This window comes from Chlorocebus sabaeus, chromosome 22, assembly GCF_047675955.1.
Source record: "Chlorocebus sabaeus isolate Y175 chromosome 22, mChlSab1.0.hap1, whole genome shotgun sequence".
NCBI lineage: Eukaryota > Metazoa > Chordata > Mammalia > Primates > Cercopithecidae > Chlorocebus > Chlorocebus sabaeus.
Genome location: NC_132925.1, coordinates 61,464,232 through 61,608,410, shown reverse-complemented (window position 1 = coordinate 61,608,410; position 144,179 = coordinate 61,464,232). Strand labels below are relative to the sequence as shown.

General features: G+C 40.6%; 2 protein-coding genes across 15 annotated transcripts in view; one reads left to right on the top strand and one right to left on the bottom strand.

The window, feature by feature from the left end:
* The window catches only part of CNTN4 (contactin 4), a 976,967-nt gene extending 907,560 nt beyond the window's left edge, over nucleotides 1–69,407 (top strand). For 13 of the 14 annotated variants that reach the window (XM_007985035.3, XM_073009921.1, XM_038002505.2 and 10 more), the window contains 11 exons: nucleotides 36,373–36,548; nucleotides 41,140–41,260; nucleotides 44,912–45,070; nucleotides 47,435–47,584; nucleotides 49,202–49,272; nucleotides 50,312–50,546; nucleotides 52,591–52,703; nucleotides 53,259–53,445; nucleotides 53,874–53,986; nucleotides 65,190–65,358; nucleotides 67,578–69,407. In XM_007985035.3, the coding sequence (XP_007983226.2) occupies nucleotides 36,373–36,548; nucleotides 41,140–41,260; nucleotides 44,912–45,070; nucleotides 47,435–47,584; nucleotides 49,202–49,272; nucleotides 50,312–50,546; nucleotides 52,591–52,703; nucleotides 53,259–53,445; nucleotides 53,874–53,986; nucleotides 65,190–65,358; nucleotides 67,578–67,678 (1,595 nt within the window). In that variant the 3' untranslated portion in view covers nucleotides 67,679–69,407. The remainder of the gene's footprint in view (nucleotides 1–36,372; nucleotides 36,549–41,139; nucleotides 41,261–44,911; nucleotides 45,071–47,434; nucleotides 47,585–49,201; nucleotides 49,273–50,311; nucleotides 50,547–52,590; nucleotides 52,704–53,258; nucleotides 53,446–53,873; nucleotides 53,987–65,189; nucleotides 65,359–67,577) is intronic. The other variant, XM_073009922.1, reaches the window with a different exon arrangement.
* Nucleotides 69,408–80,623: 11,216 nt separating this feature from the next.
* IL5RA (interleukin 5 receptor subunit alpha) lies at nucleotides 80,624–122,249 on the bottom strand. The gene is made up of 12 exons (XM_007985044.3): nucleotides 121,820–122,249; nucleotides 120,414–120,555; nucleotides 116,780–116,864; nucleotides 114,520–114,665; nucleotides 113,538–113,676; nucleotides 109,926–110,079; nucleotides 109,659–109,846; nucleotides 106,788–106,933; nucleotides 103,756–103,894; nucleotides 88,303–88,399; nucleotides 86,544–86,628; nucleotides 80,624–82,127 (listed from the first exon to the last, which is right to left on the bottom strand). The coding sequence occupies exons 3-12, from the start codon at nucleotides 116,859–116,861 to the stop codon at nucleotides 82,041–82,043; spliced, it is 1,263 nt and encodes a 420-aa protein (XP_007983235.3). The 5' UTR covers nucleotides 116,862–116,864; nucleotides 120,414–120,555; nucleotides 121,820–122,249; the 3' UTR covers nucleotides 80,624–82,040.
* Between the last annotated feature and the right edge of the window lie 21,930 nt (nucleotides 122,250–144,179).

The following is a 144,179-nucleotide window of genomic DNA, read 5'->3' as shown; positions in this document are numbered from 1 at the left end:
AGATCTTCAAAATTCTGTCCAAGGTATAGTCTGGCCAAGCTATACACAACTTTTCTTTTACCCCTGCTGATCTTGCATGCTGGAAATTTCCACATGTCCTTGAGTCAGATTATTAGCTGGAATTGATAGGGAGTTTTCTTTCCCAGGACCTTAGCGTCACCCCAGTATCCAAAGGGTTGACTTCAGAACTTGGATACAAGTTGAAAATCCAGAGGAGAGGTGATAAATCATTGATTGAGAGGGAGGAGGAAAATTACTTGACAGACACTGGAACAATTATTCAATTTGATTCTCCAGCATGTGGGGAGGATTCACACAGCTGGAACCAGAATAGTAAACTAAGAAGACCGTAACGTAAGAAGCACATCACCTGGTGCTTTTTTAAAAAGACTACTCACTTCGTAAACCTCCCGCCGTCACCAGCCTAAATCAGCTGAACTGTTCCACCTTTACCTCATAATTCTCAGACTGCATGTTCTTTCTCTAATAGCATTGTTTTAATTTTGAAATTGACTACATAAAGTTTTACCCTAATTTCGTCTGAATTTTAAAAGAGTTCTTTTGGCTTTTCTGTTTATTTAAATGTCTAAATTCAGTGCGTAGAATTACTTTTATATAAGAAAAAATAAATTTATACTTTAAATAGTTTTAATAGAAAAGAAGTCTTTAGTAGCAGTTAACTAAGATCACATATACACCTAACAAGAAATTATTTTGTATTTTCCTTCTTCAACCCTGCAAACCAAAGATGTTCCTGTGGTTTACTGAACATTTAATGGATTCCTTTATTGTCTGAAAGAGTGCTCATTGTTCATCCCATAGGAAGTTTATTTATGTTTAAATGAACAGATTTCTTCATATATATATATATATTCTTACCAGCACCAAAGAGTATCTACAGCATTACTATTGCACACTATATAAAATTCTTCTTCTGTTTTAACCGTAGGGCATTGAGAAATATCAACCTTTCCATGCACAGCATAACAGACACAATAAAGTAGAGTCTTTTCAGTTGGAACTTTTTTTGCAAATGAGTTTGAAGCAGCCCACATCTTCTATGTAAAATTGTTCAAGGCTTTATCCAGATTTGACAGGGGATCAATCAGAAATCAGTAACATACAATGACAGTTGGCTGCTAACACACAACAAAAGCTTTTATCATTGGTCCCTTATAACTGAATACACTTCAACCGAATTAGATGTCTTCCACTGGAACCAATTATTTCTAGGTGATAATTAAGGGTATTTCTAATAGGATTAACACAAATTCTGACCCCAGGCATCTAGAGTAGGAAGGAAAAGTTTGTCATTAGAAGTGCCAAATGGTAATCATGGTAGGTCCCTCAGTAGAACATCTGGCCAGAACATTTCAATACTAGATCCTGTTAGATCTGAGATCTGTCACACTGATGGTAGGAGAATCTGAAAAGAAGGGTAGGTAATTGTGCCTCTTGTTCTTCCTGTGTTCACAAAGCATGACATAACCTGGAAATCTGATGAAACAGGGCGTGATTATTTCCTCTGACATTCTTATGGACATGTGTGAGAGCCACATAGATTGAGCAAATAACATGCCTTTGGCAATATCAATCATGAATAGAATGATTCCCCTTTCGTCCAAATCTCTCTGTAAAAACCTTCTCTCTTTTTGTAATGCTGATTGCATACCACGCCAGTCTGCCCTGACTCCAGCCTGCCCATTACTTCTCCATCCTTGGTCTAGAGAGGGAAGATATAATTCCTTAACTGTTACATTTCTCTATGCCAACTCTGTCCTTTCATAGCAAAGCCTCTATGCTGAAGACAGGCCTCACATTTTTGCTTTTGGCATAAAAGACACTCTGTGGGAGCTTGTGCAGTAACATCACCTCATTAATAATCAGGGAAAGGCAATGTAAGCATCAGTGTGATGTGATTTTTTTACATATGAGATTGGCAAAAGAGAAACATCTAATGGTACCTTTTGTTGGTGACTATGTGAGGAAAATGGTACTCACACACTCTGAGTAGGGATAGAAATTGGAATAGATGCAGTGGAGAGCAAGTAAAATTGAGAAAGTGCAATCTCCATGGCCCAGCAATTCCATTTCTGGGCATTTAACCTAGTGGGATTCACACATGTTCCGAGGCAGACTTGCAAAGATGTTCCTTGTGGTGGTGTTTGTAATGAAAAAAAAAACAAGGAAATTAAAGAATAATACATATGGTATCATTTTGTTTAATATATTGTATGATTAAATATAAAATTAGTAATATAAAATAATATCTTATAATGTTTGCATACAGAATACACATGCGGCATAAGCACTAACTCAATATTTTGGAGGACGATGCCTGGAGTGAGGTTATGTGAAAGGACTTTAGCTGTGTTGGTAATATCTGTTTGGGTAAATTTTTAATATATATTCATGGCGGGAAAAAGGCTGGAGGTACATGAAAATGTGTTAAAGCCTACTAATTCTAGAAGAGGGAATATGAGCACATATTGGTAAATTTTCGTTGTAGTTTTATATGTAAAATATTTCAAATTAAAAAGAATACCTCAGGTCAGAATCCTACATGGTCAGATACTGCAGGCAAAGCCATCCAGACAGGAGGTCTGTTTTTTCAGTTCTCAGCTATTGTAGAAGAGATACCTTTTACCTGGTGATATTTAACCCATTCCATACAAATAATTTCTTTCTTTTAAGGAAAAAAAACTCTCCTATAAAATGAATTAATGAATTCTTTTGTAATGAATACTTACTAATCAGAATAAACAAAACAAACAAAAAAGGCAAACAGAATATGACTCTTTGGCTTCATTAAATGTGAAGCACATAATTAATTTCTTTTCCAACAATTCAAAGAGACTTACATTATACTGATTCAGTTTAATTGAACTTATTACCACAAGAAGATAATAAGAAGTATATTGAAGATATCCATCTGGCTTGCATTGAAAACCTCACATGTTTCATTCTTCATGGCTGTCATAGACCATACTAATTGCCTCATTTCAGCTGTTTTGCAATCACTGTGATTTAGCTATTAATGCGATAAGATTCTCACTCAAGAGGAAGTTGATATTAAAAAGCATAGATCTCTCATCTACCTCTGCTACCACTTCTGAACACATCCTCAGCATTATTAAAGTTATATATTTTTGAAATACATAAATAAAAATCTATCTTTTTCTCATGCATATCTTTTTAAAGTACATCTGTCATCTTCTGTCATCTTGCAATAGAGCTATTCCTTTACTAAAGGAAAGAAATGGTTTATGTTAAGCTTTTCAGTTCATTAAATGTTTAAAGCTCAATGTAGGTTGTTTTCAAACTATGGAGTCTTTAAAAATAATTTCCATAGCTTCATTGGAGTTTAAATGGCTAATTGTATAATAAATAAAGAGAAAAGAAAAATTAGGCACTTTTACCTTCCGTTTCTAAGTATCTGAACTTCCTATGGTTTGAGAATGATGCTTTGTCATGTAGACTGGTTTTATGTGCACATGATATCTCAGAAGAGGAGCTTGTGGTGTGTCTATGTGTATGTTTTAAATTATCTGTCTCCTTGGATGTCAGAGGTGGTCCCATGGGGGGAGACAACAGTTGGTCCCAAGTCTGAAAGGGAAAGCTTGGTCTCTTATAAACCTTGATTCAGAAACGAGATGTGTCAGAATAATTCATGAGTGAATCTCACCTTCCTTTTTTTGGCATTTGTTTTCTGTGCCAGAGGCAGGAGGAATATTACTCTCAAAGAGGCAGCCCCACCAAATCATGATTGAATTTCTTTGGCTGTCACAGGCAATTAAATTTAAGAAAACTGCCCAAAAGACTTTAGGCCTTTAGGTTAAATACAGAATCTGACCAAGATGAAAGCAAGTTAATTAACATTTTCATCATCTCTCTCTGATTTACTGTAGAAGATCCATTTCTAAAAGGTTAAAATGGTTGTCTCTTTTATGTATCCATTTGGAGAGTCAAAAGGAGGTTCCTGGTTATGGGAGAGGAAATGTAAGCAGAACATAGAGTAAGAGTGGCTTTTTGCATGGCCTTCTAGCAGGTCTATAATCAGTGTGCAAAAGTGCAAGACATAATTAAGTGAAGATTAGCAACATTGCTTTGAAGATTTCCCAAACTGGAAACCATACCAACTGTCATCTTACTATTTCCCCTTTTCTCTCTCTTCAAAAGTAGAACTGCTTGTAAATGTAAGTAAAGCTTGGATTCTGCCTAGAAGAGGAGGATCCAAAGGGTCAAATCAGAACTGCCTTCTCCTCCATGTATACTTTCATAAGCCTACATCTCTCCTGATAGAACATGTATCTGCCTCCATTGGCTTTGTCCACAGCATAGGTAGAACACCTGGTCACTGTGCAATTTGTACCAATATTTCTTCATGTGAAAGACAAAGGAAATTAAATTATAATGACAATATAGTTGATGAAGGGACACTCTGATGCAGTCCAAATATGAGGGAATAGTCAAAAGGTACAAAAGACAAAACTATCTCCTCCTTCTAGGCCATTGTGAGCCATCACAATGTATGGCTCAGAATCATGTAGGAGTTTTTAAATAAATGCATATTGCTGGACCCTACCTCTGACCTGCAGAACCAGAATCTCCAGGGATGAGACCCAGGAATTTTCATTTTCAACAAGTTCTTCAGGGAATGCCTACGCTCAACAAAGCCTGCAAACTTAGGAGCTCAACCTTTTGGAGTCAATACGGATAAACAAAGACACAGAGCTGTGTTCAAAGTACAGAAGGAACACAAAGGGAGGCGTAACTAAGAAGCAAAGGTGATAATCAAACAGCAAATTGAAATATGAATAAGAGTCTGCCAGACTTTTTAAAATGCCAAGGTAATCCCAGGAAAAGAAATTTATCTAATGGCCCCAATATATGAAGGGCCCTAGCATATTCAGGGAAAATACAGCGGAAAAGTGAGGGGAACACACCCATAGCTGAGGCACTATTGCTTATATTTCAGGACCTGTGGAGAATAGGCAAATATTTTGATTCCCTTTTTAATGGAAATAATACAGATTGCACAAACTGTAGCTAAGTGACATGACACCAACTTCAGTGGAAATTTTGCTTCTTCTAAGAGACTTTAAAATGAAAAGTAGTTATTACCAGCATACGATTTTTGTAAAAATTATGTTTTAATTATATTATTTGTAGAATTATTAGGGAAAAGATCATCTCGTCATTCAGAGAGATCCACATATTTTTTATGTTTTCTTCTAGAATTACATCAAGGCTGAATTCAATCTGTATCTACATCTGTATCTTAACTGTGTATGAATCTGTCCTCAGATCTATAAATAAATATCCTTATCACAAAAAGATCATACTGTATACACTGTTTGTAACTTCTTTTTTCATTAGTATCTTTCTACCAGCATAGATTATTTTGAACAATAAATAAGGACTAGCCTGATTTCTTTATGAATATGTTTCTATCTCCTGCTCATCAAAATAGCATCAGCAAAACAAAACAAAAACAACAACTCTTGTAATATCTATATGGGAAGATGTTAAACATCCCCACTATGGGGGATGTTTAGGAGGATTGTTTCACATGTTTTACCCTGAAAGTGTTGGTTGGGGGATTGTCTTAGTCCACTCGTGCTGCTATAATAAAATGCCATAAAATGGGTAACTTGTGAACAATAGCAGTTTCTTTCTCATGGCTCTCAGGGCTGGGAAGTCCAAGATCAAAGTGCTGGCAGGTTTAGGGTCTAGGGAGGGCCCAGTTTTCAGTTCCTAGATGACACCTTGAACACTGCATCCTCCAGAGGGAAGGAACACTGTGCCTGACATGGCAGAGACGATGGAACAGCAAAAGAAGACAAACTCCCCACACAAAGCTTTTTTATAATGGCACCTAACCCCTTTCATGACTCAGTCACCTCCTAAAAGCCATACTTCTTAATAGTGTTGCATTAAGAATTATATTTCAACATGAATTTTGGAAGGGACACAAACTTTTAAACCATAGAAGGGATTAATGTCAATGGGAGAATGAAATCCCTAGTCATTTCTCTGCCGTTTCCTCAAAGTTTTCCTATTGAAATTTCCTCAGTTGACACATCATGTTACTGATAACATGCTGAGTACACTTTCTGATCACATGAATCATTAGGGAATAAACTAAATACAGAATTAGTATTCAAAATTACTTTAAAAGATAATTATCTTTTATCTTTGTTATTTGAACCTAATGTAACAAGATGCATCTTAACAGTGATAAAATATGAAGATTTGCATTTTTCTTCAAAACTCAGGATGAGAGAGCCAAATTTTAGAGTCAAGTTGTGTTATAGGTCTTAGATGACCATAACATCATTGATGAGTCAACAATATATACTCTTTAAAAAAGCAAATTAAACCTAGAACATAATAGTGTCCAAAACAAGAGCAGGGGGGGAATATAGAGATCTACTGATAAAAATACAACTGGAAGAGGATTGTTTTTATTTTAAGATAGACATTAACATTTGAAATCACTTTAAAGAGTGACAACTGGGATGATATGAGGAACAGCTGTAGAAACTGAGGCTTGGTAATCCAAGGAAGAGAAGACTTATAGAGGGTGGGAGGGGAGGAGTGGTCAGTGTTTTCAAACTTTTTAAAGAGATATCAAACTCTATGTGACATCAGAGGACAGTACCGTAAGAGATGAGCAGGAACTATTGGAGCAGAGGATATTACTTATATTTGATAAAAGGAAAATTTTCAAACAACTAGGCCATTGGCCTATTAGTGATGACATTCATTTCCAGACTAGACATCTGCTCTGGGGAAATATGGCAGAAAGAATTCATGTATCAGATACAAGTGTGTGGTTTGAGTAGCCTATAGGGTCATTTTCTATTCGTCTTAGCATTCTCAGGGCCTACCCTAAGTAAATGTTGACTCATATATCCCACCCAACTCTGAAATGTTATCATTCTCTAATTTTATAGCTTTGAAAACTTCTGCCCTCATCTGCTTCTACTCCAGAGCAAAATCATGCCCCGAAGTTGAATTCTGTCAAGTTGACTTTGTGTTCTTATTGCAGAGTCTTTTTTTTTTTTTTTGCTTTCAGTGTGAATTTATCCATAATCAGCAATGCAGTATGGGTTGAAAAGGTTATTCTGCTAATTTTGAGTAACCTATTCTCTAAAATAGAGTCCAATAAAAGGAACCGTTTTCTATTTAATCATATGTTGGGATTTGAAGGGGTTCAATAAACAGTACCTTGTTCAGTGCCTGAGTTTTGAAACACTTGAGAGGTAAGTTGAGGTAGTTGGGCAGATGAAAATCAAATGTCAGCTTTGCTAGTGCTAAAGGGGAATGTGGCTCAGGGACATAGCAATAGTGGGCTTCTTAACACTCAACTCCAAATTAAGCAGACTTTTACCACTACACAACCTCAAGTCTCTCTCACTATAAAAAGAAAAATAAGGAGTGGAGGATCAACCCAATAAGTGTACATCCTTCCAGGAGAAAGAATGGCACTGAGCCAAGAATTCCTCATTATTTTTCCCAGACGCATCACTGGATAAGGAGTGAGTAAGGGGAAGAAAGAGGACAGGCATGTTAGGAAACATCAGGTGTGTGAAAATGTCAGCTATAGACCAGGGGTTACAAACTGGTAGCTCTCATGGCTAATTTGACTTGAACCCACAGACTTGTATTGTTTGGCTGTCAGAGTGTTTAAAACTTTAAAATTGGAATGCCTTTAGACAGGGGGCATGTATTCTCTAAACTGACCCCAGACCTTATTATTCTGTATTATCTTATAGCTCTAAATCACATGCTTAGGATACGGCCACATCCTCTGAAAGCATTTGATATGCAGTATTAAGTGGGTCTCCATGAAAAAAGCCAGCTCTTGATTATTTCCAATTTTTAAATTATTAAGTAGATGCAAATTGACCATGATGGGGATTTGAGAGGAAGAAGACTAGAGAAAAGAATGTTTCAAATCTTTCTGTTTATAATTCTGTACATGATTCTACACTGAATCTGCATTTCATTCCCATATCTATACCAGAAGGTTATCAGTGGAAGAGAAATTCAGTTATCTGAATGGACATGATCTTCTCAGGAGCAGTCAGTGGTTAATTGGGACAAAAAAACACAAGTCATTATCGTTGAGAAATCTGAAGCAAATTGAGGCAGGTTGTCACCTTTCACCAGGAAACAAATTAGTCCTGTCTTTAAAAAGACTTCTTTCTCTGTCTGCTGACTGGGGATTCCTGTCAACTGCCAATGAAACAGGGAGAGTGTAGATTAATGGTACTATAACAGTGGCCATGAAACACCCATAAAGCCATTTTCTAATTTTCATGAACATTTTTAATCGATTCAACCAGTGCATTTGAATGACAAAATTTTTGCTAAGCTTCAGCTCCAGAAAATCAGGGTGCCACCTTCCAGCTGAAATCATTAGTGCACCAGTCTGTTGGGGAAAGTTTGTGTATAAAAGAAAAGCCATAAATTATAGACAAAGTAGCTCTTCCTCTTGACTAATTTACCTTCATGAACTCCCTGCCAACCGGGGAGGAATATAATTCAGGTTCAGCTCAAAAAAGAGAGAAACAGAGATATATATAGAGAAATAATAAAATAGTAGGTAACATCCTGAGTTATAAGGGTTGTAAATAGGATAAAACTTGAGACGATATGACCTACTTTTTCTACGATTTGTGAATATGGGAATCATTGCAGTCTAATACAAAGAGCAGTGAACTGAGGTCCTGTATATCTGGGGGCTGGTTCCCAGATTCCATTTTTCTCACCTGTAAAATGAAGAGCCTTTAATTGAGAAAATGAAGGCCTCTTCTAGTTCTAAAGTTCTCTTATTTGATAAAGAAGTTGGAATAAAGCATTAAAACATCCTAATTTCAAATTTATTTGTTAACAGTAACAACAAATTTATCCAGAGGTATTCTAACTCAGGCACCGCCAAAAATGAGATGAAATTTTTCATGTCCAAGAGATTTCTATTTTATCAACATTTATTTTACATGCATCAGGTTATGGTCACTCAAGGAAAGAGATACATTACCATTTAAACAGTGTGGGCAGTTTTACCAACCAGCTCATCCATGAGTGGTCATGCAATGAGGACCTGAAAGGACAATGGACTCAGTTTGCCTCGATCCTCATATACCTGTCAAAATGTGATCATCTCACCAGGCTAAAGAGAATTGATGACATTGATTTTATACAGTATGGCCACCAAACACAAGCAAGCCACTTCAGCTGGCTCTTAGAGAAAGGGCTAGAGAGAAAACTGGTTCATTTGAACAGTATATTGATTCCAAGGTCGTGCCTTCCTGGGAGACTTTTAAGGGCAGTTTTCAGTATGTAAAATGTTTTGTTTAAGATACTGACGTCAAAACTGAGTCATGTGTAGATGTATCAGAAGACAAGGAAAACTTGCACAGAAATGTCCATAGAAGCATTATTCGTAATAGCCAAAGTGAAATCAACCCAAATGCCCATCAGCTGATGAATGGATAAACCAAATGTGGTGTATCCATAAAATGAACTATTATTCAGCCATTAAAAGAAATGAAGTACTGATACATGCAATTGATATGTGGATGAACCTTGAAAATATAATACTAAGTGAAAGAAGCCAGACACAAAAGGCCACATATTGTATGATTCCATTTCTATGAAATTCCCAGAATAGGAAAATGTATAGAAGCAGAAAGTAGATTCATAACTGCCAGTGGATTCAAGGAGACAAGAATTGGGACTGACTCCTAATAGGTACAGGGCTTCTTTTGGGGATAATGGAAATATTCTGGAATTAGTAGTCACGGTTGCACCAAAAGAAAAAAAACAAAAAACACCCACTGAATTGTATAATTCTTAAATGTTTGTTTATTTTTGAGACAGAGCCTTGTTCTGTCACCCAGGCTGGAGTGCAGTAGCATGATCATGGCTCATTGCAGCCTTGACCTCCCGGGCACAAGTGATCCTCCCACCTCAGCCCATTAGGTAGCTGGGACTACAGGTGCACACCAGCATGTCACCATGCGCTACTAATGTTTTTGTATTTTTTGTAGAGACAGGGTTTCACCATATTGCCCAGGCTAGTCTAGAACTCCTGGGCTCAAGTGATCCTCCTGTCTCAGCCTCCCAAAGTGGTAGGATTACAGTTGTGAGCCACCATGCCCGGCCTCAAGTGTATACTTTAAAAAGGTGAATTTTATGTTATACGTATTATATCTTCAATTATAAAAGGGAAAAATAAGTAATGATCTATTTTGCACACTGAAAAAAAAAAAGAAAGAATGAATGAAGACAAAAAGGAAGTAATGAAGCAAATTCATCAGCTATGATCTCTAGATGTCCTAGATGTCCTAGCGCTTGACATATTCTTAGGGGTCACCAACTTTTCTCCTCTCAGTTACTTTGATGTTTTTCCTGATCCTGCCTCTACTCTGATAACAGCCTTCCACTCTATTCCTAGAAAACACTGTTAGAGAGTAGTCTCCCCATCAGTCTTCCACCCACTGTAGCTCTACAGAATCTGGGCACCCTTCCTCTCTATTTCTGTGACATCGTGCCTGATGTTTAAGGCAGAGTAACTGGACAGAGAAGGTCTCTGGCAGATCCAATAAAGTCCATTTGTTCTCTTTCCTTCTAATGTATTATAGAGGGAAGAGTATAGACTTTGAAGATAGACAAATGAGGTTCAAATCTCAACATTACAACTTATAAGCTGTTGAAAGTGTGCTTGTAAAATTTATGTAATAGTACCTATTTAATAGGATAGTTGGGAAGACTACATTATGTTTTCACCTTAATCAGCACCCACCAGCACTCAAATAGTTATTCTCTTCTCTTGCTCTACTGTTCACAGCCCACCAATGAGAACCCCAGCGTCTAGCCAAATGGCCATATTCTGCTAACATCTTGTCTATGCCATTGTGTACTTGGCTTCACAAATAAAGCCTTTCAGACCCACTGGGGCAGTGGTCTTATACCTGTAGCTCTCCAGGGGTCAACTGGGTGGCTCTACACCCATGCCTTTGGATAGAGGCTGCCTGGTCGGTGGAAGCAAGGTGAAGCGCCTTTTAAAATTCAAGAGGCAGCCCTGATATCTCTGAATCGCCTTTAGGGTCATTCTTCCCTTGTCTTGGAAATAAGCACACATTCACTGCCAAATAGCTTTATGGTCTTCCATGAAATCCAAAAATTCTGATAGCCTTTCTTCAGTTCTTCCCATCTTCTTCCTCTTCAGTTTAAATTGGAACTTTTCCTGCTGGGGTGGCTGATTAAGTCAGTGATTCACACCAAGGCTAATCTCCTTATCCAGGAATCACTTGGCCACATCCTTTGTATTCTCTTCAGAAAGTGCTTTTTCATTTTTATTTTTTTCCTTGCAATATGGATAGGCTGAGATTTTTTCCAAATCTTTAATTTCTACTTCCTTTTTGCTTACTAATTCTGTCTTCTGATCATTTCTGTCTTCTCACGTTTTGCTATAAGCATCAGGAGGAACCAAGCTACTCCACACGTTGCTTAGAAATCTCTTCAGGTAAATATCCAGTGTCATCACTTGCAAATTTTACCTTCCAGAAAACACTAGAACACAAACACAATTCAGCCAAATTGTTTGCCCCTTTTTAACAAGGATCCCCGTTTCTGCAGCGTAAGCAGAAATTTGTTTCTCACAGTTCTGGAGGCTGTGGTCTAGAGAGTTCTAGACCAAGGCACTGGCAGATTCAGAGTCTGGCTAGGGCCTGCCTCCCAGTTTGGAAATACTCATTTACCACTGTATCCTTACGTGGCAGTAAGAGAACTAGCCAGCTTTCTTTCCTCGTCTTATAAGGGCACTAATTCTGTTCATGAGGGACCTACCCTCATGACCTAATTATTCCCCAGAGGCCCCACCTCCTAATACCATCACATTGGGATTAGAGTTTCAACATAGGAATTTGGGGATGGGGGAAACAAACATTAGTCAATTGCAGTCTATCTCAGCACACTGTTTAGATTTTTTTTTTTTTTTCTTTTTTGAGACGGATTCTCGCTCCATCGCCCAGGCCGGAGTACAGTGGCACAATCTCAGCTCATTGCAAGCTCCACCTCCCAGGTTCACACCATTCTCCTGCCTCAGCTTCCCAAGTAGCTGGGACTACAGGTGCCCGCCACCACACCCGGCTAATTTTTTTTGTATTTTTAGTGGAGATGGGGTTTCACTGTGTTAGCAAGGATGGTCTCTACCTCCTGACCTCATGATCCGCCCGCCTCAGCCTCCCAAAGTGCTGGGATTACAGGCAGGGGCCACTGCAATCAGCCCACACTGTGTAGATTTTTAATAATACTTTTGTTATCTAAACATACTTTTGGTTTTGGTTATTTGAACTTCATGTCACCCACATGGGAACATAAACTTCACGATCAGAACACTCACCTATACTCATAGTCTTTGACACATCTGGCACATATTAGGGGCTCTGTAACAACATCTTGAATGAATGGAAGAAAGAATGAATGAAAGGACCACATGACCAGGTCTCCTTTTGCAGTGCATTGGAATCATCCTATCTCAGAGTTGATTCATAAATTGCCCAAAGTAGAAGGTCCCTTTGAAATTTTTGAAAGAGATAGTGATCATCTCTTCCAGCTCATTCTTTTTGCAAAGGGTACTAGAAAGGGAAAATTTTGTATTCAAGCTAAGGCCCAATAGTTAGGCCTTTTACTATACCTTAGTGTCTCACAGAGGAACTCAGCAAATTCTTGTTATTAAAGTAACTACTGAGCAAATTAGTAAGTAGCAGACCAAGGAAAAACAGAGGTCGTCAATAGGGCATAGTGAAAGGGACATGGGCTTTGGTGTCTGACAGGCTTGATTTCATATACTAACTCCATACTTTCTTAGCAGCCCTATAGCCTGGAACAATTAATCTCTAGAAATTTCAGTTTTTCCTCCTTAAAATGGGAGGTGCAACCTGTTATAAGAATTAGAATTTTGTCTGACAAACATCTAAGAGCTCCTGGTGTTGAGTGTGTACCTTTAACTGATAATCAATATCATTGTGTTTGTGTTACTTTTACTACCTGCCCCCCGCATCGACTCCACTACCATTTATCCAAGAGCAATGTCTCCAAGTGCTTAACTATGTGTCTTACTGTGTAGTTCCCTGAAAATGTACCAAATCCCAGCAGTGTTTTTGAAGCAGCACTGAAGTCTGAGAGATTAGTCACTGTCCTCTCAGAAAAAGTAAATCATTACTGTATATCTACTTCTTATATTTATGTTGTTTACTATTGTGCATGTATTATAAAACCCACAAATCAATGCTCTCAGCAGGCAAAACTGTTCAAATCTGCAGCATGTCTTGTTGTGTACTAGGTCTTTGACAAAACAGTATCTATCTGTCCTGAATTCTGTTTTCTGAAGGATGGTGGTGTGAGCAACTGGAATCTGTGATTGATTTCTGAGTAACTCGTACTTTATCAAGAAATAGATATGATTTCTCATGTATCTGATTAACCCTCCCTGTAAGATTACCATCATTTCTGTAATGCCAGTGGATTATTCTGTGCTTGGAAAGATGTATATCAGATCATTTTAATCAATAACCGACAAAGGGTGTCACCTGGCTCTGCCTGTGGTTATCTATAATGTCTCACCCAAAGGGTGTTGTCATTTTTCAAATAACCTGTTTAACTTAAAGCACCTAGGAAATGAAGTTACTTTATTTTGAAACAGTATGCAGAACAATATGTTAGGTTAATAAGATGTATGCTTGCTTTCTACATGTTGCCCTATTAAAAAGAGAGAATACCAGTGCGGTAAAATAGCCACTTATCCATCTCCATCATGCAAGACTGGCTTGGTAACCCATATATTGGCATGGAAGCAAGATAAAAGTAGGGTATGCAATAGATTCTGTGCCAGCATAGCAAAATGGGAGCAATGATAAAGTGACACTGGGCGATCATATAATTTTTTATCCCAATTAGAATAAATGGGGTGCTGCAGATAGGCTGGAACAACAGAGATGAGCCCAAAACCATCCTGGGCAAGCAAGGACACATGTCAACCCTAAGTCATACCCTGTTTTGTAATTTAGGAAACTTTCTCATAATGTTGAGTAACTGGGACATTTGGGATTGATGATGTATCTGTGATGTACTCCTCTTTTGGATTCCCTGAGAAAAATCTTTTGTGATATAAACTAATCATTGCTTACTATTCAGCCATGTAGAGAGTGTGTGTTTCTATATTTGAGAGAATGAGTCCTACTAGGAGAGAAGAGGTATTAATTCTTGGGAGGGATAATTTTACATCAAGTTTAGACAGTTTTCAGTATTCACTAAGCTCCTTTTTTATGGCCAGTTTAGGAAAAATGCTAATACCTCATATCCAAACCTGTTTGGAGATACAGCAAGTCGAGCAGAAAAATGCCATTCTCCTAAATGAACGTTAGGCCACAGAACACGAAATCTGTCAGGCAGCATTTTACCTGGCATGGAACCTCCAAAGAAAACAAACAAATCAGAGTTGGATTTTTTAAGACTAAATAACAGCAAGCCAAAGAAAGAGCATTTACGTTGAAAAAACTGTGAAAGTTGACAATATCCTCAACTCATTAAATATGATGGGGCAGAGTAAAATATGTAGCACTTTTGCTCCTTAGTGTGGGCTTTGAAACCTCCCCTCCAATGGTGATTTCACCACTTCCTCTCTAAGCTTCAGATTCTGCCTTTGCAAAAGGAGAATACCCACCTCCCTAAGTTGTTACGTGCCTAAGAAAGGTAACATTATGCAGAGCATTAAACATATAACCTGACACAGAGACACTCTATAATAATAGGTCATTTCCCTTCTAAAGCAACCCAGATTTCTAGAGGCAACTAGCGATAGTTTGGTACAAAAGTGTTGCGGTTTTTGCCATTATTTTAATACAATTGAAAATGCAACTACTTTTGCAGCAACCTAATAAATTGTTGTAATTAAGAACACCTACAGTTCTGTATTAAAAATTCCCCTCTACTAGTTATGAATTGTGTAAAAGCTCAGTTTCCTCATCTTTGAAATAGGATAACAATGTCTACCTGACAATGTTTTGTTTTCTCAGTTTTAATTTTTTCCCATGGTTATATGTGAACAAAGAATGAAAAATCAAATGGGTTCTAAAAGGCTTAGCATGAGAAACATAAACCCTCCTGTCCCCTTTTCTTCCTTTTCTGAAGGCAACCAGTTTCACCTCTGTGGGATTTAGGTTTTTTTGTTTGTTTGTTTGATTTGGTATTGATTTTCATCTTTAAATAACATGTCTCTTGATTCTTCAGTTTCAGGGATTATCTTTTGACTTCTTACACTATGAAAAATGAGTCTTTAGCTCTCCTTAGCACACCCTTCTAATGTAAATAAATCATAATTTTGATTAGATCATTAACCCATGATTACGTAACTATGAGTATGCAGTGCCATTCTCAAGTGAGCAATGAAACACACCAAGAATACTCTTTCCCTCTTTTGTAAATCTTTTCACTTTTCCTAGTCTCTGTTTGTTTGCTTAGGTTTCTGTATACACATTACTAATCCAAACCCCAAACTTTTAGTGAATTTCCAAAAACTTCTTTAAATATAATTAGACACATACTATAAAATACCCTTCTAGGACATTCCTTCACCATCATCCTGGGAGTTTCCCTCCAGTCTCACCAATGCAGCACAATGTAGCAGTCTCTCGTAGCCTGAGGTATCACCCCAAGTTCTTTTTGTCTCATGACCAAGAACATTAAGGAGCGTGGACACCAAGGGTGAGGTTGGAGTGAAAGTTACACAAGCAAAAGAAGAAAGCTCTCTGCTGCAGAGAGGGGACCCGGAAGAGGGTTGCCATTTCACAGTTGAATACAGAGGCTTTTGTAAGAAACCAATGAGGGCTGAGAATCCCATTTGCATAAAGCACAAATTTCTGGTAGCTCCACCCCATTCTCCTAGTGTGCATGCAGGCCCTTAGCTTGAGTTACTCCATATTGCTTTGTTCCCCTTACTATGCATGTGTCAGAGATGGAATTTTCCGTTAAGGGCATGTCTGGGCAAGTTTCCTGTTTGGCCTTTCTTATCTGTGTGGCTGTGGGCATGTCTTACGCAAGCCCCCCTGTGCAAGTTCCCTTATCTGTACCTGGAGGTTGATTTTTCAGGCTCTTCCTTTGTTTGAAACAATTCAACCAAGGACCCACTGTAAATGCCTGCCTGATGGTTTTCTTCCTTCCTCCTCTCTGTTTCTTTGCTTGTGTCTTCCTCTTCTGATTTATTCTTTTATTTTCTGAAACATATCCTACAGAGGTTTACTAAAAAATCATGGTGATAGTTTGGCTGGGAACAGAATTCTAGGATAGAAATAATTTTTCTTTTCTTTTTTATTTACTTATTTAATTTTAATTTTTTTTTTTTTTTTTTTTTTTTTTTTTGAGACAGGGTCTTACTCTGTTGCAATTCAGCAGTGGCACGATCTCAGCTCACTGCAGCCTCCACCACCTGGGTTCAAGTGATTCTCCCACCTCAGCCTCCCAAGTAGCTGGGACTACAGGCATGCACCACTGCGCCCAGATAATTTTCATATTTTTAGTAGAGATGGGGTTTCACTGTGGTGGCCAGGCTGGTCTCGAACTCCTGGCCTCAAGTGATCCACCTGCCTTGGCCTCTCAAAGTAATGGGATTACAGGCATGAGTCACCATGCCTAGGATAGAAATAGTTTTTCTGATGAATTTTGGAATTATTGATCCATTGTCCTCCAAATTTTATTGTCCTCCAAATTTTATTGTCCTCCAAATTCTTTGAGAAGTCAGAAACAATTCTAGCTCCTGTTCTTTTGTTTGTGACCTGCTTCTCTATCTCTCCCTCTCTGTCTCTCTCTCTCTCTCTCTCTCATACACACACACACACACACACACACACAGCACTTATAGGCTGTTCTCTTTGTCTTCATTGTTCTGAACTTTAACAGTATTGTGATTTATTATGGAGTCTCATGTTATCTTTTCTGGTTGATACTTAATATGCCTATTTAATTGGGAATCTTTTTTCCTTCTGTTCTCGAAAATTGAGGATTTCTTTTTTATTGTTGAGACTGTATTTCTCTCCTACCTTTATCCCGTTCTCTTTATCTACAATGGTCCTATGATTTTCTCTCTTTTCTTTCCTATGTTTCCTCTCCTTATGTTTTTGCTCTATCCTTCAGAAACTTTCCTGAGATTTCTCTTCAGCTCTGTGTCCCCTCTGCCACTGCCAGGCAGGCAAAGGCAAATATTCAGGCTGCACACACATCAGTCCTGCTGCAGCAGCATTTCCAGGGAGAGTTGTGCAAACAAGAGCAGTAGCAGGCATTCAGGTTTCCCATTGCCCTCGGCATTCTAGGGCAAACCATCGAGATCTAGTAAGCTGTGAGATTCCAAAAGAAGGGCACCAAACCTTGGGCTGTACGGCTTCAAACTTTGTCATTATAGAATCACCAGCATCTTTCTTAGTATGATCTGCGGGCTAGAGGACAAGCCTTGTGTTACTAGCGCAGTGAACAAGTGGCAGGAGTACCACCTCAGGAGCCACAATTGGGGAAGTACCATGCCTTCCCCTGGTGTGACTGGAGAGTAGGGGCCAATGTTAGACTATAAGAGTTGACTAGGAATGATTGCCATAAACACTGGGCCATAGTTAGTTTCCTCAGAGCATTGCAGAGAGCCTCTTTTTCTGGGAGGCCAGCCTACAGGAGATCAGTCTTAGACCAGTTAACCTTTACCTTTCAATTATCATGGCTTAAATTTTTAGGAACTCTCTTCTATTATCTGAATGTTCCTTATTTGTAGCACCTTTTTCTTGTTTATGCAGATAAACAAGAAACACCCTTTTCTTGCTACTGTCAATTCAATATCTAATATTTCTCTGAAAAAATAATGATAGCATTTCTTTTTCCTTGCTTGAACTTGATCTTTTGTGTCAGTTGTCCTCACATGTCTATCAACTCATAGTTGTCTGCCCATATTTAAGAGTGTGGCACTAAAAAGCCAATGTGAAGCCATGAACATGTAGATGAAGTTCATTGACTAAGAACTGGGCCATTTCCTTGTGGAACTCCCCATACCCACATTAATATTTAGGTGTTTCCTTTTTGGCTGATCGCTACCTAGAGAAAGAGTATCTAGTATCTAGTCTCATTTGGAAGGACATAGGACTCAACACCAGTGTCCTGGGAGCCTCCTTGGGGAAGGAGACTGAGAATCTCAGCTTCACTATATAAACACTCACTAAATCCCTGCTATCCTCAATTTAACCTGGTGTCCTCTGGCCCAGAGACCTACCTCTGTATTACCTGCTTAGAAAGTAAAATCCCAGAATACTTCTGCAGTGGGGAAGGTTAGTCACCTGGATGCATGGAATAAGGGAGAGCAAATAGGGACCTAATTGATTCTAAACAGCATGCTCCAGTGCTCTGTTACCTGACTTCCAGTGATACCTGAATTCCCAAATCTTTGGGCATTCTTCTGTAGAGTAAGTCAGACTGCTTCTTGTCTTTCCCCACTGCCAGTTTAGGATTCAGGGTTTCTTATCTGCTAATCATTCAGTTGCTTTCCAGTATTTTAATAGTAATACCTCCCAGCCATTCTCTCTGTCTTTATAGGCTTATGCCTTTAAGAAACAAAATCCTTGTACTATTGTTTTAAAAAGTTTTAGAAGGTTCCTAGGACTCTAATAGGATCATTGTGACGAGGAAATGAATAATTTAAGGAAGCCAGCACAATGCCTGACACATAATTGTAGTGATTATTTTTGTTATTTTGTTAATATTCAATCCTTGTAAAATCACCCAAATTTATAAATTATGTGCTATATAGCCAAACAGCATGGACAAGGAGGGCCCTGTGAAATTAAGACCTATGTCATTCACCTTCCCAGTGGTGTCAGGTCATGTATACAACCATGAGCTTTTAGAATGGTTAGTTTCCATTCCATTTCATTTAGAATGACCTTGTAAAAGAAACAGAGATTGAGTGTGAGTGACATCTATCCACTAACATAATAAGCATTCTAAATCTATGTTCAGCATCCTGTAAGTACACTCTCATATTGAAATGCAGATCTCCACTACTGGTAAATTCCACAGACTCCTATTGAAGAAAGAATTGCTCCTCTGAAGTTTGCTACCTCATCTTCTCACGTTTATCACTTCTACAAAGTCACGCAGCTTGCCTCAGGTGACCCTGTGAGGTAAGCAATCTTGCACTGTGTGTGGGCATTTGCGCTGATGCTCCCAGAAGCAACCCTTAGTCCTTGCACGATTTCTGGCCTCAGGAGAATTATAAAATAGAAGACAAGTGGGGGAAAAGAAGGTTTAAAAAGATTCTGTGTTGTTTAAAGCCGGATACTTCTCAGCTAAGCTTTTCTCAGACCTTTCATGTCCCTCAATAAAGTATATTTTTGGCTATGCCCCATAAACTACTCCAATAATCCATTAAGAAAGCTGTAGAAATCAGCATAGCAAACTATCAGTGAGCTAGTTTAGTTATTCACCGGTTATTAATCTTCTCAGCTCAGGGTCATATTGTCCTGTCTTCAGCATTTTTCACAGTGTCTGATGATGTCCAGAGAGTTAATGGAGGTCCTGAAATGTGAATACAACAAGCATGATAATCCCTTGACTTGATGTCATTCTAGGGATCATCTTCAAACTTTGTGTGTTGCCCTGGCAAATGAGTGAGAAAGCACCTGTGTTACTTATCTGGGTGTTTGTATACTGTTCTGGCAAAGAAATGTCTATGTACAATGATAATTTCCTTATGATACTTTCACTAGCAACAAATTGTTTTGAGCATTTATCAGTTTTAGTAGCTGTCATTTTTGTTTCTTTTTTAGCTTCCTTGTAAAATTGAGGCACATTTTTTCATGACTTAGAGGTGCACAATATGAGCATTTTCCTCTAACTAAATTTTACTCTCCCCATCCCTAATCTCTGCATGTTTGGAGAAGTTATCTTTCTCTGAAACTTCCTACACTTAAAACGGACCCAGGCACAAGAGACTTCAATGATGATGATGGTGATGAGGACAGTGATGATAATGATGAGGAGGAGGATGATGATGACATCTTTATTCAAGCATTTAAGGCGTTCATCAAATTACATGAAACCACAGGAATATTACAAGTTAAGACACAAATTAACTGACTTACAAGTCAAGTAATTTTCCCACAATCAGTCAACTAGTAAGTGGCAGAGCTAAAATTTGCATCCAGATTTTTCTGACTGCGGAACTCAGTTTCTTAGCTACTTCCAGTCTGTCAGAGCAGCTTTCTGTCTAGAATCTGTACCCTCTCACCACAAGAATCTAGATAGCAGTTTTTCATTTGGATCCGCATGGTACAGGCGTCTTTACACCTGGAAGAGGTTCTTTTACTTAGGATGTCTATATTCAACAAAATATCAGTTGAGATCATGTGGGGCATTCTTGACCTTTGCAAGGATTTTGGCATTTACTCTGAGGTAAATGTGGAGGTATCTTTGTTTCTGTCATATTCTTAGTAATAGCTAGCATTTTTTGAGCACTTTTTGTGTAGCAAGCTCTACTCTTGCTTGTTTGTTTTGGTTTTTTGTTTTTGTTTTTGTTTTTTGAGACACAGTCTCGTACTGTCGCCCAGGCTGAGTGCAATGGCGCGATCTCAGCTCACTGCAACCTCTGCCTCCTGGGTTCACGCGATTCTCCTGCCTCAGCCTCCCAAGTAGCTGGGATTACAGGTGCACACCACCACACCCAGCTAATTTTTTGTATTTTTAGTAGAGATGGGGTTTCACTATGTTGGCCAGACTTCTATTCTTAAAACTTTGTATTGACTGGGCACCGTGGCTCACACCTGTAATCCCAGCACTTTAGGAGGTGGAGGCAGGTGGATCACCTGAGGTCAGAAGTTCGAGATCAGCCCGGCCAACATGGTAAAACCACATCTCTACTAAAAATACAAAATTAGCCCCACGTGGTGGCGCATGCCTGTAATCCCAGCTACTCAGGAAGCTGAGGAGAGAGAATTGCTAGAAACTGGGAGGCAGAAGTTGCAGTGAGCCGAGATTGCACCATTGCACTCCAACCTGGGCAACAAGAGCAAAACTCTATCTAAAAAAAAAAAAAAAAAAAAAAAACCTTTGTATTAATTCATTCATTTAATCCCCAAAGTATGAGGAATATATTATTATTCCCATTATTAATTCCCATTAAATCTGGGGAATCTGAGGTACTGAGAAAATAAGCAACTTGTCAACACAGTCAGGAAGTAGTAGAATTAAAATTGAAACTCAAGAAGTCTGGCTTCAGTGTTCACATTTTTAATCCCAAAGCTAAACTGTTCAAGGAGTCTAATTTTCCAATATGTAATGAATATGTAAAACACATCTTATAATAAAATATATAATGAATATAGAATGAATGTTTTCAAAACCTAGAAATGTTTTAAATCCACATATTTTTGCCTCCTCTTGAGCTGAGCCTTCATTTATGGAGCTGGGCTCCATACATAACCAAGACATTACTATGTTTGGGAGCATTTGATGGTTAAATCTAATGATTCCTTTTTGGCTTTCTCAGAGATGCTTCTTTCCATTCTTCTCTTGGATCCTTTTCTTACCTCATAACCCTGTGCTTAGTCAGATTCCCATTGTTTCCTTCCCCTTCTTATGTCTTGACTTCTGCAAGTACCTCTGGTTCTGACATATGTCACATTCTATGTGAATAAAAAGAGAATTAGGCAAAGCTCATTTATACCTAAACATCGGCAGCCACCCAAACACCTCTTTCACAGTGAATTAAAGTAAGCAGTGAGCTGTAGAGATATTGGAATGGAAATCAGTAAATTATAGGGCTTTTGAACCAACCATACCTGGGTCCAATACCTGTTTTCTCCTTCTAACTAGATCTATGGCCTCAGAGAATATACTTAACCTCCCTAAGGGAGCCTCAGGTAGTTTTGTCTATTCAATGATGATAATAATGATGCCTATATCATAGGGTTATGAAGTATGGCTGCTAGTGATCCACTCACTCTGCAGATATTTACTGAGCACCTATTATGTGTCAGTAACTGTGCTATGTAGAAAGTATCTATGCAGAATTAGAGAGGCATTTTCTCTGTTTTCACATGCTTATATTTTAGTGAGGTCATAAAGGCAACCATATAGTACAGACCCAGACACATGGTAAACACTTTCTGTACATAAATTGCAATGATGATGAAAGTTGATGGTGCTCAACACTGGTGATGGGGCCATCATGGTATCACCACCATTTGCCTAAGAACTTGAAATGGAAATTCCAGTCCACAGGAACTAGTCATCAATAGGAAATCTACTTGTTTTCTGTCAGTTATTTTTCTCCTCATAAAAATGACCTATTAGATAACCACAAAACAAAAGGGAGAGTGTTTGGTCGATACATCCCTAAACAACTTGATAAATATACTACAATATTAGCTTTTGGTGACAGTAATAAAGGTAGACATTTTAAGAATTTCTTTTAAACACATACATTAAATCTTCTGTTGAAAGGCAGTGGGCTGACAGATGTCCAAAAGTCATAAGTTAAAGTAAACTCTTCTAGCACCAAGGTGAATGATCATCTTTATCCTGAGCAAACAGAGAATCTTTTTTTAAGTCATGCAATCCTATAGATGCTGCGTTTTCTTTCTCCATGTTTTACCTCCTTTTCAAACCTGTGGTTTAATGATTCTGAATTTGCCACCTTTCTCATCAGTTTCACAATTAATCCTCTGGGTAATTTTTCAGTGACATCTTTTCCTTTTGGAATGTGCATTTATGCAGTCCTCTGACTTGAGAAGCCAGATTACCATTGGTGCATAAAGTGTCTTTGGTGTCTTTGGATTTAGCTGCTAGCTTGAAGCATCTGGCAATCAAACATAAACTCCTGTACTTGAGCACTCATGCTTGAACCAGAAATTACTTTGTCATCTCCACTGGCTTTTATTAAGCAGCCAACAGCTGCCTTGGAACTATGACTTACTACAGTGAGCTGGTTCCCTTAGAACATCACCCTCTTCTTACTCTCAAAATAAGTGTCTCTTTTTCCTTTCTTCCCCATGCAAATCTTTTTCGTCAATAGTAATGGTAATAATAGTATCTCATACTCTGTAGCTCTTTATGTTTTATGAAACATGTTAAAATCCATTAACTCATTTTGAATTTCATAGTCATCCTGGGATGCCAAATACCATCTCCTCCAGATTACAGATAAGAATACTACAGCTCAGAGACGTCGAATGACTTGCTGGTGGTTTCATGCCTAATCAGTGCTGTATGGCCAAACGTAGAAACTAGGCTTTTAGACACTAAATTGAGTGTTTTATATATTTCATCATGATGACATTTGCAGCAAAACCTAGGTTAGTATCAGAGAGTCACTAAGAGAAAGTCTTTTACTCCCTGAGAAATAACGTCCAGCAACTATTTCTGAGATGAACTCTATACCTGGGCTGATTTCCAGTGAACTGGGAGTCCTGCTTATTACTGGTGCTCCAGCATTGTTTGGGAGCTCCTGCCATGGGAAAATAGCAGGGTATCCTGTTGGTCACCACGTTGCCCAAGTGAAAATTGCATCCTACATGAAAAGTGCCCTCTGGGGTTGTTAAAAGTGTCAGGTCCTGCCTGGTATGGTAACCAAATGCAAGATAACCTTTTTGTGGAAAGCAAGCATGTGATGGATAAGAAATGATTTTGTAAACTTGGAATGATCTATAAATGCAAAGAACCATATGCCTTGCACATCTTGCCTGCTTGAGTAAATGAATGATTTTTCTCATGTATCTCTCTGTGAATATTGGTTTATTTGATGCTGCAGCAGTTTGCAAACTCTGTTCACTCTTTTGCACTGCAGCCCAGAGACACACCCTAGGGAGTTGGCATGTGTCATACAAATAATGTGTACCTATTTTTTACAACCTAGGCTTGGGTCTTGCCTCACTATCTTTCCTACCAATACTGAGCTATTAGATTCTAATGGATAATCTAGGAAGTGAATACATTCCTGTAAACTTTAGCAAATTTTATTGAGGAACAGACATTTAAATGTACACACTCTCACACACACACACACACACACCTACCTAGGGGTTTTGTTTGTTTTAATTCAAGTGAGTAACATGTTTGTGGAATGAGGAAGTCATTAATGTTTTTTGACTAACCAAGACCTAGCCAAAAATCTATTTCTCTTTCTGCCCTTAATCTCTTTCTGAAGTATCCTGCCAATTTTTAATGCTGACCGTTTCTCAATATTTTCAGTCTGTAGTAGTACTGGAGTGCTTCACTTATCACCATGGCAAAGCCTTTAAAGAACAGTAAATGTGGATTTGGAAAATATGGGACTTTGGGTCACATCAGAACTCTGACTTAAATTTCAGGCAACATTTAGTTGGAAGTGGCAAGATACAGCTTATCTGCAAATGACTGTAATTATAAAGATAGAGCTTGCCCAACAAAGGGTTTCTATTTTAATATCATAAAACCCAAAAGATGGAATGGTGCTCCACAAAACACTGCCTTTTCCCTTTCTAAAAATTCTTTTCTAGCTCTGTGTACTTCACATCGTGTGAATGTCATTTATTAGCATGTGATGTCTTTGTGGAGTAGAGGATTCCGCCGCTCTCTGCTTGTCTGTCTTGCTCTGTTTCTCTGCATTTTCATCTCCTTTTCCTTGTCTCTTGGTTTTAACATTCTTTCCACCTCCATTATCCTTCATATTAGATTAGATCTAACTTTTAAATTATTTGATGTATCTTTAAATTTTATGTTCTCTGTAATTTAAAAGACATGAAAAGTTGTAAACATCTCTCTGAAAATAAACTAAATTAAGTTGCTTTAAACTTCCCTGATCCTTGATTGATTTTTTTTTTCTCTTTGGGTCAGCAACTCTCAATAGAGAGAAAAGTTTCCCTATCTCTAGTGTGGAACATTGGACTAAATGTGCAGTGACCCTCAAACCTGCTCCAGAAAGTAGTTCTTCCTTACAAGAGTGAGTTTTCCAATGATTTGCCTCTTTCTCTTCAAAATGAAAAACAGTAACAAAGTCTTAATTCAGGCCTCTTCAGATTTTCATTCTCCCTCCTTTAAATTTCATTGAATGTGTTTATGGATCCCACTATGAAGCAAACAATGCAGCAGGAAGAAGAGTCTCTTTTAGTTAAACTCATAATGCCTTACCTAGCTGCACACAAAGGGGATATTTCAACAATTGCAGGGGACCTAAGAGCTATTAATAGTTGCCCATTCTGAAGGGTTTCAGGAAAAAGTTGACTTAGAATTACAGACAAGCCCTCAAACAAGCTAGTCAGTGGTGGACCAGACTATTGGGGGTGGGGGAGGGAGGATTGTTTAAGGTTTTGTTTTGCAGAAAGCATTATAAACCAACCCTACCTACATCAAATAAAGACAGGGTAGCTAATATTGTCTACCAAGATATTAATACCTTCTATTTTAAGCTTCATATGCTTCTCCGTGACCTCATCTCAAACCTATAAGCAAACAAAGAAGTACTGCTTTAGAATATGCGAATTATTGCTTCTTTCCCAAGATGCAGTCCTTAAGTAGAGGAATCTGAAAACATGTAGAAAATTGCTAACAGGAGCAGGTTAAACAGAAAAAGAGGGACACTCTCATTCTGCTGAGGTTTCAGCACCATCTACTGTCCAGAATATTAATTCTTCCCCACATTGCACTGTGTATGAATGGGCACTTGGTTGTTCCTTTGCATGTAATGGCAATGGAAGGCATTGTCTTTGGAATTCATTGTCCTTGCCTCAAGGTGTACATTTCCTTTCTTTTATAGTTTAAGTAAATATTCGCTTACTTTGTATCAGTAGATGCAGCCCAGTGCCCAACAGATGCAATAATATTCCTTTAATCAGCAAAGATCTTATTATGCCATTCTTATGCATTGACTATAATGAAATTTACTGTATTTCACTGACACTAATGGGATTTTGGGGGGACTATTTTGCTCCGTGAGTCATAAGAGAGAGTTACTTATGTGCAGTCGCTGAAATAAATAGAAAACATTCTAATTATTATTTGATGAAAATGTTTCTTTGTGGGTAAAAGATATCTGTGGTTCCCATTTATGATTCTTTTTTATCTTCCATCATAGTCAAAGGCACTCCATAGAGTGATTTTAATTATACCTTGATTCAAAGATACAGTGTATTTAATTTGTCATTGAGAGTAGTCTTTTCCTAGTCCTTTTAGATTGTCATTTCTTTCAAATCATAAAGAGAGCTTCAAAAAGAAAATGTGAGAGGGCAAATTTAACATATTTCCCCCTTTCCTCTTCTGTTATTACTTGCTATTTTGCTTGAGGAGATATTCTTATTCATAATGGAAGGTTAGGCACCTGCAGAAAATTGTTTGCATTTAGAAAGACATCCCAGATGAGAAACCCTGCTACTGAAATATGGCACAAATCCAAACCCAGGAGGTTTGCTTTCCCTGGTGATGGGTAAAAATTAAAACAAACAAGTTGACCGTGAATGACTTTAAGACAGATTATATCTTGCTTATTAAAAACAAACAAACAAAAATCTCCTTATTAATAGTTGTAACCAAGTTAGAGACTTGGGAGGCAACCAAGAGCATTGGAGCGTCATTCGAACACTCTTCATAATGAAATAGGTGCTTTATGCTACACATTTTGACCAGGCAAATCTAATAACTTTGATTACCACTTGGCTGCTTGTTTCCCAAGTACCTATACTTGGCCACCCTCAATTGCCTTGTGCATAGCAGTTTCCACTTGTGGCAGTCAAGCTTATTAAACAGCTCTGCTTTGTGATTTTCCCCCAGTCCTTGAAAATAGATCGGTAAGCATTCTGCTCAGGGGCGATTTGTAAATTGCTTTACAGAAGGCTCCAGTTTGTGCTCATGCCAACTGGGGTCAAAATTTGCCTTGTGTTTTCTTATGATGCCATTTGTCAAGTTGCACACGTTGTTCCAAGAACCAGGTCACAATACTACGTGGCAGTGCTTCTTGGTACGAATCGATTAAAAACCTTGACTTGTGAAAGTGCCCTATGCTAGTGCTGTGTTTTTTTCTGCCACCTAAAAGGGCGAATTTACTTGTCGTCAGCCAAAATACACTTATTGTTCTTTTTCCAATTGGTTCCTCTTCCTGTCTTCTTAAAACACATTTAATTATGTTAACAAAAGAGAGGTAAGATAAATAAGGGTGCTATTGAGAGAACTAGCCTATGTTTTAAAATTGTAAAAATTCCCAATTCACAGGCATAGTTCCTCAATGGAAAACAAATGTTAGTGAAAAGTAAATGTGTCTAAAACAGATCAAATGTGTAAAGAATTTTCCAAAGAGCAAAATTATAAGCAAATTAGATACTTAGGAACAAACCAAATATATATAGATGTCTGATATTATGTGAATGATGATAACCTGAACAGATTTTATTTCATCAGGCTATTTCAGCAGTTAAAGCTTATCCCTAAAATCAGGACTTGGAGCTGAGCTCCCTTCCAGGAACCTGGGGCAGACAAAAATTTCTACCCAGATTGGAGATCTTTAAAGGACATTTACCTGTGGCCAGAATGGGCAGCAAGGCCACCCCCAAAAAAGAGCCAGACCTGTACAATGTGAGGTGCAATGCCCTTTATTTTGCTATGCCGTGAAGCGCAAACCCCAAATTTTTCACATAACAGGCCTTTACAACCACACAACAGGGAGAAGTGGGTGCTCATGAGGAAGAAAAAACTTCACTTGTAAGATGAACTCCCAAACCAAAATTACAAAGACCTTGAGGAAGTCTGCCACCATAAGTGACAATCAGCAAATAGAACAAATGGCACCTTCAAAAGTAGCAATAATGGAACCACCTGAAAAGGACTTTTAGCTAAGTATATGTAGATTTCTCAAGGATAACCTCACCCACCCCATCCATCATTTCCTACTTCCCTCCCTTACCTTCCTAACAGAATGTATCTGTTTCTGCAAAGTAACTCAGGAGGAATAGAACAAACTGGAAACTGTGTTTTCATTTGTTTGTTTTGACAGCTGCTTCAAAATGTAGATCCTAATGACCCAGCAGAGAATAGTAATTATAAAATTAATCAATGTTTCTCCCATTTAAGGATGAATTATTCTCTAAAAACTAAGTATAATTTTAAGTAATGCCTTGCTCCTGGCAATAGGTATTTTATGAAAGTATTAATTCAGATTTTCTCCCTGGTGTGAAATGCAAAAACTCAGTGTTTAAATTTTAGGGAACTGATATATTTGCTTTACTCATTCTTCTTTTTATAAGTAGCATAAAACTTTAATTTTTAAATGGCATATGCTCTAGAATTAGCATTCGCCATGTTTTTTATTTTATTGTTCTGTGGAGTATTCATTTTAAATATTTACATTTTAAGTACTAAAGCAATCTGAGCAACCTTCCCTTTCCTGTCTGGCACAGAAGAGTAATCACAGTGAGTGAGGATGCAGAATGGTGAGATGGGTTGGAGAGCTGTATGGAGACATGGTTGTGGGTGAGTATAGAGGTGGTGGGCAGAGGAAACACCTGGCAGGGTTGACAGATTGGTTATACTGAACAAAATGTAAGTTGATTAAGGAAATTAGGAAATGTTTTCAGGATAAGATATAGAAATATTTATAGATGTGTAGGTATTATATATGTATATACACACAGATATTTCCCAGCTCTGTTGCTGAGAGGCCCTAGGATCAATGACCCTCAGTAACAATAAGCACACTGGGTCTCCACCTCTAGATTTCTCAAAGCCATCCTCCACTAAAATAGAACCAGAGCTCCCTGACAAAATGACTGACTCTAGGACTATTGCAGGAAAAAAGTATAACATGAACCTTACTGGACCAGAAAGTAAAGAAGCACTTAATGAATAATAATAAAATGTAAAACATACAAAGAGCCCAACTTAAAAGGACTCCCATTGGCCAAAATGGGGACAATTTGAGCGTCAGTGTAAATAATGTTAGTAATGTATTACCACCTGTCAAAATAAGCCATGAATTTATCCTCATGTAAGTAAGTATATAAATAAATGGGAGAGAGGGGAACTCTCTTCCTTGGAGTAGAATGTCAGCTGATATATGTAGAAGGAAAGATAGCAATGGAGAATCACAATTTGACAACCATCATAAAAGTCATTAATTCAGTCAGGAGTCTTCAATGGATTCCAAGGGTGGCGGGTACAAGTTTGATGACCATCAGGTACTGGTGTAATCTTGGAACACCTCCCCACAAAGTACTCATTTATTGTTTATTTTAGTTTATTACTACTTTTGAGACAACAGAGTCTCACTCTGTTGCCCAGGCTGGAGTGCAGTGGGGCGACACTGCAACCTCCACCTCCTGAGTTCAAGCAATTCTCTTGCCTCAGCCTCCTGAGTAGCTGTGACTACAGTGCACCACACCCAACTAATTTTTGTAATTTTTTTTTTTTTTTTTTTTTTTTTTTTTTTTGAGACGGAGTCTCGCTCTGCCGCCCAGGCTGGAGTGCAGTGGCCGGATCTCAGCTCACTGCAAGCTCCGCCCCCCGGGTTCCCGCCATTCTCCTGCCTCAGCCTCCCGAGTAGCTGGGACTACAGGCGCCGCCACCTCGCCCAGCTAGTTTTTTGTATTTTTTAGTAGAGACGGGGTTTCACCATGTTAACCAGGATGGTCTCGATCTCCTGACCTCGTGATCCGTCCGTCTCGGCCTCCCAAAGTGCTGGGATTACAGGCTTGAGCCACCGCGCCCGGCCAATTTTTGTAATTTTTTTTAGTAAAGGCAGGATTTGACCATGTTGGCCAGGCTGGTCTGGAACTCCTGGCCTCAAGTGATCTGCCTACCTCTGTCTCCCAAAGTGCTGGGATTACAGGCATGAGCCACTGCAGCCAGCCAAAATACTCATTATTTATAAGGGTGTAAATGGTAAGAATAAGATGGAGAAAGAAGGCAGGCAAACACCATATATATATGTGTGTATATATGTATATATGTGTGTGTGTGTGTATTTGTGTGTATATGGTGGGGAAAAGGGGTGTGTGTGTGTATACACACACACACATATATGTATATGGGGGAGAAGAAAATAAGCAAATACAGTAAAATACTACCTACTAAGGAGTCTATATGAAGGTGAAAGAGTTCTTTGTACTTTTCTGCAAACTTTCTGTATATTTGAAATTATTTCAAAATAAACTATTTTTTAAAACCAAGGAAAAAGAACAAAATGTGGCCTTATAAGCAAATTCAGTAATAAACCCAGATGAAGGGCCAGTGCTTGCCTGGTGAGTGCTGAGTTAACCTTCAGGTGGTTCCTTTTTAAAATTCCATATTCAACATAAGTCAGGGTAAATAATAAGAAATACTTAATATAGCCTCCTGATTTATAGTACTTCAACATTCAAGGCCTTATTTTCATCAGTCTCCAACAGGGCCACTCACAGATCTTCCATAACTTATCTTTAACCAACTCTCATGGGTAGGAACAGAACTAGGCACCAGGGACTTATAAAAGTGTAGTCCCTGACTCCCAGAAAGCTGATCAGTTACAGGGAGAGAAGCAGGACACGTGTAAAAAAGACAAATGATTTTGGACAACAGGGCACTAGCTTAATGTTGAAGAAAAAAGAACAGTTAATTCCGGTGAGCTTCATGAAAGGACAGGATCACCAGTGAACAGGGTGGCCAGGAAGGGCATGTGGGGAGGCGGCTCGGATTCATGGGCTCTTCAAGACAGTAGGCTTTTTCCAGCCTGGCTGGCCATTAGCAGAACCTGGCATCCCCTCTCTGAGGGCGCCCGCCTCCACCTGAATACCTCCAGAAATGGAGATTCATGTTCTTCTGTGGCAGCCTGTTTCCCTGTTGGAAAGGTCAAATTAGTAGAAAGTTCTTCATTCCACAGCGCCAAAATATGCCTGTTTGTAGTTACTCTTTGCTTTCTACTTTGGGGCAATGCAAAATAACCTTAGCTTATCTTCCGCCTATAAGCCCTTCACATATTTGAGAACTACTGTCATGTCTCTCCTAATTTACCTTTCTCATGCCAAATACTTTCAGTTATTTTAGCTGTTATGGAATTATTAGGTCTTTCACTAACCCAGGTATACTAATGTATCAATGAATCTAAAACATGTTCCTCATAAGCTGTGGTCTGACTAATGCAAAATACAACCAGATTATTACCTCCCTAAATTGGAACATCATGTGTTATTAATGCAACCTAAGATTGCATTCCCTTTCTTTGCCAGCTGCACGGACTCCAGGCACACTGAAATGCTCAGGTCTTATCCATGTTAGCTGCCAATCCCCCAGTATGTGCCTAGTAGCTGATTTTTTAAGTGTAGTTTTTTGCCTTTACGCCTATTAAAATTTGCCTAGGTGAAAAGGTTGGTCCCGCTTGAAATCACTGTGAATCTTGATTCTCATCATTCTTGATTCTCATTCTCATCTTGATTCTCATTCTCATGTTTAGGGTATGTCTTTTAGATGTGTGTTTTATGCAAATTGATACAGTTTATCTGGCATTGATTTTTATTGAAAAGAGGGTACCAACTATAGAATGTTGAAATTCATCCCTAGAGATGCTATCTCAGGATTACTGTCATCATTAATCAGCAGTCTTTGCTGTGGTATTTAAATATTATTAAAAATAATTATCTGACCAGTCCCCTTGTATCATTTGAGGTGAGCTTGCTGTCTGCTCTTTGACTAGCTCCAGGCCTTTGAAGAATCCCACTTTTAAATTCTCCCTATAAAAACTAATTTAAGGAAAAAAGATACAATCCTACTGAAAGGCATCATCAGAACCATTACAGTCAAAACATTTGTTAACAAAAGGGATGTGTCTCCTTCCACGAATGAAGATGACTAAAACACACATTAAATACTATCCTGATAGGCACAAGTGAATATCTTGGCACTGTAAATGAAAGATAAAGAAATTATAAACTAAAAGAGAAGAATTGGTAGGGTATCAGGAAAGCAACATTGAAATGGAATTCTTATCCTGTGGCCCCAAAAGCACTTATTTTTGGAGATAAGAAGAACTATCAGCCAGGTATGGTGGCTCACGCCTGTAATCCCAGCACTTTGGGAGGCCAAGGCCAGAGGATCTCTTGAGGCCGGGAATTTGAGACCGACCTGAGCAGCGTAGCAAGACCCTGTGTCTACAAAATAATAAAACATTAGCCAGGCACCAGTGGCTCATGCCTGTAATCCCAGCACTTTGGGAGGCTGAGGCAGGCAGATTGCCTGAACTCAGGAGCTTGAGACCAGCCGGGGCAACATGGCAAAAACCCTGTCTCTACCAAGAATACAAAAAAAAAAAAATGGAATTAGCTAGGCATGGTGGTGTGCACCTGTGGTCTCAGCTACTCAGGAGGCTGAGATGGGAGGATCGTTTGAACCTGAGATAGGGAGGTTGCAGTGAGCCAAGATTGCACCTCTGCACTGCAACCACAGGGGGAGATAATGAGACCTCATCTCAACAATAGAACAGAATAGAATAGAATAGAATAGAATAGAATAGAATAGCCGGACGTGGTGTTGCGTGCCTCTAGTCCTACCTTGATGGGAGGATTGCTTGAGCCCAAGAATTTGAAGTTATGGTGAGCTTTGATCATGCTGTTGCACTCCAGCTTGGGCAACAGAACAAGACCCTGTCAAAAAATAAAAAACATAAAACAGTGCAGTGTTTTAAAAATAGAATTCTTAACCAATGGACCTCAAAACACTTCTTTTTAGAGATAACAAAAGCTATAAATCAGAAAGTTTTTCCACCAACAGTGAAAGTGAAAATGTAATAAGGCTTGGATACGTGTTGTGATTTATACATCTAATTGTGGATCTGATTATTAACTGAGTAGTTAATATTATTAAAAATAATGGTTAATAATTAACTCTTCCTCATGGTTATAATCCTTAAAACAAAGCACTTAGTTTACCTTTTGTCATTCGTACATTATAGAAAACACCGTAGAAAGTAAAAGAATTTTTCATTTTTACTCTAGGAGAATTAAGCACTTGGTAAATATATGTATTTTTAAGCATCGGTCCTCTGGAGTTCAGAATTTATCATTCTACACAGTATGAACCAACCACAAGTAGGAAAGTTTAGGGATGTCGTTGGTCCTATTTATTGTTGCTATTTAATTACATCCAAATCCAGCCATCAGTTCATATCTTGAGTTCTAATTGCCTTTGAGATTTCTATGCACAGAACAATAGCTGAAGTGACTCTTCAGAACAGAAGTCATAAATATAGGTTCTTCCTGATCTTGATGAATTAAAACCAAAGAAGAGGAGACAGTTTGTTTTGCAGGAAGCCATCTGTTTGTTTGTATACAGGGTTTGTATTCAAATTTTAGGAAATTAATCAAGTAAAAAGCATCAAAATTCACAACACAGAAAACAAGAGAACAAACATACACTTTGAGAAAACCAAGTCGCTAATGAGATTTTTGAACCTCTTTAGTTCAATCTTTTCTTGTCCCTAGGAGACCTCTCTGGTATGTGTACAGTACATGACGTTGCATTGATTCTTGCTACTTCAGGGCTCAGCACATGAATCGGCGACAAGTGCTGAGTTAATGAATCAGCAGCTGTCAGCACAACAACTGTACCAACATAATCCTTGATTCAGGGAACTTCTCTGGTCCTTGGTTAAAAGAAAGCTAAGTTTACCAATAATAAAAATCTGTCCCAGATCCCTACATGTGCATAAAGAGGTGAGCGTTTCTTTATGAGAGAAATGTCATTCAGAAACGTGAGCCAGAATTTCACACGGCTCTAGGCTTTGGGGTATGTGCCATCTCCTTGCTTCTTGCCCAGAAGTTGTCAGGAGATAGGGAGACAGTTTTGGGGACTGGAGACTGGACATTTGACTCCGCACTCATAAGTTTGATGTGTAGGCTTAGAGCTAGAGCCAGCATTTTGGCATAAAATCATCACTGCTTGTTACCTAAGGCAGTAACTTCATTACTCATGCAGTGAAGCCCTCTGCAACCATCTGCACCCCATGGCAGAAATTCTTTAAATTCCTTCTGCATTTGAATATCTTCAGTTGACTACACATAATCAAGAGTGCAAATTGCTGTATTATGCCCTTAGACTTATTCTCTGCATGATTTGCATGTGCATATCATGTTGTCAGTGAAAAGAAAGGCAGAATCGCACAATAGACAATATCTTAACGACTCTCAGACATCAGTCTGTTCATCGGTTAAATAGGGATGATAATAGTAGCTATTTGTTAGGAATAAATGAAATAATTCATGTAAAGTGCCTAACAGTGCTAAGGGACTCAGTTATTATGAATGTTCTTATTCCCTCAGCCTCTGTTATGTCTGTTATCCGTGTAAACAGAATCCATGCTTGGTGGATAAATCAACAAATAAATGAATTAAAATGAAAATCTAAATTGCAGAATCAGTGGGCAGCTATTTAAAGTAGAATTAGGCAACATCTTTATCAAACAAAACCCATAGAAATATATCATTTTAGCCTGGGGTCTGTTTCAGTCTTCATTTTTTACTTGCGGAAAATGTAAATTAAAAAACGTCAAATGACATGTTAAGTCAAAATGGGGCTATTCCTTGATGTTTGCTTAGAATAATATTTGTACTTACCTCTTTTCCTCATTTAAAATAAAATAAAATAAAAAATTTAATCACTATCTATTCCTGATGGTAAGTGAATCAACATAGCAGATTTTTATTATGTAGCCCTCAAAAGCCTCGGGTTGTTAAATCAGGGGTTTTCTACCCCATTACCTCTTTGCTGGCAGTACCTGTTCACTTCTCATTTCATGGACATCACTCATTTAACAGTGACTGAAAGCACATTTATCTGTTTATCATGATCTTTTCCTATTTTTAGAAAACAGCAAAAGTATATCCCACTACTAGATTATAACCTATTTATGACAGAGATTTCCCTTTTCTAGCTATCTGAGAGATTTTCTTTCTGTAGTTGGATAAAAGGATAGAAAAAAATGTTTTAAATACTCTCTTTAAAGAGGAAATTTTAGCGTGGGTTATCAGTAAGACTCACAAAAATTCTCCTAGCAGATATAATTTCAAAATTCCCAGCTGATATTTTAATCCAAGAGGTCCCCTGAATAAATATTTATATACCTCACAGCCTGAAATGCGATCCCATGACTATGGGAGAGGACTAGTCGGTGTTCTTTCATTATTTGGTTTGGTTTTGGTTTGTCTTCTTTGTAATTGTTTGATTGGGTCGATTTGGTTTGATATATAGAAATTTCTGGAATATGGCCTGATTCAGAATTGTATTCTTTAGGCATGCATATGGCCTTTACATTGAATCCAAACTGCTTCTCACGTGTGTACTCTCTGACACCATTTATGAAATCATGTTGCACAAAAATAAGGGACTATGGGTGTGAATGTAGTTTTAGAGTTCATAAGCTGTCTCAGCTAATAAGCAAGCCCATTCTATTCCCAGTTTTAACTATAATGTAAAGGGTGAATTTTAAAGCTAATTGATGGTCCTGATTTTAAAAAAAGTAATATACCTATATCATTTTGTCAATGATGTTCATTGCAGCATTATTTATGATTTCTAATTATAAATATTAGAAAAATGTCCAATAAAATTTGCTAAAATGCCAACTAGTTTCAAAATTGTTAAAACTATAAGCTTAAGGCAGATTAAAAAAATATGTTGACAAAGGAATAAACATGCTGATATAATATTGAGGAGAAAAAGGAAAATTGTATGTGTCTCACGTTTTTAATGGTGTAAAACAAAACAACTGAAAAATTTTGAACCGAAAAGACTGGGGGAAATTATACCACCACAAAAATAGATGTTTTATCCAGATAGGATTTGTTTTTCTATTCCTTCTTTTAATTTTCTTTTAATTTAGGAAATTTCCTGTGCTAAAACATTTATTACTTTTATAATAGAAAAAAAGAGCCCAACAAACTTCAAGTCAACATGGATTTTTCCTGTTTGCACTCAGCTGAAATGTAGCTTTCTAGTGAAACTGGAGAGAGATGAAAACCTTTTCAAAGAAGCAATTCAGAGCAGGCTGCCAGAAAGTAAGCCCTTCCATGAACATCTTTAGAGATCTCACCTCCATGCTCCCTGGCTGAGTTCTGTTGCTCTGAGAAGGTTCACGTAATGAGTGTTTTCATCTTTTCATATTAAAAATGACCTCCTGGCCTGAGTCTGAGCTTCCCAGATGACTGAGGTTTGCTGGTCACAGCCTCAGAAAAAATAAAGCAAAATTACTTAGTATTTCATCCTGCTCTTGGAGTCTACATTTTATTTCCTCACGAGCTCACAGACTTTGTTGTTGTTATTGTTTGTTTTATTTTAACTCTCCAGATCCAACAAGGGTCATGGTACCCCCTTCCAGTATGGATGTCACTGTTGGAGAGAGCATTGTTTTGCCGTGCCAGGTAACGCATGATCACTCGCTGGACATCGTGTTTACTTGGTCATTTAATGGACACCTGATAGACTTTGACAGAGATGGGGACCACTTTGAAAGAGTTGGAGGGGTAAGTATTAATATCAAACTATCCACAGGAAACACAGTGTGCAAATGAACTTCTCGAAACTGACTCAGACTAACTTGTTTGGACCAACTTAACAATATATTTAAAGTTACTATTTTAGAATTTTGTTCAAGTAATCTTATGGCAAGAAACTCTTGGTTAAGTCCTGCTCCTTTTTGCACAATAAATGTGGCACCACTCATTGAACAACCTGTATGGCAGGACTGTTCTCTAACTGGCACCAATCCTACAGGTTAATTATTCATTCCTGTGTATGGATTAGAAACTAAGGGTCACAGACATTGGATGACTTGCCTTGGCCTCATAGCTACTGAATTGCGGAACTCTGCTTAAAACTTCAAATCTCAAACTCTGTGTCACATATCATATCATATACCCTAGATCTGATTAAGAAAATAGCTTAAGGATAGATTCCTTCTGCTTTTAGGCTGCTAATTAAACTCCCTTTGACCTTGTAGAAGGCTCATCATTGTGAATTTAGGGTTTTCTTTCTTGAATTTGAAAGTCTGATTGGGTTATTTACTATCTCCAGGTAATTTGAATTCAAAATGATTGGATTTTCAAAATGCCTTACTTTCCATAACTATGTATTATCATTGAACACATAACAAGAAGAGGTTAAATCTGGAAACAATTTGTGTCTATGACAATCATTGTCAAAAAAATTTTTTCTGCTCTAACACAGCTCTATGGTCCCACTAACAATAAAGATTGACTCTGACTGCCATTTTTATGAAGGAGTCCAACCAAAACATAGCAGAATATAAAAATGGGGCCCTGACTTGAAGAGCCCTCCCCACTTCCTAGGCTGCCATAAAAATCTGTCCACCCCCTTTATGTTGAGAATAAGTGGCCTAAAGTCATCCATATGATATAGTGAGAGCATATTTTCCACCCAAGTACAGTACTAGCCCTGTTCATTACATTCTTACTACCTTTATCAAACAGGGTTTTTGCAGTTGAGTCACAGAACACCAAAAACAATTTCAATGACTGTTGTCTCAATTCTATGCCAAGAGTGGTATCTGATTGGTACAACTTTAGATGGCACAGGAAAGAAGTTAATTAGTTACATCAGTGGATGCCTGGGTTCACTAGGGATTATCTCTTGGGACCCTGGTTGAGAAAGGCTATATGAAATTGCCAAAGTAAACCATTCTGGACCTCTTTCACATGGTTCAGCTTAATAACTTTGGCTAAGTGAGAGAAATATTAACTATTTCACAAAGACATTGGAGATATTGAATATCTTGAGGTCTAGAAAAGTACATAGCCCAATGTCTACCACAAAAGAAGTACTTGATAAACTTTAATGGTGGTATCAACTGAAGGAAGGGTAACATTGATTATAATAACAGGAAAGTATAAATCGAGAACATTCTTCATAAATTAAGCCGAATATTCTCACATTAAAACCAATTTCTTGGGCAGGAGAGAGATTAAAAATGCTAAATCTCAGAATGGTGCAAGCACCAGCCAATCCAAACAGATGCCTGAACAATCGAAGTGGATGTCCTACCATTCAGACACATGTAGCCTTTCTGCCAGAATGGTGCCAGGGCTAAGGCAGAAATAGGGACACCCTAATGAAGTCAAACACTGATGACCACCTTTTTGTAGAGACAGCCGTCCATAGCGCTGCTCACATTCATCTTTCATATGGGAAATGTCTGTTTCCTCTGTTAAACTAATGCTAACACTAATCAACTCCTGCTGAGAAATACATAGAAAATTAAGAACAGCACAACCGCATGTGAGATCTAAGTGTATTAGCCACTAGGATCATTAATGTCTGTGGAGTCAAGACTTGACAATAGAAGGGAAAAGCACGTGCAGTTCTGAAGTCAAGCCTATTTCAGTTTCAGCTTCCTGGGTCAGCATGGTGGAGATGATGTTTGGTATAGAGTTAACCTATGGAGGTTTTAGGAAAGTTATTATTTCATTGTCCTCTGATACCCCCATCCCCACTGAGTATTCTGTCAGGAACATAACAGACTGCAGTGGTGGAAAATAAGCAGATGCTGTTGTTTTCTTTGGTAGGAACATAAAAAATGTAGATCTTAGTTAATAGTTGGGTCTGGATGACTTCAAAGGGAAAGAGAAAGTTATTGTGGTCTTCTTTGATGAGACTCTTACCTCACTCCTATTTTTTTCTTTGTTTCAGTTCTACTTTAAAAACACAAATCCAGTCAAAATGTGTAAATAACTAGAGTACTTTCTAAATCGCAAAATCAAAATGTTCTATTAATAGGTTGCTGTGCTCTGAAATATCCAGGCTACAAGTTTCTTTGACATTTAAGCCCTTGATGAATAAAGTGAATTAGTGAGATGGTGTAGGCGTTTCCCTCAGGCCAATGTGCACCTTCCCTGCACACATCCCCAGGGACATATTTTTTATTTAAACCCGTATTCAAAGTCCCGATATGTGAAATTTCTTAGGTAAAGTAACAATAATCTTAATAATGATGATAATAGTGATAATTCCTTATATTTGCAAAGTGCCTCATCATTTATCAAGTACTTTCTTATATACACTTGACCCTTGAACAACACGGGTTTGAGCTGTATGGGTCCACTTACATGTGGATTTTTTTCTATCACACTCAAAAGGCAAATACAATATTCATGGGATTTAAAACCCACATATATGGAGGACTGACTTGTCATATACTCAGGTTCCAGAGGACTGACTGCATGACTTGAGTATGTGCGAATTTTAGTGTACTACAGGTCCTGAGTCCAATCCCCTGTGTCTACCAAAGGATGACTGTAATAGCTCCTTAATCCTCACAGAAATCTTGTCAAATAGGTTAACAATTATTTTCTCATTTTATTGAGCAATTATAAGACTTGATCCGTAAACAGTGGCATCTGGATGAGAAGCCAAGTGTTACAAAAAAAGACATTTTGGGTTAACATACCATAGCTTTTCCTGAATTAGATTTAACATCTTTGACATGTTTGTTTCACAAAGAAAATGGATCATGGCCATCAGTAATAACAGTTTAGAGTTAATCTATGCTTCACAGTTTTCAGAAGATTTTCACATACACAGATTATCTCATTTGATTTTCACAACCTAGCACATAGGTCAATAAAGGTCTTTCAAAAGTCAGTAAATTAAGGCCAAGAGAGATTAAGAGATTTAGATGAAATCACACAGCAGAAATCAGCCCAAGACAGCTAAGCATCAAAACTGTAGCTCTTCCTTCACTCCATGCTTTGGCATCTCTTCTAATCCTATTTCTAATTGGCAAATCTATCTCTTCCATTATCCTGTGAATGTGACACTCTGTGCTGAAATGATGGAGATAACCAAGTACATATTAGTTTTGAAATAGCGTGAGGATATGGTCTTTCTGGATGCTAGTCCAGTGTTATTGTTAAGAACAGGGACTACATGGGTTCAAATCCTGGCTCTGCCATTTTCTAGCTATGTGACTTTAGGCAAGTCTCCTAACCTCTTTGTGCTGGAATTTTGTTATCTGTAAAATAAGGATCACAAGAATACCTGCCTCAGAGGACATGTGAGTATTTAGTGAGTTTAATATAAGTAAAGCACTTAGAAGCTGCCTGTCATATAGTAAATACCATTAAGCATCATCCATTACTATTGTCATTGGAGAAATAGCAACAGAAGAGTCTGTGTCAATTTCCTATTGTATAATTTGGAATGGGAAAATGAAAGAGGGCCAATATATCCTAAATTGTCTTGTCATCCATTATGGGTTTAGAATGAAGTGTAGTTTTTCAAATCTGGCCTCTAGAGTGGTCTCTTCCTCAAGCAGCTATTCTCCAAACTTTAGATTAACAGAACTGTGAACCAAACTCTAAGGTGTAGCAGTGTTCTTCAGGTAAAATGCTGCCTTTGTGATAGCCTGTGGAATCATCTCCTCACATTTATTAAAAGTACTGTGCTGGGGAACACTGTAGAAATATTTCTGGGGCACATAGACATCCAAACCAGGATGTAATTAGTCCTATTCATCTGCTAATCAAATATGCATTTGGCATTTGGAAAACAAATTAGCACCGTTCCATACTAGGTGGTGCAAGATTTCCTTGGAGAATCTGGTCTTCCTAATCCTTTAATTCAAACCTGGAAGCAATAAAAATGCTGGCTGTAAGAAAGGGTTGTGAGGTAAAATGCAGATACCTCCAAATGTGGGCTTGCTTCCATTTTCCAAATACAGAGTTCTAAAGTATCAGAATGCCAACCAAGGCTCTAGGCTGAGGGCATTTCTGAAGAAATTCACAAAACTAGATCAAGAGCCATCGTAGTGCATAGTACTTATGTAATATGTAAGTTACATCCTTCCAACGTGGGTGGCAAACTGCTCCAGAGACTCAGAGAAGCCAGACACCTGAGGTCTTGTCGAAGATGTGTTCTGAAAATGTTGGTGTTCTTATCTCTCAGGCAGGCTCACATATTTTTAATAGGCCATGGCTTGCATCACTAATGTTTTCATCAGCCAGTGTAAAATAAATCCATTAGTCACAGTGTCCTTCATGTGATAATGATATTTAGAGCTCATTAAAAAGTAATTGTAGCCACTTTCCCCTACTTTATCAGCAGGATTCAGCTGGTGATTTGATGATCCGAAACATCCAACTGAAGCATGCTGGGAAATATGTCTGCATGGTCCAAACTAGTGTGGACAGGCTCTCTGCTGCTGCAGACCTGATTGTAAGAGGTATTGGATTTTGTTGTTGTTGTTGTTGTTGTTGTTCTTGAAATATTTTGATGATATCTACTGTAGCACAGAGTTCCAAAAACCTCAGTGGTTTAAAATTATGGGAAAAAGTCAGGCAGACGCTGAACATTGTAAACAGTGGCTAACAGTCCACAGAAGTTTCTGGTGCATGTACAGTTCCTCAGTGGGGTTGTCAGAAAATGCACCGAACACATCCAGTAACTTTACACTAAAAGGATAATCGAGTAAATCGAGTACCCGATTACCGCTGTTGGAGTTGATATGACCTTCTAGAACAAATTTAGGTGAACAAAAGCAGATAGTTTAAAGAGGGATTAAACTGCCCCTTTTTATGTTTCATCTGGGCTAAATTGAATTAGTATAACAGCAGCTTAAGTAAAATCATCATCAGGTTTATCCGAGTTTCCTTTTTTTCCCTAAACTTCACAGTGCTGTTCAGTTTCTAAAACAGGGTTTTGGGAGAGGACACTTCCTGACTGCCTGGGATGTAGTAAATGAGCTGAGAGTTGATGTAAATGCTAACATTTTTGAAATTCTCTTGAATATTATCAGCATGACCTAATTTGGACCTAAGAGCTATGACCCCCTCCCCCCGGCTGAGCAGCGCCAACTGAGTAGATTCCAAGCCTCAACAAACCAGTTGGCAAAGGAACTGTAAAAGGACTTTTAAGAAATATTTTTAAATGAAAATTAAAATCTTCACAAACCAGTGTACATACCAGAATCCAACCTATGCATGCTCAGGGGTTTTCTATAGCATTGAAAGAGAGGCCAATCCAGACATCAAAATAATCTCTTGGCTAGAATCTCCTTCATCAGAATCCCTAACTGTTGGTGTTCAGGCATCTTTGGCAGCTGGCAGAGTGCATGGCAAAACTTCGAATGCAAGAAAATAAAAATTTAGGGTATGAGAATTGGAGGCAGGGTTAATCTGCATGCACAGAGAACAAGGTATTATTGGAAGCCATAGAGTGTTGCTATATCCTCTAGGCATAATGTAAGGGGGGGAAATGTGTGGGAGTTAGCAACTTAAACTAATTGTGAAGAGAGGTTCAAGAAAAATAGCGATTCCAATGTGTCTGGTTTGTTCCCCTTTAAACTGCCTTTAAAAAACCTTTCAGTAACAGTGCAGACAAGGGCTAGAAATGAGAAAAAACTTTCAACCTAGGTAGATCTGCCCACAGAATAACTTATAGAAATGTGTTTATTTCCATTTTAAAATATACCAGGCTGGTCTGCCCTCCCCTTGGGGACAAAAGAATTCTGTTGTTGAAAATTTATCCTCTATTTAATTAGGATAATGTTCAGATTAGCAGTTAAAACACCAATAAATTAGACTAATGAATATTTAAATCAGTAATACTTGAAGTTCTTAAATGATATTGTATACTTCATTTCACAGAAAATAACATTAAATACCAGGAGGAATTTGCAAATGCAGTCTAAAAGAAAATCTAGTCTAATCAGTTAATAAGGCCAATAAATTAATATGCCGTTTAAAACCATAATCTTTCATGTTATCTCCTTCGGCTCTGCCCTTGCAGCTCTTCTTATACATTACAGAGGGGTGGGCAGGAATGTATTTCACCACCCTGAAAGAGATTTTCATATTTGAAACCTACAGCAGCTTTGAGTCTTGGCTCCAGATTCTTTGATTTGCTGAGGCCTGCTCTATTTAACCTATAGCACTCTAATGGCAGCCAGAAAGGCTATCCTTCCTGAGGGAGAAGCAGACCCCAGAATCAAACTAATCTTCCCTTTGCCGTTGCCTGAAACAAAATCTTCTACATGCCCCTGAGTTTGTTATCATTTTGTTCAGAGGGCAAACATTTGTACATTTTTCATTTTGAAAGAGGGAGTCAACTTCCCTAAAACAAAGTTGGTAAACATTCTGTAAGGTCATATCTATGCATGGGTAGGAGCGGGTGGCAGGAAGATAAAAAAAGAACAAACAAATCCAGGAAAGTCCCATCTTCTCTCCAGTGGCCAAATTCATACCAGCCCTTCATTTCCTTCCTGTAGAGAGGCCAACAATGGACTCAGATATTTCCTATCGATTTAATTCTTTGAAGAGTTTAGAGGGAAACACTTTTCGATTTGTGGTACTTAGATTTTAAAGGCCATCAACGCAGCATCCATAAAGAAAAAAGGTGGGGAATGCTAGGATGAGAAAACTGGTGAAAAAAACTATATTGTCTTCAAGACTTTATCTGGTTAAAAGGGGTCCCAAGACCAAAGGTTACATTAGCTCTATCTAGGTGACATTAGACTGACATGCTGAAATGTCACCATGGAAAATTAATCAGTTCCAGGATACAGATTTCCAGACATTTCATTCAGGAGTGGGAGGGAGAAGATAAATTTAGTCTCACCTGTAGGTCTATAAAAGTGATTTTTAAAAAAGGAAAGAGAATTTAGGGCATCACGAAAACGGTGAAGGAGTGAATCCTAGAACAAAGTCTAACTTCAGGAAATCGCTGTTAACTTTGCACTGCTCTGTGAGAGGTCTCTTTTCTCCCTGTCCCTGTGACATGGCCCGATAGTATTTGGGTAGTACATTTGATTGCTAGACTGGGGATTAGCAAACCCCTCCTAGGAACATCTCCATATGCCCGTCTAATGGGCATGAGGTTTGTCATTATGTCCCCTCACCATCACCTTCCCTCCTGAGGTGGTCAATTGTACCTTGTTAAAAATGCATTTGACTGCCTGGTAAGAGATTTTCATGTTGGAAAGTGGGATAGCTGTGGGTCTTTGCTCTGGCTCTGTTGATATTTTGTCTTTGCCTGCCAGCTGCTTTCCATCCCTCTAATTCTTTATTAGTTTCAAGCCTTCATTTAAATCTGATTTCCTCCCCTTTCCACGGTTTAAGTACATGGACAGAAACAATGAACATCAGGAAGAGAAGCAGAAAAATACAGGTATGACTTGCAGAAACTACAAATGAGGGTCTTTAGAATAAAGCCCAATTTTTAAATTGCTTTGAAGAAGAGAGCGCTTTGACTCTTGCGCACCGGCCATTTTCACAGCAGTTCCCTTGCACGCCAAGTGTGTGCTCATATGGGATGCAGGGTTGGGGGTGAAGAGAGTGCTAGTAATTACAGTGCAGCAGAATGTGCAGAGCAATACTGTAACCTTCAAAGTTTTAAAGCCATTTGTGCTTAAATCTATATTCTCAGTGGTAGAAATAACCGTTTCCAGCAGACTATACTCTTTATGAAATCAGGAGCAATATCTATCTTTTCTCACTACCGTATCCTCAAATAACAGTGTCTGACCCATAGTAGGAACCTATAGATAGATGATGAATTAATGAATGTGGGCTCTTATGGTACCCCAGTATTCCCTATTAACATTAAGTATTCAATTGTAATTATTTGTTTACCTATTAGTTTTTCATATTAAACTCTGGGACCCTAGAAGGAAGGGGCTGTGTCTCATTCATCTCTGTGGTTTCCAAGCCCAAGAAAGTTCCCAGCACATAGTAGGATTCAAAAAGAATTTGACAAGTGATGAATCTGTGAATGGGTAAATAAATGAATGGGTCAATGCCCCACTCAAGTATGTGGAACCTTTACTTGGGTGTTTGAATATACTGTTCCAGTTCTGGGGGGTCTTACTCTTTCCCAGGTCCTCCAGGTCCCCCAGAGGCTATGACAATAGACGAAATCACAGACACCACTGCTCAGCTCTCCTGGAGACCCGGGCCTGACAACCACAGCCCCATCACCATGTATGTCATTCAAGCCAGGACTCCATTCTCCGTGGGCTGGCAAGCAGTCAATACAGGTACCATATTGGATGCTTGGCTCAGAGACATTGGGAACTTAGCATACTGGACACAGCACTGTGGCAAGGAACATCTAAGTTCTCATTCAGACACTACTACAAATGATATATTGTGGCAGTGTTTCCTTAACCTCGGCCCACTGTACTATTATTAGTATTTTTCTTTATATCGAATCACAGTTAGGTTTTTTTAAAGTCATCCTAAGGAATAGTATCTGTGAAATGGTATGTCCGGGCCAGATTTGGTGGCTCACACCTGTAATCTCAGCACTGTGGGAGGTGGAGTTGGGTGGATCACTTGAGCCCAGGAGTTCCAGACCAGCCTGGGCAACGTGGCGAAACCCCCTGTCGACAAAATATACAAAAATTAGCCTGGCGTGGTGGTGCGTGCCTGTAGTCCTAGCGACTCAGAAGGCTGAGGTGGGAGGATCGCTTGAGCCCAGGAGGTAGAGGTTGCAGTGAGCCAAGAAGACACCACTGAACTCCAGCCTGGGCGACAGTGAGACTCGATCTCAAAAAAAAAAAAAAAAGTCTGTTGTGCTGGTTGTATATATATTTTCCCTAACACACATTAAAAATATATTAGTTATAAAAATAAAATGCATCAATCTGTATTACCTAAAATCATCTGTGTAGCATTGTGGTACACTTTGGAAAGCAGTAGATTCTGCTTGACTATAGTCACAGACTTTGTAAAGTTTACACAGTGCTTTCAAAAAACCAACAACTGAGGATTATAGGGAGCCTCCTCACTTGCTGCCTTTTTTTTTTTTTTTTTTTTTTTTTTTCTGAGACAGGGTCTCACTCTGTCACCCAGGCTGGAGTGCAGTGGTACAATCACAGCTCACTGCAGCCTCGACCTCCTGGGCTCAAGCAGTCTTCCCACCTCAGCCTGTTGAGTAGCTGAGACCACAGGCACAGGCCCCCACACCCAGCTAATTATCTAAAATTTTTTGTAGAGACAGGTCTTGCTGTGTTGCTTAGGCTGGTCTCAAACTACTGCACTCAATCTATTCTCCTGCATCAGCCTCCCAATTTGCTGGGATTTCAGGTGTGAGCCACTGTGCCCAGACCCACTTTTTTAGATGGATAAATTTGGGGATAAAAAGACTTGAGATTTCTTTTTAACCAATTTTACAAATTCTTTAAAACAAAAATTGTTAGCAGTAGCACTTCCATCCTGTTTCCCTTTATTACATTTATACAGCACTTCCTGTTTTTTAAAAGGTTTCACAGTTATTTCTCTTTGCATCTAAAATAATTCTTATACCATCCCCACTTCTGTCAGTACCTCCAAATTGACTCATTTTCTTATTTAGATTTCATTTAAGGATAAATTGGATGAACAAGTAGTTATTACAAACAAGATACACACTCCTCTAGACAGCAAAGGTAGGCTATATGGCCTTGATGTTTTGAAGGAGAATATGCCCAGTGTTGCGCAATTCATATGAATCTTGTTGATTTTAACCCCAGTTTGTTTTATCATTTTTGTTTACCAATCCTTAGAAACGGGTTTCTGTGTTTCCTGCTGTAATCACTGAGTCACAGGTGTGCTTTAAGAAGGAAAGATGAGAAAAATATGAAAGTTAGGAGATGAATTCTAGTCCTGATTGCTAATCAGCTGATCTCTATACATCTTCATTTTCCTCTTCTGTTAAATGGACACAATAAGAATTGTTTAAGAATAAATATAGGCCAGGCGCAGTGACTCACACCTGTAATCCCAGCACTTTGATAGGCCACGGCAAGTGGATCGCTTGAGCCTAGGACTTTGGGAGAAGTCTGGGCAACATGGTGAAATCCCATCTCTACTAAAAATACAAAGTGGCATGCACCTGTAGTCCCTGCTACTCGGGAGGCTGAGGCACAAGAATTGCATGAGCCTAGGAGGTGGAGGTTGCAGTGAGCCGAGATTGTGCCACTGCACTCTAGCCTGGGCGTCAGAGAGAGAGACCCTGTCTCAAAAAAAAAAAAAAAAAAAAGGAAGAAAAGAATAGAATACTTTTACCTTTCTCAGGGGACAGTTGAAATAATGTGTCTGGCACTACATAATAAATGCTGAAACACATGTGAAGGGGTGATAGTAATGATTGAGTGGGGTGGCTTGGGGCCTTGTGGACTGCGTGTCTTTTATGATGTCATCTGCTGGTATCTGATTAGAGTGTGTTAGTTTCACATACAGAGATAGTTCTGAGATTACTTCACTGAAACAACTGTTGATGCAGCTAATATCAGAACACCTACACTGCCCTGAATGCAATAACCATGAGGATGGGTGGATGTTCCTATCTTCCTAGCGTAATCTCTGCATTTGTTTTCTGAGAACCTATGAAACAGCCACTACCTTTTGTTGTCTTTCAGTCCCAGAACTCATTGATGGGAAGACATTCACAGCAACCGTGGTGGGTTTGAATCCTTGGGTCGAATATGAATTCCGCACAGTTGCAGCCAATGTGATTGGGATTGGGGAGCCCAGCCGCCCCTCTGAGAAACGGAGAACAGAAGAAGCTCGTGAGTAGCACCCGGGATTCAGATCATCTGTTCTGCCAGCTGCTGTTCCTTAGGAAAAGGCTTTGAATTCTTGCTGCTCTTCAGCGCTCATGCTGCTGTGTTAGCACACCCTTCACCTCAAATGATTATAATGGTAGAAATCAGGCCAGGAGAAGCCCAGCTGAGCACACAATGGGTTTCAATCCAGAGTTAAGCTTCCTTCATTAGGTCCACCTGTACAGCAACAGGCACACTGCACTTCGTCCTCTCAAAAGCCAGCCCTTTCTTCATTGGTTCATTTGTCACCAAGATTCTAACAGGATTTCAAAAAACAATGCCCCACATTTCAAATAAAATTATCTCACATAAGTAACTAATGGCAAAGAATAATTTCTGGCTGCTGTGGGCACAGCAACCGTGGGGTAGTCCTGCTTAGAACAGAAATAAGAAAGAAACCAATTTCTTCAGAAATGTTCACTGAGATTTTCTTAGGGTATAAACCATTCCCAGAAACTAAGTTTCAGAACACCGTGCTAATTCAAACAAGACTAGCCAGCAATTTAGTATGGCCCTCTACATATACAGCTTGAATGAGCACGGGGAGAGAAGAACAAGTTCATCAGGGTCAGCCGTACTTTTACTTAGCTAGTGTAAAGCAGGAGGCCTACATGTGCAGTCTTTATAGAGTTCCCGGCTGTAGACAGGCCAGTGTGTTGAAGGAATAATAAGGTCTCTACACAAATGGGAGTTCTGACCCTACTCTCAGAAAAGCAAAAACTCATCTAGATTTGATTGGCTTTAACCAAGGAGACGTACCCAGTCACCAGCCACATGCCCCAGTGAGACATTTTTAAATGCGGCCCAGAGCCTTTCAGTTACATGATGACAATATAGCTAGTCCCCTGCTTTCTTTTCCTCTTCCAAAACCATAATTGAATTAATTCCCCTCAGCAGTCTTCAGGTGGAAGCTCGCATAATTTCCTCCCTTTTACAGAGAAAACTGGGGGTGAAAGAGGTTAAGCACAGTGAGCCCCAGGGGTCAACTCTGTCTGCCACTTCCTTCAACACTCAGATCAAAACTCTCTTCCTCCAAGAAGCTGTTTGCCCACCTCAGCTCTGGGCAGGCCGCTACTCTCCGGAAGGCCCCCTGTGCTTCTCCATGCTGACTGTACCGTACTCTGGTTGTCCACCTTGCTCTAACTGTGGTGCAAGCGCTCTTTCCCTCCAACCAGAATGGAAACTCTGCCTGAGCAGAGCTTGTACTGTCTTTCCTTTGTGTATCATCACGTGGCTAATAAACGCAGAACCAAACATTAGGACCAGACCTCAGTCAGTCCTTTCCTCCCTTCCGGAACCCCTCAACCTCTAGGGATGGAGCTGAACAATTGGTCAGACATGTCAGATAACACGTGTACCTTGTTGAATGAGAAACAGGTAATTAATAGCAGTCTCCTTGGTACATTTCACTTCCTCAAGCTGACGCCGTGGGTCTCTTGATGATGCTGTTGCTGATCTCCAAAGACAAAGGGGTATGCCTCAAAGTACTCATTGAAAGTGAGTCACCTCTGCCAGGCAACCTTCCTGACCCTCATTCGCCTTTGCCGCCTGACATGACTTGTTTTTTGTCTCCATGTGCAGTCCCCGAAGTCACACCAGCGAATGTCAGTGGTGGCGGAGGCAGCAAATCTGAACTGGTTATAACCTGGGAGGTAAATGAATCACAGAGTAAAAGGAATGTACATGCATCAAAGCTATTTTTTTTTATTTTCCTCAATGTTAGACATAGCTGGGAAGTTTCCTCCTGTTTTTAACAGTGAAAATTCATTTGAGTGCAGACACTCCCTCTCACGTAGCTAATGGCTAGCAGGAAGGATGGCACTTGCCCATCCATCATTGAGGCAAGTTTTAATTCAATCCATTACAGTAAAAAAATCATGAAGGGAAAACAACACAAGTTACAAAAAAAATAAAGAAGGCTGTTTCACAGAAAACTGGTTTTTCTTTTCTTCCTGAATTGCGGCATGGCCAATTGATTTAAAGCGTCTGCCAGCACTAGAGTCAGTGCACCAGCACAATTTCCTGGCAATTGGCTTTGCTTCCAGAAGGGGCCCTCTTTTAGGAGGTATTTTTTAAAACAACCTGGAGGAAGGTTAGTCACCAATTTATTAGAAATTGGCTTTGAGAGAAGAGGTGGGAGCTTTAGAAAGGGTTCTTCATGTTTTTGAAAGATTCTAAACAGCCCCAGAAATTAAAATCTTTCATTTAGCCAGAGCACAGCAGAAATCACTCATCCCCCCAGCTGAACTCTTCCCTCTGAGAGGGAGGATCTTCAGCCAAGCTGGTTTTTCTTCCTTCAGTGAGATCTTTTGTCTATTTGGCAATGGAGGAAGCTTAGTATTAGAGAATACGTGTTGGAAATACTGTTTTTCAGGAGACCGATGTCCTGTTGGTTTTTTTTTTTTTTTTTTTTTTAACAATCATTTGTAACCATTTCAGAGCTGGGTCTGCCCTATCAAAGAGCAAGCTCTGGACTGCAGATCTTCATTACGTTTTCAACCCTGCCCAGTACCTTATAACTGTTTAAGACAGACTGACTGCAAGCCCTAAATTTAAAAGACTGTTAACAAAACCCCAAATAAGATGGGTGGAGAAGGATGTAGACAAGAATGTTACGAGGGAAACAAAAACGATTTTTGCACTGGAGTCAAACTACTATGATTTCTGAAGACCATCTCCCTTCTTTCCCAGACGGTCCCTGAAGAATTACAGAATGGTCGAGGCTTTGGTTATGTGGTGGCCTTCCGGCCCTATGGTAAAATGATCTGGATGCTGACAGTGCTGGCCTCAGCTGACGCCTCCAGATACGTGTTCAGGAATGAGAGCGTGCGCCCCTTCTCTCCCTTTGAGGTTAAAGTAGGTGTCTTCAACAACAAAGGAGAAGGCCCTTTCAGTCCCACCACAGTGGTGTATTCTGCAGAAGAAGGTATGGTTTATGCTGCCCAGATCATTGGCTGTTAATATTTCTTCAGTTCTAAAATGTGGATTTTAGGATGTACAATCAATTTAGCATGGTACATATATATTGAAGGCATACCTGATTGCAGAAGAGGATAATGTAAAAAGTTTGGTTCACTGTCCACCATGAATCTCTTAAAAAGATAGCAACTGCTCTGTATATGAAAACACATGGCTGTTCATTATTGATTCCATTGCTATGGACCAGAATTGCAAGTACCATATAAGATCTTCATATCTATCTATATGTTATCATTACTTTTGAAAGAATTTTATTTTTGCCTTTAAGTGAATATCAAAATATAATTTTCATTTTCTTACCACTTGTATTTTCATAAAGCATATTGTACTTGTGGCTCATGCCTATAATCCCAGCACTTTGGGAGGCCAAGGCGGGCGGATCACCTGAGGTTGGGAGTTTGGGACCAGCCTGACCAATATGTAGAAAACCCATCTCTACTAAAAATATAAAATTAGTCTGTTGTAGTGGCACATCCCTGTAATCCCAGCTACTCAGGAGGCTGAAACAGGAGAATCGCTTGACCCCAGGAGGCGGAGGTTGCGGTGAGCCAAGACCGCACCATTGCACTCCAGCCTGGGCAACAAGAGTGAAACTCCGTCTCAAAAAAAAAAAAAAAAATTCTCACTTATTAAAGAAAAGAGTAAGCCATGAAGCAGTGTGACTGCGCTCACTGTCATCCATACCATCATTATGTTTAACATTTCTCACACATTATTACCACTTCCATGCTATCCCTGCTGTCAGGATGCCTCTCACACAGTCTTCGTGACCATTGGAGTTTGTCTATGTTGTTTTAAAGATGATGCTCGGAATGGGACCATGTTAAAACATCTGAAAGGTGAATCATTGATTTAGAGTCAGTGAAGATGCAATAACTTATTCCCAGTTAGAGAGATCATTCCCTTAGATTCAGGAACCCTCCATGATCTAGCTGCTGCCTCTCTGTCTGACTCAGCTGCTGATGCCTTTCCCTGCATATTTCATGTTCCAACCATTGCCAAAGGATTTACATTTATTCAAACAAGCTTCAGCCCTTTGCATAGGCTTCAACTTCTCTTAGATAATAGTTCATGTCTCTGGATTATGAAAATGAGAGGAAAAAGGGAAAAGGACAGTCAGCTGACATGACTAATATTCAAGAGAGCTGGGTGACACTTCAGGTTCACACTGCAATCTGTATGATCTTGGATAAGTCACATATACTCTCTGGGCCTCAGCATCTTAGGTTGCAAAGGAGAGACTAGACTGACTGTTTCCCAAATTTCAGTTATTTTTGACAGATTTCTGCCATAGCTGTGTATACCATTTGTATATGTTAACATTTTTCTTTCAGTAGTCTTCCCTAAAACAAAATTTAGTGGCCAAGCACAGTGGCTCATGCCTATAATCCCAGCACTTTGGGAGGGGGATGTGGGAGGATAGCATGAGCCCAGGAGTTTGAGACCAGCCTGGGCAACATAGCAAGATCCCAGTCTTTACAAAAAAAAAAAAATAGCCAAGTGTGTTGGCACACATGCATGTGGTCCCAGCTACTTGGGAGGCTGAGGTGGGAGGATGGCTTGAGCTCAGGAGGTCAGGCTGCAGTGAGCCATGACTGTGCCACTACATTCCAACCTAGGTGACAGAGTGAGACCCTATTTCAAAAAAGAAAAAGAAAAGCAGTTTAGCCATGTCATAAGCAATAACATTTGTGAGATGCTAATTGAGAAGGATCTGTGTTAAGGGAATTGCTGGTTATGAAACCTTGGTGCTTAAACTTAAGTGGCTCTTCTCTTCTACCCACACCTAAATTCAAAACCCAAACACTGGACAAATATTCACTACCACCAACTCCAGCTATCAATCACTGCTCCTCTGCAAAATGAGGGTTTGGCTTACAATCATTAAGGATGATTCTATAACCGTGAATTATTTTACCTTATAATGCTACTATCTACAATCCTGTCCTAATATAGCTGATAGAGTAATAACTCTCCATATTCATCTATAGAACCCACCAAACCACCAGCCAGTATCTTTGCCAGAAGTCTTTCTGCCACAGATATTGAAGTTTTCTGGGCCTCGCCACTGGAGAAGAATAGAGGACGAATACAAGGTTATGAGGTAGGCAAGACATATGTGCCTTGGGTCTGAAAGAGAATTTGTACCCCTTGATGAGTCCTCCAAGTCACATTCTTATAGGAAATGACCCACATTCCCACTTAGAGGCATTGGTCTTAGGCCTGGTCTCCAGCTGAACATTGATGGAAGCATTGAATACTCAGCTGTGAGACTACCCTTTTTCTATGCTATATTCTAGAGGTATTTTTCGAAGTATATGCAAATCTAAGCATTTATGGGATGGTTGGCAAAATGAGCTTTGACTTCTGATAATGCCCAGGATAGCTTTGACTCAAAACAAACATGGAAAAAAAGAAAATAATGAACGAGGGTTGTATCAATGTACCATCTCACTAGGAAGCTGAGGACAAAAAAGGGACCCTTCTTACCGTGGATAATTTCTCAGGATATACGAAGTCCTTTGTCCTGATAGCTCTGCTCATAATGTGGTATAGAAAACTAACTCCATCATAAGAATCTGCATACAAAATCACCTGATGACATTGGAAATATCCCCACTGGGTATGGTTTCCAAGGTCTTTCTGTTTATTTTCTTAGGTTAAATATTGGAGACATGAAGACAAAGAAGAAAATGCTAGAAAAATACGAACAGTTGGAAATCAGACATCAACAAAAATCACGAACTTAAAAGGCAGTGCGCTGTATCACTTAGCTGTCAAGGCATATAATTCTGCTGGGACAGGCCCCTCTAGTGCAACAGTCAATGTGACAACCCGAAAGCCACGTAAGAGCAGACTTGCTCAGAAATATTTTGGGGACTCATCACACATATCCCAAGTTTATTCCTTATCCCCACCTCCCAATGGTCGTTTGCATACTAATTAGTAGCATGTGGATTCAAATTTCTCTCAGCATTTTAAGTGAACCTTTCCGTATACCATGCAAAATTCATTGCTCTGGAGGACAGAAAGAGAAATGTTTTTCTCCTCACTGGGAAGGGCTGCTTCTTTTAGCTATAAATGTTAGGCGACCAACTGAATCTTTTTCCATTTGCAATGCTGTATCTCATCAGATTTTAGTGACCTTGAAGACACATATTAGTGCAATAGCCCATTAAATTGCCTCCACTCTCGAATTCTAGTAAGGAGATATTCCTCAGAATCCATTGAGACTTAATAATCTGTGACTTCGTATATCTTAATTTTTTTATAGCACCAAGTCAACCCCCTGGAAACATCATATGGAATTCATCAGACTCCAAAATTATCCTGAATTGGGATCAAGTGAAGGCCCTGGATAATGAGTCGGAAGTAAAAGGATACAAAGTAGGTAATTTCTTTTTTGCAGAGGCACCTAATCCTGCTGTGAGTCCGGGCAGTCTCTTCCATGAATCACACAGTTGTCTGCATTGTCAGTTTCCCTGGTGATGCTCTGCTACCCTGTAGGAATCGCTGCCTCCAACATGGTTTGATCTGAGTTGTAGTCTATGGCAATTGGTCAGGATTTAGACAATCACCTTAACTTTAGGTTCAGGCAGCATCAATCAGAAATGGGCAAAGATCCTGTGTTTGGGTCTCCAGAAATACCCTGAAGAACCACTTTTTAAACATTTCTACTGTCAGCTTTATTTTGCTCCTGTCTCAGTTGTATTTTTTTTTAGCCAACTTAGTAGCCTCCTGATATTACCAATGATTAATCATTTTTGTTCATATGTTTCTATAGTCAAAAGAGTTATATAAAGAAAAAGAAAAAAGAGAAAAAGCAGCAAAATTGGAGAAAATGTTTGCCTGACCCCATAAATGTTGGCTTGTCTTTAATGAGAAAATGAAAAGAACATGTCTGTAGCCTTGTTGCAGCAATTAAAAGGGGTTATAAATATCTTGCAAGGTTTCCAGCTACCTGTTGCTACCTAACAAACCAAGGGAAGCTAGGGGCTAAAACAGCAACAGTGTATCGTTTTTTATGACTTTGCAATGTGGATAGGGCCAGAATGGAAAGATTTTAGGGCTGGAATAACTAAGATGCTTCTTCACACACTTTTGGCTTCTTAGGTGGGATAGGTGGGAAAGCTGAGGTTGGCCAGTGATCATGCTCTCCATGAGGTCTCTCCCCACAGATAACTTGGGCTTCCTCACAGTATAGTGACCTCAGAGTAGTCAGACTTCTTACATAGTTGTCAGCTTCAAGAGGAAGAAAGCAGAAGCTGCCAGCCCTTTTAAAAGCTAAGGATGAAACTGGCTACTGTGAGGCCAGCTCAGATTAAAAGGCAGGGAAAATGGATTCTACGTCTTGTTATGAGAAGCAGCATGCATGTGCAGAGAGGTAAGGAACTGATGTAAACCAGATGCGTGCAAACCGGAGCATGCATTGTGAAGACTGACTGCATTGAGAAGACTATGACTGCACTGAGAGAAGGCTGCATTGAGAAGACTGTAACTGCATTGAGAACATGCATTGAGAAGACTGACCAGGAGGCTGGCTCAAAACATCTGAACAGTGAATGAACTGAGGATATACCGCTGGGTAAAAAAGCCTCAGAAGCATGATAACCACTTCACATATCATGAAGGGCTGTTACTGGATGACAAGTAGAATTTTCCTTCAAGTTTCCAAGGAACAAAACTATGGCCAGTGGGTGAAGGCTACATGGAGATAAATTTTGGCTCTGTTTTGCCTTCTAGCAGTCAAACTTGTAAAAAATGAACCCTCAGAGGGTTCCCCATCACTGGAAATAATCAAGCATTACCTGCATCACCACCTAAAGAAAGGTCAGAAAGGGAAATCTAGTGTGAGCATTTAATTATATAGCATTTTGTTCCCATTCAGTCCTAGAATGTTATGAGTAAATGACTTTTAAAAAGCTTTTGAGAAACCATAATAATCGGGTGATGCTGACAATGTTATTGAACTCCAGTGGGTTTGTATTAATTCTTCAAAAGAAAAATGGGTGTTGCAATTTTGCAAGTCCCAGTTTTCATTACAAAAGAAAGAGTATAAACCTGGGACTGGTGGCACGTGCCTGTAGTATCAGCTACTTGGGAGGCCAAGGCAGGTAAATTGTTTGAGCCCAGAAGTTTGAGTCCAGCCTGGGCAATGTAGTGAGACCCTGTCTCTAAATAAAAATAAATAAATAAAATGGAAGATTATAAAACCAAACCTAAGATTTTGAAATGTTTTCAGGCAGAAGAGCTTGGAAGTCAACATTTTCCAGAATCTTGTGAAATGGTCTTTTATCTACCACAAAATAAATGAAAGGATGGCAAAGTCATGCCTGCTAGATCATATAAATGGCAGAAGCATGCGGAGTGGGAGCGGTAGCTAACTAGAGAGTGCTTCTGTCAAAGCGTACCAGCTGCTACTAACTTCCTGCCTCTGTTGCCTTGTGAAAAAGTGGGCACAATGCCCTAAACATGCCAATGTTTCAAAAGATGGCAGCAAAAAAGATTGTTATATAAAATCTTCCAATTGTAAAATGTTGGCAACACTTCTAATTTTGTTTAGTTTTGCTTTTAAACAACACTTGAGGATGCAGACCACGTAAAATTGCTATGCAGTCTGAACTAAGCCTGCAGGCTGCTGGCTTGCCACATTGTTGCACAGAGATGTTGAGAGTAGGACATAGGTAGTGCTGTCTGGCACTAGGTAAAGAACCTAGGATCATCAGAAAGTAGTAGGCAAAGTCAGAACTGGAATTGGGATTTGACATAGAAGGTGGCAAAGCCTTGGATAATGTGACGAGAGAAGGACTTGGAAGACCCTCCCTGTCATGGATTATTTTTCTTCATCCACATGGCACAGTGACTTATATTCTACTAGTAGAGAAACACTCCCTAAGAACTCGTCTACAGAACTGTCACTGGGTCCTTTTCTAAAACTAAACCCTTCTAGGAGGGTCATATAATATATAGCAGAAAGAGATAGGAGTCTGAGCATGGTAGTGCATGCCTGTGGTCTCAGCCACTCTGGAGGCAGAGAGGGGAGGATCAGTGGAGCCCAGGAGATCAAGGCTGCAGTGAGTTATGATCATGCCACTGCACTCCAACCTGAGAGACAGAGCTAGACCTGTCTAAACTTTAAAAATAAAAAAAGAGATAGGAAACCCTGTTTGGGGTCCTCTATTGGCTATGTGACTTCAGGTAAATCACTTAAACTCTTTGGGACTGCATTTACATTTTTATTAAAAGAGAAACTTCTAGTGTCTTCATTTTTCTCAGACCTTTTGCATATCCCCTGTATCCCTAATCAGCCACTCAGCTTTCAGTTTTAGCTTAGAAGCCTTCCCTGATGGGCAGAGATCCCTTCATTTGCAAGAATCTTTTTTTTTTTTTTTTTTTTTTTTATGAGACAGAGTCTCACTCTGTCACCCAGGCTGGAGTCCAATGGCACCATCTCGGTTCCCTGCAACCTCCACCTCCCATGTTCAAGCGATTCTCCTGGCTTAGCATCCCAAATTATTGGGAATACAGTTGTGCACCACCACGCCCATCTGATTTTTGCATTTTTAGTAGATAGGGGGTTTCAACATGTTGGCCAGACTGGTCTTGAACTCCTGGCCTCAAGTGATCTGTCCACCTTGGCCTCCCAAAGTGCTGGGATTATAGGCATGAACCACCGCACCTGGCCTACTTGCAAGATTTTTTACAATATAATATTTTCCGTCCTCTTGGGTAATTGTAATTAACTGACTTGCTGTGAATCCCCAGACTGGGGGCTTCCAGAGGACAGTGCCTGAATTGTCACTATTATTTTTCCAGCCAAAGATATATTCACTATAGTTGTATTAGAATGGAGATTTCATGTCCTGAACTAAATTATTAACCTCTTAGTGTGAAATAATATAAAAGAGTTTATTTGATCAGTTTTATCTATGACAAAAGAGATATGGGGTGGGATAGGTTGGAAGATGAATGAGGGAAGAGAAGACTAAAAAGAAGAAAAGAAAGAAGGCAAGAATGAAGATCAGGCACGGTGACTCATGCCTGTAATCCTAGCACCTTGGGAGGCTGAGGTGGGCAGATAACTGGAGGTCAGGCCTAGCCAAAATGGTGAAACCCCATCTCTACAAAAAAAAAAAAAAATACAAAAACTAGCCAGGTGTGGTGGGGCACCTATAGTCCCAGCCACTCGGGAGGCTGAGGCATGAGAATCGCTTGAATCTGGAGGCAGAGCTTGCAGTGAGCTGAGATCTCATGGCTACACTCCAGCCTGGGCAAGAGAGCAAGACTCTGTCTCAAGAAAAAAGACAGAGAGAGAGAGAGAGAGAAGACAGACCCTTACAACTTTTAATGTCTGACTCAGGCTAACACTGCCTATCATCTTGACATTGACCACCATGAAAAAAAGCAGATGTGATGTGGGCAGAATTGATTTCACCAAAACAAGGGAGACAGTGAAAAAAAAAAAGAAAAAAAAATTCCTTCCAGATACACCCATAGAACAGGGAGACAAAGCACAATAAAAATGTAGAAAGCTTAAGGAGTCCCTGGGAATTACACACATTCCATGGGTGAACTTGTAACTAGATTTGAAGTTCCTTTTCAGGTTACTGCTGAAAGAAAACGAATGGGCCAGGAGCTACCTAAGCTATTTCAGGCAACCAGGCAAATGTTAGCTGAGCAAGAAATCCTAGAGATTATCTAGGCAAACCTAGATAATCTTTTTTTTCCCACCACTTTACCGATAGGAAAACTGAAGTCTGTTGAGTGTAGTGACTTGGAGTGCCTTCAGCTTTCTCAAGGGCAGGGATCAATATGCAAGCTTCATGAACTGTGTCTAAAAGATTATAGGCATTTTTAGAAGAAAAATTGGGTAATGATTATTATTTAGTTGCCACTTATTTATACTCATGCTCCCTCTCAGAAACTCTCATATGGCCTTGCATTGGTAGCATCTTTCCAAGAAGGTCCTTCTGACACTTATTGTCTCAACACTTTTGCAGACATCTAGAAGATTCATTTGAACAGTATAGAATCAAGCAGGGTATGTGATGAGAATAAAGCAGGTCAAGACAAACACAAGGGCATCTCACTTTCCAGGAAAGATCTGCTGGGCTTAGTGTAGGACTTAGGGAAATGACTTTTATTTTTATAAGAATAAAATAGGTTGGGCACTGGGGCTCATGCCTGTAATCCCATCACTTTGGGAGACCAAGACGGGTGGATCACCTGAGGTCAGGAGTAGGAGACCATCCTGGCCAACATGACGAAACCCTGCCTGTACTAAAAATACAAAAATTAGTTGGGTGTGGTGATGGGTGCCTGTAGTCCCAGCTCCTTGGGAGGCTGGGGCAGGAGAATTGCTTGGATCCGGGAGGCAGAGGCTGCAGTGAGCTGAGATTGAGCCACTGCACTCCAGCCTGACAACAGAGTGAGACTCCATCTCAAAAAAAAAAAAAAGAATAAAGTAAAATATTGGAACAAATTAAAACTAGAGAGCTTGGAACCATTTCAGATCTGTGCAGCAGACCAGATGATGTAACCTATTTGAACCATGGATTGACACTTTTTTTCCAAATGCGATTTTTTATGTTGGTTCATTGTATTTTCTAGATCCAGACTATATCTAAATATTAGTGGGACCTCCATGTTGGGAATTTTTCTTCTAAGGGACAGAAGTGATGGATGTGTGTCAAGTGTGTGAAATGCTACAGAAACCACATGTGTTGGCAGTGGAGAAGAGAGTGGGTAACAGGGTTAGACCAGATGGTAGGAAAGGACACTTTCTGAGTTCTTCTTAATTTCCAGCTCAATCACTCCCCCTTCTTTTTAGAGATGGTACTGGAGGAGCCAGATACCCTACACCTCCTCAGCTACACCCCAAGGAATGTCACTGTAACTGGCTATACATTTTGATTGTTACATATACATGTGAATGTTTAGAGATAAATAATGTAAAGCATTAGCTCTCTGTATCCGCAGGTTCCATATTCTCAGATTCATTCAACTGTGGATCAAAAATATTCGGGGAAAAAAAAACACAAAAAACAATACAATGAAAATGATGCAGATTTCAAAAACAATACAGTATAACAACTATTTACATACCATTTACATTATGTTAGGTATTATGAGTAATCTAGAGTTGATTTAAAGTATATGGGAGAATGTGCTAAGGTTATACACAAATCCTATACCATTGTATATCCAGGACTTGAGTATCCACAGATTTTGGTATTTTAGGGAGGTCCTGAAGCCAGTTCCCTGAATTACCAAGGTACCAATTAACAACTCTCTCTCCTACTTTCTCTGTGTGTGTGTGTGTGTGTGTGTGTGTATGTACCTCCCGTGATATCTCACCTCCCATGACATCTCAGGAAACTCTCCCTAGTGTCACTTTTAGGGTGGTATTAGAGGCTGAATAAAAGGTGAATCTGATTGCAATGGAAGAGTTGACCTTTGCTAGAGAATTTGACCCATTAAATATGGCTATTGTTTACCTCAGACTGACCCTTTCCAAAATTAAGTTTTCCTCCCAAATACTGAAGGTGTTGGGGTGTGGGTTTATTTTCCCGTCTTCAGTAAGTTGTCTGGATTCTTTAGATCTCAGCTTGGGTAGATGGTCTCAACAAGAAGCTGACTTTAGAAAGTTTGAGGCCCCAAATATTTTGCCAACACAAATCCTTAAGCTACTTTATGACATTAGAGCTAAAAGTAGAGCATCTGATTTTAGTATACAAATTAAACTACCTACAGAGCCAGGCAGATAACATAAATGAGTTATGTTCAGTCGATTCAGAAACTACTACTAATACATATACTAAGCACTGTTGCAATTCATCTTAACTTTATATTTTATTTTATTTAAGACAGAGTCTCCCTCTGTTACCCAGGGTGGATGTAGTGGTGTGATCCCAGCTCACTGCAACCTTCACCTCCCAGGTTCAAGCAATTCTCCTGCCTCAGCCTCCCAAGTAGCTGGGACTACAGGTATCCACCACCACACCTGGCTAGTTTTTGTATTTTTAGTAGAGATGGGGTTTCACCATGTTGGTCAGGCTGGTCTCGAACTCCTGACCTCAGGTGATCCACCTGCCTCAGCCTCCCAAAGTGCTGGGATTACAGGTGTGAGACAACATGCCCAGCCTCATCTTAACCTTTTAATAACCCATGAAGGTAGGTACAGTTATTATCCCTAGTTTTACAGATGAAGAGCTATGACACAGAGTTTAGTAACTTGCCTTTTACATAGCTGGTATGTTGAAGACCTGGGATCTGAATACAGCAGTATGGATCCTGAGTTCTACGTTTAGCCAGTTGGTTCTTCTGCCTGCCAGCAATAAATAAATATAGTAAGTGATAACAAAGTACTACAGAGAAAAAGAAGCCAGAGTGAGGGGAATAGAGAAAGCCATGGAGTAGACAGGAGAAATTTATTATTTTATATAAAGGCTAAGGAGCCACTTTCAAGTGGTGTGATTTCATTTGGGCCTTGGCAGCTCTCTGGGAATGTCCCAAGTACTGCAAAAAAAAAAAGCAGGTGCAAAGATCCTGAGGTAGGCATATGACAATGTAGCAACATTGGAAGTGTTGGGACTATGACCAACTGCAGTTTGTGATTGTTCAGAATGAGACTTCTCAACTCCAGCCAGTTGTTGCCAGACAGGAATATAGACCACTGGCTTAGTCTCTTTTATTCTGGATCACACTTTTGTAGAGTCTTACTCAGAAACAGAATACCTGAGACTGGGCAATTAATATGAACATAAGTTTATTGACACTCAGTGCTGGGAGGGAGAGTGAGGAAGAAGGGAGAAGGGAGGGGGATAGAGAGCTGACTCGCCCTTTCATAACAATACTAATTCCATCTGTGAGGGTGAGCCTAATCGCCTCATGGCCTAATTATCTCTTAAAGGTTCACCTGTTAATACTGTTAAAATGGCAAATTTCAACATGAGTTTTGGAGAGGACAAGCATCCAAACCACAGCAATCAGTGTGGCCATATCTTCCAGTTGTTCAGTAGAACCCACAAATTTTTAATGTATATTTTGAGTTAGATATATCACATCTAACTCAAAAAAAAATTAACACTATGACGGCCAAACAAATAATATATGCAGACTGATTATGACCCATGGGCCACTAGTTTTTTACTGTCTAATTCCCTTGGTTTGCATTCCCCAGGACAGATGCCAGAGAGGGAAAGCAATTTGTCCAGAGCTCTACAGGTGCTAGCCAAGCTAGTCTTAGTTAAAAATCCAGGCTCTGAGGCCGGGCACGGTGGCTCACGCCTGTAATCCCAGCACTTTGGGAGACTAAGGCGGGCAGCTCACCTGAGGTCAGGAGTTCAAGACCAGCCTGGCCAACATGGTGAAACCCCATCTCTACTAAAAATACAAAATTAGCAGGGAATGGTGGCACATGCCTGTAACGGTAGCTGCTTGGGAGGCTGAGGCAGGAGAATCACTTGAACCCGAGAGGCGGAGGTTGTAGTGAGCTGAGGTCATACCTTTGCACTCCAGCCTGGGCAACAAGAGTAAAACTCTGTCTCAAAAAAAAAAAAAAAAAAAAAAAAATCCAGACTCTGGAGCACAGACTGCCTAGGTTTGAATGCAGGATCCACCAGTCATGGGACCTGGGGCAACTGCTTAACCTCTCCAGGTCTCAGGTTCTCATCTCTGAAATCAGAATAATAACATTGCCTTCCTTAAGAGGTTATCCATGTAAGCGTTTAGAACAAGCTTGTCCAGCCCACTGCCCACAGGGTGCATGTGACCCAGGATGGCTTTGAATGTGGCCTCACACCAATTCATAAACTTTCTGAAAACATAAGATTTTTTTGCAATTTTTGTAAAGCTCATCTGCTATCATTAGTGTTAGTGTATTTTATGTGTGGCCCAAGACAATTTTTCTTCTTCCAGTGTGGCCCAGGGAAGCCAAAAGATTGGACACCCCTGATTTAGAACATACAGTGTTCAGACATTCGATAATGGAAGTAGTCTATAATATTTGCTGCTATTATCATTGTTCCCACAAATCCATTCTTTCCCCTTGTCTTCCACCCTAGATTATATCAAATGCAAGCGCAGCCTTCAAGTCAATCAGCTCAGCAAAGTGTTTGGTGTAAATAAAGGTTTTGCAGGACTTTATTTGGGTTCTGCTGCAGTCCCTGATATTGCAAGACTGATAAGCAGTGCTGATAAAAGGGCTGCTTTTTCCTGGAAGTGTTTCTTTTGGATTTATATTTGAAACAAGTTGAATCCTCTGAGCTCTTGCAAGGACCAGAGGTAAATCAAAGCAGCAATTTATTCCTCAAAGCCAGATGTGACCTTGCATCCCATCAGCCAGCCCATTCTCCTGGAGGGCTGTGATGAGAAGCTTTGACACTCCTGAATGTGCCTGAGGATTTATTTGTGCCTAATCATTAGCAAGGGGATGCTGGGTCTGATACAACTGATGCTGCGGAGAAGAAGGGGACGCTTATGAATCTTTCTACCTTAAGGAAATTGTGTTTTCCACCTTGTATTAGAGAGACATAAATTAAGGTGATGAAATGCCAGGGAACAGATGGGTTCTAAACCATTCTAAGGGAATTTTATGAATTTCACTTGTGTCTGGTTTTGTCTTGAGACACGAGAGTGACCTTACGTCTCTAGCCTCAGCAGATCAGAATTTACAAGGGAGCTTAGGGAAGGATGAGCTAATCTCGTGCTTCTCAACACATGATCCTTGGACCAGCAGCACTGGCATTAGCTGGGAACTTGTCAGAAATGCAGATTTTGAGGTCCCATCCCAGAAGTAATCACAAACTCCAGGAATGGGGCCCAGCAATCTGTGTTCTAACACGTTCTCCAGGTGATTCTGGTCACGCTTGAATTTGAGAACTACTCATCGAATTCATCTAATCCATGATGCCTATCCCACAGTAACATCACCTGCTGATCTTAAAAAAAAAAAAACCTACAGCCTGGATGGCACCTCTGTGCAGTCTTAGGCAGACTAGAGTGGAACTGGAGGGGTTTCTGACCTCCTCACAGTCAACACTTTGAGCTAGAGAGTTCTTTGTTGTGAGGCTGCCCTGGGCATTGTAGACTGTTCAGCAGCATCCCTGGTCTCTCTGTCCACTACAACAACAGGGCCTGTTTAGACAAACATGTCTACAGACATGGCCAGATACCTCCCTGTAAGGCAAAATTGCTCCCCTGCCCCTCCCACCCTGTTGAAAACCACTGAGCTATAGCATAAGTATTTTACAAGCACCCCAATGGTTCTAACATGCAGCCAGGACCAAAAGCCACTGACCTCATCCAACCCTGTCTTTTTAATTGTCAGGGGAAACTGCAGAGGATGAGCTTTAGTGGTTCTATAGGTAAAGGCACACTTTCCCAGACCTGTATATTTTGTTCCTGATTGGAGTCCATGCCAGTCACAGCAGGCAATCCCAGGTAGGTGAATGTGTTTTTAGGAAGCTAGTTGGCCACCTCATCAAGTGAATCCCACTCCAGACTCAGAACCCAAGATGAAAACAGGACTGTTACAAGCTTCGGATATGTCCAAGGTGACAATGGTTGCCTCTTTGTTACCTAGCCCCACAAAATGGGGCTCCAGAGGGAAGGAATGGGAGGTTACTACTGTTGCCTTTCAGATATCTTCTCCCTGTGCTGAAATGTCCTGTCTCTAAGAGTCATGATCATAACTTACTGTGCCTGGCTTGTGCTCTAACCTTTGCCATGTATGTTCTCTGATTATCTTTAAGCCTTCAGAGATACTATTTTTTACATGCTTCCTCTAAGCTAACCCCTCACCAGACTCAAACCTTGTGCAATCTTTTTTTTTTCTTTTTGAGTCTTGCTCTGTCGCCCAGGGTAGAATGCAATGGCATGATCTCAGCTCACTGCAACCTCCGCCTCCCGGTGCAAGCAATTCTCCTGCCTTAGCCTCCAGAGTAGCTGAGATTATAGGTGTGTGCCACCACGTCTGGCTAATTTTTGTATTTTTTGTAGAGACAGGGTTTCGCCATGTTGGCCAGGCTGGTCTCGAACTCCTGGCCTCAAGTGAGCCACCCACCTTGGCCTCCCAAAGTGCTGAGATTATAGGCGTGGGCCACTGCACCCAGCCTCCTTGTGCAATCTTGAAAGCACACTCCAGAAGAGTGGGTATTATTGTCCCCACTTTACAGATGACTGAAGTAAGGCTCAAAAAGGTGAAGTGGCCTGTGATCCCCCAGTGGCCAAGTTTATTCTGATGCCAAAACCCCTGATGTGTAACAGAGCACTGTACATCCTTAAGGAGCTACTCATTTTTTCCATTTTCCCAGGTGTGTCAGCTGAGCCTCCGAGAGGCTAGGCAGTAGGTAGAATCATGTTGCTGACACCCCTGTTGTAATATCCTTTCAGCTCTTTTCTCAGAATACAATGGTAACTGCAGTCATGGCCCTCGCCGCAAATGAGCCTTCCAAATGCAAGTGGGCAGCCAGACAACCTCTACATTCCCTGCATTTTGCTGGTGCCCAGAGGTGAAAACAAACGAATGCTCCATCTTTGGAGCCTTTGTGAAGACGGCAGGTGACACCTGTTCTTTCTGTATTGGCAGGTCTTGTACAGATGGAACAGACAAAGCAGCACATCTGTCATTGAAACAAATAAAACATCGGTGGAGCTTTCTTTGCCTTTCGATGAAGATTATATAATAGAAATTAAGCCATTCAGCGACGGAGGAGATGGCAGCAGCAGTGAACAAATTCGAATTCCAAAGATATCAAGTAAGAATGCCTTTTTTTCTCCCTTTTCTCCTGCCTGTCTTATCTTATCAGCCTTCCAGCTGAGTCAGGGCTTGAAAGACATTCAGCCTGCAAAAGAAGACTTAAAGTAAAATGGAGGACACCACCCCCTTCTCCAGATGTTTGCTGGCCTTGGGCAGTTTCATGCAAAAATCAGTTTGCCCATGTTGACTGATCTACTCAGTTGCTAATCAAAAATCAGATTAAAGCAGACACGAATCAGTCACTAAGGTTTTTCCATGTCAACCCGTTTATTTTTCTATGCATCTATGTAACCCCAGAATTACAGTTTAGAAAGTTAAAAGCATGACTCAGTCAGCAGGAAGAAGGAAAAGCATTGTTAAGTATGCTGTAGCAGTTTTTCTCCAGTGAAACAGTATACCTAGTTCAATGTCTTGGAAATATTTTGAATTTATTATTTATTTTGAATGGGTATATGTAACATGTGCATCAATGTTTATGTCTCTCTATAGTCAAGATTATCTTCACTTTCAAATATTGTTGAATAGCATGTGAGAATAGCATATTCTTTTTGAGCAAATACATTCAATTCTATTTTTACAAATACCATGTTTGTAAATATCTTAGCAGCGTATTATTTTTTGTTGTTGTGTGTGATCTCATTTATTTAAAGAAAAAAAAAAATAGCCAAATCCATGGAGACAGAGTGAGGCTAGTGACTGGCAGTGGCTGGTCAGTGGGGAGTGGGGGCTTAGGTGCTGGGTCTTCGTTTGGGGTGACAAAAAGGTTGAGGAGCTTGAGAGTGGTGCTGGTTGCACAACATTGGAGTATACTTAGTACCACTGAATTGTACATTTTTAATGAGTTAAAATGCTAATTTCGTTATGTGCATTTTACAGCAATAAGAAAAGAAAGACTGCGGTTAGATGTCTAAGTGTAGATTTTCACAGGCTTTCAGATTTAGCATTCTGGAGATTAGGGGAGCATTGAAGGCTGGAGATATAAATTTTCAAGACATCGGTAAAGAGATGATATTTTAAATTATGGACAAAATCCTCACCACCATCCTGACTTTGGTCATGTAACATCCCTCTGCTAAGGGGTGATAGGCCAGTGTTTCTGGATGGAGTTTATATTTACTGCATTTTTTTTTTTTTTTTTTTTTTGCATACAAACAGAAAAGGCATTTTTGTCTTAAAAGCAGGGACAATTGGATTCTACACTTCATCAAACAAAGCCTCTAACTTCTGTTGAAAGGGAGCCAGATTTTTGGTGAGATGTGGAAGTAATCTCCAGGCCATGAAAATACAAGACTGGGGTTTATTTATCTCACTTCATTAAAAATCTGACTTTGTACTTCATGCTTTCTTATCATTGCAGGGATTGGTATTTTTAGGTGGACTGATGATTCCTGGTTTTATTCATTACAAAAACATATATTAAGCAATTATATTGGTGTAATTATTAGGTAACAAGGAAGTGACTGTGAGCCAAACATGATCTGTTTCAAGGAATTTTTCATTAGGTTGGTCAAAGGGATCTTATAAGATTGAAGAACCCCTGAATGATAGTTGATAACTTCTTACTATGAAAAATGTAAGACCCATAAGAAAATGTAAAAAGGATTGAGGCTATTTTGTTTCAAGAAAAGGGGTAGATTTAAACAGACATGGGTTTGAACCCCAATTCGGCCATTTACTAGCTGGGTGATGTGGGCACAAATTACCACATCTGTTAAGTGACGTAATAATAATACCTCGCCTTCATCCAGTTTTTGCAAGATTTAAGTGTCATATTCATCTGTGCCCAGCATAAAGAGTTCAAAAGGGAGTAGCAATTTTCATAGAGTTCAAAAGGGAGTAACAATTTTCATAGAGTTCAAAAGGGAGTAGCAATTTTCATAGAGTTCAAAAGGGAGTAGCAATTTTCATTTTGTTGCATCATTGACATGGCATGGTATCTATCAGTACTGTTACTAGTAATATTGAAGTTTCTTCTCACATTAAATGGGAACATCCTTATTTTACAAATGCTTTGACAGAGGTACAGGGCTGTCCTCTACCCTACTTGCAGGTTCGTAGCTAGATAGTCACAGAATTGATATTTAAAAGCCATTAAGATCTTGATCATCATTTCTAGTAGAATCCACGCAGTTCTGCTGTTTCAGAAAGCCCCGTGGCCGCTCTTCCCTTTGAAGCCAGGATGGGGCTGTTTTGAGTGAATTTGTTCTCTCTTTTCAGATGCCTACGCAAGAGGATCCGGGGCTTCCACTTCGAATGCATGTACGCTGTCAGCCATCAGTACAATAATGATTTCCCTCACAGCTAGGTCCAGTTTATGACAAAAGTTATCTCAAGGACTTGCTGTTTATAATATAAGCAACATTTAGCTAGCTGTTTTGAAGACACCCAGTACTAAGTAATATTGTTGTTCAAGTACATCTTATTACTGGAATAAAAATGTTTTTTGCTTCTTTAGGAATGGCATTATACAGTACTTCCTCAAAGCAAATCTAGCTTTGTCTGAAGTTTCTTTGGAAACTCTGCAATGCACTGAAGACATCTGTAATATGATGTTACCAAAGCAGTTTACATATGTCCTTATATGCATATTTTTTATTATATATTTAGTGTTTTATAGAATTTTTTAAAGTTAACATATAATGTAGATATTACTTTTTTTCCTCAGCTGTAAAATGCTATGGACAACACAATCATGCAATTATAATTTGAAAATATTTCCTTTAAAGACAGAGTTTGAAACTCATCTTGGTAAATAAATTGCAAATTACTTGTACAGTTTTACAAGGATCTCGTGGCAGAACAGCTGAAGACTTGGTCTATAACTCAAGGCTGCTGTATGCAAATTACTCTTCTAGTGGTTAATGCATTGAATCAAGTCCTTTTGACATGTACAATATGTTTTCCCATGCTGTTGTGAATTTTGTTGTTCAATACAACTTGAGATGGTTTCAGGAATGGCTGCAATCTCGAAAGCTAAATTTACTGCCCAAGAGGCATCTTGTGCAATATTCCCATCCCTGAATTTAGCATTGTACAGTAAGATTTTCTTTTCACTCAACTAAGTTAGCATTGTCTTTGTAGTAGCACTATCTTAGACATTAAATTTGAAGTAACATATATCCTGTAGTAACATAGACCAAAAGTTACTATAGTCAACCAAGTCTTTCAAAGGATAAAAGATAATTTTATTATCTTTAACTGTATCTATTTTGAATGTAAATTTTAAAAAAATAATTCTCTGTCAATGGATTCGTAATTTCTTTACAAAATTTCTTATATATAATATGTGTATCTCTGTAATAATAGAGCCCTTCTTTTGAATCAAAATTACATATGGAGTTTGGAAGATTTCTCCTATTTCAACAAATAGTTGCTGCAAGAATTTTTAATATGACTCTATAAAAGATCTTTAGTACAATTGTATGGTTTCTTGATGATTCTGTTTTGCAGTAGGTAGCCTAGTTGCTTTATATACTTTACCTTCTAAGTCTTAAAATCACACATTGGAAAATGACAATATCAACAAAACTGTATTCTTATGAAAAGAACTATTTGTTACAATGGGAAAGGTTTTGTAAGCAAACGCTAGTGGAACAGTGACATAAAAGGCAATGAAATTTTCTATAAACATTTTCTCATGTAAACATGCTGCCACCTTTTCTTCTTTCTCAGAGAACTCAAATTTGCTGTAATTTGTCATTTTTGCTTACAAATAATATAACTTTTCAACCTTCTACTTATATTTATCCAATAAAGTCATAATCAGGATTCCATTTGTGTAAAAACTAGGGTGGTAACCGGAAAAAAAAACATATTGTCAGTATTTCAAGCTGTGTTCCTTTCTTAGTTTGATATGGTTACTTCTATGTTAAAATAAAATAAAATTTAAATTCACATGCAAAAAAATCAACAAAATAATAAAATGAATGAAAAAAAAATGATACCCAGGGAGTTCCCAACCACAGTGTAAATGATATTTACCAGTGATCTAGCATATGTAATCTTTTTTAAAGGTATTGTTAATAAATATTCTGTCATTTGTAAAGATACTTGTCTTTTGGGAGCATTTTTCCTGCCTGCCTGTCAGGGAATTTGTTAGCTTACTTTTGTGCTAATTATAATTTGGGATCATAGAGGGACTCAGAAGTCTCTACCCAAATCTAAATGACCCAGAACTATTCCTTTGGAATTGACAACCCTGAAGACACGATTTCAAATCCTCTTTGGAAGTAGAGAGGGTCCTAATCCACAAGTAAATGTCTTGAAGAGACTTGAATATTTTCTCTTGATTAGCTAAGTCTTTTGTATATTTACTGTAAGTATATGTGTTGTTTCTCTCACCCCCCCATTTCCAAAAGGATAAGTTCTAAACTTGAGCATTTAAGGCTCTTTTTTTTTTTTTTTTTTTTTTGAGACGGAGTCTGCTCTGTCACCCAGGCTGGAGTGCAATGTTGCGATCTCAGCTCACTGCAAGCTCCGCCTCCTGTCCTGGGTTCAAGTGATTCTCCTGCCTCGGCCTCCCGAGTAGCTGGGATTACAGGTGCCCACCACTCCACCGGGCTAATTTGTGTATTTTTAGTAGAGATGAGGTTTCACAATATTAGTCAGGCTGGTCTCAAACTCCTGACCTCAAGTGATCTGCCTGCCTTGGCCTCCCAAAGTGTTGGGATTACAGGCATGAGCCACCACACCTGGTCCTTAAGGCCCTTTTTAATCCAAAACAATTTAACTGTGCATCCAGCCACACTAAGCCCTCCCTGACCCTTGAACACTGCTTGCTTTTTGTCTCACCTCTGTGCCTTTGGTCTTATGGCTGCCCCTTCCTGAAATTCCCTCTCCACCCTTCTCTCCCATCCACGTCCCAGCTGTCCTACAGTAGCTCCAGCCCCAGTTTGTCTGCAAAGCCTTCCCATGTTTCAGTCCTTTATGACATTCTTCCTCAGAATTAGCTGCAACCCCTATCAATGCCACTCATTTAGTAATTAATCAGATACTACTTTTGGAAATCTCTTGTACTGTTATCTTGCATTTTAATTTAACTCCTGTATTGTTACTTACTTTTCTTGTATGTATGCCTTGTCTTCCCAACTAGATTGTAAGCTCCTTGAGGGCAGGGACTTTGGTCTTATCTTCCATGTACTCTCCATAGTGCCTAGCACAGTGCCTTGCAATAAATACTCACTGATTAATTGAATGAAGGGGTCTTTGAAGTAGCATTTTGCATCAGTTGCCTGCCTGTGTGCCATAGCAAACCAACCAGGGAAGACTGTGTCATTACTTTCATGATACGCTGAAAAGCGTTAAAAGACCTGGCTTCTAACATTGTGCCTGGAAGAAGTATTTGACCAATCGGCTTCATCATTGGGTAAATGAGGTCCTGGATTAGTTGAATCTAACTGAGCTGAAGATGTTTTAGAAAGTGCCCCATAAGCACCTCCACCCAAGCTTGTCTCATTTTTTGGCTTTCATGGTTGCCTCAGGTAGGGTCCACTGGTTGTAAGCAAAGAAACAACTCTGGGTAACTTGAGCAAACAAAAAGTAAGGAATTAGAATGACACAGGTTAGATCACATGAGCCAAGGAAACACTGAAGGACCAAGTCTTGAAGAGAATAAGAACCAGGCCACTCTGCGGGTACAGATAGTGGGGACTTTGGAAAGTCTTTCTGGGGTGCAATTGTGGGGATGAATGAGCTTTGTTTCCAATTTTGATGCCATTATGCTCAATATTCAGATTCCTGGGAAAGTGATCAGTTCCATTTGAGTTGCACAGCCAGAGTACCTTGATCAGACTAAGCCTGTACTCATAGGGGAGGGATAGTTAAAGGAAAATTAAGTTGCTGTTTTCCAAAGGTAAGAGAAGAAATGCTGGGTTGGTATAAGTAACAGATTTTCCATGCTTAGCCAGCCAAGGGGACTTTCTTCGGCCCTTAGCCCGAGTAATACACTCGAGTGGAATGAATATATTACTGCTTGAGATTTTTTTCTGAAGGAGGAGCACTAGGAAAATTTGCTTTGCTTGTTTAACCTTTCCAAGTGCCTACTCTTACCCTCTTTTGTGTGTGTGGAATCCACTTGTGATTTAACTGTATGAAAGGAAATTCTATTCTGCCAGATATTTGGATTCTCTCAGTGTACCTACTTTCTGTGGAGCCCACACATGCTACATACAAAGCAGCACCTTTCCATGGGCGCAGAAGACATGGATGATAAGCTTCATTTCTCAGGTAAACTCTGAATTCTTCCAGCCTGTGAGGTGGGAGGTACATAGGCTTTGATATTAAGATAAAATGATTGTGTTATTCCCAACATCAAGAATGTGATTGTTTATATCCAAGAGGCAATGTTAAATCCTGATTAACCTTTTCCCAGTCTCTTCCACCACCTTGCCTCACTACGAATATGCCAAAGAATGTTGTTATAAAATGTATACAAATAGCACATAATTAGCAACAAAAATGTCATGCAGTTTTTAAAGTAATCTAATGTAATCAACCAACAGGTGATTTTTGTTCGCTACATTGGATTATCGATGCTACTGTTCTCCTCCATTAACACTTATAATCAAGAAGTGACTGTTATTTTCCTGTTGTTATAATTAGCAAAATGTTCTGGCTAAAAACGTTATGTGGCCAACCGTAGTGATTTGAAAGACAAGCCTTTAAAATCAAGGACTTATTGTCTATCTGTGGACATACCCCAGATTTTTCCATTACAAAATGCCAGACACTGAGGCCTTACAAAGGCAACCTAATACAGAGACTAAGAATGTGGATCCTGGAGTTTGACTGCCTGGGGTGCATTGTAACGATTTGCTAATTATTAGGGAGGATAAAGTTTGTAAAACTCTAAATGCCTGGCTCTCCAAACAGTGATGATTTTATCATCCGTTATTGTTCCTTTTCTCAAGGGACTTTACCAGAACCCCAGATGTAGGATGTGATGCTTCTCGTCACCAAAATGAGTAGAACTCAGCTGGCATATTCATTATCACCTTTTATTTAAACATGATCATTTCTTAATATAAATTTTAATATTCGATCATTTTAATCATACAATCAACTAATTCAAACTTAGGCAGTAGGGTTCCCATTCAGATGCCAGGTTTTGCATAAAGCTTCCCTCAGCTTCCGCATCTGGAACTGACCTCACATTTCTCCGACCTCCAGGGGATGGGGTCAGTGCCCACTCATGTCAGTCATCCCTTTGAACCTTGTATTTAAATCATTTTTGTTGGTGTCTTCCCCCTTATAGTAGACACAGAGCACCTCAGCGTTGGCATCTGGTGTGATTCCTCATTGTGCTCCCGGGCACCAGGCCTGTGTTACCCCCATCTCAGACCTAGAGGGAGGAGAATATCTGGCCCCATTTCCTGTGACTTCCTCAGGCCCCCTGCCAGAGTGTGATTACTAAATGCAAGTCAGGCTGCCCATTCTGCAGAGGCCCCTTTTCCCCTTGTGCTAAATGGGCCATGCAGATTAAATGTTCCAACTCTGCAACTCAACTGTAAACTACAATACTCAACAGAGATTGCAGTTTAAATGAAATTGGCCTCTATCCTTTATCACCAGTAGTTATGGACTGTGGTAGATTAGCAGAGCTCTAATGATATAGATCACATAGAGAGAAAGCTTTTTTTAAAAAAGGTCAACCATATGATCGATCTGAAAGTCTGGAAATTGGAAGGCTGAGCTACTTAAATATAGATGCAATTACATGTGATATCCCCAATCTCTGTAAACTGGGTTTTTGCCACATATCCTTATTTATTGTTATGAATAACACAGACTATATCAAGAAATATATATGTCTTAGGACTTTAACAAATAGTCATATCTTTAATTTGTTTTTCTAGTTTTCAAAGTGCTTTTCACACTAATAAGGAGGAAGACACAGGTTTTTATTCTTTTTTTATTTACAAAATGGAAGCAAAGAGGTTATATAGAAGCCCAAAGTAACATAGACAATTAGAAAGTCAGGGCTGGGCATGGTGGCTCACACTTGTAATCCCAGCACTTTGGGAGGCCGAGGTGGGGGGATCACAAGGTCAAGAGTTCGAGGCCAGCCTGGCCAACATGGTGAAACCCAGTTTCTACTAAAAATACAAAAATTAGCTGGGTATGGTGGCACGTGCTTGTAGTCCCAGTTACTCAGGAGGCTGAGGCAGGAAGATCGCTTGAACCCGGGAGGCAGAGGTTGTAGTGAGCCGAGATTATCCCACTGCACTCTAGCCTGGGCAACAGAGTAAGACTCTGTCTCAAAAAAAAAAAAAAAGACTAGAATTTAGAACTTAAACTCGTAAGTTAATGCATTTCATATACCTAGAAATAAGTACTTAGAGAAAGAACAGGATGGAATAAGGAACTAGACTCTGAAGTTCAACTAGAGAACATTATAGGACAAATAGATAGGCCAGAGGAAATGGTGAGGTAGAAGGGTGAGATATCTGAGGTTCAGATGCTGGAGGTGGAGAAGTTCTGAGGTTCGAGTGCTGGCCAGGCCCGGGGCACAGCCATCTGGAGGAATGGGATAGGTCCCTGGAGAGGGTTTTAGTTATTCAGCAAGGGACTATTGGCAGCCCTCTCTGTACCAGGCACTATTCTGGGCACAGAAGAATGATGTGGCATTCAGATGTGTGTGAGGGAGCCAAGACATCAGTAACAGTATTTTGTCACAATACAGAGAAATGCAATGATAATAATAATAGTAAACAGTGATTATGCTTATAATATATGCCAGTCTCAGTGCAAATCAACCTACTGATTTAGTTACCATTTATTATTCCTATTTTATACACAGAAGATTGAGGTTGAGAGGTTCACATTTGTCCCTGATCACACAGTTGATCAGAGAGGCCAGGAATTGAAATGCTGGTGGCTTGGGTTTAGGGCCTACTCCAAAACATTAGATGTCTCTATCTGTAAATGGATGACATATAAACAACAAGGTAGATAGGTAGATAAATAGATAGATAGATACCGGTTCCCATAAGCAACAAGAAGGAAAGGCAGTCATGAGCTTCAGGCTCAAGTGGGGTGATTTCTCTGCTTCTCTTTCCTTGACTGCAAATGTTTTTTGCATGTTCGTTGTCCTTGACTTTGGGTGTCTTAGAGCTGTTTCTTTAAACTCCGGCTACCCTGCAAGATCAGGATTACCCAATAAAATAGGAGAGGACCCATTAAACTTGGATTTCAGATTAAAAAAAAAAAAGTTATGCTTCTGTATATAAGTATGTCCCATCCCATGTGATATTTATTTGAAATTCAAATTTAACTGAGCCTCCTATTTTTATTTGCTAAATCTGGCAACCTTACACCAGGAGGTCTTCATTACCCTCATTGAGATAATTAATTTGTAATTCAAAATTTCAGGGTCTTACTGATGTGTTGTCAGATCTCTGAAGGTCAATGGCTCTGAGGGTGAGACCTGAAGTTTGTTGTTTTGAGTTCTGTTTCGTTTGCTGAACTCTCCTTCCCACTTTTCCTTGGATGGTATGAGGATGGGATGTGTGTGTGTCCAGAGAGACAGGGCTGGTGAGTGAAGTTCCTCTTAGAGCTGGCAGAAAAGAGTTTTTTTTTCTTTTGTTTTGTTTTTAAAGACAGAGTTTCGCTCTTGTTGCGCAGGCTGGAGTGCAATGGCGTGATCTCGGCTCACTGCAACTTCCGCCTCCTGGGTTCAAGTGATTCTCCTGCCTCAGCGTCCTGAGTAGCTGGCATTACAAGCATGCGCCACCATGCCTGGCTAATTTTGTATTTTTGATAGAGACGGGTTTCTCCATGTTGGTCAGGCTGGTCTCGAACTCCTGCTTTCAGGTGATCCTCCCACCTCAGCCTCCCAAAGTGCTGAGATTACAGGCGTGAGGCACCGCACCCAGCCCAGAAAAGAGTTTTAAGACAAGGGAATCTTTCCCCAGCAGAGGCCCACGTTACGTGGCAAGAAGGTGTTAAAGCAGGTGGAAGGGATTCCAGAAATATTCTGAAGGGTTAAAAAAAATGGGCTTGTTGCCAAGAACATAAGCCACAGCACAGCTAGTTGGAAAACTATGTAGTGGATGCATCATTTATCAAGTACAATGTTAGGACCAAATATCCAAGACCAAATAACTGGCAGTTTGAATTGGCCCGGTTGTTCCTCTTGATTTTAGTGGTTAACAAATAAGATATTGAGTGCGTACTGTGTGTCTAGCACTTACTGGGCACTGGAGAAACTGAGATAAATAGGGTTAAGGCTTCCCTCCTGGTTCACTGAAGGAGACAGAAATACACTTATTAAAGGATGTTGTGAATAGTGTGACAGATAAAAGTATGAACAGAATGCTGGACCTGTGTTTCTTGCAAAACCTACTTATAATGAGGTTAAGTTCAGTCAAACATTTTTTTTTTACCATTGATCCCCCGTGATGATTTTTATTTGATTAAATGTGATTGTTATTTTCTCAAATTGGTTGCTTTTCTTAAAAAAAAAAAAATGAAAACACATTTACACATATTTTGAATACATGAAGCCATGTGTAAATATTGGCCTTTTGGGAAAATCTAGCTCATTGCCTGCTTTTTTTGTAAATAAAGATTTATTGCAACATAGCCACACTGATTGATATACTGCCGATGGCCACTTCTGTGCTATCATGGCAGAACTGAGTATCTGCCTCAAAGACCATATGGTCTTCAAAGCTGAAAATATTTACTACCTAGTCCTTTAAGAAGATGTTTGCTGACCAAGGATAGTGGTTCATGCCTGTAATCCCAACATTTTGGGAGGCCAAGGCTGGATGATCAATTTAGCCCAGTAGTTCAAGACCAGACTGAGCAACGTGGGAGACCCTGTGTCTACAAAAAAAATTTATAAATTAGCTGGGCATGGTGGCACACCCATGTGGTCCCAGCTACTCGAGAGGCTGACGTGGGAGGATCACTTGAGCCCAGGAGGTCGAGGCTGGAGTGAACCATGACCACGGCACTGCACTCCGGCCTTTCCAGCCTGGGTGAGACAGGAGACCCCGCCTTTAAAAAAAAAAAAAAAAAAAAAAAGGCAGCAGCAGCTTGCCGACCTTTAAACTACGACAGCAGTACTTTATTGTTGATTTCGTTCTTGCAATTTTCCCTTCGGGTTTATGTGTTCTTTCAGTTTATTACTTGGCAGGGACAAATCTTTGCTTTTAATTTTAATGAATGAAACAAACCTAATAAGACACCTTCACGTTGAAAAGAGTCCGCTAGAACTTTAAAATCACGCACATGGGCCATATGGGCGGCTTTGTGTTGCTCCTGACAACCAACGCAGATGTCTACTGAGAGCCAAATGGTGGGTGGTGCGGGCTGGGAGGTGCGCAGGGAGCGCGGAGGAGCCCAGGTGTTTGGTAGCAGCTGAGGTGGAGGGCGGCGTTTCTGAGACGAGCATCACACCAACTGTGAGTTTTTATTACTTCGTTAATTTAAGCTCCAGTGACGATTTAACTTCTGCTATAACCACACATTAATAAATGAACCTACCATTAGAACTTAGTTATTTAGAATCTATATTGTTTTCTCTTCTGGTAAACATTTAATAAGCTCACTTCCTTATCCTTGGTCTGGTTAGACTCAACCAACAGTCGGTTCCTACTTGGGGCTTATGGAGACAAAGATAAAGCAGACACTGCTCTTGACCTCAGAGTGTTTACACTGGAAATGAGACAGAGGATTGTTAAAGAGTCCAAGCCAGTCGCAGTGGCTCACGCCTGTAATCCCAGCACTTTGGGAGGCCGAGGCGGGCGGATGACGAGGTCAATAAATCGAGACCATCCTGGATGGTGAAAACCCGTCTCTACTAAAAATATAAAAATTAGCCGGGTGTGGTGGCACGCGCCTGTAGTCCCAGCTACATGGGAGGCTGAGGCAGGAGCTTGCAGTGAACCGAGATGGTGCGGCTGTACTCCAGCCTGGGCGACAGAGCCAGACTCCATCTCAAAAAAAAAAAAAAAAAGAAAAGAGTCCAATCACTGATAGAGTTAAACAGAGGGACACTTAATTCAAACTGGAAGGTAAGCAAAGACTTTCACGTGGCAAAGAGTCGAGACTTAGAAGATAAATCAAAGTGTCAACAAAATCAAAAGAGGTTGAAAAGGCTTTTTCCACCAGAGAAAGTTTTGGCAGAGGCATGGAGTGATGCAATAGCATGGAGCTACAGGGAAATAATCAGCACGTTGGTGAAAACTGAGGTAGGAGTATTTGGGTGTGTGGCTGGAGAGCTAGTAAGGAGCTGAATCATAGTGGACTTTAGCTTTAACTTGAAGATGATGGGGAGTTACGTAGGCAGATGTGCCTTTTACATTGATCCTTCAAAGGGAGGAAATACTGGAGGCCATGAGTTCAGTTCAAAGGCTACTGTAATAGTCCTAGCTGAGAGATGGAGGAAGACAACAGTGGGGACAGAGAAGGGAAATATAGGGGAAAAATGAGAAATGTACCCACCCCTCTTTAATTGCAGACTTAGACAATTCACTGTCATTTATGTTTAATAGTTCTCATTTTGAAATATTTATATTCACATCTATTACCTACAAAACAGGAAATAAACAAAATTGTCTTTTAGTACAATACAAAATTCCAAAGAAAGAAATGGTTTTCAAAAACTTTGCACCCTGGTACTCAATTTGAAGGATGTAGAAGCAGGAATAGCTACAGTCCTTAGGCTAGCACCAAGTCCTATTCTAATTAGGTTTTTCACCTTTACTCGTGCCATCAAAGATTGTTTTCAGTTCTCTGTTCTCACTTCCAGATATCTACTTTTTCTTTAACAAATTAGCACCTAAGGCTTATTAATTCCACCAGCAGATGGTCCTGACACATATAAGTCTCACCATGAAAACGTTTGCATTTTTAATCAGTATGTTCTTTGCCCACATGGATTCTTCCCCAGCCTGCATGAATAGCTTGAGGTCTGAGGCATTTCAATGAGACTCAGGTGGTCTGGCTATTGGCAAACATGACCTTCGCCCTGCAGTCTCTCCAGCACTGCCCCATGCTGCACGCAGTGAATTCCAAATGCCAAGGAAAGAAATTGGGCTAAAATCCCTATTGGAACGGATGTCTTTGAAAAGCGTGTTTGTTCTGATCCTGTGGCCATGGAGGCTCTAGGAGAAAAGTGACTCTACCCTGTCCTAGTGGGAGATGGCAAGAGATGGGAGCCGATATCATGACTTTACCTTACATCAACCTGTCGCTGATGGTGTTTACTGTTAAGTGAATTTCAAACTCTCTGACTTGCTGTGACAAGGCTAGTGAGAACAGTATAGACCACTCAAAATGATCCACTTCTGAAACGCCTCTTACACAGCAATTTATACATAACCATTTAGACACTTTGGCAGCAAAAACATCCAGGTCACAGTAGCCCAATGGTTAGGCACATGTGTCTCCTGGTTGCTTCTAACCACATTGTCGATAGACACCCAGCTTCCTCCCCATGTTATTATTGTAGGCCTTGAGGATCTCTGCCAAATACTGTTCAGTCTAACCTATATACAAGGTGCCGTATCAGGGCTGACAGAGGGCTTAAGAAACGTTTATATTTTCTTAGGTCAGATACTGTCCTAGACACTGCAGATAAAAAGACATATTTCACACAAGCTCCATCCTCCTGGAACTCGCAGTCTAGAGGGGAGGCCTCCCAGCTGTTAATGGTATATCCTGCAATGCAGTAGTTCCAACATGGCGATGTTCTCATTCTGGATGAGGCCCAGAATGAGAATCCAGAGGTGGGATCAACAAACTCTGCTTTTGAAGGCTTCATGGAAGAAATGATGATGATTATGGGTTCCCAAAGAATGACTATGAGTTCCACAAGGCAAGAAGGGAGGAAGAAGTTCCCAATCCACCAAGGAGGCAACATGGGCTACTTCGTGTTGCTCCTGAAACACATATACCAAGGGCCAGATAATGGTACCAGCTTAGGGAAGTGTGGCAAGGACCTGCACAGAGCGCAGGTGATCTATGGCTGCTGAGTTGGAGGGAGCAGTCTCTGAAGCGAGCATCACACCAAGCACTGAAGAGCCGGCCACCTTTGTGGGGGGGAGCTCCCTGCTTCTGTTCCTGCCTCCTAAGCAGAGGCAGCTTCCACAATGCCGACTGTCTAGGTTCTGCTTTGAAAGAGATCAGACAGGGTGCTTCAAGCCTTCCCATAAGGACAGTTTTCTGGGGACAGGCCTTTTCTGTCACTTCTTCCTTCAGCGACTGATTTTCAAATTTTGGTATTCATAAGACTCTCCCGGAGCAGCAGTTCTCCGAGTGTGTTCTAGAGACCAGCAGCATTGGCATCACCTGAGAACTTGTTAGAAATGCAGATTTTCAGACCCCACCCAGACCTATACAATTAGAGACTCAGAATGGAGCCTGCTCCTCTGTGTCTTAATGAGCCCTCCAAGTGCCTCTGACTCTGACCTAAGGTGTTCATTAAAAATACAGTTTCCTGGCCAGGAATGGTGGCTCATGCCTGTAATCCAAATACTTTGGAAGGCTGAGGCTGGTGTATCGCTTGAGCCCAGGAGTTTGAGACCAACCTAGACGGCATGGCAAAACCCCATCTCTACAAAAAAAAAATACAAAAATTAGCTGGGCATGGTGGTATGCACCTGTAGTCCCAGCTACTTGGGAGGCTGAGGGAGGAGGATGGCTTGAGCCCAGAAGAGGGAGGTTGCAGTGAGCTCAGATCACATCACTACACTCTAGCCTGGGTGACAGAGCAAGATTATCTCCACCCACCCCCAACAACAACAACAACAACAACAACAACAACAAAAGCAGGTCTGAGATTCTGAATCATTCGAGTGACCAAACATTTTAAACATTTTGCCAATTATTGCACCACCTCCATGGGCCTTGCCTTCTCAGCCACACCCTTAAGCAGGCTTCAGCTTTCCCTGACACTCCTCCCCACATTTCTGGGGTCACTTTCCCCTGAGCCTGGTATTCAACTCCTCACTATGCCATTTCCTATCAACTTCTCCGAACCTTAGTAACTGCAACTATAAAATGGAACAGTAATACAGATCACTATAAGACAGTTCAGGCTTGTCAAGATTTAAGATGTCTCTGTGCCTATTACCCAGGGTTCAACCCTCTGCTAGTTATAGTGGATGATTATAGGTTATTACCCAGGGTTCAACCCTCTGCTAGTTATAGTGGATAATTATAGGTTATTACCCAGGGTTCAACCCTCTGCTAGTTATAGTGGATGATTATAGGTTATTACCCAGGGTTCAACCCTCTGCTAGTTATAGTGGATGATTATAGGTTATTACCCAGGGTTCAACCCTCTGCTAGTTATAGTGGATGATTATAGGTTATTACTCAGGGTTCAACCCTCTGCTAGTTATAGTGGATGATTATAGGTTATTACCCAGGGTTCAACCCTCTGCTAGTTATAGTGGATAATTATAGGTTAGTTAAGAAAACAAACCTGGAAATATATGGTGATCAATGTGTCCCCACTGATGGATCAAAACTGACTAAAACAACTCCAGAAAGCATTTAAAGAGTGTGCCATGTGGGAATTCTGGGCACTGTTACCTCTTTTCTCAGCCTTCAGCTTCCTGACCCAGGGCTATGTACAATCAGCACTGTTTGGGTTCCTTCCTCTGGCCCATCTCTGCCCAGGACACACCTGTACATGGTTCCACCTGTAGTTCATCACCCATCACAAAGGCCTCCAATCTGGATGCAGACTCATATGTGAAGATGTTAGGAAGAAGAACTTCTGTGTAGATTGGGATATTTGATGGGATGGCCTTGTAGAAACCTTTCCAAACTTGAGAGACTAGGATTGACCTGGCATTACCTGAGTTGCTCTGAAGCCTTTGGCAGCAAACATCTCTTCAGAAAGTTCCTTCTTGATTCAGTGATCCCTTTCATGATTGAATTATGCTCAATGACTTTCTCAGCATATTTCCAGAATATTAAGTCTTCCTTCAAGAATGTATATTTGAACGAAATCCTGTCCTCTCTTTTAATATGGGGTGATATCTAAGCTCTATTATGCTTTTAAATTAATTGGTTTCAAATGATGTATCCTGGATCAGGCCTCTGGAGCTTGAGATAATTTCTCTCTCTCTCTCTCTCTCACACACACACACACTCTCTTTCTCTCTCTCTCTCTCTCTCTCTCTCTAAAACGATCATTCTAGAATGTAGGGGAGTGAGGAATTTGTGGCTCTCACTTGCTGTAGAAAAGATAGTCTTGAATCCAAGTTCATGATTCACTCCAAGCTGGTGCAAAATGCTTTCTTCCTCAGATGGTAGCTGAGTGCTACCATTGGCAGCTTAAACAACCAAACGGGCACTGCCAGAAGTAAAGACAGCTGGACGTTAGCCTTAAAAGCTGTCTCTTGTGCAAGAAAAGTTTCAGGTAAGTCAAGCAAATTGCAAAGATCGGCAGGTGAGGAGGTGCTATCCTGTTCGGAGTGGTGAGAAAAAACATGGCAAAATGCTTGGATGAATCAACTTCCCTGCTGTGGGCGAGGAGATTTTGATGAAGCATCCATACTTTTAAGGGATGTAAGACTGATGTGTCTGTGTGTATTGCTTCGCAGCTAAATTGAATATTCCGTAAATTCTGAACACCTCTTAGCCAAGAACCAGCATCCCTGTTCTTCTTTTCACTGAGGCATGTGTGTGTGAGTTCATCAGAGGATGCCACAGTGGCAGTCAAAACACAGAATCCTCCAGGGTCTCAACTCCAGGCTTCTCTATATAACTGATGACTTCAATTTCTGTCTCAACGGAACCAGCTTTCTGCAAAACAAATCATCTTTCTTTAGCTGTCTTTTAGAGAACTTTTGGGTTCTTTGAAATCTTTACACTTGGCTTTAAGTCTATTATTTTTTAAATAAAAATAGTAAATGTTCACTGAAGAAGATGTGAAAAATAAAGTGGAAAGAAGAAAATACCTAGCCATACACCTTTCTCTCAAACACAGCCCACTGCTTCTCCTAAGCCTTTCTTTCTAGGCATAATGTTTTCTTTAGACTTACTTGAAGTCATATGGATACACATCTTTTCTTTTTAGCCGGAGTCTCACTCTGTCACCCTGGCTAGAGTGCAGGGGCATGATCTCAGCTCACTGCAACCTCCACCTCCCAGGTTCAAGCAATCCTCCTGCCCCAGCCTCCCAAGTAGCTGGGACTACAAGCACACGCCACCATGCCCAGCTAATTTTCGTATTTTTAGTAGAAAAAGGGTTTCAACATGTTGGCCAGGCTGGTCTCGAACTTTTGATCTTGTGATCCCCCCGCCTCAGCCTCCCAAAATGCTGGGATTATAGGCATGAGCCACCACGCCCGACCAGATACATATCTTTAAAAATTGATTTCTTTCTCTCTGACATTACTGATTATAAATTACATTGTTAAATGTGCTTTGGTGGCATCACTTTTGATAGCTGCATCATAATTCCATCCATAATTTACTATAGTATCTCCCTAACTTTGGACAGTTCTGACCCATTTTGGTTATAATGAATAATGCTGATAATAATTGGAAAATTGGTAACAAAAATAAAATTGCCTGTAAGAGATCCTATTCCTTTACTTCATTTACTCATCCAACATATTTTTTACTACCTGCTCCACACTAGCCACAGTGCCGTGTCTTGGGAATTCACTGATGGACACAGCAGGCATGGCTCCTGCTTTTATCCATTTTACTTTTAATAGTTTACAGGCAACCTAATTGGGGGAGGAACCCTCTCTGGTTGCCATTGTAGAAACAAGGAACACCTGGAAACCAGTCTCATAAATGGAAAGCTCAGGTCGGGCGCCGCGGCTCATGCCTGTAATCCCAACACTTTGGGAGGCTGAAGCAGGCACATAGCTTGAGCCCAGGAGCTGGAGACCAGCCTGGTGAGACCTTGTCTCTACAAAAAATATCTAAATAAGTAAATTATCAGAAAGCTCAGGATTTGATTTTTAGAATAAGCCTTTCTTTTTTACTGCTAAAGGCCAACTTTATTCCTTCACAGTACATTTGTTTGTTTGTTTATTTATTTATTTATGACAAGTTCTGACTCCATCACCCAAGCTGCAGTGCAGTGGCACAATCTCAGCTCACTGAAACCTCCGCCTCCTGGGCTCAAGCCATCTTCCCACCTCAGCCTCCCGAGTAGCTGGGACTACAGGTGTGCACCACCATGCCTGAGTAATTTTTGTATTTTTTGTAGAGATGGGGTTTTGCCATGTTGGCCAGGCTGGTTTCAAACTTGTGAGCCACTCAAAGTGCTGGGATTACAGGCATGAGCCACTGAGCCCGGCCCTTCACTGATGTCTAAATTTCTAACTGAGGTCTAAGTTTCTAACTGAGGTCTGAACAAGCAAAAACTTGCTTCTAGGATGGCAGAGCTCCTCTAAGTCCTGGGACTTTGGGCACCCACCCCAAGCTCAGAGGTGCACATGACCATGAAAAGCAGAGGGTTTCCTTTCCCACTAGCCAAACATTTCCCAGCAGCCACCCATAGCACTAGCGTGCCCTCTTGTCACCCTTGTAGCACAGCCTCTGAGAATGGCTTTTGTCCTTAGAGGTGGAGGCTGTGCACGGCCTCATGGGGCCCAGCTGTAGGCAGCTCTGCACTCGCTCTCATCCTCTCTCAGGTGAAGAATTTAGGCCATAGGGCCCACAGCACCAGGCTATACTTCATTTCCCCCATTCTATGTGCTCTTTCTTTCTTCTCTCAGTCTCTAACTGCTTTGTTTTTATGTGAAACTCTGCAATGTGAGAAGAGAATAAGTTGTCCTGAGAAGCCAGGCGCTGTTGAGTGCTGCCGTTCATCCTCTGCTTATTCTGAAACCAGCTTGTCTGCCCCAAGTTGTTATTTTACACACTTGACTTGATTTTAATTAACAACAAATCACAACCTTATACAATAAGCTCTTAAACCAGTTTATTTCACCAACTTCGGAATATTAAAGGAAATCTTTCAGGGCTCTGTAGGGAAATTAGATACCAGCATTAAGATGTTCCATTAAGAGGCTGGGACAAATGACTTCACTTGGCTGCTTAAACTAGATGTGGGCTGGGTACGGTGGCTCACACCTGTAATCCCAGCACTTTGGGAGGCTGGATCACTTGAGGTCAGGAGTTCAAGACCAGCCTGGCCAACATGGTGTAACCCTGTCTCTACTAAAACAACAAAAATTAGCTGGGCATGATGTCGGGTACCTGTAATCCCAGTTACTCGGGAGGCTGAGGCAGGAGAATAACTTAAACCCAGGAGGCGGAGGTTGCAGTGAGCCGAGATGGCTCCACTGTACTCCAGCTTGGGTGACAAAGCGAGACTCAATCTCAAACAAACAAATACACAAAACCAGGTGTGTTTACTCAGGAGTGAGTGTGCTGGATAAAGGAGGGACTGGCAGCACACATTCAGAACCGGCACCAGAGCTCCACCTTGGGGTCCACTCTTCTTCCCAAAGAACTCAGTGAACAAGAGGAGTGGGCCATTCCCCTGATAAAGGAGAACACAAGGATCCAACCATGGGCAGAATGATTCTTTTGCCAGACTCCACTCTCTACTTCAGTCAGCTAGTAACTGTGACTGTCTATAAATCCTTACAATACCCAAACTGCAAATGCTAAGGAATGTTCACCACTTATTGAAATTAATCATTTTGGTGAGTTTTTCCATGAACCGTTTCTTTTCCCTACAACCGGTCACTAGGTGGTTCATCCAATCATGAGTTACTTCATTTGAGAGAAACCTAAATTTGCTAAGAAAATTGTTTGATCTAAATGAAGGATTGGCAAACTACAGCCACGGGCCAAATCTGGCTTGTTGCCTGTTTTTGTAAATGAAGTTTTACTGGAGCACAGCCACACTCATTCATTAGCACATTTTCTGTGGCTACTTTCACACTACAATGGCAGAGTTGAAGAGCTGAAACAGAAACCATTTGTCCCTCAAATATTTACTACCTGGCCCTTTACAGAAAAAGTGTGTTGAGCCCTGATCTAAATAACTGTTCACTTTAAGGATAAATTTGACAAAGTGCAATAATTATACACTGAAGAATCACAAACCATTGCTGAAAGAAGTTAAAGAAAGCCTAAATAAATGGAGTGATAGGCTATGTTTATATATAAGAAGACTTCGTATTAAGATGTCACTTTTCCCCAAATTAACTTATAACTCAACACAATATCACCCCAAATCCCAGCTACCTATTTTTGTAGAAAATTATCAGCTGAATCTAAGATGTATATGAAAATGCAGAGGACCTAGAATAGCCAAAACAACTTATTAAAAAATTTTGGGCCTTACACAAATGGTCTCATGGTTTACAATAAAGCTACAGTAATCAAGACAGTATTGTATTGGCATAAAGACAGACAAATAGATCAATAAAACCAAACAGATACTCCAGAAATAGACCCAACTATATATAGCAACTAACTTCCAGCAGAAATGCCAAGACAAGTCAATGGGGAAAGGATTATTTACTTCAACAAATGATGCTGGAACAATTGAATAGCCATAAGTAAGTGACCACTGGGCTGAACCTAAGTGCTCTGAATGGTGAACAGACTTAAGAAAATGCATATTGGGTGAAATAATTTGCCCTTTCTATAGTCTTTTTTATACTAAAGAGCTAAAGTTCCCTCTGAAAATTCTCTATTAACTTAGATACTCACGTGGAAACATGGAGTCTTAAAACATTAGAGCTAAGCAGAACATTGTACAATCTCATTTGTGTCCCTTATTATACCAGAAAGAAATTCAAAACTCATAGGGTTGAAGAGATTGTCCAAAGTCAGTTAAGGGATGGCTGATATGAAATTAAAATTTAAGACTAACTGGAAAGAACACTTGTAACTCAGTACCTTTCCAATATGTCAATAATGAACATGCATAATAAAACAATCAGGCAAGCAGGCATGGTGGCATGCTTCTGTATTTCCAGCTACTTGGGAGGCTGAGGTCGGAGGATCGCTTAGACCCAGGTGTTTGAGACCAGCCTGGGCAACATAGCAAGACCCCATCTCTTAAAAAATACAAACAACTGAATCAGCCAAAGAACAGAATGACTGAAGCAACAGAAATGCTCCTGGCCTTCTGAGTAAAAGCCCTGCCTTGTAATATAGAAAACTAAACCCAATGACAGATCCCAGGGGACTCAATCCTGGACACATATGGCATATCATAAGAACTTTCAATATTACCTCATAGTTAGCAGTTACAAAGAGATCTTTGATATTACTTTTTGGTGCTGGAATTGGTGGAAACAACTTGATCCATAAATGACATCTGAAAACAGAGTAAAGAAGGAATTAGGTGAGCATGAGTATACCTTTTGTCTCTAAATATCTACTCTAAAAATTGACCTGGTTAATTCTAGAACCTGCTGTTTTGTAAATTCAAAATCTTTATGTACCAAGACTTCCAAAATTATAAGGGAAGACTTTGTGGGTACCACAAGGCTTTGTTGTGGCTTCTGAGTCATCCAGGGAAGACCAAATGGGAAACTGCTTTGTGTCAGTGGGTGTTACGAGGCCTAATCTCTCAAAATAAACTTTCAAGTGTGTGATGTTGTGCCGTTTCCTGCAATGCTGATTGAAGCATTCCTTCCTCAACTGTGTTTACTCACAGGGTTTACTTAATTTTGTTTTTTTTTTTGAGACGATGTCTTGCTCTGTCACCCAGGCTGGAGTGCAGTGGCACCATCACAGCTCATTGCAACCTCCATCTCTTGGGCTCAAGCAATTCTCCTGCCTCAGCCTCTTGAGTAGCTGAGACTACAGGCACATGCCACTGTGCTCAGCTAATTTTTGTATTTTTTTGAAGGGACAGGGTTTCAACACGTTGCCCAGGCTGGTCTCGAACTCTTGACCTCAAGTGATCCTCCAACCTCGGCCTCCCAAAGTGCTGAGATTACAGATGTGAGTCACCATCCCCAGCCGAGTTTATTTGCTTTTCATCTCCTTTGTACTGCCTTCCCCCAACCTGTAGATGCCATCTAAATATAACATTTATAATATAGTAAAGCTGTTTAATAGAAAAGTCATTTTCTTTTCTTTTCTTTCTTTCTTTTTTTTTTTTTTTTTTTTTTTTTTTGAGATGGAGTCTCACTCTGTTGCCCAGGCTGGAGTGCAGTGGTGCGATCTTGGCTCACTACAACCTCCACCTCCCAGGTTCATAGCTGGGACTACAGGCATGTACCACCATGCCCGGCTAATTTTTTGTATTTTTAGTAGAGATGGGTTTCACCACATTAGCCAGGATGGTCTCGATCTCCTGCCCTCATGATCTGCCCGCCGTGGCCTCCCAAAGTGCTGGAATTACAGGTGTGAGCCACCGCACCCAGCCCTTATAAAACTCATTTTCTAAATTATGAAAGGGCCAAGACAAAACATGTTTTTAAGTCTCCTAAAAGGTCTTGTGCCTTACTGAATGCTAAAATGGGTAAGGGGTACTTATGGGCTATTTGCAGGCTCTAGGATTGGACACCAGATCCACATGCGATTTCTAGAATCTGTGTTTGACCTAATAGCCATCAGCCACTCAGAGGCCTGGTGACCTGATAGTTGAGGATGATGATGTGCAGGCATTCTGGTGATTTTAACCTTCCTGAGCTGTGAAAAGCCTATGCCGACAGCTTACCCAAGACAGCCAAGGACTGAGTGGAAGGTTGAGAAGGAATCAAAAGAACCTGCAAGTAGAAACCTTCACAGATATTAAAAGCTGTCAACTTCAAGTGGGAGTGAGTGATAGCCGAGGGCTGTGTTGTGCTCTGTCCGACTTCTGTAAATCACCTCTGGATGTTTCCACTTTTGATTTGGCCTACACTCATCTTAGACAGGTCATCCAGGCACAAAAATACCATAATTTTACCTGATAATAAGAACCCTCTGCCTACCGGAAGCATGGTAAGCCTGTAAAAATGCAGTACTCAGACCCCACTGCAGGTACCCAAATACTTACATTCTACAGATGAGCAAGAGAATTAACAAGATGAAGCAGATGGTTGCCATAAGCACAATGAGAAACCACTCTCTCAAGGGCTTGTGTTCATCTTTTCCTGGTGGAAAACAAAAAAGAAAGAAAGAAGATAAAGTCCAAGTTAGAAGCAGCAGGTAAAAGAAATGATGAGGCTTGGGTCATCAGACAGCTCAGGTTTGAGTTGCTGGTGCTGGGTGGTGCTGGGCAAGTAACTTAATTTCCTTGAGCCTAAGATTTCTCGTCTGTAAAAGATGGGTAACAGCCATCTCACAAAGTTGATATAGGGTGAAATGAAATGACGGCAGTGAGGCCACTTTTTTTCCTTAAAGAATGATTTATTCAATCAATCAGCAAATATTGATGGCGTTCATTCCATGTACTGTGCCACTTGAATCCTGAAGCTTATTTGTTTTTGGTACGTAGTAAGGTTTTTAGATAGAAAATACACAAAAAGATAAGCCTACTGAGTAACCCAATTGCATCACAATCAAAATATTTTATGAAGTTGGAAATTAAACTTTTGGAGGAAGTAAAGAATGAGATAATACTTGTAGTGAACAATAAAGGTATTAGACCCTAAGTGCTTTTCAATCTTAAATACCTTCAAAGCACCCGTTACCATTTTACAGATAGGAAAAGAAGCAAACTGCCATTAAGTCAGTACAGAAAGTCAGTATTTTGTATGCCACTTATTCTCTGTTTAAATTTGCTTTGAATCTACATTCAAGGGACAGATTCTTCTAGGAACTTCTATGATAGCTTTGGGGTGTGTAATTTGTCTTTTAAGTACTAGAAAGGCATCCAAGACAAACTCAAGCCAGGTGGGGTGGCTCATGCCTGTAAATCTAAGCACTTTGGGAGGCCAAGGCAGGTGGATCATTTGAGGCCAGGAGTTCGAGACCAGCCTGGCCAACGTGGTGAAATCCCATCTCTACTAAAAATACAAAAATTAACCAGGTGTGGTGGCAGGCACCTGTAATCCCAGACACTTGGGAGGCCGAGGCACAAAATCGCTTGAACAGAGGCAGTGGGGGTTGCAGTGAGCCGAGATTGTACCACTGCACTCCAGTCTGGGGGACAGAATGAGACTCTGTCCCCCAACAGCTCCCCTGCAAGAAAAAAAGAAGAAAATAACTCAAGGCCATTTACCAAACAGTGTTTAAAGAGGTTATGTGTTTGCCAACCTGCCTGATTGAATAAGGTAAATCCTGCGTCATCTCCCTGAATATGAGTTTCCTTTCTGTGGGAGAGGCTGCTCATTCACTGATTCCTTTATTCATCCATTTAACAAATATTTATTGGGCTCCTATTGTATGTTTGGAACTGTACAAATTACTGGGATTCAGTGGTCAAAAGATCACATATGGGTGCTCCCGTCATAGAGTCCATTAGGAAAGAATCACACTCAGCAAAAAGCAACACAAGCAATGATGTAATGACCAGTGTGCTAAATACTGTGGTGAGGTTTCAACCACACTGCACCAGGAGAAAAGGTTACCATCCCCAGTTTGCCATGATTTGCTTCCTCTAGAAAACAAGAAATACATAAGTGGAATTTTCAGGTCCTTGTTAATAGCCTAAGACTTCCCAAACCTCCAAAATACTTAAAACTCAAATCATTCAAGTAACAAGAAGGAGAGATGCCTTGGGATATAATCCTAGTGATTCCAGTCTTGCCTTGTTCTCTTGCTTTTGCTTTTTTGCCTCCTGAGGACCCTTACCCAAGCTTTATCTTCTACCTCCCAAAAGTTTCAGCACTTTGGGAAGCTGAGGCGGACGGATCACCTGAGGTCAGGAGTTCAAGACCAGCCTGGTCAACATGGCAAAACCCTGTCTCTACTAAAAATACAAAAATTAGCAGGGCATGCTGGCTCGTACTTGTAGTCCCAGCTACTTGGGAGACTGAGGTAGGACAATCGCTTGAACCTGGGAAATGGAGGTTGTGGTGAGCTGAGATCACACCCTGGCATGCAACCAGCCTGGGTGACAAAAGCGAGACTGTCTCAAAAAAAAAAAAAAAAAAAAAAATTCGAGCTGCTTCATTTCCCATCTCTAACACTGCTTTTTTAATCACGGTGACTTTCTCCTAGTCTAATTCAAAAGACGCTTGTTTTCTTTTTCCAGCTTTATTTTTGTTGACCTCCTTCCTGAATTTCAGACTGTGGATAGTTGAGCCCACCTTGAAACCGAGTCCTCAGCTTTATTGCCCCAATCTTCCTCTTCTTAGATGGCACTTCTCCCCATTTTAATTTTGACTTGCCCTCTCCACTCATCCTTTGACCCTTTGGTATTTTCCACTGTGGTCTATTCTTTGAACTTTGAAAAGTATGTTTATACCGCTTCATCTTTTAATTTTGGGAAATCTTTTCCTAGGTTTTTATTCCTGATCCTGCCTGATACTCAGCTCCAGGCCTAGATCTTAGCCTGTCCGTAGGTGAAACCTGCTCGGATATTTCTCAAGGCTGACAACATTCAAAACCAAATGCGTGCTCTTCTTCACATCAAAACCCCTTCTCTCAGTAACTGCCCATTTCAGTCTCAATCCTTCCAAGCCCCCAAACCTGAAGCCTTGAAGTCACTTTAACTCGTTCCATCCTTTATAGGCCCTGTCCCTTCTCCTCATTCCCTCGGTTCATGTCATTACTGTGTACCCAGTGATTAGTGCCGGACAGGCATGCTTTGTCCAGTGCTTTCATCCCTGCCTAGTCTGGACACCTGGCTTCTAGTCTCAGCTTGCTGTGGAGGTGGTCATTCTGGGCCTTGGTTTCCTCATCTTAAAACATGGCAGTTAAAATATATAATCCTGCAGATCCTTCCCCAGCCAGCACCTTTTCTAGCACCACTCACTCAGTACAGGGTACTGTCACTTCATGTATACATACCTTTAATAAAATTGGTTTTAGAAAAGGAGTGCCTTTTTGGGCTGGGTGTGTTGGCGTAATCCCAGCACTTTGGGAGGCCAACGGGCAGATCACTTGAGGTCAGGAGTTCGAGACCAGCCTGGCCAACATGGTGAAAGCCCGTCTCTACTAAAAATATTAAAATTAGCCAGGTATGGTGGCACCTGGCTGTCATACCAGCTACTAGGGAGGCTGAGGCAGGATCGCTTGAACGTAGGAGGCGGAGGCTGCAGTAAGCTGAGATCATGCCGCTGCACTCCAGCCTGGGCTATGGAGCAAGACTCTGTCTCCAAAAAAAAAAAAAAGGAAAACAAAAGTAGTGCCTTTTTGCTGCTAGAACTTTAAAAGTTGTAATAAAGTATAAAAATTAAAAAAGAGAAATCAGTAGTCACTGGAAGTAACTAAGAGCTTATTTTCTATACGTATTTTTACATTCCCTTTTTCTGAGTGCTTCTAGGTACCCAGATACTATGTAAAGTGCTTCACGTAAATTCTTAATTCTCACAGCGATGCTTTGAGATGGACACTATTATTCTCACTGTACAGATGCAGGAACTGAGGTAGAAAAGGACAGAGTAAGTCAGCCCAGGCCACCCAGCAAGGAAGTGAGGGAGCCCAAACAGTCCGTGCTCTTAGCCTTGATGCAGGAATCCCATTCGTCTCCCTCCCTCTGCAAAACTGAGGGCACACTGAATACACAGGAACTTCACTTATTCTAAGCATTGCTTTTCCTTGAGAACTCTCCTGAGCATCATCCCTATAGCTCTCTGTCTTCACTGTGGGAAGCCCTGTTCTATTGTTTGCATCCCCGCTGCCTGATAAGGCTAAGTGCGCGGGCAGCTTCTCTAATTAAAGGTGGCTGCTTTGCAAACTACCGTTCCTCCTGACATTCTCCAAACTCTAGGTGAGACTGAAGAACTTGATTAAAAACCTATGACTATACTATTTATTTATTTCTATGAGATAGAGTCTTGCTCTGTCACCCAGGCTGGAGTGCAGTGGCGTGATCATAGCTCCCTGCAGATTCTCACTCCTGGGTTCAAGCAATCCTCTCGCCTTAGCCTCCCAAGTAGCTGGGACTACAGGCGCGCATCACCGTGCCTACCTAATTTTTAAAATCTTTTGTAGAGATGGGGCCTCAGTATGTTGCCCAGGCTGGTCTCAAGCTCGTAGACTCAGGCAATTCTCCTGCTTTGGCCTCCCAAACTGCTGAGATTACAAGCGTGACCAACTGTGCCTAGCCCTATGGCTATAGTCATTTTTTTTTCAAGTTTTATTTTGAAATATACTTATGTGTATTGTTTTACAAAAAGGCATTCGCCACATTTTGTTAAATAATGGAAAATGGACCCTCACAGTGGCAAAGCTTTTATTTTCCTAAATCCTACAGATACTCGATGGTTCCAGGATTAATATTCAGTTCTCTGGATTGGAGCTGAGTGCTCTGTTAGACTTCGTTTTTACTGCATTCTCTCTTAGGTAATGTGAAGAGTAGCTGGGACAAACAAATACCAGCAAATCAAATACTGTCTTACTTTATTTCCCAGTCTGATTTCCTGAATAAGGCATTCAGCCTGCTTCATGGCTCCATCTCTCAAACTATTCCATGCTCGTAACCATTATGCAAGTATCCCGATAACCACATTCAGAAACTGTAGGTTCAGAGACACAGGATTCTAATTCAGCAAGTGGTACATCAGCAGAAAAAAAGTTATCCTGTTTACAACTAGGTTAAACCAACAGAAAAAGTACAGGTCCTGCAGAAAGAAGGGGCAGTGTTGTAAATAATTATCAGGGTCACACTCTCAGTCACATTTGGGTCTTAAATTGTGCAACACCCCCTAGCCTGATATGGCAAGTTCTGATAACAGTACCGTTTTCTTCTGACCATGATTACAAAAATCTTTTCAGTTAAACCACTCTCGAGTTATTCACTTCAGCCCTCACTTTGATAAGCGAAGATTCTCACTGAATTAGCAAAAATATAGAGGCAACCCTGATTTTATTTCATTAAATGATAAAAAGTTATTGATGCATACAAGGTACTACGTGAGAAGCAAAGTCATGGTCACTGCCGGGAGGGAGTTGGCACATGAGTCATCTCTCCTGGCCTGGCTTCTCCAGTTGCCCCAAATGCATTAGGGCTACTCACCTCTAGCCAGTTGAAAACAGAAGTAACCCCTGAGAACACAATCAAGGTCAGCTTTTCCTTGAAGAAAACATAAATTGGCAGGAAAATTTTGTGCAAGAAAAAGTTTTCACATACTCATTGCCAAGTAGAAATTACTCGTGGATTACTTGTGGTCAGTTATTTATTTATGAAAAAAAAAAAAACCCAGTAGATTAGTGAATTAAAGTCAGCGCCTACTCTGGTTTTGCTGAAAGTAGAGCAAGGAGAGAAGATCCCACTGAGAGCATACATTCTTTGGGTCAAAATGATTAAGAATTTCAATACTTTAAAAGTTGGGAGATCCCATGATATAGTCTTAGTTTGAATTCTGGGGTCTCCAACCTTGGAGATTTTAAAAACAAAATGTATTTCCAGGTAATTTGGCTCTTTTCTCTGACTCAAGGAGAATACCTTTCTTGCCATTAAAAAGGAAGTCACAGATGTTTCTTTTCAAGAAATCAATGGGCACTGCCATTTGGTTATGCAAAAATGGGTTTCAGAAAGAAGAAGTCACACAGCCTGTCCTTGTAAGGAGGACAAGCTCTCCAGACTCCCTATTTGATTCCTGGGTGCTTTTTAGGCATCGCTAACTTAGACCATTTGGGAAATTCAGCTGTCTGGTGTCTGGGGACCTCAGTTTCCATTATTTTTGACATCTTAACCATTTGACCTTGCAAAGAAGTCAATAGTCTGCTATTCTTCTATGACCCTAGAATGTATATCGAGTGGGACATGGGGTGCAGGTGGGCTGAGACAGTGGCAACACAGAGGGCAGAAGGACTCCAGGTATTGCACCCAAACTAGTCCCAGCTCTGCCTCTGGGAGTTTTGTCAAGCCACTTCCCTTTTAGGGCTGCAGTCTCTCTTGCTGTAGAATTCTATGATCTATGAGGTTTACACTAATAGCTCTTAGGAGGTAAATTTGATTTGGAAGCCTGTTCCACCTTAAATTGTGCATGTAAGTATGAACTTTCAGTTCTTACATATTGATTTTGAATCTGATTTCAGACTCAACACTAGGTTTCCAGGGAAAAGAGCTAATTAGTAAATTGATGGGATGCTTCCAACGGAGCAGGCCTGCTGTGTTTTTAGAACCAGCAGGTGCTGAGAGAAGTTCAAATGGCACCAACAGGGTTGGATAATTGAGAGGATGTCAATATGGTAGTCTATGATACAGGGTTTAACTAGCTTCCTGTGACTTGCCTCTGGTTGGGGGGGAGACTGTGGTGTCATTCATGAATGAGCACCCCAAACCAGATCACAGGCTCCCAGTGCAAGCAAGTCAGGAGCAGACCTTTTGGGTGAGTGAGGTTTCGAGGCAGCTGTCAAGTGGACTGTGGGAGGTACCTGGTTTAGAGAAATAAAAAGAGGACAGCAAAATGCAGCTTCAGTGAACAAAATGTGTAGAGTAGTGAAGGACCCAGATCAAACACACACAACCTGCACTATCTTCATCTGGTGGAACTAGGCTTGAATGAACTGAATAGAGAGAGGAAATGGAGACTGTGTATTTGTGTGCATGCATGTATTTGTGTGTGCATTCAGGATTAACTGGATGGTTCACTGCAGTTAATTTTACTGCTTGTTAAGTTTACTGCTTGTCTGCATTATCCCCCAGTAGGACTAGACTTGATGAAGTTGAGAGGGGAATTCCTCATGGCAGTTTTCTTCTCTGCAGGCTTTCCCGCAAAGCACCAAGGGCCATGTACCTTCTGGGGCCCCTCAGCAACCCAGAATTTTCTTCCCTGTAAGGGGCTGCTGGGCCTGTTTTATCAACCTGCTAAAGCAGATGAAAGATGGCTGCAGAGCATGTGGTCATCACATAGAAGTAAGCAACAAGGGATAAAGAAGTTTAGTCCTAGACTGAGTGTGGTGGCTCAGGCCTGCAATACCAGCACTTTGGGAGGCCAAGGTGGGTGGATCACTTGAAGTCAGGAGTTCAAGATCAGCCTGGCCAACATGGTGAAATCCTGTCTCTACTAAAGATACAAAATTAGCCGGGCATGGTGGTGTGAGTAATTCCAGCTACTCTGGTGGCTGAGGCAGGAGAATTGCTTGAACCCCCATGGGAGGTGGAGGCTGCAGTGAGCCGGGATCATTGTGTAACTGCACTCCAGCCTGGGGGACAGAGCGAGACTCTATCTTATTAAAAACAAAACAAAACAAAACAAAACCCAGAGGTTTAGCCCTAGTTCTGCCACTTGCTACCAAAGTGACCTTCAGCAGGGTAGCCTCTCCAGCTTCTATGTCCTGCATTATAAAACAGGGAGATGGACTGAATAATTAACACATGTGAAGTGCTTAGCACAGTGCTGGTACATAGGTGCTCAATAAATATTACTTATTGTAATTACGATTAGGATGAAATGCATTGTGTCAACAAATTCATCAAGATAATTTCCCTTTTATCAAAGCGAGGCCAAAATTGGAGTGCTATCAGAATTCCCAAAATGCAGAGTGATAAACTCAGGTCAGGAGAAATAAACACACACCAAATATTCCAGATACTGAGGAAGAGAAATGGAAGTTCCTGCCCTTCAAGGATTTAGGGTTCATAATGTTCATGTTAATGAACATTATGAAGAACTTGAACAGGAACATTTAGACAAGAACGGCCTGAAGAAGCTAACTTCATTCCCAATGGCTTGTCTGGATGGAGACTGACAAGGTCAAGAGCTGGCAGAGCTTCCTGATGTCACAGCCCCCAGCCCCTCTGCCTGAGCTTGGCCCATCCTCCAGCCTCAGTTTCCCTGGCTGGAGTAATAACCACCAGGGCCATGGAACATCTCGAAAAGAATCCAGGTGTGGAGCCAGTCCTCTGGGTGGGTTCCAAACCCAGGTGTCCCACTTACTATCTGTGTAGCTTCCAGCAGTTCCTTCACCTGTCTGCATCTATTTTCTCACCTGGGTGATTAGGAAATCATGTATGTGATGATAAATAAGATGATGTAGGTGAATATGTCCTGCACAGGGGCTGGCCCCCTGACAGAGTCCCTCCCTCCCCCAAGCTGCCATCCCACCATGAGGCAAAATGTATGCCTAGAAGGGTAGTGCAGACACCAATAGAGGTGACTGTGCCTGAAAGCGCTGTGGGAACTCCCTGCTCCTGGCAGTTGGAGATGAAATCTGAAAGGTCCCTGTTAACCCTCCTTCAGGCCAGTGGGATGACCACTGGGGTGGGGCAGTCCTGCTCCACTGGTGGGAACAAATGGGGCTACCAGGTGGGATCTAACCAGGCTGGACAAAAGGAAGCAGTGTGACCAAGCCATCTGTCTACACAGGAAAACCAGAACCACAATAAGCTGTGTTAGTCTTAAGTCAGCCTAAGTGGGTCTTTCATGTTGTTACTGGGTCAACTCTTGTTCCTTTTAAGCAATTTTTGCTACGGTATAGACCCGGAGGCTCCCATCTCAAACCTCACAAGAGTTTTGCAAGATTATTTTGGAAGGCCTGGGGATAGCTCTTGTGGACCCTTCTACAACATTTCCCTTTCATCTTTCTCCTTGTTTCACCATAGTGTGAGAATTTAACAAGAAAAAGTTGCTGAAGGAGAAGGATGGGATAAGGAGAGACAGAGAGAAGGGATCAGAGCTCCAGGTAGGAGTCAGAGTCCAAGGAATCAGGTTGGAGCTGCGGGACCTTGGCACAATGCAGGCAAACTAGAAAATGAAGATGTATTTGATGGTCCCAAAGGTGACTCCAGTTTTTGCCAGCAGGTGCCCAGGACAAAGGTACCAAGTCACCTCATACATCAGCCCATGAATGTCAAGTCAAAAGGAAAAGGCACAGGAGTTTCTCTGGGGTGGCCTTCCTTCCAGCCCATATTCCCATAGGCCACCCTGATACCCTATCTCAACCAATTTTCATTAAGTCCTAACAGATTCTAGGCTGTGTCACAGGACTCTGAGGCACCCACCCCACCAGCTCAAACTCTTGAGAGGAAAGCAAAGGCCAAGATTTCCTATGAGCAACACATCTCTATGTTTAAGGAGCTGCTGGGGGCAGCAGGTGCTCCTGTCTGCTGTGACCTCGTGACTGAGTGATCTGAAAACTGTGCTGAGTCTTCTTCAACTCCCCTGGGTGTAGGTGCCATGCATCTCAAGACTAAAGAAAGCTTTAAAAAAAATACATTTTTAATGGAACCCAGTAGCATCATTGCATAGATCCTGGCCATCAAATTTTGCCTTCAGTGAGGTCAAAGCAAAACCCCATCGTTTCTTGGAAGGGCAATTGCAGTGATTGTGGTCTGTCACAGAAGAAGCAGGTCTCAGAACCACTGATCCTGACCAAAGACACAGCCAGAAATAAGAGCAGGGTAGACCCACATAACTCTTTTCCCGTAAGCAAGGACATGACCATGGGAAAATTTATTTTCATCATTCCTTGTTTCACACTTGGCATTTGAGCTTCATGGATGGAGGAAAGAAGAGAAGGTGATGGACTTGAGAAAACACACAGCTTCATGAAGACCAGGGCCAGGAAACAAAAAGTTTTGATAAACAGGAGACAGCAAAGATAACAAAGGAACAGAAGAATCGGAAGTTAAGAAAGTTTAAAAAGGAGAAAGACATGTGAAAATTGGGAAGTTAGCTCTTAAGATAAGACAGAGAAGCCAGCTGACATAGGGCAGTTGATAACGAGTACTGATAAAGTGAAACTGCTACTTCCATAAAAAAAAATTCCCGCCCAGCTCAGTGGCATGTGCCTATAGGCCCAACTACTCAGGAGGCTAAGGCAGGAGGATTGCTTGAGCCCAGGAGTTTGAGACCAGCGTGGGCAACATAGTGAGACCCCTCATCTCTTAAAAAAAACATTCTGAATCAAATTGTAGGTCTCATTCAGTTTTTGAGAAATCTTCCAAAGGAGAAGTCACTATATCAAAAAGACGCCTAAGGTGCATGTTTATCATAGCACAATTCACAATTGCAAAGATACAGAATCCCCCTAAGTACCTATCAACTGATGAGTGGATAAAGAAAACATGGTAAATATACACCATGAAATACTACTCAGTTGTACAAAAAGAATGCAATAATGTCTTTTGCAGCAACTTGGATTGAATTAGAGGCCATTACCCTAAGGAAAGTAACTCAGGAATGAAAAACCAAATACCACATGTTCTCACTCATAAATGGGAGCTAAGTTTTGGGTACACAGAAGCATACAGAGTGGTGTAATGAACACTGGAGACTCAGAAGGGTAGAAGGTGGGAGGAGCATGAGGGATGAAAAATTACCTATTGGGTATGATACAAACTATTCAGCTGATGGGTACAATAAAAGCCCAGACTTAACCACTATACAAGTCATCCATGTAACCAAAAACCACTTGTACCCCTAAAGCTGTTGAAATAAAACAATTATTTTTAATTTTAAAAGTTCCATGCTCTGGAAATTCTAGGACAGGAGAGCCAATCAGGCACTGTTCAGAGCAAACGAAGAGCACTCACTTGCTAACTATACCCTCTCCCTGCTGTCCCCTGTGCCCCTTGGCTGGCCAGGGACCTTACCAACAGAGCTGGACAGCACCCCCTTCCTCTCCCAGCTCCCCTTATCACATCAATCAAAACTTACCCTGTGTCTCATTTTTTTAATGAAATAACCTTGGGCTATAATGGGTTAATTAGTTAATCAAATCTATTCTAATTCACTAATTGGCTCATATGTCATCTGTTTGAGAAAATCGTATAAATAGCCACTTCTTGGCTGTTTGCAACTGCTGAGTCATTTAGTATCTCAGGACCTCCATTTTCTTACATTAAAATAACGGTGGGGGGGAATTAATGTCTAAGAAAGGGGTGATATTTGAGTTGAGTCTTGGCGTAAAATGGAATGGAAGAGCTGCAGCGTGCTATTTTTAAGATAAGGCAAAAGAGGAGAGAGCGTGTTTAAAGGAAATGAATGTAGCAGCAAAATCGCCTGATAGACTTCTAGCTGAGCATAATTATTGCTGCATCCTCAAGGGATAAAAAAGAGCCATGCAAAATGTCCCAGAGGGGCTTGGACTTCCTGTTATGTTTATTAATCATCTTGATGAAAATGGAAAGTCTACATTGATTAAATTCACTAATGATCCTAAACTGAGCGAGGAGTAAATTCCAGAAAGGATGGATTTATAAGGTGAGTAATAATATTAATCAGCTCATCTTCATGAAAAGGGTGGCAGTAAATGAAATGGGATTTGCTATAGATAATGGCAACGAGGTACACCTGGGGGGAAACGATAATGAGTCCAGATTCAAACTAGGAAGGTATTATTTAGGAAATAATAATGGTGAGAGAGCTCTAAAGTGGAGAGTGAATAATAAATTAAAAACAAGCTTAAAATAAGCGCTCATTATGGATCACAATTTCACTCTCAGCACTTTTGCAGTGGGGTGGTGCAGAGAAGGTGAACGTGAATGGCAGAGATGGAAGCAGGTTTGTAGTGCAGCACTTATATTTTACTGGTGAGGATGCTGAGGCCCAGAGAGGTTAGGTATAGATCGACCAGGTCAGGGTGGAAAAACCCTGTCACGCTGGTCACCACTCTGTCCCCTGCGGTGGTGGCAGGAGATCACGATTCCTTCTGACAATCTAAATTTAGCCTCAGAATCCTCAATGCTGCACTCTAAGCAGTCTCTGATTACTTTGCTCACAAAATATTATCTCGTGTCATCTCTAGCTTACATCATAGAGCTAGACGTTGGCAGAGCTGTGGCTAAAAACCTAGATGTCCTGAATGTCTAGTGCTTCTATTTCACCCTGTAGGTTCTAAATTCTCAGCAGGCAACATTGACTATAACTTCAAAAGTCAAAGACTCAGAAAGCATAACTCACTTCTTATCCAGGATTCTGACCTTGGTGTCCATCATCTTGGTTTAAGTTTCCTTAGACAGCATTTTAAAATCTTGCAAATTGAATATATATAGAGAGAGGTGTTGGGAAGACACTTAGAAATAGCAATAGTTTTGAGCCAGTGAGTTTTGTGCCCCTGGGGAGTCATAGAAAGCATTTTTAAAAAGAAGTCTATTGAATTCAAGTAACAAAAATTAAACTTCCACCTTAGGCATTTGACAAAATTAATGACCTTGTTAAAAATTCCCTGAGACTGATGAATGCTTCTCATATTTGTTTCCCTCCTGGGGAACAGAGTGAAATTTCCCTGTGCAAATGGAGCCATGTTGAGGAAAGTCCTGTGTGTGCTGGGTCAGTTTAGTTAGGTGAGGGTGTCAACCTAAGGAGGAGGGGAGGGAGGGGAAGATTGGTCTCAACAGAATTGTGAAGCAGGTGAGTTTGGCCCATTCTCACTTCCTTTTAGTGTCCTTTCAGTTCCCTCTCCCCAGGAAGGCTCATGATGCTCCTGTAAGTCTCTCTGATTGATGCGACGGCTACTCCTCTAAGGCTGAGCTGGTTGTGTGTTGCACAACTTTAGGGGACGCTATTCTCCTTTGGGAACTCGCTAACTTAGCATGACCAGCCCCCTGGCAGATTCAGAACAGTTCTCCATTTATTAGGCCTTTCCTTATCTTTCCCAGTCTTCAATGGAAACCTATCTTCTATGTGTCAGATCAGAGTCATTTCCACATGGGCTAATGGGTCACTGCCCAAGACTTTCCTGAAGACCCACCCCATAGCTTAAGCAAATGAATTAAATAGTAGAACATTTTGGCATGTGCCTGAAGGAAATCTCGCCCATGTATACTCTTCCAATGGTTAATGAATACCTCATAGGATTCATGAGAGATAGCATCCACATGCTTGATCACCCATAATCACAAAGGTTGGCTACCAAGATCTTTTTCTCTTTTTTTTTGTTTTGTTTTGTTTTGTTTTGTTTGTGATGGAGAGTCTTGCTCTGTTGCCCAGGCTGGAGTGCAGTGGCGTGATCTTGGCTCACTGCAACCTCCGCCTCCTGGGTTCAAGTGATTCTTCTGCCTCCCGAGTAGCTGGGATTACAGGTGCACACCACCATGCCCAGCTAATTTTTTGTATTTTTAGTAGAGACAGGGTTTCACCATGTTAGCCAGGATGGTGTTGATCTCCTGACCTCATGATCCGCCCTTCTCGGCCTCCCAAAGTGCTGGGATTACAGGCGTGAGACACCACACCCATCCCCTAGATCTCTTAAATAAGACTTTAATCTACTCAGCACTTTAAAGCTTGCAGAATCCTGTCCCACCATGCCAGAGTGTCCAGAGATCAAGTCAGTTAATCTGGGGTCAGAGCCCCATCCCTGCCACTTGTTGGCCATGCAGAACAGAGTTAAGCCAATCATCTAAACTTTCCAAACAAGTTTTTTGATAGGACTAAGATAATGTATTTACCATAGTGCTTGGCAATAAATAAGTAAATAAATAAATAAATAAATAAAAATTTAAAAACACATGTAATCTGCTATCCCTGCAGTTGTTTTTATTTTAGATACCCTGTGGGGCAGGAAAGCTGGATGTTATCTCCTTTATCTTGAGAACCCTAGCAAACAGAGAGAAATGATTTGTCTGGCGATACACAATCAATCCTAGTCAAGGCTGAATGTTAAACCTGGGCTTTCTATGTAAGGCTCCAGTCTTCTTCCCATCATCTCATGCTCTTATAGACCTAGTGCAACAGTTGACGACATGTGTGTGCCTCCCCAGGCTGCATGGTTTATCATACACATGAAACACACTGGTTGCTTTTTAACTGTTTCCTTCTCTCATACAATGCCTATGCTGACTTGCTGGAAACACCCGGGTAATACCCAGGGTATGAATTTTCTTTTCTTTTCTTTTCTTTTTTTTTGAGACGGAGTCTCGCTCAGGCTGGAGTGCAGTGGCATGATGGGCTCACTGCAAGCTCCGCCCCCTGGGTTCACACCATTCTTCTGCCTCAGCCTCCTGAATTTCTGGGACTATAGGCGCCCGCCACCGCGCCCGCCACCACGCCCAGCTAATTTTTTTTTTTAGTAGAGACGGGTGTCACAGTATTACTGAGGATGGTCTCAATCTTCTGACCTCATGATCTGCCCACCTCGGCCTCCCAAAGTGCTGGGATTACAGGCGTGAGCCATCGCACCCGGCCAACACAGGGTATGAATTTTCTGTCTTCAAGGTGCAAGTCCACATGTCCTGGGTGTGGAATTGACATCTGTGTCAGGGTAAGACTGGAAATGTGCCCCTTCATCCATAGCTGCCATTGGGTATATTATTATCCTTCACGGATCTCACTGACAGAGAAGGTGCCCATCTTACTAGCCAAGCAAACTAGTCCATTTGGTCCTAACATAAACAGTTGCAGAGCTAACACAGGAGCCCGGTGATGCATGGACCTTTTGATACTCTATATCTGTTAGGCTGAAGGCTCAGGGACAGATCCAGATTTTGTGGGCCCCTGTAGATTATTCAATTTTGGAATCTTCTTTTTTTAAAAAAAGTATAAAGTCAAAATTAGATACGAGAAAATTACAGAGATGAAGAACAGACTAGTCGTTGCCAGGGTTCAGGGATAGAAGAGAGGAGAGAGAGATGGGTGTGCTTATAAAAGGGTAACAGGTGATGATGAAACTGCTCTGTATTTGACTGTGGTGATGGGTACATGAATTTAAACATGTGCTAAAATTGCATAGAACCAAACACACATACAAATGAGGACATACGGCTGGGCACAGTGGCTCATGCCTGTAATCCCAGCACTTTGGGAGGCTGAGGCCACTGGATCACCTGAAGTCAGGAGTTTGAGACCAGCCTGACCAATGTGGTGAAACCCTGTGCCTACTAAAAATACGAAAATTAGCCAGGTGTGATGGCATGTGCCTGTAGTCCCAGCTACACGGGAGGCTGAGACAGGAGAATCGCTTGAACCCAGGAGGCAGAGGTTGCAGTGAGCTGAGATTGCGCCACTGCACTCCCACCTGGGTGACAGAGCAAGACTCTGTCCAAAAAGAAACAAACAAATGAGGACATATAAAATTGATGAAATCAGTAAGATCTGGATTACCAACACCAATATTCTATTCCACTATTGTACTATAGTTCTATAAGATGTTACCCTTGAGGAAAACTGGATGAAAGAGACACAGGATCTCTATTATTTCTTCCCACAGCATGTGAGTCTAATTATTTCAAAATAAAAAGTTTAATTTAAAACATGGATAGAACTGGAAACAAGATTTGGGGAAAAAAAAATAGGCACCGGGTCTAGGAGGGTTGGTGCTAATGACAAGGTTGGACACTTAAACTTCACTTGGCTTCATTTCCTGATTGGAAAGGCAGTAGACCGATAGAAAATGAGTCACAATAGAGATATGAAACCATTTTAAGACCCACAAATGAAAGTGTACACTTCTGGGATTACCTTCTTTGATCACAAGGAAGGCTGCCAATGTAAAATAAACATAAGCTACTTACCCACATAAATAGGTTGGCTCCACTCACTCCAGAGCCCCGCCTCTCTGCACATGGAGCTCACTGCTGCTCTCACTTGAACATCATACTTAGAAAGATCATCAATTATTGAGATGAATGCATTGGTCATCATTTTTTCTATCTAAGTGGGGAAAAATAGCATTATAAGAATCTCTAAACACCTAATTTGGTTCTGCCAATTATCAGAATGGGAGGTCCTATATAGGTCCTGTGACTCACTGTTCAGCAAGCCATTTAAAATCAACAGGGCACATATCAATTCGTTTATACTAGGCGCTTCAGTGTTGCTGTGTTGGCAGTCACCCTTCAGGAAAACGCTATCTTGTAACCCAAATATATGAAATGGTCAACAGTCAAGATCCAGGTGATCCTATCCAGGCCCAGCAGACGTTTCCAGACTGAAAGACTGGAGTAGCCTATCCCAGGATGCATTATTCCCTCACCTTGTCCCTTCATAATCTATGGTCACATTACTAAATAATATCACACGAACACTAGATTGTCTCGTGTTGAAGCAGTTTTCTCATGAATGAGCCCTTCTTCCTTTTCTTTTTGCTGATCACGGTCGCCACCATCCAGCTAGTCCCCTGTGCCAGAGATGTGTTCCTGACACCTGTATCTTGAATACCCCCTGGAGGTGTTTCTCCCTTTTTCACTCCAGCCCTGTGTCCATTGCCTATTTTAGCTCTTATTATCTTTTGCTTGGACTGTTGCAGTAGCCACTAACTTATATCCATATGTCCATGTGGCCCCTCCCCACTCACATCCGGTTTTCACGCTGCTACCAAAATTCTTCTTCTACTCTGCAAATGTGGACATATTTCTCTCTTGTGTGAAATTCTTCAGTGGCATCCATTGCCCACAGTCATGGTTTTTAACACAGAAGCCATTTCTTTATTTAAAAAAAAAAATCTTATAGAGCCACTCTGGGAGAAGTCACAGTGTCAGATACGGAGTCATGAGTTCAGTGTTGGTCTTATATCCAGGCATCCAGGCAGACTGAATTACTTGCCACTTGACTGAAAGAACCACACTCTCTCAAGCATAAAGTTACTCCTTTTCCTAGACTGGTGCAGGTCAGGAACTATGTATTACTGGCCTGTGATGGGCTAAATACAGATAAAATTATGACTACAATTTGGAAGTTTTGGTAGCAATTTGACATCGCCATGACATCCAAACACATGATCAGTGAACTGATACTTTACATGTCTTTGGCTATATTTAATTTTTGCTTGCAAATCATTTTTATGTATTTGACAAAAGCACCAATCGATGGTAGATTAGATATTATAAAAACACACGCACTCACAGTCCTTCAGTGTAAGTATTTTGGGAAGCTCTGGCTAAGAAAGTCCTTCTCATGTTTTCTCACCAGACCAGTTTCTCTTCATCCTTGCAGATTCCGTTCAATTCCTCTCTGCATAGCAGACTCTGTGCCCACACCCCCATCTCTAGCTGCACCAAGGCTGGGCAAATATGTCACAAGATTGGGTCACTCCATGGCAGAAACAGTCTTATTTCTCACAAAGAAGCCAATTTGTAAATATTTGTTGAATCTAATGGAATTGGCTTTGTCTACTCTCTATAAGACATGAGTTGGAATCCTGTTTTTTTTTCCTAGCTTTGTGACTGTGGGAGAGTTACTTCATCTCTTTTGCCTCACTTTCCTATAAAATGGGAATGATAATTACATCATAGAATTATTGTGAGGGTGGAATATACGCATAATAAAGTTTGACACATAATTGATGCTCAAGAAATGTTGATTGACTTTCTTCTCAGTTCCTTTCCCTTTGAAATTTTTGTCTATTGGTACTAATGAGTTTTTTTAAATTGTGGTAAAATACATATAATGAAATTTACCATCTTAATCCCTTTTAAGTGTACAGCTTTGCGATATTAAATACTTCCATATTGTCGTGTCACCAATGTTCAATAGTCTGTTAATCTTGCAAAAGTGAAACTCTGTACCCAGTAAACAATAGCTCTCCATCCGCCCTCCAACCAATTCCTGGTAACCACCATACTGCTTTGTTTCTAAGAATTTTACTATTTAACCTCCGAAAGTAGAATCAGACAGTATCTGTCCTTTTGTGACTGACTTATTTTGCTTAGCGTAATGTCCTCAAGGCTCCTCCGTGATGCAGCGTGTGTCAGAATTTCCTTTCTTTCAATGCTGGATAATATCCTATTGTATGTATATGCTGCATTTTGCTCATCCATTCATTTAATGGGCGCATGGGTTGCTTCCAGCTTTTGGCTGTTGTAAATAATGCTGCTATGGACATGGGTGTGCAAACATTTCTTTGAATCCTTGTTTTCAATTCTTTTGTATATATAACCAGAAATGGAAGTGTTGGATCATATGGCAATTCTATTTCTAATTTTTTGAGAATTCATCATACCGTTTTTATAGTAGCTGCATCACTTTAGATTTTTTGTTTGTTTGTTTTTTTGTTTTTTTTTGAGATGAAGTATCGCTCTGTCCCCCAGGTTGGAGTGCAGTGGCACAATCTCGGCTTACTGTAACCTCCGCCTCCCTGGTTGAAGCGATTCTCCTGCCTCAGCCCCCACCCCCAAGTAGCTGGGATTATAGGCATGCGCCATCATGTTGGCTAATTTTTGTGTTTTTAGTAGAGATGGGGTTTCACCATGTTGGCCAGGCTGGTCTTGAACTCCTCATCTCAGGTGATCCACCCACAGTGGCCTCCCAAAGTGCTAGGATTACAGGCATGAGTCACTGCACCCATCTATCATTTTAGATTTTAACCAACACTAGTACCAATGAGTCTGTTTCTAATCCTTTGTATTAGTTTCAACCAAAAGTATGTTCTTTCAAAACAAAAGGCCAGTAAGATTTGGTTTATACCTATAATACCTGGGTAGATATAAGTTAACTTTGACCTTGTTAGTACCAAGCTGTAACTTGGTTGCAGTCACTGAAGATAATTTTTTAAATGTTTCTAAAATAAATGTCTGTCTTCAAATATTGGAATGATCTGAGTAATTACCTGCAAATATCCGTTCCTTGCATTGTGTATTTTTACTTCGTAATCAAAGCAATGGATTGGAAAGGCAGACACTGGTTTCTCCCATTTGATAGAGAGACGAGTTCCTTCAATCTCTGCTGTGACATTCAGTGGCGGATTTATTTGATCTAAGGGAATGAAAGATCAGTGATTTTTTTTTTTTAGAATCAGTGATCAGAGCTGATAACTCCAATCCACCCACACTTCTCAAGGCATTTCTAAGATATGCTTTTTTCAAATATTTACCATCAGGTCTTAATCAACTGATCTCCAAGCCACAGGAAGCCAGTGGCCTCCCATAATACTCTTGTCTAATAGTGCTGAAGAAGAAGAAGACCCTTTCTGTAAACTACAAGGATTACTACTCCAAATGGAGTTAAATGCTTGAATCTCTTCTCCACTCAGCTCATTGCAAGACTCACCCACCATCTCCCTTTACTACTCAAGTTGTACCAGGCCCAGAATAAACCTGACCACTGAGAGAACATTTCCCTGGACCTTCCACCAAGCCTTGACTCTTCCCAGTAGGTATGTGGCCCTGAGCAAATCACTTCCCCTTTCTGAGATTCAGTTTTCAATTTTAATTTCATTTTGTTTACTGCATCTTTTGTTTTTTGTTTGTTTGGGGGATGGAGCAGGAAGCTTCAGTTGTCTTTTGCATCAAAAAAGAATGGATTGGGGCCGGGCTTGGTGGCTCACACCTGTAATCCCAGCACTTTGGGAGGCTGAGGCAGGCGGATCACGAGGTCGGGAGATCGAGACCATCCTGGCTAACACGGTGAAACGCCGACTCTACTAAAAATACAAAAAAACTAGCTGGGCGTGGTGGCAGGCGCCTGTAGTCCCAGCTACTCGGGAGGCTGAGGCAGGAAAACAGCGTGAGTCCGGGAGGCGGAGATTGCAGTGAGCCGATATCATGCCACTGCACTCCAACCTGGGGGACAGAGTGAGACTCTGTCTCAAAAATAAAAAAATTACAAAAAAAAGAAGAATGGATTGGTCTTCACTTAGGACTCTAATGTCCTTTCCCCTGAGATCTCACTTGATTGTCTTATGGTCCCGTGAGGTGAGGGGAAAATGAATTCTTAATGAGTGTCCTTGTCTTAGGTAATGTGACTTAGATCTCACAATTAATAGGGATAAGCTAAGAGTGGGATCGACTGGCTTCAGAGCCTCCTGTTCCCTAAGGAGAAAATTCTTAACCAAGAAAGTACTTATTTATTTTAGTAATCCTAGGAATTAGCCTCAATAAAATGAAAATCATAAAAGAAAATGAATTCCTGTGGTCTGTACTAGATCATATCAATTTTCATATTAATATCATTGTTTCCTAGGTCTTCCTCAGCATCTTTTATTGCCTATTTTCATGAAAGTGACATTTTTAGTTCACCTAAGAAATATACTACTGGAGAGAATTGCATAACCTCTTTAGTAAGGGCTATGATTCTTGACAGAAAGTTATATTCCATTGGAAAATAGATATGTCACAACCAAATCATACTCTCTAAATAATATTGTAGTGTATTTATTAAACCTTTATGCCAGGCACTGTTCTAAGCACTTTATCATTAGTGACACAATTCTCACGAAAACCGCACAGGAAGTATTGATTCCTTTCCATTATTTCAGATAAGAAGATTAGGCACAAAGGAATGATCAGCTTGTCCAAGGTCACTCAGTCAGCGGTGGAGCCAGGATCCAAATCCAGGCAGTCTGACCCCACAGCCCATAATAACCACCCACCATTGAAATCTGGAATCTCTGTAACTAAGTATGCCATGTGAAAGCACCTGGTGAGTTTCACAAATAGAACTATCTGGGATGAGGGAGAGTGTCTTCTCTATTGAGAACTGAGCAGATGAAACCATGAATATAATTTCTAGAGCTGAGAATTGCACACTGAGAGATATTCGAGCTGCAAAACATCCAGGAGATGGGCCAGAACAGTGAGAAATGCAGAGAGAGAGATATTAGCCTGGAGAAGAAGGGCTTCTGGATGGGAAACCTGCTGCCTGTGAACAGCTAAGAGAGGCCATTCATTAGGGAAAGGACTCAAACCGGCTGGGGTGGCACTAGTCCATCACAGGACCCAAGGGCAGAAATTTCACAAAACCTGTCAGAACTCAAGAAAGATTAAATGGTCTCTTTTAAGCAGCTAGTTCACTTTTCCTGGTGCAGTCATTCTCAACTGGGGGAAATTTTACCCCCTGAGGGGCATTTGGCAAAGTCTGAGACTTTTTTAAAAATCACAGCTCAGGGCAGAGGGGCATACTACTGGCATCTAGTGTGTAGAGGCCCCTCTGCTGCTAAATATCCTGCAATGCCCAGGACAGCCCTCCATAACACAGCTATCCAGCAAAAATCATTGGCGGTGTTGCGCTGGAGAATCCTGCCCCAGTGGTTTTCTTTTTTTTTTTTTTTTTTTTTTTTTTTTGAGACAGAGTCTCGCGCTGTCGCCCAGGCTGGAGTACAGTGGCCGGATCTCAGCTCACTGCAAGCTCCGCCTCCCGGGTTTACGTCATTCTCCTGCCTCAGCCTCCCGAGTCGCAGGGACTACAGGCGCCCGCCACTTCGCCCGGCTATTTTTTGTATTTTTTAGTAGAGACGGGGTTTCACCATGTTAGCCAGGATGGTCTCGATGTCCTGACCTCGTGATCCGCCCGTCTCGGCCTCCCAAAGTGCAGGGATTACAGGCTTGAGCCACCGCGCCCGGCCCCAGTGGTTTTCAAACGTGGGCCTGATGCTTACTTAGCATCAGAAAAGTAGTAGAACTAGGTGATCTTTATAACCCTTCCCTCCAGTGCTGAGATTCTGAGATTCAGTTATTTCAGCTTTGGGTTAAGTCGATCTTACCAATGGCATGAAGGGCAAACAGCTGATCAAAGGGCTTGATGGCAGAGTGCTTGCTGGAGCCGTTAACAAGCACCGCAAGCCAGTCACGCCCTCTGCTGCGGATAAAAGTCCTGGGAAACCAGCATGCGATATTTCTCCCCAGTGAGTCTTTGCTGTATTCTTGGCATTCTTCAGTCCAAGAGCCATACCTAAATTGGAACACTCATGAGTTTTATGAGGTTGCAGGAAACAGCCATTTGCCTAAGTAAAAATAGGTACTGTACTAACCTATAGTAGAGAAAATACTGCGTGTCCTCAGGGGCATCTGTGCCAACAAGCCAGGTGCAGTGAAGGGAAACTTGGTATGGCCTTAAATGTGAATAATTATCTGCTGTAGTGTTTGTGGTGCAAGTTAAATTCACAATTGATGTTCCAGGAGACCCTAGGTAGTCAAAAATAAAAAAGAACAAAACATTGCTATGGCAAACTCTGAATTTCATGCTTCTTTTGGAACTATAGTGATGTGAACATCTTATTCACCACCAAAATATAATCATCTTCACATTTTTTTTTCCCTTGAGACAGAGCCTCACTCTGTCACCCAGGCTGCAGTGCAGTGGTGTGATCTCGGCTCACTGCAACCTCTGCCTCTTGGGTTGGAGCGATTCTCATGCCTCGGCCTCCCATGTAGCTGGGATGACAGGTGTGCACCACCACACCCGGCTAATTTTTGTATTTTTAGTAGAGATGGGGTTTCACCATTTTGGCCAGGCTGGTCTTGAACTCCTGACCTCAAGTGATCTACCCGCCTCAGCCTCCTAAAATGCTGAAATTACAGGCATGAGCCACCATGCCCAGCCATCATCACATATTTCTAGAAACCTACTAACTACAAAAGGCCAACTTACTGGAGATATGGACTTAGAATTATCAAGTCCCCATTTCTGATATTAAACAGCTTCCTAGCTATTTTGTTTGGGGCTTGGGGGTCATGTTTGTGCAATAAATGTGACAAAGTTCAAGAGAAGTACAATATATTGTCGTTTAGAGGTTGATGTCCAGCAACTTTGGTGCTCTAATGCCACATTTGTTAATAACTAGCTGTGAGACATTGACCCCCACTTTTCTGGGCTCTGTATTGTCAACTGTAAAGGAGAGGGTTGGTACAGGAAGGTCTTGAGTATCCCTTTCCATCCTAGAATTGTGTGATTCATTAGGTTGTATCCAAATGCTTCATGAATTACATAGGTTGCTGCTCAGAAGAAATGAGTTTTGACAACACTGCAAGATAATATCACTACTTTGCAGACCTGATGCACATTAGCATGTTAAAGTCTTCTTTAATATACTAGGACTTTAAGAAAACCTTGAATTGGCCAGGCACAGTGCTCATGCCTATAATCCTAGCACTCTGGGAAGCCAAGGCTGGTGGATATCTCTTGAGCCCGGGAGTTTGAGACCAGCCTAGGCAACATGGTGAAACCTCGTCTTTACAAAAAATATAAAAATTAGCCAGGCGTGGTAGCATGCACCTGTAGTCCCAGCACTTTGGGAGGCTGAGGCGGGCAGATTGCTTGAGCTCAGGAGTTTGAAACAAGCCTGGGTAACATGGTGAAACCCCAACTCTGCAAAACATACAAAAATTAGCCAGCTGTGGTGGCATGTGCCTGTAGTTCCAGCTACTTGGAAAATTGAGGTGGGAGGATCACTTGAGCTGGCGAGGTCGAGGCTGCAATGAACCAAGATCATGCCACTACACTTTAGCCTGGGCAACAGAGTGAGACCCTGTCTCAAAAAACCAAAAGAAAACCTTCAGATTTTATTTTATTTATTATTATTATTATTACTTGGAAACAGAGTCATTCTGTCGCCCAGACTACAGTGCAGTGGCATGATCTCAGCTCACTGGCAACCTCCCCCTCCCGGGTTCAAGCAGTTCTCCTGCCTCAGCCTCCCGAGTGCTTGGGATTACAGGCACGTGCCACCACACTCAGCTAATTGTTGTATTTTTAGTAGAGACTGGGTTTCACCACGTTGGCCAGGCTGGTCTCGATCTCTTGGCCTCAAGCCATCCACCTACCTCGGCCTCCCAGAGTGCTGGGATTACAAGCGTGAGCCACCGCACCCAGCCAAGATTTTAAATGCAAACTTATTTATGGTTGCTTCATTAAGTCTTTCTCAAATTATGTGACTAGAAAGGCTTGTTTTCATTTCAACCTCTCGTTGCTGTATTAACTGTTGGTCTTTAAAATACACTGTGGGAAACACTGGTCTTGGTGGTGGTTGCTCAGAGAAGGAAACAAGCTCTTGCACCCAGGCCAGGAAGGACCACATCCAAGTGGGAGCCTTGAGAGATAGAGGGGTTCTTTTGGTGGTAGCTTAAGTCAGCTGTAGATCATTTTTATCACTGTCAGCCAGTGTCTTTCAAGAAGCAGAGGGAGAAGATGATGAGAGAGAGCCTCTTATTACCTGTAGAGAAGTTAAAGATGGATTTCTTCTTTATATCTGTGCTTTTGTACAGATAAAAGATATATCTGTACTTTTGCTTTTGCACAGATAAAAAGAAGAAATATCTCGAAGCAAATAGACTTATTCAGTTCATGTATATATTCATATATTAGGTTGATGAAAAAGTAATTGTGATTTTGGCCATTACTTTTGCACTAACCTAATATGTATTTGTCCATGCACCAAATAACCAGAAAGTCCATGCCCAAGTACAGTTTAGAGATCTATAGAGACTCTTTGTCCTATAGTTCTCATCCAAGGAATCATTTTATATGAATTCCACTTGGTTCAAAACATAAATAATTTTTATTAGTGTCATCCTATATTAGAGTGCTCAGAGGATAATTAGAATTGTAGAAATGTAAGCTGCAAAGTGCCTTATAGGTAAAATCCAGTTATTCATTATAGAAAGGGGGAATCATGGTTTGATGTAAGCCACATACAATAACCCATCTCTGTGATCCTGTATCTGCCTTGGATTAGTCTCTGTACTTGGGATCAAGCCCACGCAAATTGGCTGGTATGTGGTCTAGACAAGTTATAACAAGTAACTGGGGCCGGACACGGTGGCTCACGTCTGTAATCCCAGCACTTTGGGAGGCTGAGGTGGGTGGATGGCTTGAGCCCAGAAGATCGATACCAGCCTGGCCAACATGATAAAACCCCATCTCATTAATAATAATAATAATAGTACAAAAATTAGTCTAGCATGGAGGTGCACGCCTATAATCCCAGCTACTCGGGAGGCTGTGACATGAGAACCTCTTGAACCCAGGAGGCAGAGGTTGCAGTGAGTCGAGAACACACTGCTGCACTTCAGCCTGCGCAACAGAGGGAGACTACCCAAAAAAAAATAATAATAAAATAAAATAAAATAAATAAATAAATAAAAAGGTAAATGAGAAGATCTTTATGATTCTGTTTTAAGTTACCAACACAATTCAGGTGGCATGGTCTTTCCAGTTGGCGATATGACAGGATAATTGTTCGAAAATTACCCGTGAGCTCAACTGAGCAAGGCAATTGTTATTGGGTGCACCCATATGCCCCAGGACTTGGTAGCCTGCTTCTCCTCTTTTCTCTCCCCTATTGTGTGTGTGCACTTAAGTGTGTGATCAGAAGTATTACTGATTCTAAGTATCAGAAACACCAACTTTCCACTGGAGGTCAATTCACAGACGGTGGCTATTTCTGCAAGAATGTGCCAGATGGAATTCACTTGGTTGTGATAAGAGGTGGCAGCAGCCTTAGTTAGGATGTTGTTGATATGGGAGAGTACTTGACAAGAACAGGTGACTGACTAAAGAAAAGTGAGTTAGTGTTAATTTTTCTGCTTTTCCATATTTGCAAAGTCCAAAACATACAAACTGGACTTTTGGAGGCCTGCTTTACCTGGTGGGGCATGAAGTTCAGCAGAAGCCCAGCTGCTGGCCAGGAGTGAGTGGTCGTTCTGCAGGATGGTCCGCACACTTGCTGAAAATCCTTTGTGGAGGATGGTTACACATTTGCTTTCAGTGATTCTGGTTTCATACTAAAAATAAAACCCACAAGTCTTGATACATAAAAGAGAACTAGCCTTAAGAGAGCTATTTTAATCAAATATGCATTTTCTTCTACTTTTTAAATGACGAGTAAGATGCAATGAAATAGTTTTGCTAGAAAAAAAGTCAAAACAAAACTATTGTAATAACAACATAGTAACCTCTCAATGACACATGAACACATTATTCTTGTAAAAACAAACTAAATATTACAGTTAAACTGAAGTTCCCTTTGACCACCATCTCCCCAGAGGTCAATGTTTGACATAAAATTCTCTAGAATTCCATATTGACTGAAAAATAGTTAATATGAATCACTTCTCCCTTTGTTTGACTTTATTACACACCTAATATGTAGCAGGTGCCTGAATGTAGCCCCGAGGTAAAATTGAGGCTCTGAGAAGCTAAATGACTTGTCCCAGGTTGCAAAGGCAGGAAGTGGATGAACTGGGATTCGAACTTGGTTTCCCTGACTCTCCATTCTGTGTGCTGTCTTCTTGTTTTGCTAGGCTACTGTCTCCTGTTCTGTTGGTGATTTTAGGGGAAACAGAAAACCAGTATCCAATCCATTGTACCTAAAAAGTTACTAAACATTCTTCCTTAAGGGAAAGAATCATACAAAATTTAAAATATTCTGCGATGCTGTTTAACGCTGACCAATACACCCAGCACTAGCTCACAGGCATTCTTAGAGAGACACTAGTCTACTGGTAACGTAACAAAGAACCTGTCAGTACTTTTATTTTTTAATCTAAAATTTCATTTGATAAAGAAAATGCAGTCAAAATGCATATTTATTCTCAATAAGGATATCCATTAGAATAAACACTTACATCATCTTCTTTTGGAGCGTTTATTTTCACTTGATATTCTAGATTAACATTCCTTTGCTCTTGATCAGGATTTGGTTCCCAACGTAAAAGAACTTGAGCCAAACCAGTAACTTTAATGGTGAAATTGACAGGTGGGAGAAGTGAAACTGTTGATTCAAAGAATAAAGAAACAACACAATGTTCAACTGGACATAGGCAGCACTTTTAAAACTTTTTGAATATTTGTTACCCTGCAGATGCTGTCCTAGACCTGCCAGCACCACAGACACAGTTGCTCCTGCCATGCCTGTAACACCGGGGCAAAGAGAAAGTGTCTATTTCTACCTGAGTAGCTAGGGCTACAGGTGCATGCCACCACGCTGGGCTAATGGTTTTTTGTTTTTTTGTTTTTTTTTTTTTTTGGTATTTTTGATAGAGACAGGTTTTCACCATGTTGACTAGGCTGGTCTCCAACTCCTAACTTCAAATGATCTGCCCACCTCAGCCTCCCAAAGTGCTAGGATTACAGGCAGGAGCCACCACGCCCAGCCTAGAAGAGGTTTCTCTAAAACTGTTTTTAACATCTTTTTTACGTTGCCCATGTCCAGGTGTTTACCTATAATACCTATATTTTTATTGAAATATGAACATGTTACTATATCACCATTCACTATTCACTATAACCATAGTTTTCAAACTGAGAGTCATTATCCATTAACAGGCAATGATAACAATGTATTGGTTTATGACCATAATTTTTCTTTAAATGATGCGGAAGAAAAATAGAATAGAAAATATCAGTGTGCATCAAACATAATAAGAGTTGTTTCATGAATCTCGTTTCCACTACACAAAGGTAGTTATATATTTGTATGTGTGCTGGTACATAACGTAAAAATGTATTTACCTCTTATTATGAGTCACAGACAAAAATATTTGCAAGCAAACTTACTTAAATAGGGTTTTGCAGAAAGAAAAGGTTTCTTCCCCCTTCATGAGCCACTCTCTGACTTTGCTTTCAAAATAAAAACTTTTGCTTAATTACAAAATCAATATCTGTTTATTGAAGAAATTTTGGAAAACACAGATAAGCAAAAAGAAGAAGATAAATTTTTAAAAATAATTGTACCATTAAGAATGGCATTAACATATGATATATTCGTTTTTTTTTCTTGGGTGTATATTTATGCAATTTTTAGTTTTTTTACTACATTTAGGGCAGTATTGTGCACACAATTACAAAACCTTCTTTTATTTATTTACTAAGTTATCAGGATTTATCCATTGATCTTAACAGACTTCCACACCTCTACATCCATGTTTACCACATGAGGATTTTTAGAGCTCTGTCTGTATTGCACTGTCCATTATGGTAGCCATTGGCAACTTGTGGCTATTGAAATTTTAATTAATGAATTAATTAATTAATTAATTAATTTTTGAGACAGAGTCTCACTCTGTTGCCCAGGCTGAAGGGCAGTGTTGTGCGATCTCAGCTTACTGCAACCTCTGCCTCTCAGTTCAAGCTATTCTCCTGCTTCAGCTTCCCAAGTAGCTGAGATTACAGGCATGTGCCACCACAGCTGGCTATTTTTGAATTTTTGGTAGAGTTGGGGTTTCACCATGTTAGCCAGGTGGGTCTCAAACTTCTGACTTCAAGTGATCCACCTGCCCCGGCCTTACAAAGTGCTGGCATTACAGGTGTGAGCCACAACATACGGCCTAAATTAATTTAAATTCATTACCTTAGATGCACTGTCCATATTTCAAGGGCTCAATAGTCACATATGGCTAGTGGCTACTGCGTTGGACATTACAGAGATAGAACATTGTCATTACCATAGATAGTTCTGTTGACAATGCTAGACTGGGACCATGTGATGATTTTCCTTAAACTCTGTTATCACACCAAATACGTACATCAACAAATTTCAGGACAAAATGCAGTGGAAGTTTCTTAATGTTTGGTCATGGGGCCTTCTAACTACTCCCTTGTGTGGGAAGACATTCCAAATGCAACCACTGGCGCCAGCTTTATTCCATGGTGCCTGGACACCCACACTTTGACTTTGATTTCCCACTGTAGCATCACATTTGCATTTCAGCCAGCATTGCTTTCTTAAAATATAGCATGTTTAAAGCATCTGTCTTGAGGATAAATATTATCTCATAAAAATCCATATATAATGTTCTAATTGACAGTTTAAGAGAAAATAATGTTATCCTTTTACTAACATACTTTTAAAAGTAAACATTATTGAATTGAATAGAAGGTCCTTACTCTTGTCATCAGGAAGTAAGTCAGCTTGCAGTATCTCAGTGGCCCCCAAAAGTATCAGTAATACAGGTGCCATGATGATCATATCCTACAGAAAACAAGGGAGATACCAAAATCATCTTGCTGCTATTTTTAAGAAAAACTGATAGGTGCTTTCTAACATAAAATGTAGTTGTTTGGCCATTTGACAAACATTTATGGCATATTCGTGATGTGCTAGAAATACAAACATGACCAGATCTTGGACTTTGCCATTCTGATGTAGATTCATAGCTTGAAAGACAGAGTGAAATATAAATTGACAAATGTAGACCAGTTGAAAAACTGCCCCCAATAAAGGTGTGTATGGAGTACAACAGGAGCAGAGACTTCTGATTTGCCGTCGAAAGGGTGAACTAGAGTCCTTGACACACACAACAGGGAAAAGACATTCCTGGTGGAACCCAAGGCATGTGCAAAACTGGAAGAGAAGGAAACAAATAGGAGGGGATTGCTTTTCGGCAAGAGACCAGGGCAGACCTTTGAACAGTAGAAGTTCTAACATAGTCAATAAAAGAAACAAACAACATTACCATTTTCACTATGAGGATTTAAAGATGAGCGAACATGACAGGAAACTTCAATCTAAAACAATTGGTAGCCTGAGAAAGAGAAACTTTGTCTCACCAATCCAGAATCAACTTGTGGTACTTTGACTTTGAAGAGTTTTTCTTTTTTCTTTTTTTTTTCCCCAAAAGGGAGCAGGTTACAAAAGAATTGAAAAACGTAGTGATAGACCTGGGGAAAATAAAGACAATATTTCTATCTCCTTGAAACAATTGGGCAATGAGAAAGAATCTAGAGCTGGAAATGTGATAACCCAGGGTGAACACACACAAAAGTCTCGGCATCCTGTTCTACTTGTCAAAGAGGGGAGTCGGTGATCTCTTTCTGGGAATTGCAGATTAGAAGTCTTGAGTTTTTCTCCTGTACATTTTGAAAGGCATAGTTCATAAGAACTTAGCTTTAAAGGGCAGATAACACGCATGGCTTCCCCCTATGTTGCCCTCACTTTTACACAGCAGTTCTTCCTAGTCTCTTACCACGTGCTCCCCTCAGAGGTTTGGTACCAGACACATGTGGCTGTTATACATGATGGAAATCCCTTCCACGGACATTGTTCCTACCTATGAAGGAAAGGAGTCTGAAAGGTGAAATAATCTGCCAAAGATCAAACAGCTGTTAAGTAATGGAGCCTAGACCCCATCTCTGATCTTCCAACGAAGAAACCTATGCTCTGTCAACTTTATGGTACTAATTACAATGATTTATAATTTCAGCTAAAACATTTATTTAAGTGGCTTGGTATTTTCCAAATATAATTCTGGTAGAACCACAGGAGAGACCTGGGCTAAATGAATACCTCCAGCAAATAGCACAGAACACTCTTAACTTCATTATTACTTCTTAAATGATTACTTAGGTTGCTACTATTACTGCTGAACTTATTAATGAAATTGGTAAAATGCCACAACAGCAGGAAAGAATCGGCATATAAATCACTCAATTCCTTTTCCAATAAACTTAAGTATTGTTAATCAGAACTATGCCAGTTTTTATTTTAAAATCCCGTTTATTTTTCTCTGATGATTTCACAGTATGTAGAAATTAAAAAAAAAAAAAAAAAAAAAAAAAGATGACCATGACAACAAAAGCAGGTACTCTATAATTTAAAAAAAAGTTTCAACAAGTGAGAATTTTAATGAATTAAGAGAAAGCACTAGTAATCTACTAAGCCTGAGAAGCAAAGACAAAAATTCCTTAAGAACAGCAACAAAGATAGCTTCCTCTTTAAGTTATGAAGGTGATTTCTTAAAATGTCAGCATTTCCTGAAATAATATTAAATATGCTCTCATTTTGCACTAATTTTCAATAATAGGAATTCTAGGTCAGAAAAAACTGCACAATTTTTTTTGTGACTTTCACTGACTGGCAAAGTAGAACTATGTTATAAGTGTACTTGTAAAAACAATAAACATCTATTTATCCTTTGCAATTAAATTGTTGAAGTAAATAATAAAACTGTTGAATATCTCAGTGGAGAGATAATTGAATATTTTATGTAAGCAGGCACTCTCCCCTAGAATTTGTCATGTATTCTGATTTTATAGCTCCTAAAAATAGAATTTTTTTCAAATTTGATCATTCAAAAAAATTTTGATTATTAGTTTTTGGCCATAAATAAGTAGATAACTTTTTCATGTCTCATTGTTGTATTTTATATTTAAAAAGAGATGCTTTTGAACAAAATCAGTTGTCCTATAGGCAGCACAAGGTACTCAATAGGGGTCTAAATATTACCAAGAATGACAGGTTTTTTTTGTGAGTCAGATAAATTTTACATAAGGTTGAATATTACTAGAGCTTCAGGATTTGGTACCATGTTTTCTACAATTCTGCTCACTCTCTGTGGCCTCTTAGTACTTCTTGTCCCTGCTAAAAAACATAAAAAACAAATCTCTTCAGGCCATTTCTTTAATCCAAAGATACACTATTATATAGACGTCAACTGGGTCATATTTCACTATAAAATAATAGAGCAACTTCATTAGCTTAAATATATATATATCAACAATATGTTCGACTCATTCTTCTCATGGCTACCAATTAAAATCTAGCAGAAAGCCATTAAATTGTTAAAATAAGATGCAAACTAAGCAGAATGAAGCAACTATAGGTTGTTTATCACCAGGAATACATGCTCAATCTCTAAGAAAAATCATGATCTACTTGCTCATATAACATTTCATCGAGTCAATCTAAAATTCCTTAAGTGCTCTCTAAAAATCTAGTTTCTGATAGGTGTAACATTTTTTGAAACTTTGGAGAAAACAACCACAACCTCCTTCTCTATAGGTGTTTCTAGAAAGTTGGGTGAAATTTTGGCAATTAGCAGTGGATTTCCCCAGTGTTCTTGAGAACTGATCAAATTCTACTGAAGTTCAGACTTACAAATATTTTCCCCTCTTCTTTTCCAAACTTATTTTTCTGCCTGGGACATTTGTTTCATAACCAAAGTTATACTGGCACCCCTGTTTTTAAAACCTTTTTGAGTCAACTGTGGTGACACCTAATTCCAGACTCAACCTTAGTGGCAGAAATTGTAAAGCAACTGAGAGGATTCATGCTCTGTTAGGCCTTTAAACATAAAGAGTTTACTTTCTCTTTAATCCTGTACAGTATAATCAGCAATAAAAGTTATCTCTTGGGGGATGAAGAATAAATAAACCAAGGTATAAACTGCAAAAGACATGTTTACCTAGGTATATTGCGTTATCCCCCAGTGAAAAACTGCACATTCATGTCTAAATATATAAATGAATAATAAGGACTACTTATGCATGTAATTTTTTTTTTTTTTACTACTACTGTACTTTTGATTAAATTTCTGAAATAGTCCTAAAATATAACTCATGAGTTCAGGTTGTGGCTATAATCATAAAACTCTCTGTCAGTCCACGTGGAAACGGTGTTGCCACCTTGAGTATTTGGAAAAATAGAAAAAGGAGTTTGCTACAAATATCCCAATGGTTAAATATTTCCTGCCAATTGCACACGGTGCAATTTGTCATCCCACATCCATGCTCCTGGGCATACCTGTCTACAGACGATCCTCTTGTTCCAATCAGCACTCAACAGTAGATGGCGAGGACCGTGTCTGTCGTGTCTATGCTCATGGCTGCAACCCCAGCATCTAGCACAGTGTCAGGCACAGGACCAATGCTCAGTGTGCCTGGCCCTGTGTGGAATAGAAGCAATTTAGTGCACAGCCCTAATGTGCAATGTGCGGTGAAACCTAACAGAGGAATGAGTTAGGTCAGGAGTGCAGCAGGCTGGGGAGTGTGTAACAAGCCTGGCTGACTTTTGATACCTTGCCTAAAAATTTCCCATGCAGTGTTTCAAGTAATATAAACAAATGAGGTGATTTAACTTCTAAAACTGTATTATGCTTTGAAATGCAAACTTTTAACAAATAGCTACATAAATTCCTTTTTCGATAACCATGAAAGAGGACATATTCACTTAAAATAGAAATCATACCAGGTAATAAAATGTTCAGTATGGTAATTCATTAAAGCAAGTACTAAGTATATTATTCACATGGCTATAAAAGCACCATCACATTTCATGTGTTTATTAATTTTAGGCTCATGGGTATTAAAAGATTCTAATTTTTCTTCTCTCTCTGTCTCTCTTTTTATCCTCTTTTTTTGGTTCCATTTCATCCTTTTTTTCTGTCTACATGGAAATATGCTTACCTTTCTTTAGGTAAATACATTAATGAACACAAAAGCAAGTGAAATATTTCAGCAAAGTTGTGTACATTTTATATACAATGAAACAATCTTGGAAATCCAAGAACCCCTGCCAGAAAGAAAAAGCAGAATGCCTCCTTCAGTTAGATAAAGTGCCATTATCTACTTTTTGTTGTTGTTTCTTTATTTGTAGATTTCTTGCTTAACTCTGAAACTTCCTAAGCTATTTTATTAAACCCTATACCGTATTTTGAAATCTCATTTATTTTCTAAGAAATCTTGGCAGAAAATATGTTCTCATTTTAATTGCATAATTATCTAGATCAGTGGAAAAGAAATGTCTTATATTTATATAAGCATCAACAAAACCATAGGTGTTGTTTTAATATGACTCACCTTGCCACGGATTTGCACATCTCAGTTACTGAGCCAAAACACAAGAATAGAATGCTATACCCAGAATCAACATGACCTGCCTAATAATGCAAGTTTAATAGGACCATTATTAGTTCTGTCCCTGCTAATAATACTAGAATTATAAAGAGTTTTGTTTCCCCTTTTTGTTGTTTACAAGTTTGTCATATATTTAGAAGTCATTGTTTCTTGCTTTTCCTGACCCTCCTCCCCACCCTGGGTATAGTGAAATTATTAGGAGGTGGAGCACAGGGTATTGTTTAGCCCATGTCATAGAAAAAAGATATTTATTTGCTTACTCTGTGGTGAGTGAAGCATTTGATTCCCACTTACTGAGAAGTGCAGTGGCCATGCGATCAGAAGCAGCGGCAGGGCATTGAGAATGAACCTTATCTCTGGGTGCACTTTTTAACTTAGAGGCGGTTCTTCACTCTTTCATCATCACAGCTGTAATGGTTAAAAACTCTTGGGCAGCTTCCTTCACGATGGGATGGCAACACATTTTCTCTAAGCAAATATGGAGGAGGATTTGTACAGAGCAACTATGCAGAAGCCGAACTGGAACTCCCAACAACCAAACTGCTGTCAAATGAAAGAATCTCTTGTCCAGATAGCCATTATCTGATAACTGTCTCGTCTGCATTTTCACTCTCTTTCAGAGCCGGTTTGCTCTCTTCAGGAGTTGGAATTAGCTTTTACTCATGGTGACAAGGTAATCAAGTTTTCTGTGGGTACTCTAAGCCGTTGCATTTCTGTTCTGTTTATGTGCCTTGTTTGGCTAGAGTAGTTACTGTGTCTCTATCTCCTAGGCAACACTGACACATGATTTGATAGGAAATAGGGCCTGAGGAGTACCCTCTCCCTACTCACTAGGCAGTAGCAGTAATTCTCAGCCCTTAGAGAACAGCCTTAGCTCTTCTCTGCTTTGTGAGCAGGTCTGGTACCCTCAAGTAAATATGTGTGGGGGATCTGTTTCTGGGTGTGATAAATTGCTACTGTCACCTGAGATCATCCTACACAAATTGTAACAATGGCAGTGTTGGTCTGTGGGTGCACCCAAGACCACCTTCCTCGCATTACACCCATTGTAGCACCCAGCTGTCTTCAGAATGCTTCAATTTCAGCAGACCTCCTTGGCTTTTCCCGTCATTTGTTCCATTTCTGTTTGATTCCTTCTGGGGAATTTCGAGGAGACTGACTAGCAAAGCTGACTTAAAAAAAAAATAGCTTAGCGTGTGAATAGATAAGAATAGTGCTGCTTGTATGACCCAAGGCAGAGAGTAGCAAGTAGTTGCCTTTGGAAGGAGACTTTCAATCTAGCCTAAGGAATGAGTGATGCAGGATTCCCTGTCTCCTTAGGAGCCGGTGAGAGTCTCAGACAGAGCAGACGTAGAAAGATGGTTGCCCAGGTTAGATCAATGGTTCTGTTCGTGAGATGATAGACGGGATTCCTGAAGGAAATTTCCGAAAGGCTCAGGGTAGGAGCTGTGCAAGTACAGTCAGTGTGTGTTCTTGGGGTTCCCAAGGTGACAATTTTAGCAGTTGCCAAAATGAAACTGGAGCAATTGTTGTCAGGTTGAAAATTGTTGTCAGACCTGAAAAATGTGATTTTCCTTGGGGAAAAGAGAAGTAACACGAGGAACAGAGAGAGAGATCCATTTATTTGCTAAGAGGCACCCAGAAAAGTTTAGCTATAGTATCAACCATCTGGCCTACTCTTTTAAGTCCTGCACATCTGTTTATACCTGTAGCATATTTCTCACTAATGAAGCCTTAAAAATACTTATTAATCATTGTGAAGACAGTAATTTCTGGCTTAAAAGTCTGCTTTAATGGTCTCTCTCTCTCTATATATATATGTTTATTTTTTGAAACAAAGTCTCCCTCTGTTGCCCAGGCTGGAGTGCAGTGGTGCAATCTCTGCTCGCTGCAACCTCTGCCTCCCAGGTTCAAGCGATTCTCCTGCCTCAGCCTCCCAAGTAGCTGGGATTACAGGCGCCCGCCACCACGCCTGGCTAATTTTTTGGATTTTTGGTAGAGACGGGGTTTCACCATGTTGGTCAGGCTTGTCTCGAATTCCTGACCTGAAGTGATGCACTCGCCTTGGCCTCCCAAAGTGCTGGGATTATAGGCGTGAGCCACCACACCCAGCCAATGGTCTCTATATTTCTTACATTCATTTACTCAAATATTCATTGAATGCACCTATGCATTATGCTAGGCACGGTGAAGGGTATAAAGAAAATTAGATCTGGCTACTCCTTCCATACCACCTTCCTGGGTATATGATCTATAATTAACTACGCCAATAAAGACAAGCAAACAAGCAAAACAAACACATGCTCACACAGAGACATTGTCTCTATGTTTCTGTATAAGCACAAAGGAAAAAACGAGAGGCAGGGACTTGTACTTTTTTTGTGGGGGGAGGGTTGTTTGTTTGTTTGTTTTGAGATGGAGTTTCACTCTTGTTGCCCAGGCTGGAGTGCAATGGCGTGATCTCAGCTCACTGCAACTTCTGCCTCCTGGGTTCAAGCGACTCTCCTGCCTCAGCCTCCCGAGTAGCTGAGATTACAGGCCCCCACCACCACGCCCAGCTAATTTTTTGTATTTTTAGTAGAGATGGAGTTTCACCACGTTAGTCAGTCTGCTCTTGAACCCCTGACCTCAGGTGATCCACCCGCCTCCGCCTCCCAAAGTGCTGGGATTACAGGCATGAGGCACCGAGTGAGGCCTGTTTGTTTCTTATGGTAATAATTTAATTCTTTATAATAAAATGTAAATAAAGACAGTATGACAGAACATGCTGGAAAAATTCACAGAAGTCTTTTTTTTTTAAGTGAAATTAAATATGTCTGCATCCCTTAAGCAAAACAATGTGAGTTTAACCAAATAGAAATATGAATAGTAATAAAATGAAAATCATGGTTCAGTGGCTCCACCATGAACTTTGGTTAAAGGAGCTTGTTAAAGGTATCAACTTCGAGAACTTGATTCCATGGAAATAATGAAAAATGTAGATCAAGATTTATACAAAAGAGAGAAAAATTCATTGTGCCTTTACTTGGAATAGTAAAAGTAATATAGGAATGGTGAAGAGAAATATGTAACTGCTCAAGGTTGAAATATGTGATGTGCATGTTAAAAGGAATGTTTATCAAGAACCTTTTTTTTCTTTTGAGACAGGGTATTGCTCTGTCACCCAGGCTGGAGTGCAGTGGCAGGATCTCGGCTCACTGCAATCTCTGGCTCCTGGGTTCAAGTGATTCTTGTGCCTCAGTCTCTGAAGTAGCTGGGATTACAGGCATGTGCCACTATGTCAGATAATTTTTGTATTTTTAGTAGGGAGAAGGTTTCACCATGTTGGCCAGGGTGGTCTCGAACTCCTGGCCTCATGTGATCCTCCCGCCTTGGCATCCCAAAGTGCTGGGATTACAGGCAAGAGCCAATCAAGAACTTTTAATAACATGGGATATTATGAAAAAATGTAAAGTAAAAACAACAGGAGGGTATACACACATATAATTTTTTACAATCTTATTTTTGGTCAGAAGATCAGACTGATAGGAATAGTTATGTCTAAGTGGTAGGTGTATTAGTTGGCTATTGCTACAGAACAAAAAACCACAGATCCCTCAGTGGTAAACTGTGATAGGCATGTATTTCTAACCCATGTGTCTGAGTTTTGACTGGGGTCTGCTTAATCTTGGGTTGGGCTCCAGATCACAGAGTGAGTTCAGATTTGTTCCAAGTATCTGCCATTCATTTGGAACCAGTGGCTACCCAGGACATAATCTTTTTATGGTGACAGCAAAAATGCAAGAGAGCAGGACCAACTGCACAAGCACAAACCAAGCATCTGCTCATGTCACATTCCCTGACATCTCAAGAGTCTGAGCAAATTGCATGGCCAAGCCCAGAGTCAAATGGATGAAGCCCAAAGTACATTCCACCGTGATAAGGGTGTGGACGTGGACAACTCCTAGTGGGGAGTGAAGAAATGGGACCAACAGTTCATTCTACCACAGCAGGGTTAATGTTTCTTTTACTTTTATTCTGTGTTTCTATATTTACAAATGTTTTATTCTGTACAAATGCAGGCAGAAAAAGTTATTTTAAAAACACATTAGAGACATACAGATCAATTTAATAGAATCGAGAGTCCAAAAATAAACTCTCACATTTAGGGTCAATCGATTTTTGACAAGAGTGTCAAGACAATTCAGTCTTTCAACAAGTGGTGCATATCCACACGCAAAAGAATGCCTCACAGCATAGACAAAAATGAATTCCAATAGGATCAAAGACCTAAAAGTAAGAGGCAAAACTATAAAATTCTTGGAAGAAAGAATAGGCATAAATCTTCATGACCTTGGATAAGGCAATGGTTTCTTTTCTTTTCCTTTTTTTTTGAGACAGAATCCTACTCTGTCACCTAGGCTGGAGCACAGTGCTGTGATCTCGGCTCACTGCAAACTCCCCTACCTCCAGGGTTCAAGCGATTCTCCTGCCTCAGCCTCCCGAGTAGTTGGGATTACAGGCGTGTGGCACCACACCTGGCTAAGTTTTGTATTTTTAGTAGAGATGGGGTTTTGCCATGTTGGCCAGGCCTGTCTCGAACTCCTGATCTCAGGTGATACAACCGCCTTGGCTTCCCAAAGTGCTGGGATTACAGGTGTGAGCCACTGTGCCCACCCAATGGTTTCTTAAATAAGATACAAAAGCAGACATAATAAAAGAAAAAAATAGATAAACTAGATTTCACCAAAATTAAAAGATTTTGTGCTTCAAAGGATACCATCAAGAAAGTGAAAAGAGGATGCAGTGGCTCATGTCTCTTATCCCAGCACTTTGGGAAGCCAAGACAGGCAGATCACCTGAGGTCAGGAGTTTAAGACCAGCCTGGCCAACATGATGAAACCCCATCTCTACTAAAAAATGCAAAAATTAGCCAGGTATAGTGGCGGGTGCCTTTAATCCCAGCTACTCAGGAGGCTGAGACAGGAGAATGGCTTGAACCTAGGAGACAGAGGTTGCAATGAGCTGAGATCGTGCCACTGCACTCCAGCCTGGGCAACAGAGCAAGATTATGTCTAAAATAAAATAAAATAAAATAAAACAAAACAAAATAAAGTGAAAAGACAAGCCACAGCATGGGAAAAATATTTGCAAAGATATATCTGACAAGGAAATTTTATTTAGAATACGTCAAAAACTCTTACAACCAAACAATAAAAAGAAAAATGACCCACTTTAGTCTGTAATACCAGCACTTCAGGAGGTTGAGACGGGAGGATAGCTTGAGCCCAGGAGTTTGAGGCTATGGTGAGTCGTGTTCATGCCACTGTACTCCAGTCTGGGTGACAGAGCAAGACCTTTCTCAAAGAAAGAACGCAAGAAATAAAAAAGTAAAATAACCCAGTTTAAACATGGGATAAAGAATTTGAACAGATGTATCTCCAGAGAAGATATACCAACAGCCAAGATGCATAGGAACATCTGTTCAATATCATTAGTTATTGGAAATGCAAATTAAAACCACACTGAGATACCTCTTCACACCCACTCCAATGGCCGAAATGAAAAGGACAATAACAACTGTTGATGAAGATGTGGGAACACTGGAGGCCTCACATACTGTTGCTGGGGAGGTAAAGTGAGGCGGCCCATTTGGAAAATAGCCTGGCAGTTCCTCAAAAGGTTAAATGTGGAGTTACCATACGACTCAGCAATTCCATTCCTAGGCAAATACTCACCCAAGAGAATTAAAATCATGTGTCTACATTATAATTTATATGTAACTATTCACAGAAGAATTAGTTATAATGGCTAAAGAGTGAAAATAACCCAATGTCCAGCAACTGATGAATAGATAAAGAATATGTGGTGTATCCATGCAATGAAATATTATTCAGCCATCAAAAAAAGCACTGATACTGCAACATGGATGAACCTTGAACACACGAAGCTACGTAAAAGAAGTCAGTCACAAAAAGTCACATACTGCATGATTCCACTTACATGAAATGTCCAGAATAAGCAAATCTATAGTGATAGAAAATAGATGCATGGTTGCCTAGGGCTGCCGGGGGATGGAGGGAGTTTGGGAAAAATGAGAAGTTACTGCTAATGGGTATGAGATTTTCTTCTGAGATAATAAAAATATTTTAAATTGATTGTAGTGATGGTTGCCAACTCTGTGAATATATTAAAACCATTGACTTGTACCCTTTAATAGGTGAATTTTATGATATGTAAGTTATATCTCAATAAAACTGTCATTAAAAAATACCCTAGCAGGATTAGATGACCTCACAGGATTGAAACAGAATTCTGGGTAGTTGTTACAAAAATTCTAGTGTAAAATCAATCTGTGGAGTTGTCACATGTAGCTAAAATTAAAAGCCTATCTTTACTCAGTAAAGCATTTCAGTAGCATAAGTTTTTTTCAGTTCTTTAGTCCTTTTATCAGTTCTTTAGTCAGAGATCAGTTATTTGCTCTGAAAACTAAATAAAGGAAATCAACCAGAATGTGTAAAACCAATAGTAAAAACTATACAATTAAACATTATTATTATTACTATTATCATTATTTTGAGACGGAATCTCTTTCTGTCACCCAGGCTGGAGTGCAATGGTGTGATCTCAGCTCACTGCAACTTCTGCCTCCTGAGTTCAAGCTATTCTCCTGCCTCAGCCTCCTGAGTAGCCAGGACTACAGGCATGCACCACCATGACTGGCTAATTTTTTTTGTATTTTTTAGTACAGATGGGATTTCGCCATGTTGGCAAGGCTGCTCTCGAACTCCTGACCTCAGGTGGTCCGCCCACGTCGGCCTCCCAAAGTGCTGGGATTACAGGTGTGAGCCACCACACCTGGGCTAAACTTATGTTGTTAATGTAGGTTAATGTCCCATTTCAGTCAAAAGAGAACCTATCATTTTCCTGGGACTGTCAGTTGCCTTATACACATGATCACATCACAGCCCTATAAACCTATTTTACAGATGAGTATACCGAGGCTTAGAGAATTTACATAGCACAGACTCTTTGTGATGCTCTCCAAATTCACATTGCCTAGAATGGCAAAACCTTAATTCTATGATTGTCATAATTATTATTTTTACAAAACAGTACAATTGTTTAACTTGGACTATCTGATTTGATGATGGTGAGTGGGGAATTCCTCTTGAGAAACTCCTGATTATTTCAGAATAAGTCTGAATGTCATTTCATATTTGGGAAGATCACTCTCTCTCTTGTCTTTCCCTCAAGTGTGCATTAAACTGCTGCTTGTATTTGTCTACTTAACGTTTTATATATATATATAATTATCTATATATATAATTATATTATACATAAATATATATAATTAAATATATAATTATATTTTTATATATATATATAAAATTGTTTTTTGAGGGTCTCACTCTGTCTCCCAGACTGGAGTGCAGTGGTGCAATCATGACTTACTGCAGTTCGACCTCCTGTGCTCAAGTGATCCTCCTGCTTCAGCCCTCCAAGTAGCTAGGACTACAGGCGCACACCACCATGCCAGGATAATTTTTATATTTTTTGTAGAGAGAACGTTTCACCATATTGCCCAGGCTGGTCTTGAATTCCTAAGCTCAAGCAATAAACCCGCATTGGCCTCCCAAAGTGCTGAGATTACAGGTATGAGCCACCATGCCTGGCCTCATTTAAATTTTATATCATGCCAAATACTATGTTTATATCTCTGTCTCCACCACAGAGATGGCCAGGTGTAAGTGTCATATCTCCTATCTGAATGCAGATTAGACAATAGGTCTTTATTTTATTAAGCTTGGTTTTGCCAGAATTCCTCCGAGTATCCAGTACACAGAGGAGGTCCTCGTGCTTTAAGGAAAGAGGGTTTCTGTTTTTGTAAAAGGGAATTCCATTTGAACCTATATTTTGAAGGTAAAAAATGCAGGAGAACGTCGCAAGGAAGCTGAATTAGGCTCCTCTTGATTCTGATCTGAGGCTGCTGATAATTCAGAAATTTGAAGGTGATTATTCTCAGTCTTTACCCTTGGGCCTTTGTTCTTTTAACTATTATTGAAGTCCCATCTTTTAAAATTAATGACCCAGTATGACATTTCAGAGCAGCTAAAATTGATTTGTCTATTTACTTACCTCTTTTAAATGTAAAATAAAATTGCATTTGTGTGTAAAATCCCCCAGCACCAATGAAAATTGCGATTCTACATTTGCTGAGAAATATCTTTATTTGTCCTTTGGGAGATCTTAAACTTTGGTTGCCTTCTATTAAACTTTTATGAGAACAAAACTAGCAATGACTTTTTCTCCAAACAGGTACTTTTTGTTGTTTCAAAGAAAGAACACATTCTTGAAACAGAACTTGTTCTTTTAAACAAATTACTCAGTGTCATTTACAATGAAAAGTGAGGGTGGGGAGGGGTGTGAATAAATTGCAGAATATTAAAAATGGGTCATATTTATGTTTTTTCTGACTTGTCTAAATATTGCCTCAAATATCTTCCCCAGGAGGCCTAAAGTGCTATAATTTAAGTTTTTTGCAGAGACAGAGACACACTGTTACCCAGGTTAGTCTCAAACTCCTGGGCTCAAATGATCTTCCTGCCTTGGCCTCCTTAAATTCTAGGATTACAGGTGTGAGCCACTGTGCCCAGCCTAATTCATATTTTTATGGAAAGCATTATTTTCCCTTCACTGTCCTATTTTATTTATTTTTGAGTTGGAATCTTGCTAGGTTGCTGAGGCTGGAGTGCAGTGGTACAACCGTGACTCACGGCAGCCTCAATCTCCTGGGCTCAAGTGATCCTCCTGCCTTAGCCTCCCAAGGAGCTGGGACTACAGATTTGTGCCACCAGACCTGGCTGATTTTTTTAAAAATCTGTTTTTAGTAGAGATAAGGTCTGGCTATGTTGTCTGGGCTGGTCTCTAATTCCTTAGCTCAAGTGATCCTCCAACTTTGGCCTCCCGAAGTGCTGGGATTGCAGGTGTGAGCCACTGCACCCAGCCTAATTCGTATTTTTATGGAAAGCATTATTCTTCCTTCTCTGTCCTATTTTAAAATATAAGTGCACTGGGAACAGTGATCTATTAGGGAAGGCTGATGTGGAGGGGACAGTCCTGGAGTAAGTGCTGGTGGGCAGTGGCAAACTCCATCAGAAAGGTCTCACCCTGCTTTTTGATGGGTCTACCTCTACTCAGCTGTGGGTTTTCATTTGAAATTGAACTACCTGTGGCTCATGCCTGTAATCCCAGCACTTTGGGAGGCTGAGGTGGGCGGATCGCCTAAGGTCAGGAGTTCCAGACCAGCCTGGCCAACATGATGAAACCTCATCTCTACTAAAAATACAAAAATTAGTGGGGCGTGGTGGTGGGCGCCTATAATCCCAGCTACTCTGGAGGCTGACGCAGGAGAAATGCTTAAACTCGGGAGGCAGAGTTTGCAGTGATCCGAGATCACACCACTGCACTCCAGCCTGCGCGACAGTGAAACTCCATGTTTTAAAAAAAAAAAAAAAAAAAAAAAAGTAAAATAAAAAATTAAATGAAGAAATGAAATTGAACTTCCTGCCTAAAACCCAGAAAGGGGGGGAAATAGAGAAAGTATTCAGCATTGAGGCTGATGCAGTTAATGGTAAGTCGAGCCATCAATTCTTTTTGACATCATTTTCCTTGATAGTCCTGTTATCTTTTCATCCTCTAAGTTACTAAGGCTCAGGCTCAGAGGTTGTGGTAGGCAGTCGTGTGGACCCATTTTAGACTTCTGACCTCCAGGACTATGAGATGATACAGTAATGTGGTTTTAAGCCATGAAGTTTGTGGTAATTTGTCACAGCAGTCATAGGAAATGAATGCAGGGGTCATGGGTGATTTCCTCTTTTCCTCATGTCTCATTCCATTCTACCCTCATAGCCTTCCAGTTTGACTCTAGTATCCACTCACTTCTCTTCCCCGCTGTGGCAACACCCTGGCCCACCCTCCTGGCACAACTGCCCCAACCTCTTGCGTGGGCTCTCCAACCCATTTTCATGCTGCAGTCTGCCTGATTGCAGGAAAGCACAAATAGGTTTATGAAAACCCCTGCTTTGAAAAACTTTTAATGTTTTGCTATTGCCATTAAAATTAAATCCGAATGTCATCCTGAGAAGCACCCAGCACGGCATGCTCTAGTCCCTGCCTTCTTCTCCAGCCTTATCAGTGTTCAATGGTGGTTTTGAGGCAGAATGTCTGGGTTCAAATTCTGCTTGTGCCACTTACTCTCTGTAGGACCTTAGACAAATAAACCTCTCTATGCCTCAGTTTCCTCTTCTATAAAGTACCTAATTGGATGTTTGTGAAGATTAAACAAGTTGATGGAAATAAAATGCCTGGCACTGTTCTAAACACAATACAATTGGTAGGAAGCCTTATTCTTACCCATGCCACTGGCAAATCATGAGCACTGAAACATCTGGTGAATGAATGAGTGCATAAATGAATGGAAGTAATGTTACATTCACAACTTCTCTCTGTGTTCCATTGCTTCTCTCTCCAGTGTGCAGAATGAATCAGTGTCACAGACATACGGTCAAAATTTAGATAAACCAAGAGACATACAAAGATATATAAACAACAGGATCTAAGATCTGGTTTACTATGAAGAAAGATGGAAACCCTTTGAGGCAATTGCTAAACTCTTGAGGGCATCTCTAGTAAGCACTGAAGGACACTCAAACTAGCATTCAGACCTAACGTTGGTGTATCTAAGAAATATTGATATATATTTCTAAGCTGTTCTTACCTTACTTTTCTGTTTTTTTTGTTTTTGTTTTTTTTTTCTGAGACAGAATCTCGCTCTATCGCCCAGGCTGGAGTGCAGTGGTCGGATATCGGCTCACTGCAACCTCCGCCTCCCACGTTTGAGCGATTCTCTTGCTTCAGCCTCCCGAGTAGCTGGGATTTCAGGCATGTGCCATCATGCCCAGATAGTTTTTGTATTATTATTCTTTTTTTTAGTAGAAACAGAGTTTCACCAAGTTGGCCAGGCTGGTCTTGAACTCCTGGCCTCAAGTGATCTGCATGTCTCAGCCTCCCAAATTGCTGGGATTACAGGTGTGAGCCACCACTCGTGGCCTCCTGAATTTATTTAATAATGTGTAGCCTTCTAACTGAAGAATAATATTCATGACTGTGGTGTTTCCCTAGAAAGGTGTGAACTTGCCAGATGCTAACAGTACTCCATGTCTATGGTATTTACTTTTGGGTATGTCCTACAGAAAGAGAATATTTCCAGTAGGATTTCTGTGCGTAAATGTCAGTTCCTTTGCAGATAAAGTTTTATTTCCTTTAGGATGGGTGTATATTAAGAGATAATAGAAAATGTCTTGTGTGGGAGAGGAGTTTGAGATTGCTTTGGTTGTCTTCACCATATCCTAAGGTTGAACTGGGCATTCTGTCCAGAGTTCTTTCCCCCTTTAGTGTAATGGCCTCAAAGTTCTGTCCTGCTTTCACAGGTACATGCTTCAATAATTAAGTTTCATGTTCTTAATTTTTTTTGCTAATATATAAAAATGTAATTACTTTTGGGAGGAGGTTTATTGAGCTATAATTTATAAGCAGGAAAGTTTACTTTTTAAATGTACTTGGTATGGTTTGGGTCTTTGTCCCCATTCAAATCTCTCATCAAATTGTAATCTCTAATATTGGAGGTGGGGCCTGGTGGGAAGTGACTGGGTCATGGGGGTGGATTTCCCCTTTAGTGCTGTTCTCCTGCTAGTGAGTTGCAGTGAGATCTGGCAATTTACAAGTGCATAGTACCTCCCCACCACCCCTTTTTCCTGCTCTGGCCATGTCCTGATAGTGAGTTGCAATGAGATCTGGCAATTTACAAGTATGTGGTACCTCCCCACCACCCCTTTTTCCTGCTCTGGCCGTGTAAGAGGAGACTACTTCCCCTTCACCTTCCACCATGACTGCAGGTTTCTGATGGCGTCCCCAGCCATGCTTCCTGTACAGCCTACCAAACCATAAGCCAATTAAACCTCTTTTCTTTATGAATTACCCAGTCTCAAGTATTTCTGTATAGCAGTGTGAGAATGGACTAATACAATACTGTTCTATGCATTATGGCAAATACAGAGTTATTTAATCACCATTATAATCAAAACATAGAACAATTCTATCACCTTTCTCTCCTCTCACTATTCTCATGTGCTTTTGTAGTAAATACCTCCTCCCATCTTGAGCCCCCTGGCAAGAACTGATGTTTTTTGTCTTTACAGTTTTCCCTTTTTCTTTTTTTTTTTTTTTTGAGATGGAGCCTTGCCCTGTCACCCAGGCTGGAGTGCAATGGTGCGATCTCAGCTCACAGCAACCCCCGCCTGCCTCCCTGGTTCAATCGATTCTTCTGCCTCAGCCTCCCGAGTAGCTGGGATTACAGACACCTGCCACCACGCCCAGCTAATTTTTGTATTTTTTTTGTGGAGATGGGGTTTCATCATGTTGGCCAGGCTGGTCTTGAACTCCTGGCCTCGTGATCCGCCCACCTCGGCCTCCCAAAATGCTGGGATTACAGGCATGAGCCACTGCGCCCAACCTATGGTTTTGCCTTTTCTGGGTGTCTTATGAATGGAGTCTATTATATGCAGCCTCTTGAAAGTGGCTTTCTTCACTTGAGACTCAGATGTGTTGCTGTGTGTATCAGAAGTTTGTTCTTTCATCTTGTTCAGTAGTATTCCATTGTACGGATATACTCCAGGTTGCTTATCCATTCATCTGCTGGAAGAAATCTGGGTTATTTCCAGTTTGGAATAATTTGTGACTATACCACTCAACACATTTTAGTGTGACCATAAGTTTTTATTTCTCTCAGGTAAATATCTAGGAGTGGATTGCTGGGCCATAAGGTATATGTATAGCTAGTCTTATCAGACACCAGTAAACTGTTTACCAAAGTGACTGGGCCAGTTTGTGTTCCCACCCACGGTGTATGAGAGTTGCAGTTGCTCTTCATCCTCATCAGCACTTGCTATTTCCAGGTTTTTCAATTTTAGACATTCTAATGGGTATGTAAAGGTATCTTATTGTTGGCCAGGCACGGTGGCTCATGCCTGTAATCCCAGCACTTTGGGAGGCTGAGGCAGCAGATCACAAGGTCAGGAGTTCTAGACCAGCCTGGCCAACATAGTGAAACCCTGTCTCTTCTAAAAATACAAAAATTAGCCATGTGTGGTGCCACATGCCTGTAATCCCAACTACTCAGAAGGCTGAGGCAGGAGGCTGCTTGAACCCGGCAGGCGTAGGTTGCAGTGAGCCGATACCATGCCATTGCACTCCAGCCTAGGAAAAAGAGTGAGACTCCATCTTAAAAAAACCAAAAGGTATCTCATTGTTGTATAATTTGTATTCCCCTAGTGATTTTATATATTATATTATATTATATTATATTATATTATATTATTATTATATTATTATTTTAGACAAGGTCTCACTCTGTTGTCCAGGCTGGAATGCAGTGGTGTAATCACAGCTCAATGCAGCCTGGACCTCCTGGGTTTGAAGTGTTTCTCCCACTTCAGCCTCCTGAGTAACTGGGAATACAGGGACACAACACCAACCCTGGCTATTAAAAAAAAAAAAAATTATAGAGGAAAGGTCTCATTATATTTCCCAGGCTGGTCTCAAACTCCTGGGCTCAAGCAGTCCTCCCACCTACACTTCCCAAAGTGTTGAGATTACAGGCAAGGGCCACCAAATCTGGCCTCTTAGTGATTGATGATGTTGAGTATCTTTACATATGTTTGGTTGCTAGCCATATAGCTTCTCTTATTACACTTATTTCTTCATATGTGATATATATTTTTACATATTTTTGATGATAGTATATAAAAATAGAATTGATTTATGTATATTAACCTGGTATCCTGAGACCTTCCTAAATTTACTTGTTAGTTCTAGTAGTTCTTTTGTCAGTTCCTATGATTTCTGTGTAAAATCACCATCATGTCATCTTAAAATAGGGACAATTTTACTTCCTTCTGAATTGTTACAATTTCCATATCTTTTTCTTGCTTTGTTAATGGTTATAGACAAATGTTAAGAAGATGGGGGCATCCTTACCTTGTTCCTGACATGAGGGGGCGAGTGTTCAATATATTACCATTAAGTTTGATATTGGCTATGGATTTTTCAGGAATGCCCTTTACCATATTAAGGAAGTCCCTTCTAATCTTATTTTTTTGGCAGTTTTTGAGTAGGGCTTGAATTTTAAGTGGTCTTTCTACATTTATTGTGATGATGACAGTTTTTCTTTTTCAGTTAATATGGTGAATTACGTTGATTGGTTTTAGATCATTAAATCCACCTTGTATTCCTTGCATTTGGGATAAACCCAAATTGATCATGATGTATTATCTTTCTATACACTGTTGGATTCAATTTGCTAACATTTTATTAAAGTTTTTTTGTTTCTATGGTCATGTGGTCTATTAAGCTGTACATTAATTTTTTTTTTTTTCGTAGCACTGATTTTATGTTATTTGGGTTATGCTGGCCTCAAAAGGAGAGGAAAACTGTTTCCTCCTCTATTTTCTAAACAAACTTTGCACAAGACTGGAGTTCTTTCTTCCTTATATGTTTGATAAATTTAACCACTGAAACCATCTGGGCCTGGAATTCTCTTTGTGGGAAGTCTGTTGAACAACATTCAATTTCTTTAAACATGAAGAGCTATTCAGATTTTTAAATTCTACCCTATTTCAGCTCTGATAAATTGTCTTTTTTATAGAATTGGTGCATTGCATCTACATTGTCAAATTAATTGGCATAAAATTGTTTATAATATCTCCTACTAATGTCTATATGATCTGTAGTAATATCCCTGTTTTCATTTCATTTTCTTGGCCAGTACAGTAGGAATTCTCTTACTTTGTCTCTTTCTCCTCTCTTTCTCTCTCTCTTTCTCCAGCTGGCCTTCCATAGCCATGGGTTCTCCATCAGTGGATTCAACCAGCCATAGATCAAAATATTAAGTAAGGCTGGGCACAGTGGCTCACATCTGTAATCCCAGCACTTTGGGAGACTGAGGTGGGTGGGTCACCTGAGGTCAGCAGTTCAAGACCAGCCTGACCAACATGGTAAAACCCTGTCTCTACTAAAAACACAAAACTTAGCCGGGTGTGGTGGCGGGCACCTGTAATCCCAGCTACTTGGGAGGCTGAGACAGAAGAATCACTTGAAAGTGGAAGGTGGAGGTTTCAGTGAGCTGAGATCGTGCCACTGCACTCCAGCCTGGGTGACAGAGTGAAACTCCATCTCAAAAAAAAAAAAAAAAAAAAAAAAAAAAAAAAAAAAAATTAAATAGCAATTAAAAAATACAAAAAAGCAATATAGCATAACAACTGTTTACACAGCATTTATATTATTTCAGGTATTATAAGTAATCTGGAAATGACTTAAAGTATACTACATGTAATTTGCGTCCGTGTGAAGAGACCACCAAACAGGCTTTGTGTGAGCAATAAAGCTTTTTAATCACCTGGGTGCAGGCGGGCTGAATCCGAAAGCCAGTCAGCGAAGGGAGATGGGGTGGGGCCATTTTATAGGATTTGGGTAGGTAAAGGAAAATTACGGTCAAAGGGGGTTGTTCTCTGGCGGGCAGGAGTGGGGGGTGACAAGGTGCTCAGTGGGGGAGCTTTTGAGCCAGGATGAGCCAGGAAAAGGAATTTCACAAGGTAATGTCATCAGTCAAGGCAGGAACGGGCCATTTTCACTTCTTCTGTGGTGGAATGTGGTCAGTTAAGGCAGGAACCAGCCATCTGGATGTGTACGTGCAGGTCACAGGGGATATGATGGCTTAGCTTTGGCTCAGAGGCCTGACATTCTTATCTTCTTATATTAATAAGAAAAATTAAACAAATAGTGTTGAAGTGTTGGGGCGGCGAAAATTTTTGGGGGGTGGCATGGAGAGATAATGGGCAATGTTTCTCAGGGCTGCTTCAAGAGGGATTAGGGGCGGCGTGGGAACCTAGAGTGGGAGAGATGAAGCTGAAGGAAGATTTTGGGGTAAGGGGTGACATTGTGGGGTTGCTAGAAGGAGCATTTGTCACATAGAATGATTGGTGATGGCCTGGATGCGGTTTTGTATGAATTGAAAAACTAAATGGAAGACACAAGGTCCGAATAAGAGGAGAAAAAACAGGTATTAAAGGACTAAGAATTGGGAGAACCTAGGACATCCAATTAGAGAGAGTCTAAGGGGGTTCAGTGTAATTACTTGCTTGGTTGGTGACTTTTTAGGCTCTATCCAAGTTTCTGGGGTGCAGTTCAAGTTGGGCTGGTGTCTGGAATGAGACTGGGACCTAATAAACAGGAGTGTCCACATAGGAGCTCAAATGGGCTGGAACCTGTAGCATTCTGTAGGACAAGCCTGAATCCTGAGAAGGGAAAGTGGTAAAAGTATTGTCCAGTCCTTTTTAAGTTGGTGACTGAGCTTGGTGAGGTGTGTTTTTAAAAGACCATTAGTCCATTCTACCTTTCCTGAAGATTGAGGACGGTAAAGGATATAAAGGTTTCACTGAATACCAAGAGCCTGAAAAACTGCTTGGGTGATTTGACTAATAAAGGCCGGTCTGCTATTGGACTGTATAGAGGTGGGAAGGCCAAACCGAGGAATTATGTCTGACAGAAGGGAAGAAATGACTGCAGTGGCCTTCTCAGACCCTGTGGGAAAGGCCTCTGCCTATCCAGTGAAAGTGTCAACCTAGACCAAGAGATATTTTAGTTTCCTGACTGGAGGCATGTGGGTAAAGTCAATTTGCCAGTCCTGGGCGGGGGCAAAACCTTGAGCTTGATGTGTAGGGAAGACAGGGGGCTTGGGAAATTCTTGAGGAGTAGAAGAATAGCAGGCGGAACACTGAGAAGTGATTTCCTTGAGGATAGATTTCCACAATGGAAAGGAAATGAGAAGTTCTAAGAGACGGGCTAGCGGCTTGTAACCTACATGCAAGAGGTTATGAAATGACGACAGAGTAGAATGGGCCTGTCAGGGGGAAGGAGATATTTTCCTTGGTCTAAGAACCATTTGCCTTGTGTGGGAAGAGATTGATAGGGGGAAGTTTCAGCAGGGGAGTAAGTGGGGGTGAGTAATGTGAAGGATAAAAACTGACTGTGAGGGACAGAAGTTGGAATTCTAGCTGCTTTTTTAGCTAACTTATCAGCATAAGCATTTTCCTGAGCGATGGGATCTGATGCCTTTTGATGGCCCTTGCAGTGAATGACTCTAGCTTCCTTTGGAAGTAAAGCGGCTTTGAGAAGCGTCTTTATTAAAGAGGCATTAATGATGGAGGACCTTTGCATAGTGAGGAAATCTCTTTCAGCCTATATAACAGCATGGTGGTACAGAATATGGAAGGCATATTTAGTCAGTATAAATACTAATGCGTGGTCCTTTTGCAAGAGTGAGGGCCTGAGTTAAGGCAACTAGGGCTTGCTGAGAGGTAGTGGAGGGTGGCAGAGCAGTAGCCTCAATGATAGATGTGGAAGATACTATTGCATAGCTTGCCTTTGCTGGTGAGTGGCGATTAGGCCTGGTGGAACTGCCATCAATAAACTAAATGTGATCAGGGTGAGGAACAGGGAAGAAGGAAATATGGGGAAACGGGGTGAATGTCAGGTGGATCAGAGAGATGCAGTCATAAGGGTCAGGTGTGGTATCTGGAATAATGTGAGAGGCCGGATTGAAGTCTGGACCAGGAACAAGGGTAATTGTTTGAGACTCAACAAAGAGTGAGTATAGCTGAAGGAGTCAGGGAGCAGAAAGTATATGCATCACGTGGGAGGAAGAAAATAGATTTTGGAAGTTATGAGAACTGTAGAGAGTGAATTGAGCATAGTTTGTGATTTTTAGGCCTCTAAAAGTATTAAGGCAGCGGCATCCGCTGCACACAGATATGAGAGCTAGGCTAAAACAGTAAGTTCAAGTTGTTTGGACAGAAAGGCTACAGGACGCGGTCCTGGCTCTTGTGTAAGAATTCTGACCTTACTAACTATGCCTAGGAAGGAAAGGAGTTGTTTTGTAGAAGGGATTGGGGTTAGGGAGATTCGCCGGACACGATCAGCAGGGAGAGCACATGTGTTTTTACGATAACTATGCCGAGATAGGTGACAGATGAGGCAGAAATTTGGGCTTGACTGAAGTAATGGGGGCTGTCTGTAAATCCTTGCGGCAGTACAGCCCAGGTAATTTGCTGAGCCTGATGGGTGTCAGGGTCAGTCCAAGTGAAAGTGAAGAGAGGCTGGGATGAGGGGTGCAAAGGAATAGTAAAGAAAGTTATGTTTGAGATCTAGAACAGAATAATGGGTTGTGGAGGGAGGTATTGAGGATAGGAGAGTATATGGGTTGGGCACCATGAGGTGGATAGGCAAAACAATTTGATTGATAAGGCGCAGATCCTGAACTAACCTGTAAGCTTTGTCTGGTTTTAGGACAGGTAAAATGGGGGAATTGTAAGGGGAGTTTACAGGCTTTAAGAAGCCACGCTCTAACAGGTGAGTGATAACAGGCTTTAATCCTTTTAAAGCGTGCTGTGGGATGGGATATTGGCGTTGAGTGGGGTAAGGGTGATTAAGTTTTAATGAGATGGTAAGGGGTGCATGATTGGTCTCTAAGGAGGAAGTAGCGGTATCCAATACTTGTGGGTTAAGGTGGGGAGACACAAGGGAGGATGCGAAGGAGGCTTTGAACTGGGGGAAAAGGCGGCAATGAGGTGTGGCTGTAACCTAGGAATAGTCAGGGAAGCAGATAATTTAGTTAAAATGTCTTGGCCTAATAAGGGAACCGGGCAGGTGGGGATAACTAAAAAGGAGTGCACTAAAGAATGTTGTCCAAGTTGGCACCAGAGTTGGGGAGTTATAAGAGGTTTAGAAACTTGGCCATCAATACCCACAACAGTTATGGAGGCAAGGGAAACAGGCCTTTGAAAAGAAGGTAATGTGGAGTGGGTAGCCTCGGTATTGATTAAGAAGGGTACGGATTTACCTTCCACTGTGACAGTTACCTAGAGCGTCTGGGATGGTCCTGTAGACTTCCAAGGTGATCGGGCAGTGTCAGTCTTCAGCTACTAAGTTGAGAAGATCTGGGAAGGAGTCAAGAGAGCCTTGGGCTAGAGTTCCAGGGGCTCTGGAAGTGGCTGCCAGGTGAGTTGAACAGTCCTATTTTCAGTGGGGTCTCACACAGATGGGACATGGTTTAGGAGGAATCCTGGACTGAGGACATTCCTTGGCCTAGAGGCCAGATTTCTGGCACTTGAAGCAAGCTCCTGGGGGAGGATGTTCTGGAGGAACCTCTGGCAGCTGCGGTTCAGGCGTTTGGAGTTCTTGTGTGCTGGAGATGTGACTGGGGTTTGTCTCACAGTGGAGGCAAGGAATTGCAACTCAGATATACATTGCTACTTGGCTGCCTCTACTTTATTATTGTACACCTTGAAGGCAAGGTTAATTAAGTCCTGTTGTGGGGTTTGAAGGCTGGAATTTAATTTTTTGGGTTTTATTTAATGTCGGGAGCAGATTGGGTAATAAAATGTATATTGAGACTAAGACGGCCTTTTGACCTTTTAGGGTCTAGGGCTGTAAAGTGTCTCAGGGTTGAAGGTTGCTGCTAAATGAGTCATGAACTGGGCTGGGTTTTTCATATTTGATGAAAAAGAGCCTAAACACTAACTGATTTGGGAGAGGTCAGATAAAGAAAAAGGAGCATTAACCTTGACTATGTCTTCAGCTCTAGTCACCTTTTTAAGAGGAAATTGCTGGGCAGGTGGGGGAGGGCTAGTCGAGGAACGAAACTGTAAGCTAGACAGGGTGTGAGGATGGGAGGTGATAAAAGGATTATACGGTAGGGGAGCAGAGGCTGATGAAAAATTGGGACCTAGCTTGGCCTGGCGAGGACAGGAGAGGTCAGATGGGTCTGTAGAAAAGGAAGATTAGAAAGACTCAGCAACACTTGGGGTTGGGACTGAAGGGACAGGCGGGAGGGAAAGAAGGAAGATTTGGAACGATTTGCATTGGTAACAGAGACTAAGGAGGGACTGATGTGTAAAAGAAAGCCTGGACGTCAGGCACCTCAGACTGTTTGCCCATTTTATGACAAGAATTATTTAGATCTTATAGGATGGAAAAATCGAAAGTGCCGTTTTCTGGCTATTTGGAATTACTGTTGAGTTTGTATTGGGGTCAAGCGGCACTATAGAAGAAATAAAGGCATTTAGGTTTTAGGTCAGGTGTGAGTTGAAGAGGTTTTAAGTCCTTGAGAACACAGGCTAAGGGAGAAGAAGGAGGAATGGAGGGTGGAACGTTGCCTATAGTGAAGGAGGCAAGCCTAGTGAAAAGAGAGAGACATGGAGAGAAGGGGTTGGGGGGGTTCTTGCCCTCCAGAAAAGTGGGAAAGGGGGTGGGACGTGGAGATAAGGGGTCGGGGGGTTCTTGCCCTCCAGAAAAGTGGGAAAGGGGTCGGGACGTTCCTGCCTCCCAGAAACGCAGAGAAGGGGTAGAGACAGGGAGAAAAGGGGTTGGGGGGGTTCTTGCCCCCCAGAAAAGTGGTACTTGCCACTAAGGGTGAAGGACCAAGGCAGGCATCCCTGCATGGTCAGACGCCTCTGAAATGTGGGTGAATAATCAGGCAGGCATCCCCATGTGATTTAAACACCAACGGAAGACTGTCTTCCAGAGTCCGTGACTGGCGCCGGAGTTTTGGGTCCATGGATAAAAACGTGTCTCCTTTGTCTCTACTAGAAAAGGAAAGGAACTGAAATTAAGAGAAGGGAGATTGAAATATGGCGCCAAGATTGAAAGGAGAAAGAGGTTGAGGGATAGTGAGAGAGGTCGGAGAAGAGAGCAAAAAAAGGCCGCTTACCAGATTTAAAATTGGTGAGATGTTCCTTGGGCTGGTCGGTCTGAGGACCCAAGGTGGATCTTTCTCACGGAGCAAAGAGCAGGAGGGCAGGGGATTGATCTCCCAAGGGAGGTCCTCTGCTCTGAGTCACAGCACCAAAATGTCATGCGGGTCCGTGTGAAGGGACCACCAAACAGGCTTTGTGTGAGCAATAAAGCTTTTTAATCACCTGGGTGCAGGCAGGCTGAGTCCGAAAAGAGTCAGCGAAGGGAGATAGGGTTGGGGTCGTTTTATATGATTTGGGTAAGTAAAGGAAAATTACAGTCAAAGGGGGTTGTTCTCTGGTAGGCAGGGGTGGGGGGTGACAAGGTGCTCAGCGGCGGAACTTTTGAGCCAGGATAAGCCAGGAAAAGGAATTTCACACGGTAATGTCATCAGTTAAGGCAGGAACGGGCCATTTTCACTTCTTTTGTGGTGGAATGTCATCAGTTAAGGCAGGAACCAGCCATCTGGATGTGTACGTGCAGGTCACAGGGGATATGATGACTTAGCTTTGGCTCAGAGGCCTGACACTATAGAATGTGTATAGGCTATATGCAAATACTATGCCATTTTATATAAAGAACTTGAACACTGGTTGGGGTGATGTTCTGGAACCAATACCCCATGGATACGAGGGACAACTGTATATACACATGTATATATAAACTATATATTTACAAGGCCAGAAATTGTGGAGGGTGCCCAGCACAGTAAGTGGTACGAAATAAGTTATAATAGTTATATTAGTGTTGCCTTCATTGGTGGTGATTTGGAGAATCTATTCCAGGGGGGTACAGCAACGGAGAGTTTGGTCCAGTTTGTCTAGGGTCATGGTGGGGAGAAACAGGAGACAAGCCTGAAAGGATGATTTGGGGCTTTCCTTGTTCTGTTAAGGCACCGAATTATATCAATGCTGTGCATCTGAATGTCAATTTGGAAAGCCAGTCCTGTGCTTCCAGAAACAGGATATTGAACACCTTGAAGAGGTGTGGTAATTGAACATTTTACTTTTTAGTAAAACGTTTGTACATTTTAGGGAGTCTACGGAGAGTGGGGCTGAAAAGTTTAGGAAGAACAGGTAGGCATGTGGGGTGGGCAAAAGAACAGAAACACCATGCACATACATTTTTCTAGGAAAATTTTAGGGAAAGCTAAGTGATGTAAAGTTACAGTTAAAAGACTACACATTTTCAGCCGGGCACAGTGGCTCACACCTGTAATCTCACCACTTTGGGAGGCCAAGCCCTGTGGAACACGAGGTCAGGAGTTCGAGACCAGCTTGGCAAACATCGTGAAACCCCGTCTCTAATAAAAATTAGCTGGGCGTGGTGGCAGACACCTGTAATCCCAGCTACTCGGGAGGCTGAGGCAGGAGAATAGCTTGAAACCGGAAGCCGGAGGTTGCAGTGAGCCCAGATCATGCCACTGCACTCCAGCCTGGGCAACAAGAGCGAAACTCCGGCTCATAAACAAACACACACACACACACTACACATTTTCGCACTTTAAGGGCTCAAGGGCTGTATTCCTACTCCTTTGCCACTCTCTTTGCTCTTCTCCGCTCTAGAAAAAATTAATGAATTGACTCAAATCTAAGTTCTCCACTTTACAGCTGGGAAGCCTCCAGGCCAAGGAGGCCAATGGTTACACAAACCAGGTAAGAAAATAAAATATGCCGAGTAATTTCATAGGACCGGAGGGCTTAGATTTCGGATGCGTGTGACTCTGTCAACTGTGGACTTAACCCTATGCAGAGATTAGAGTACAGAA

Excerpts from the sequence above, each read along its gene's own strand:
- IL5RA (XM_007985044.3), bottom strand. The coding sequence starts at position 116,861 with ATGATCATCATGGCACCTGTATTACTGATACTTTTGGGGGCCACTGAG. Across the intron at positions 113,677-114,519 it reads ACGCTCCAAAAGAAGATGAT|TATGAAACCAGAATCACTGA; the intron begins GTAAGTGTTTAT and ends TTTTATTTTTAG. Across the intron at positions 86,629-88,302 it reads CTCTTGCTCATCTGTAGAAT|ATGTCATTTATGGATCAAGT; the intron begins GTAAGTATTTGG and ends CTCTGTTTTCAG.